We start from the raw sequence: 144,179 nt of genomic DNA on the forward strand, positions 1-144,179 counted from the left end.
GAAAGTACGTGACTTACTTGCCTCGGCGCACCGCAGTTATCCACGCTTGTCGTCTGTCCTTCTCGTACCACCTCCCCGGAATTCTGTAGGACTTCACGAGTGGCTTTCGACCTTTCGAGGCTCTTGTGGCAATCAACAACACAGCAGTATTGCGCCCACCTTTCCTGGTTGATGAGGTTGTTCTCGCCGTCGCGAAGACAACGCACGCGATCGCTCGCGCCGTAGAGAACACGGGCGCGCGCTGGCCCAGCGGCGACCTTCGATAGTTCCATCCTTCCGCCAGGGGAGCATTGGCGCCGGTGCCGCGCGGGCAAACTTTAGGTTGCCTCGTCTATACAGCATTTCGCTAAGATGTACACAGAAACGTATGCTATGCGCGGTTCGTGTTTTTTTTTACCGAGCTGGAGGGTTGGTTCAGGACCCCTTTAATGAGTCCTCGCGTACCGTATGCCTTGCAGCTCCTGAAACAGGTCGATATTCGGATGTGACGAAGGTCTTGGAAAACACAAAGAAAGATAAAATCCAACACTCATTTGAGTAGTTGCTTCCGCTTGGTAGGTAAATATGGCGAATTAATTACAAGCAGCGAAGACAGAACGCGACGTGCGAGGTAACCATGTCAACCAGGTCGTACAATTTAACTTCTTTTGGGCTTCGAAACAGGTTTCCATCGCAGGCCTGGTATAGCCTACGTATAGCTGGTATAGCTGGCATAGCCTGGCTGCTGTGATGAAGTGACAGTTTTAAAGGTTTGTTGACAAGAAGGAACAAGCACTCTGCAAAGCTACTCACAGTATAATAGTATGCTGCGGAACGTTACAGTTCGCCGATGGTCCGGTGTTTCAGCAATTGGCACAGAACATATTCAAAACACGCAAATGTCCGCCAAAGAACTAGTGCACCGCGTCTAACTATGTAACTGTTCATGAAGGAGTATCACATACATCAGATAAATAAATGAATAAATAAATATAAACGTGTATAGTACAGAATAAAGAGATCCCAGTCGTCAGCTATGTGTCGGAACTGATGAAAGTTATTGAGATCTGGTTCTGGGGTGCGTAGTTCGGACTCGGGCGTCACAGATGGGGCCGCTTGCCTGCACACCCGGAGCACCTATACATGGCAGCTGGCCTGCGCTTTACCGGGGCGTCGCACTAAGCTGAATAACGGGACCCACGCCATTCCCGTCTATATCAACGAGAGTTGGTTGTTGGTGAGGATGTGAGGTCGGGAAGTTGAAGGAAACGCATTGGTTTATTTTACAAATTTACAACTGACTACTGGCTATAGAAATGGGAGCACACTTCTTGTCGAAGCATGTTTCATCTCTGATCACAATACCTGTATGAGCAAACACTTGTGTATAAGCCACGGAGTAAGATAAACACGAGCGCCGACTCCGCCGGCGTGCAACGCATTCGCTCGGCACAAACCGTGCAACGCAAATTATACATCGTGTAGCGCCATCTGTCGAGGCGCGTGGAAAACACTCAACAGCTTGCTTCCATGTGCGCATGCGCTGAGTGGCGGAGACCGGCAGCGACGGCGGCGCAGAACGGGCAGCGCGGCACCCGCAGAGCCTGTCGTCGGCTACAAACGTGGACCCTCGGCCGTCTCAATTTGACAGCAATCAAACACAAAAAATATATGCGCACAAATAATAAAAGCGCAAATAAACACATGGTAGCGCTTTTATGCACGCATACGAAACATATTTAGATGTCTTTAGAGGAAACAGACGATAAATGATGCTGCATAAAAAGACACAACAGAAGTACTTGTTTTTCAATCCTCTACGTCTGCGCGCAAGCGAAGGTGCGAAATTTTCGTCTTCCTCGCTTTGTTTACCATGTCTGCAGTATGTGTATTCATGCCGGACGGAACAAGGTATCTTGATACTTGTGCGTGAAGAGACTGAGCAACAGGACAGTGTTTTGTTACCGGCTGTAAATCTGGTTATGCAAAGGACGCGAGAAGTTTTCGCTCTTCGCTTCACCATCTGATCTTCAACTACTGCACCAGTGGCGTCAAAAATTTCCTGAAATTAAGCGAGCGCTTAAAGCAATGGACTAAATATGTGCGCGACACTTCGAGAAGCAGCTTATTTTTGATAGCTACTTCAGCAAAGACAAAGGCGACGTCCTACTAGATGTAAAGAAAATGCCTCGACTTCGAAGCGGAGCAGTTCCTTCAATTTGTTAAGGGAAGCCTGGCGTAGCTCAATGATGCTGAATGCCAGGAGGAACCAGAAGACGCCAATGCGGAAGGACGAGAGGAGCTCAATTTTGAATTTGTCCACAACTACACACAGTGCAGGTAGGTGCCTTTCCTTGCCCAGAGACATGCCGTAATGTAGAGAGAGAGAAAGAAAGGGAAAGAAAGGCAAAGATATTAGCCAGTGTAAATACCGGCTGGCTACCCTGTAAATTCTCAGCCTTGCCTTCGAGATGATTCCCCCAGTTATGCAGACACATAATCAGAGCTTCTCTTGTGAAATAATGAACAGGAAACACTGGCAGGAATTCCTCATTATTATGTTTATTGAGAATGTGGCGATTCTGATCGCAAGAGAACCGGGCGACACGAAAAGCACCGCGAGAAACAAAGAAGCAAGCGCAGCATCTTAGCACTTGATGCGTGCTCAGATAAAAAAGAGTGATAAACGTCAGCTTTTCCATAAAAACTTCTTTTTGTTGTCGTCTGTCATTGCTTGAGACCACCCGAACTGCCGTTATATCGCCTTACCATTTGCTATAGTTTTTCTTTCCGTCTTAGTTTCCGTAATTTGTTTATTTTCTGTTCCAGACAAACACGTACCCCTCACTAACACGTTACCACAGGATCTACCCAGACACCTACTCTAGTAACATTTGCAAGATCTGTAAGACTGAGGCAGCATCACTTCCCCACATGCTATGGGAATGTAAAAACCAATATCCGACAAATAATACCGTGACCCTCTCGTCGAGATGGCACGCCGCCCTGCGCAGCTCTCAACTCGACGACCAACTCTGGGCTACCCAGCAAGCCTGCGAGGCGGCGAAGAGGCAAGACCTCGATGTCCCCACGTGGGAGGCCAAGGCCCAGCCAACTAAACTGCTGGTTTAAATAAAAGTTTGTTCCTTCTCCTCCTGTTCCTGTGCCTTGTAAAGTTCCATGTAGGCCACATGACAAATGCCATGCATTTGGCCTGCATAATATAAATTAAATAAAATGATACATGACTTGTTTCTCCTGCTAACGTCACTCCGTGAACCGCAAGAGCTATGCGCGCTACAGGCGTCAGGGCGTGCGCGGAGCAGCTGGCAAGCAGGTGCCGCGAGAGAGCCCCCGCGCCTTTGCTCCTCTCCGCTGCAGAGTTTTTGTTCATTCGTAGCGCCGTCTGGCGAACACGCTGTGAAGCAGGAGCCAACGTTGCAGAATGTGTCCCTTCCAGACGAGCGGAGTCGGCGCTCCTGTCTTATCTTACTCCGTGGTATAAGCACACACACGCAGTGCCCCAGAGCCACTTTTTAAGCTCTCGTTTTCCCAAGGACCCCAGACTAGGGAAACTTATTGACCTTAATCCGGCCAATCGGAATTGGCGAACTGTTCGTAACACTATGCCCATGGTCGCACCACCTTGCTGGACTCTGCCTCTGACGTTGTACTTTGGATCCCGCATACGACGCAACCACGAGGCAATTGGGAATATGGAGTCGACACTTCTCTCACGGAAATCGCCGACGTTGGTCCCTTGCATCAATTAGGCTCTGCGTGGCGGTCAGCTTGTAGCGATTGGAGGATTCTGGCCTTGACGGTCGTTGTCGCGTCCACAGAATGTGGCATTTGCTGTCACCTCCAGCGAGCTTCATTGATGATCCTTCAATAGTCAGCGCCAGGCCCCGTCGTCGTGTAGACGGGCGCTGGCCAAGTGGTCGCTTCGTTGAAAGAACGCCGTTGCCGTTTTGAGGCGCAACAGTACACGAATACTCGGGCGTTCCTGCTGCTGGAAAAAGGTGGCTCTTCGACATGATTTCTCGATGCTTTTCCTAAGTGCTCGTAGATATTGTAGTTATCCCAAGATGGTGCACAGGCACCAGCACCAGAGAAAACCGTCTTCTTCGTTGTCTGCCCCAAGTTGAATGTCTCTCTCGTAGCATTACTCCCGGTGGTGGAAGCGCCGTCTCGGCGCACTTCACACATTTTCGTTAGGAGGAGGGCGGCAAGCTTTCAGTCTGCTGACGTGAACTATGTCACTGGGAGCGATCGCAGGCGGTAAAGTCGGAGAGACGGGAACAATTTCGTAGGTGACATCCGTGGCATGGTGAACGATTCCGTAAGGACCCGTGTATCGAGATAACAACTTCTGGGACAAGCCAACACGACGGAATGGACACCACAGGAGAACTAAGGACGGGTGAGAAGCGAACGTCGTGATTTCGGCTGTTATAGAGGCGCTTCTGCGTCGCTTGCGAGGCCAACAGCCTAGAGCGGGCGATCTGACGCGCGTGATCGGCACGAGCGATGGCACCACGTGCATATTCGCTAGGCGGCGTGGCAGTGGCTGGAAGTAGGGTGGCCATTGGTAACGTCGGTTCACGTCCAAAGAACATATAAAAGGGTGAATAACCGGCGGTATCGTGACGCGATGAATTGTAGGCGAATATCACGTAAGGTAGCGCCAGGTCCCAGTGACGGTGGTCAGATGAAACAGTACATTGAGAGCATGTCCGTGAGGGTGCGATTTAGTGGCTCGGTGAGGCCATTTGTTTGGGGATGGTAGGCAGTGGTCAACTTCTGCTACGTTGAGGAGGAGCGCAAAAGATCGTCGATTATTCGGGATAAAAATGCGCGGCCTCGATCTGTGCGCAATTGGTTAGGGGCGCCATGGTGTAGAATAACATGGTGGAGCAAAAAATCAGCAACGCCAGTAGCAGTGCTGGTGGGGAGCGCTCGAGTGATCAACGTTACTAGATTAGCTTCGAGTGATGGCGTACCTGGTCGCATAATCGATAGCAACGGCGACCCGCTTGTTGCCGGATCTTGCCTCAGGAAAAGGACCGAGAAGGTGTAAACTAACACGGAAGAATGGTTCGGTCGGGATGGAGAGCGGCTTAAGCAGTCCAGTCGAGGGTGCGGATGGACGTTTCCGACGTTGGCATTTATCGCAGGAGATCACGTAACGTCGCAAAGACCGGGCGAGATCGTGCCAAAAGAAGCGTCGCCGGACACGGTCGGGATACGCCAAGGTGACCAGCCGTTGGTTCGTCGCGAAGCTTTTGCAGGACCATTGAACGCAGATGTTTAGGCACAACAAGCAGCCATCTGAGTGGACGCTATGACGGCAAAGTGCGCCATTCACGAGGACGAACATGCGCAGTGAGGCGTCGTTAGGTGCAGATTCCAGCCGGTCAATGAGCGATCGCAAAGAAGCATCACGACGTTGTTCGTCACCAATCTGGAGAAACTGAGACATAGACATAACGCCGGGGCTAGTTTCGATGTCCGATCCGTCTGGTTGGTCAACAGGGTAGCGGGACACGCAGTCTGCGTCCAGATGGAGGCGGCCAGACTTGTAGGTAACTGAGTAAGAGTACTCCTGAAGGCGCAGCACCCAACGACCAAGTCGTCCAGTAGGGTCCTTCAATGAAGAAAGCCAACAGAGAGCGTGATAATCAGTGACAACACGGAAAGGGCGGCCATACAAGTAAGGACGGAATTTCGAAACCGCACAGACAAGGGCAAGCCATTCCCGATCCGTAATAGAGTAATTGCGTTCTGATTTCGATAGGAGACGACTTGTGCACGCAATAACACGATCAATGCCTCGTTGGTTTTGGGCTGAAACTACACCGATGCCGTGACCACTAGCGTCTGTGCGCACTTCTGTGGGAGCAGCTGGGTCAAAATGGGCAAGAATAGGTGGAGTCGTTAGGGCTGGCGATGAGCTCAGAGAAGGCGTCAGCATGTAGAGGAGCCCAACAAAACGGGACGTCTTGTTTGAGAAGGTCAGTGAGTGGACGTGCGAGGCACCGCAAATTTTTTCACGAAACGGCGAAAGTAGGAACACAGCCCCACGAAACTACGAACGTCATGGACAGCCCGTTGAACGGGGAAGTTCGTGACAGCGCGTACATTCGCTGGGTCTGGTCGCACATCGGAAGCGTAAACGAGGTCGCCCAGCACAGTAATATGACGAAGAGCGAAGTGGCACTTCGAGAAATTTAGCTGGTGGCCAGCTCGTTGGAAAATTGCTAGAATGGTCAAAAGCCGCTCAAGGTGTGTTGCGAAAGTGGGGGAGAAAGTTATCACGTCGTCCAGGTAACATAAACAGGTCGACCATTTAAATAATTGAAGCAGTGTGTCCATCATTCTCTCAAAGGTGGCTGGTGCGTTGCACAGACCGAAAGGCATGACCTTGAACTAGTAAAGGCCGTCAGGGGTCACGAAGGCGGTCTTCTCGCGATCCAGGTCATCTACAGCGATTTGCCAGTAGCCAGATCGAAGGTCCAGGGAGGAAAAGAAGGGGGCACCATGGAGGCAGTCGAGTGTGTCGTCAATACGTGGTGGAGGGTAGACGTCCTTCTTGGTGATTTTATTGAGGTGCCGATAATCAATGCAGAAACGCCAGGAACCGTCTTTCTTCTTTACTAATACAACGGGAGAGGCCCAAGGACTAGATGATCGTTCGATGATGTCCTTCGCAAGCATTTTAGCCACTTCTTTTTGAATCACTTCGCGCTTTGATGCGGACACACGGTAAGGTCGACGGCGAATGGGCAAAGAGTCGCCAGTGTTGATTCGGTGGGCGACAACGTTAGTCTGGCCCAGGGGTCGATGACGAATGTCGAAAATGTAGCTGTATGAGGCCAAGACCCGGCAAAGAGCGTCGGCCTGGTTAGTCGAAAGGTCTGATCCAATCATGTTTCGAAAAATTCTGCCGTCAGAACTTGGTGACAGGGAAACTTGAGCTTCTTCAGGTGCAGTTATGGATACAACCTTGACGTCATGGTCTGTTATAGTGGTGAGGTAGGCAAGCGACATCTTGTGGGGCAACATTTGGGGGGTCAGGCCAAAGTTTAGTAGCGGGAGGAACATACAGTTATCAGCTAATGTGGCGATGGTATGTGACACAGTAACATTGCGCGTCAGCCGTACGTCTGTAATCGGAGAGACGATATAGTCGCCGTCAGGAACGGGAGGGATCGATGACAAACACACGTACGTGACGGCTCGAGGCGGTAGGCGAACAAAAGCGGTGGGGCTTAAGCGGCTGACGGGCGTTTCGCAGGCATCTGATACAAGAGGAAGATCGAGGCAGAGTGTTTCAGAAGAACAATCAATTAAGGCCGAGTGTGCCGAGAGAAAGTCAAGGCCAAGGATAAGGTCATGGGGGCAGTGAGCAAGGACGGCAAAAAGGTCAACATTGTGACGACCGGCAATTTTGACACTGGCGGTGCACATTCCGATCACTTGAACAGCACCACCATCGGCAACACGTATTGTGTGTGTCGTAGAAAGGGTCATAATCTTCTGCAGGTGGTGGCGTAAAAGGGCGCTCATAATAGACAAGTGTGCGCCAGTGTCGATGAGGGCGGTCACAGGAACATTGTCGACTTTGACTTCTAGGAGGCGTATGGTGCATGGGGAGCGTCAGTAGAGGCTTTGCAGGGGATGATGGCATTGCAGCTTCACCTCCATAAGCTGCACTATCTAGTTTTCCTGCGGCGATCGTCCAGAGAAGGACGGCGAGGAAAAGCGGCGAGGCTGCGAAGAGCGGCATTGGCGGCGTTGCGGCGACGGAGAGTGGGAGAAGCGGCGAACAGGAGCAGTGGTGTCAGAGGGAAGAGGCTCGTGGGAGGACGACGAGTAGTAAGTAGGGGAACCAGCGGCTGGACGTCATAAGGAGTAGGGTGCATGGAGGTCTGGCGAGATGCGTAGGTCCAACGGCGACGGCAATAACGAGCAATGTGCCCAGCCTGATGACAGGAGAAGCAGATGGGCTGATCGTCGGGCGTTCTCCATTCCGCAGGATTGCGGAAGGAGACCCGAGAGGTGTAGGATCGTCGAGCAAGTCCAGAGGAATAAAGCCGAGCGTCAGGACGACTCAGTGGGCATGGTGATGGAAGGCCGAGATTGGCAAACTCCTGCCTGACGACAGCTTTAATGAGGGGCACCGATGGCTGCGATGGGTCACTGGCGTGGGTGGAATAGGTGCAGGACGGGCAGCTTCAATCTCGCGACGAACAATGCGCGTAACGTGGTCACCGGTGGGCGGCAAGCGAACGGCATCACACGATGAAGTTGCAGCCGTATTGGGCAGCCGGGTGAATCTCTGTGTTCTGTGAATCTCGGGCGGCTCTTGGAGTGTTCAAATCGCCGGCACTCGTTGATGATGGTGTCGACGGTATCAACGTTGGTATAGACGAGCAGGTTAAAAGCATCGTCGGCGATACCTTTGAACACATGAGAAATCCTCTCAGACTCAGGCATGTGCTCGTCAACCTGGCGGCAAAGAGCGATATCTTCCTGAATGTAAGAGACGTATGACTCGGAGGATGTCTGTGCCCGATTCGCAAGTTCATTCCATGCAGCAAGCTGCCGACCAGGGCTGTTATCGAAAAAGGTCGCGCATCTTCTCTTTGAAAGAGTCCCAGCTTGTAATGTCCACCTCGTGCGTCTCGAACCACACCCGCGGTGGGCCATCGAGGTATAAAAGCACGTTGGCGAGCATGACGGTCGGGTCCCACCTGTAGCCGGCGCTGATCCGTTCGTAAAGGTTGAACGATTTGTCGACGTAAACCCCATCCTGGCCGGAAAATACGCCAGGATCACGAGCAGGAGGCAGACCGATGTAGGTGGGAGCAACGGGAGAGGCAGGGGATGAAGACGATGTGCCTGCACCGACTGACATGGTCGTAAGCGTGATGAGGCGGCCGTTGCGGAGCTCCGTGATCGAAAGAAGGAAATACCCCAGCACCACCACCACAATGATGTTACGTAAAGCGACACAAGGCGGTACTATTTACACTGTATTTGCACTGTGTGAGAGAGACACAGCAGCCAAGATTGGGAACAGCCACCAGCACCAGAGAGAACCGTCTTCTTCGTCGTCTGCCCCAGGCTGAATGTCTCTCTCGTAGCAATATTATACAAATTTTTGAAAGCATCAAGTGCAGCAGATAGGGGCATCTCGGTTCTTTCGATGCAACGCTTATTTTTCTCCAATCACCCAGCGTAAGATTAAAGGCCCGACCACATGGAGCATGGGACACGCGTCTCGCCACGCGTACGCTTCAGCTTACGCGGCGTCGAGCCCTTATGTGTGTGACGAAGGGAAGGGCGACCAGCCACAACGGTGCGCACACAAACTACGCACTTCATTGCACATAGCCCAGTACTGCTAGACAACCCTCAGTGGAAAAGTTCGTGTTTGGCTTTTAGGAGAGCTTATTCCTAACTTAATTTTGTTACTTTTTCTAGTTATTTATGAATACTGCAGTTACTACACTGTTTTGAAATAGAAAATTAAGAAACGCACACACAGCGGTTACTCTTAGCGCATGAGAACTGAATTAAAAGCTACTTGTTTCAGCACCCATGCGGGAAGCTTTCGTGTTGACCACATTCTGTGGGTGCTAAGGTTGCCCTTTCCGTCGCGTATGCTCGCATCTGGTATGGGCAAATATCCGCGTCGCCCTCGCGTCTCCCCTGGCAAAACCCGTGTGATCGGACCTTAACGCAACCTGTTCCTGCCACCCATTTCGGTAACAATGCTCTAGCATTTGCAGTTTACAAAAGGTAATAATACCAGGTAGCGAAGCTTCCATAGAAGCCCATACGTTCAAAACATTGCGGTTCAATGTTTTGATCGGCGGTTCATCGGCGGTTCATTGGGCTTAGCGCAATATGTGTGAGGAGGGAACAGTTCCGGTGAAAGAAAAAATAATTTGACGTCATATTCGTTCAAAATAGAAGTGACGTCATTTTGTTCTCAAAGGCGCGAAATTTGGTTTCGTAGGCCTGCCATTAGAGCTGTATATTCAAATGCCCCGCCATTCGATTTGATGAGCGTTTTGAGCTTTTAGCGCGGAAAGCGATGCAGGAAATGTTCAGCCGTACGGGTGTCGAAATCGCATCGCTGCACAGAACATACTTTCTTTGGAGGCCGACGAACGCTTAGGGCGTAGAGTGCTCGTCCTTTCGTCGAATGCCAAGCCCGTCGACCAGCGCTGCCCCACGCAAACAACTAAAGTAAACAATTATCTGGCGGTCGCAACTCACCACTTTTGACTGAACAGGTTAAGAAACAATGGAACTACCAGCGTAACCAAATGAGACAAACATCGACAAGCAACGCAACACAACATGTGAGGGGGCGTATTGTAACAGGTGAACTTTACGAGCGCGCCCTTCTGCCCACTTCAAGAGCTGCGTTGCATTGCAAGTGATAGCGGCTTCAACGCCCGCTGCTATCAGTGGGCGCTCTTACGGTGGGAGCTGAAAAAAGTATTTATTGATAATGATATCAAGGAAAATGGAGTTCTTTTCTCGACATGCGTGTATAAAATTGATGAGGAATTTTATTTTCGTTAAATGAATCTAACTCAGTCTCGCTTTAATTAAAAAAAAACGCTTTTTTCTTTCCCTAACTAAACCACTGCTTCGAATTTTAGCAGGTCCTGCGGGCCGTGCGACAGTGTCAGCGTGGTTCTCGAGAGTGTCAGCGTTGTCAGCAGGAAAAGCCGCTCGTATCTCTAGAGTCTAACACCTCCGCAACTATTTTGGCGACTCATCTTTGCATGCGGACCACGGGACAGCTGCAGTTTCGTCAAAGCAAGCCATCTGATATCATTGGCTCTGGAGTTGGCAAAGATGTCACCCTGGCGCTGGTCACGGGTTATTTAAAGGCCGTGAACTTCGTGGATTGTTGCAGTCAGCGGCAAACCTTTTTACTGGGCTGAACCTTTGCTCTGAATTTAGGCAGGTGAGTGTGGGCTACGCCTGCTGAATCTATCACTATTCGGGTTTTGCCGCTGACTGCACCACGTCTTCCTTGTGTACAACTTCCTTAAAACCCGTGCCACTACATTGGAGATTTGACTTGTTGTACCTGCGGGGGTGGATTTCAACTGGGGAAAAACTGCTTGTCAGTTACGGATGTGGCCTATACGAAGATGAATGAAGTAAAACGCGAACCGTGGAAGTGTTCATGCAAGGTTGACTAGGTCAGGCAATCTGACGCAGCATCCGTCCCAGTTGATGATTCGTTCTCGCAGCAACTGTCTGCTGTGAATATGAAACTGGATTCTTTGACGCCAACTATTGCATTACTGATTGTAAAAATTGAGGAACTATTGTCGGTTAAGGAAACTAGTGAAAAGGTTCTTTCAGTTGTCGATGACATACAGTCGTCTATCGATTTTCTTTCGTCGCGGTATGACTCGGCTCATTCTACAGTGACCACTAATCAGGCTGAGCTTACAGACCTACGTTCATGGGTTGAATCGCTCTCTTCGACAGTTGTTTCCCAAACACATGTAATTGACAAGATGACCGGGGAGATAAATAGTCTCGAACAATATAGCAGAAAATTTAACTTCGAGATTCACGGTCTTCCAGTCAAATCTGATGAAAAGTTACCCTCCTTCTTAAGTGGTGTAGCCGGCAAGCTAGACATTACCGATTTTAAATCAGTAGATATCTCAGCAGCACATCGACTGCCATTATGAGGTGACTATTTTGCACCTATTCTAGCGCAAACTCAGACAATTGCGGTCAAGCAGAAATGCTTCGATGCTCGGAAGGGCCTTCGTAATTTCGCGCAAGATGGAAAAGGTTACAGGATATTTTTTAACGATAACCTTTCTCGGGTCAATCGTGAGCTGTTCCGACTGGCAAGGTCTCGGGGCAATGAAAAAGAATTCAAATTCGGCCTGGAGCAAAAATGGGAATGTCATGCAAAAAAAAAAAAAAACCGAAGGTGCACCTCTCATTCACATCAATACGTTCCGGACCTTGAAAAACTAACATAGTAATGTATGACACTAGTTTCACGAAATGCTCGGATATTTCTGAAGCCCGAATTTTTCTAACAGCACACAGGCAATTCCTTTCAGTGTACTGATGTTAATATTCGCCGTATACGGAAATACTGGGACCACTTTCTTGCGCTATCTCTCCCTTTACTCTCAAATCTTCACGTATTTGCTCTCACGGAAGTGAACGCTACATCGGATGCGTTATAACATTTCTTGCTACGAGGCTACCAAAGTTTTTCTTACACTCGTCTACAAGGAAGAGGCGGAGGCATCGCAGTCTTGGTTAAAAATACTTGGACCATTTCTGAAATTGGTATTCCCTTTACTCAAGCAGAAGTAGTTGCGCTGCACCTGAGTTCACCTTCGTTATCGTTAGTTCTTACAATTTAGTGCTCTCCATGTTATAACAGATGAATCTTTTTAGCTGAGCTTGATTTCGCGATTTCGTCATTCTCCCGCGAAGAACATGTATGCATAATCGGCGATTTGAATATTGCCATTCTACACCCCACAGTGGCAATGGTCGTAGATTTTCTGGACACTTTATCAAATTGGGGACTAGAGACCAAAATTTATAGCCCAACACGTGAGGAATTCTTATCTGGGCAACTGGTGGCGTCTTGCATCGATCACATTAATGTACGCTCTCAAAACCTGTCTGTGAGGTCTGCTGTGGTTGAACTTGCAGATCACTATTTCGTTTGCTGCCCGATAAAGGACGGGTCCAGCCGATTAGCTTCTGTGCGCAGCCAACAAAATATATCAGTGCTTGATCAAAAGTGTCTAGATGAGCGCATAGCAAAGCATGATTGGAATTTTTTAGTCGAGATTGTGTCTTAGAGCAGTGCACGGGCCCAGCCCGGGCGCGTATTTCCATTTGCTAGTAGGTACAGCGTTTGACCGCTGGCGCCACGCTGCGCCGCTCGCCCGTACCATGTTTCGAGCCGCCGCCGTTGGAACGGAGGAGGCGTTGACGGAGAAAACGCTGGGCTGGTGGTGACTTAGCCTGCTGTTGGGATCGGTGGTATTATAAACGCATCACTGTTTTGATGATCCAAATATAATCTCACTATCAGGGAGGGAGCAGTCTACCTGACTGGAGCAGTACTTTAACACGAAAGTGTTTTATGCCGGGGTCCACCAAGACTTCACTGACGTATTTCCGTCACGGAAATACGTCATAGAACATAATACAAAGAAAGAAACCAGAAGAAAAAGTTCCACAAACATGCAAAATTTGGAAATCGAACCCACGACCTCTCGGTCCGCGACGATAGATCGCCGAGCGTTTAACCCATTGCGCCACAAACGCATTTGCAGACAGCTACACAGACGCGCCTTATATATCTAACACTCCTCCGTGTACCCGCGCTCTTGCTCGGGGCGGTGCCGCCGCCTACGAGCAGAAAAGAGAAGTACTGCATTATGACACTAACGCGCACCGACAGTGAACGCTTCGGTGGTCTCAGCACTACGACGCCTCGATGCCAGCATTCGAAGGGACGCTGGCATCAAGAAGCACTACCAACGCCACCTAGGTGGCGTTCACCGTACTCAGCACAGCGGAGCGTGGCATCCGCAATTAGCTCTGAAAATGTTTCTGAAGTTGATCGCGGAGGCTGCAATTACGACGCGCTGTACGCGCTGATTTGACTCGGTGACGATTCAGTTACGTGCTTTGTCTTGCGCGTTGTATTAGTGTGTCAGTTACGCGCTTCGTCTTTCGCGTTGTGCTAGCGTGTGCAGCGTAGTGCAGCTTCCATATGCACGACGGTTGCTCATGGTCATCGACGTTGGTAGTCGTGATGGAGGAGACGTGCCACCAGGCGTCAGCGTGGGTGCATCAACGCCTAAGGGCGCTTTAGCCACAAAACACCAATAGACATTATATATCAATGTGCAATAAACATTACACTACTTCTGTGAAGACACGTTTCACTTTCGTGTTCTATACCGATTCCTATATAAGAGGGATCAACCACATTTTTTTTATTTGGGGTGTTGCTACGCTGCGCTCCGCAACACCCCAACGACCGCCGCTTCGCGTCGGCGCCTAGCACCACGGCTGCCGCCGTGGCGCCGGGGTTCAAGCGACCGCGCTGGCAAACAGAGAGAGAGAGAAAAAAAGGAAAAAGCGTGATATTAAGAAAAAAAAATGTAGCCAGGGTTTCGAATCCACGTACGCAAGATCCCGAAGCGAGCGCCGTATCCACTCAGCCATACAGCCACTTTTTTTTCTTTATTACATGGGAGCAGACTCTTCAGCAACACAAGAAACAAGGCGCTACAGGTACATATTCAAAAGTCAGGCAGGCATGTGCACGCGTCCAATAAAGGCATCCAGTCCGGCGCTGTTTCTTGAGCAGCGTACACACTACGAACGTAGGCAAGAGATTCCCGAAAAAACGACCGAGTGCTTCGGGGTGGTTCAGCGTGCCTGTCACAGATTCTACTGCGCCAAAGACTATGCAGACCAAGTACTATGAACATGTCATATGGTGGGTCACAGGAATCTTTAAAAGGTAAGAAACGAATTGTGTATGGTGTGATGTCTAAATCTTTTTTAAGTGTTCTTTGGAGAATGTCCCAGATGAACACGGCATCCCTACAATCGACAAAACAATGATCAATCGTTTCAGCATGTGGACACAAACGGCAGTTTGTAGACCACGGCACGAAACAGCCCCTTTTTTCTAACCAGGTTTTGACAGGAAGGGTTGCCGAATGTAATTTAAAGCAAAAGGTTTTGATCCCTGGAGGACTGATCATTCGACGGACGCGCTTGAGTACATCTAAGCAGCAACATTCCAAATAAAGCGCACGATAATGGGGAACAGGAAACATTGTGTCGATCAGTGCAGCAGAAATTTCTTTACGGGATGCAGTGAAAATATAATCCAAGCTAAAGCGAGCTTTAAGAAAGTGAAAGCCTTCAACAACCTCTTTCAAGAAGCCCCAAGGAGCAGGTGGTGCATCACTGACAGAAGACGACACAACTATTTCTGGAAGGTAATTCATTAATCGAAGTTGTAACATCTCTCTTAGAAAAGGACTGTTTACATCACGTAAGAAGAATAACCGGGAGACAAGTTGCGTAACAAAAAGGTGAACTAGGCCAAGACCACCACTCTCAAGAGGAAGAAAAAGGTTATCACGCCGCATGGATTCAACACGTGAGCTCCATACATAGGTAGCAAACACACGATGGAAAGCTTGCAACCTAAGTCGCGAGCAGTGTAATACCTGCAGGACATACATAAGTCGAGCTGCTAGAAACAGATTGCAAGCTTCAGCTCGGCCAAATATGGACAACTGCCGCCCCTGCCAGTTGTTAACCTTACGTTGTACTTCTGCAACTTCTGCTGACCAGTGAGGATTACTGTTGCGATATTGAGAGAGGGGTACACCTAAGTAGCTAAAGTCTTACTTCCACTGAATACCTGCGAAGTGAGTTGGCATTGTACACCATTGACCGAACCAAAATCCGGAACTCTTCTCAAAGTTCACAGTTGCACCAGAAGCTGAGCAAAACTGCTGCGTTATGGCAAGGGCAGTTTCCACGCTTTTCTTGTCAGCGCAGAAGAAGGCTATGTCGTCTGCATAGGCAAGTACCCGGACCTCATTGGATAACAATCTGAACCCGTGAAAGGTATGATCCAAGTACAGAGTGAATAATAAAGGTGACAAGGGACAACCTTGCCTTACTGATGCCCTGAGGTAGATAGATTCAGATAGACAACCATTAACTACTATAGCCTTGTTGTGCCATTAGCATAACACATGGAGATGCCTTTAAAAAGAAGAGATCCAATGTTTATGTGCTCTAAAACACTAAACAAGAAGCAGTGATTAACTTTATCAAATGCTTTTGCCAAATCAACCTGAACTATTGCAACCTGACCCACACTGTCTGTCACACACTCTAGCACACACCGTGAAATGTGGATATTTGTCTGAATTGATCTTTCTCTAATGCCACATGTTTGATGGTCTCCCACCAATGATCGAATTACTTCTTGAAGGCGACTAGCTAATATCTTAGCAAATATTTTGTAATCCATGTTGCAAAATGATATGGGGCGATATCCCTCAACTTTCTGCAATTTTGTTACATCACTGCTTTTTGGGATAAGTACTGTGTGCCCTTGATAGAGCGTGGCAGGTAGGTATCCAATCCTGTAAGCTTGTTCATACAGTTTAAGCAGAAAGGGAGCCAATATAGTGCAGAAACACTGATAAAATTCCGCACTCAAGCCATCAGGCCCAGGAGTTTTACCTTTAGTTAGCGAAGCAATGGTTGCTTCCACTTCCTTAATACTTATGTCTCTATCAACGTCAACACATTCTTCTTGACTGAGCTGTGGCAGCAACGAAATAAAGTTTTCCGTTACAGCTTCACTCTTGATTACTTTATGAGACTGAAAGATATTCTCGTAATGATCCATGAACGCTTTCATTATTGCATCCTGGTCATTAACAATCGCTCCGGTATACTCTGTCTCGAGAACTTGCTTCGACAGAGCATGCCGACGCTCATCACCAAGCGAACGATTACAAGGCTGTTGCTCCAAATACCGACGAGTACGCGCTCGAACTAGTGCACCTTTGTATCTCTCAGTGTCTATTGTCTGCATTTGTGCCTCAACGTTGTAAATGTCCTCAATGTACTTGCCAGGATGTAGGCATTCAAGTTCGTGTAGCTTATCTAGCAACTTGCACAACTCTTTATATTTTCCTTTTTTCTCAAAAGACAATATGGAAGCTTCTTCAATGGCTGTCATTTTAACTTCTTGCTTGAATATCTCCCATTGCGCAAAGACAGATAAAGAACTACGACTTGAAACGTCAATAAGAATTTCCGGGACGCGCTTGAGTAAAGGCTTATGTAAGAGTAACTGATTGTTAATTTTCCATAAATCCCAGTTCATTCGCGAACTTTGACACTGCCGGTTGCCAAAACAAACCGACACCAAACAATGATCACTGAAGAACACAGGGTGCACACTGTAGCCGTATAGTCTAGGGAGGATAGGTAAAGATACATAAATCCGATCAAGCCTTGCATGAGATGTACCTTGAAAATGTGTGTAGCGAAAAGGGACCTTTTCATGATCCCCTACATCAACAAGCTGGTAGCCACATGTCATGGCATTCAAAACGTCAGCGCTGGTATCATGGCGTTGCCTTGTAGTCGACCGATCCTGACCACTACACACACAATTAAAGTCACCTAAGACAACTAATACACGGTCATTGCGTAAGTGCTGGGTCAATGAGAGAAAGTAGTCCTCCCGGTCGCGTGCCTTACTTGGCGCATACACGCAAAGAAACCTCCCAACATGACTATCTATGTTGACATCACACCATACAAGGCGCCCTTCCCTATCAGTGCACAGTCCCAACACGTTGCATTGCCGCATTTTCCTCACAAATATCATACATCCTCCAGAGACACCAATCGCGTGGCTGACACATACTTCATACTCCGAAAAAATGGAGCTACAGCAGCCGCTGTGTCGTCATCGGATTCAATTTTTGTTTCCTGAATTGCAATAACATCTAACGCTCGGCTACGCAACAAGTGTAATAACTGACCCTGCCGTCGCTTACTACGTAAGCCACGGACACTCAGTGTTCCAAACGTTAAGAGAAGGGCGCCCGCCATGATTCCACTACTGAGGCGCAGCGCCTACACGTAGCGCTGCTACCTTTGTTCTGCCTGTCCCACCCCTTTGAGGAGTCGCAGCTGCAGCAACTTCTTGAACTGCAGCGGCATCTTCACTCACAGGGGCTCCATGAAGGGGTTTCTTCGCCTTCACCGCGGCGACCCTTGGCTCTTTTCCAGAGCACTCCAAATCATATGCCGGCGCTGGACGCTTCTTGGATGTCTCAGTCATTTCAGTATCCTCGGCAGGATGAAGCTGGTCCCGAAATGGTGGTGATTCGGCCCACGTTGCACATGGGTCCTTTTCACGGTTAGTCACTGTATGTTCTTCAGTAACCTTCGCTGTAGCTGTGTCCGCAGCTGTCGATATTTGCACTTCCTCAGCCCGGTGGTCTTCAGCAGGCGCTTCGCCAGAGGCATCTACGACCTCACTTACATCCATGAGGTGGTTAACGATGGTGTCATCGTCCACCGGTTTACTGCCACGAAGCTTGTCAGCATACGTGCCAACGCATACCTCTGCGTTATGACCATAACGGTGGCACTTCGCGCAGCGTGGTGTTTTGCACTGTCTTCTTATGTGCCCTACTCTGTTGCATCGAAGGCACAAGGGAGGTCGTCCGGGAATCAAAAGTAAGCATTGATGTCCGATGATCGTCAGAAGATGAGGGAGGAAACTGGTAGAGAGGCCTTCTTTGAGCGTGAATTCTACATCACGATTCGTCATCTGCCAACTCTCCATGCCCTCGCAACGCCACATTTCTCTGGTTATGGATTGCACCATGCCATATGGTTCCAATGCTTCAACAATACGCTTCTGTTCTAGGTGAGGAGGAAGCCACAGAAGCTTCATTTTGATGTTCCGGCTTTCTGGGTCGATGACAAGGCATTTCAGTCCTTTGACAAGTAGCTCACCTTTATCGACGAGCTTCTGCTTGGAAAGGCTGTTGGCACAGGTCACGAGCCACAGATGGCTCATCTGATACTGGCCTGCTCCGAGAATGTCCTTGGTATCGAGCACCGAGAGCAGGGCATCACGAAAATCCGGGGCGCGGTACGGCCGACCAGCGAGGTCCGTGTGTAGGAACACTGAGTTGAGAACGGTGTTTCGCGATGGCAAACGAGGAAGAACGATCTTGTAATTACCGGTAACGGTAGACGTTGCAAGAGATCCTCGGCCTAGGGCCGGTGCGCTGTTTCCAGCAGAGCACATTTTGAACACGGCCGTTCGAAGCGGCTTCTTCTTCTTCCTCCTCAGCCATACAGCCACGCTTCCATATGATTGCGTTCGAGCGCCCTCGGTGAACGGAACCACCTAGAAACGCGGTACGCGCGAGCGGCGCAGCGTGGCGCCAGCGGTCAAACGCTGTACCTACTAGCAAATGGAGTGTTGCAGCCCGGGACCGTTTTTACGTAGGGCTGCCCGCCCGAGCCCGACCAAAAGTTTTATGGCGAGACCCGGGCCCGGCCCAGGCCCGGAAATATTCTTCGTTACCCACCCGGTCCGGCCCGCCCCCACTTTACCTTAGGCCCGAGCCCAGCCCAGCCCGAGCCCGGCTCGAAACTGGCGCGAACCCGCCCCGAGACCGAAAAAGACATGTTTTTCAAAGTCGAGACACGCGAGGATAACTCGCGTCTCGTTACATGCACACCACCAAAGTCCGAGCCCGGCCCGGGCCCGGGTGAAAAAGCACTTGCTGTGCTCGAGCGCGGCCCGAGCCCGTGAAAAAACTGCCCTACCCGGCCCGGCCCGGCCCACGGGCAGGGTCGGGCCCGGGCTTTCGGGTAAGCCCGAGCCAGTGCAGTGCTCTGTGTGCCCTGCTGACTTATATGATAGCTTCGTTGAAATTTTTCGTTCATACAAAAATGATTCCTCACGCATGGTACTAGCTAAGCAACGAAATTTAGAGAATAAGTGGATGTCGCCCGTATTGCTTGAGGCCATTAAAGAGAAAAAATTGCTCTGGGCTCAATCAAGGCGTGCCCCAAACTGCTCTGCACTATGAGCGAAATTTAAGTACGAACAAAATCGTGTAAATTCCATGATTCGTATGGCTAAGCGCACCATTTTCGGACAGAATTTAATGATGCACGTTTTAACAGCAAGAAAACATGGTTGTTGGTGAATAATCTGAAAGGAATGAGCACTGATATTTATAATGATAGCTGTTTTATCTCAAATTTTCGTAAAGATGGAAAGAACATGTCAAACAATTTTAACAATCTGTTTTTTCTTGTGTCTGGTCTAACTCGGACTCCGCCTTCCGACTGTCCTATGCCTCCCAGTGTGATGCAATCTGCTTTCCTCCCTGGTGTAACCGAAAGCGATCTAAGGTTTATTCTCTTTAGCCTTAAGCGCAGCAAATCCGCCAGTCATGATGGCATCACGGTTTCAGACTTGTGCAGAAACTTTGAATTGATAAAAGGTGTCCTGCTAGCTATTTTGAACAGTATAATCTCTAGGGATATAATACCAAGTTCAATGAAAACTGCTAAAGTTATACCTTTGTACAAGGGAAACTCTATAAACGTTGACTAATTATAGGCCAATGTCAATCTTGCCTTGCATTGACCAAATTTTCGAAAAGCATTTACTACTTATTATGAAATTTTTAATATTCACAGCGTACTGTCATCTTGTCAGTATGACTTAATACCAGGAAAAGGAACAAGAGTCCTTCTTGAAGAATCTCCGATATGCTAAATTCAGCCTTTGATAACGACCAAGTTGTGTGCTCACTTTTTCTTGACGTAAGCAAGGCATTTGATAGGATAGGAATAAACTTTATTTGTCCAATGGCTATTGCTGTTGGTGCCCGGGGCTAGGCTGCCAGGGGTCCATCACTGGAGGAAAATCTTTGCTTGATAAACTTGCAGCACTAGGATTTCGTGGTTTATTTTTGCAATTGCTTAGTAATCTTTTACATGATAGGCATCAGTATGTGTCGATTTCAGGATTTCATAGCAATTTTACGGTAATTAAATCTGGGGTCCCACAATGTTCTAAATTGAGTCTTTTTCTATTTAACTTATATGTTAATGATCTTCCTAACACTGTGCCTGCTTCACTATTCCAATATGCTGACGACACTGTTATTGTTTCACGCGCAACAAAATATATAGATGCACTTACAGCATTACAGAAGGCAACTATTAAAGCCATGGACTGGTTTAAATATAACCTTACTAATGTTTATATGTCTAAAATGCAGCTTATATGCTTTCATAACACATTAAAACGAGTTGAATTGAGAGACCCTCTTTACTTACATACTTCTGACTGTTTTCAGTGCAACTGTGAACCAGCGAATTATGCGCAATCGGTTAAATATATCAGCCTGACCTTTGACAGTGATCTTTCTTGGCACTCGCACCTTTCTTTTCTATGCCAAAGACTTCGTGTCGTATCTTTTGTGCTATATAACATTGCATATTACAAGCCTTTTTCTGTTCGAAAATGTGTTTTACATGCTGTAGCGTATATTGTGCTTAGATATGGTATCACTGTTTATGGCCACTGTACGGTCCGTTGGCAACAAAGGGTGAATTGGCTTCTGCGTTCCATTCCAAAGAATATTGCCTACGACTTGTCCATTGGCAATGACATTGATATTTTTAGAAGACTAATGAAGGTAGTACAAGCCTACGCCCCAACCTCTAGTCACTATGATGAAGAAATAGAACAGTTTTATGAAGAAGTTGAATTAGCAATGAGAAACGTTCAAACTCAGTATACTGTAGTCATGGGCGACTTCAATGCTAAAGTGGGGAAAAAGCAGGTTGGTGAGCAAGCAATTGGCAACTACGGCATCGATTCTAAGAATGCAAAAGGAGAGATGTTAGTAGAATTCGCGGAAAGGAATAGGCTCCGAATAATGAATACCTTCTTCAGGAAGCGCAGCAACAGGAAGTGGACATGGAAAAGCCCTAATGGAGAAATGGATTTCATACTCTCTGCCGATCCAAGCATAGTGCAGGATGTAGAAGTGTTAGGTAAGGTAAAGTGCAGTGACCATAGGTTAGTGAGGTCCAGGATTTCTCTCAATTTGAAAAGAGAAAGAGTAAAATTAGTCAAGAGGAAACAGGCCAACCTAGAGGCAGTAAGGGTAAAAGCAGACCAATTCAGGCTGGTGCTCGCAAACAAATATGCAGCTTTAGAACAGGACGATAAAGACAACATAGAGGTAATGAATGAAACCGTAACTAGGTTGATCTCAGAAGCAGCAATTGAAGAGGGAGGTAAGGCACCAAGGCAACCAGTAGGTAAGCTCTCCCAAGAAACAAAGGACCTAATAAAGAAACAACAAAACATGAAAATGTCCAACTCAAGAGATCAGATAGAATTCGCTGAACTGTCACAACTGATCAACAAGAAGAAAGTAAGGGATATTCAAAATTATAACGTGGGGAAGATTGAGGAAGCCGTCAAATATGGACGCAGCATTAAATCAGTAAGAAGGAAGCTTGGCATAGGACAAGGCAAGATGTATGCACTGAAAGATAAGCATGGTAATATCATCATCAATTTCGATGACATAGTAAAAGCAGCGGAAGAATTCTATGCTGACCTGTACAGTACTCAAAACAGCCAAACTACTTTCTTTCGAAATAGGGATGAACCGCATCCAGAGGCTCCTTCTATAACTAGCGATGAAGTTAGAAGGGCCGTGAAAGACATGTCCAGGGGAAAAGCTGCTGGAGAAGATAGAATAACAGTCGATTTAATCAAGGATGGAGGAGATATCATAATTGAAAAGCTTGCGACCCTTTATACGCAATGCCTCACAACTTCAAGTGTACCTGAGAGCTGGAAGAACGCCAACATTATACTTATCCATAAGAAGGAAGACGTTAAAGAACTGAAGAATTATAGACCCATTAGCTTGCTTTCAGTATTGTATAAAATATTCACCAAGATAATTTCCAATAGAATCAGGGCAACACTTGACTTCAGCCAACCAAGAGAACAGGCTGACTTCAGGAAAGGATATTCTACGATGGACCATATCCATGTCATCAATCAGGTAATCGAGCAATCTGCGGAATACAATCAACCTCTGTATATGGCTTTCATAGATTATGAAAAGGCATTTGATTCAGTAGAGATACCAGCAGTCATAGAGACATTGCGTAATCAAAGAGTACAAGAGGCATACGTGAATATCTTAGCAAACATCTACAAGGATTCCACAGCTACCTTGGTTCTCCACAAGAAAAGTAGAAAGTTACCTATCAAGAAAGGGGTCAGGCAAGGATACACAATCTCTCCAATGCTATTCACTGCATGCCTAGAAGAAGTATTCAAGCTCTTAGACTGGGAAAGCTTAGGAGTGAGGATCAACGGTGAATATCTCAGCAACCTCCGATTTGCTGATGACATTGTCCTATTCAGCAACAATGGAGACGATTTACAGCAAATGATTGAGGACCTTGACCGAGAAAGTGTAAGAGTGGGGTTGAAGTATAATATGCAGAAGACAAAGATAATGCTCAATAGCCTGGCAAGGGAACAAGAATTCAGGATCGCCAGTCAGCCTGAGGAGTCTGCAAAGGAGTACGTTTATCTAGGTCAATTACTCACAGGGGACCCTGATCACGAGAAGGAAATTTACAGAAGAATAAAATTGGGTTGGAGTGCATACGGCAGGCATTGCCAAATCCTAACTGGGAGCTTAGCACTGTCGTTGAAAAGAAAAGTGTACAATCATTGCATTCTACCGGTGCTAACATATGGGGCAGAAACTTGGAGGTTAACAAAGAAGCTCGAGAACAAGTTAAGGACCGCACAAAGAGCGATGGAACGAAAAATCTTAGGACTAACGTTAAGAGACAGGAATAGAGCGGTGTGGATCAGAGAACAAACGGGGATAGCCGATATTCTAGTTGACATTAAGCGGAAGAAATGAAGCTGGGCAGGCCATGTAATGCGTAGGATGGATAAGCGGTGCACCATTAGGGTTACAGAATGGATACCAAGAGAAGGGAAGCGCAGTCGAGGTCGGCAGAAAACCAGATGGGATGATGAAGTTAGGAAATTAGCAGGCGCAAATTGGAATACGCGAGCGCAAGACAGGGGTAATTGGAGATCGCAGGGAGAGGCCTTCGCCCTGCAGTGGGCATAAAATAGGCTGATGATGATGATGATGTTGGATGCTTCCAAACTTTAACGCTCTATTATAAGAAACTGTCCTGTTAATACATTTTTGGTACAGTCAGTTCACTGTTCCATATGTTCCTGCACGTGATTTAAGGAGAAACTATCGCTATGGCATTCCTCGCTTCTCCACCCAGTATGTAAAACGCACACATCGATACTATGTACCTCTTTGTTTCAATAGCTTACCATCTAGTGCGTTCCGTCGTAAATCTAAATACCGTCTGAAAAAAAAAACGTTGCGATCCAGCACTACGTCGCTTCCGATCCCATAAAATATTTTTATACGCTGTTACTGGCTTCATTCCAAAATGATGTCAGTCCTGTCGAATATGCCGCGGCTTTGTCTCTACACACCCAACACACACACACACACACACACACACACACACACACACACACACACACACACACACACACACACACACACACACACACACACACACACACACACACACACACACACACACACACACACACACGCACACGCACCCACACACACACACACACACACACACACAGTGCAGTTTTCTATGCTACCAAGTCATTTAGCGAGGTTCTATACAGCGCCTGTATTTTCTTTTTTGTATATTCATGTCATTATTCTTTGTGTGGGCCACACAAACAGCGATGGAACGTAAAATGTTAAGCCTCGGGTTAAGAGACAGGAAGAGAGTGGTGTGGATCAGAGAGCAAACAGGGATAGCCGATATTCTAGTTGACATTAAGAGGAAAAAATCGAGCTGGACAGGCCATGTAATGTGCCGGATGGATAACCGGTGGACCATTAGTGTTACAGAATGGATACTAAGAGAAGGGAAGCGTAGTCGAGGACGGCACAAAACTAGGTGCGGTGATCAAGAGAGAGAGAAACAACTTTTATTGAAAGCGGCATGTGTAAGAGGAGTTTATCTCCCCTGCCTTAGATAGCGGCCAGGAGCCCTTGGGTCCTAGCGGCATCTTCGGCTTTCCTGATGATTTGTAGTTGGTGCTCGCTAACTGAACTGAGACCGCTGATTTCAGTCTTTGCATTTATCTGAGTAGAGCTCTGGATAATAATTATTAGCAATCGGACTTGTGAAGGTGTTTGTTTGTAGTAGGCACCATGTAGTTTGGAAATTTGCAGGCGCAAGTTGGAATCAGCTAGCGCAAGACAGGGGTAATTGGAGAGAACAGGGAGGGGCCTTCGTTCTGCAGTGGACATAATTATAGGCTGATGATGATGATGTCACTATTCGATGTCTGCCACGCGGCCACTCAAGCCCTTTGAGGCTTTGGTAGGCCCTGTCTGTCTGTCTGTTCCCTCCAAAAATAGTCGCACTTGAATCGCTGCTCCCATAACCAGCCTTGCTGATGTCGGTGACAATTCGTTCTGAACCGCTTTTCGCCCGAAGCTTCGCGACCTATTTAGATCGACCTTGGTTTACATCTGTACTGATCGCTAAATCAGAATATATGCCCTGCTCTCCAAACCGAAATAAAAGCAGGAAGTCAGCGCCTTTGCAAAGCGTTGGCAACGTTTCAGCGCAAGTCAGTTCTTGACCCCAATTTAGGCACACCCAGTTTGCCTCATCCCTAGAGTTGTGACTTTTGAAACACTTGGCTTCTTGAGATTGTCATATAAACGTAAGCAGAAAATTGATAGCACCCCCCTCCTGGCCTCTGGAAGCTTGATTGATCGAGTGGGCAGGAATCAATAAAAGAAAAAAAAGCCAACGGCAAACGGGCGAGCGGTGACACTTTGAGGGTCCTCGAGCGAGTCCTCTCTCTTTGCACTGGACAGATAAGATACGGTTTGAAACGCAGCATCCATAAAGTACGATAATACCATGGCTTTCTTCTGACGACGCCTCTTCTGCGCAAAGCTCGTAGACTATAGGCGATCGTATAATTTCGAAGGGCGTCATCATGCTTGATTGGGTTAACACTTCCAGTATACCGTCAGGAGAAGCTCGTAAGGCTGCATTGCCGGGAAGCTCCCTCAAGGCCGCGTTTGCTTGTAATTCACTGCTTCTTTGACGCTTCGACCCAAGCGCACACACGTCCGGAACCTGACCGAAGCGTGCAGCGTATTGGTTACTGGTGGTTTACACGGAGGTAAGCCTTGAAAACGTTATTGAATCAAGGGAACGTACGTCGAATCGACGGAAGGCACGAGCGAAATTAAGCGCTATTATTTTACGAATGTTAAAATTATGGGTGTATTTTTTGTTTGACTAAATTTCAGGTAATGTGAAGTTGCGTAATATAGGCGCTACATGCCGGCAATAAATGTTGGCTCAAGACGCGCCTACATGTATGTTGTTGCCGATCCTATAGTGAAAAAATGTTGCATGAAGCGAATAGTGGTGTGCATTCACGGACCAGAACCAGCGATTACGCTGTAATGTGCAATGAGTCAATATTGCGAAAGTTAGCAGCGGACGGTAAATAAAGCACTCTGAGCGACACGGAGAGAGCTGTTGTAGTAGTTAGGCGTCTATGATTGTCGAGGCCATCGCTTCAAATGGTCGGTCTAAACGGATCTGCAGTCTTCGTCGCCCTTCAGGAAGCGTACGAATTTAGAATGGGCAGATGTTGTGGAACTTCAGCAAACTACTGAAAGTGATGCGTCAATGATCTTTCCTTTCACGATGGCAGGAAGTTCGGGCGCTATCCTGGTGGACGTCTTGCAATGGGTTCTCGATAGTGAGACATGAAAGCCTAGTTTAGCTGAACACAGCAGGGGGCTGGCGATGGCAGTGGATGTGGTCACCGTGGCTTCATGCAGCATACGGTTTTCTTCGCACATGGGAGCTCATGTTTTGCTTCATGTGGCGAGTACATGAAGCCTTGACATGGGACGACCAAAGAAGATCCGGAAACCCGAAGATGCTGCTCATCTTGAAGCGCGTTGCGCGGCCAAGCGAGAATCTGCGCGTCGGCGGATTCAGAATACCGTGCCTAGCAGCACTTAGCATTTCCTAGCGAAACTTAGCCAAGCCTAGTAAAACCTGAAAGAAGCTAGGTCAATCACCAGCTCCGCTGTTTACTTCAGCCTTGCACCACTACTGCAAGCTGCCCACATCGCATAAATTTTGCTCTGTCGTGCAGTGCTTCAGGAAATGTTTCCCGGAAATATGAAGGCTCGTATCCATGATCGTGTCCTCTACTCGCCATACCCCAACGTGGACATTCCCGAGCGCTCTTTCTACGCTCTGGCCAAGGAGAAACTTCTGGTGAACCCTGAAAAACTAGTGCTGGTGAGTCCACAGTAATATTTTTTTTCGGGATCGCATCACACGTACATCCTGAGTCGTGGCTGCTTTCTAAGCCGTGGTTAAGTTGTTGTAATGGTGGCACGCTATATTGCATTTCAGGCACATTGTACCCACTTAAACGGTGATAATCGGCTAGCAAGTAGCTAATGCGCCAGACAAGGGTACTATAGCAGGCTAGATTTCCTGACACCGCGCAATAGGTGCGGGCACATCTAATTAAGGGAAAGAAAAGAAAACTCGGACGAGTGCCCGCTTGCGCCCTCTTCCACTCATCGAAGTAATGTAGTCGTCGAGTACAGGTTTCAATTCGTGTCGGATGGCTTCGCGCGAGGAATGATGCGCTACATTTAAACTATGTGGCGTACCAATCATAGATATAGGTGTTATGGCAATAAATGCTTCACAAAGCCCACAAGTTCTCTAATGTCAGCTTGCGTGGCACTACAGTTTCAAGATTATCTCACGGAGCGATTATTATTTAGAAGTGTCACTGTATTTGGAAAGCTGCGATGCCATGCAAGTGGTATCTATGGGCGAATAGTAAACGTCTACTCTCCTAGGCCCTTTGTGAAAACACGTACGTGTATTCTAAAGGGAGCTCATGCATACGCGTAACTGTTTATACGCCTTTCAAACAACCACCTCGTGCCAGAAAGTGTTTAGTCAAAAAAGAAACTCTTGTGCAATGGGCATGAATTTGCACGGGGATTTCTGAAGGAACCTATTTGCGCATGGCGTAAGTGAGCTGCACACGCAGCGCGATCGCTCAGTAGGTACGAGTCACAAGGTGAGAACTTGTGCAAAGCATGTTGTTCAACTAAGGAATGAGATTAAGGAATGACAATTTTGCAGCATTTTGAAGAACTTTGAATAGCTGTAGGTGCTCCATTGGTCCCGCTTTATTCTCGGCCAGCAGAAAGGTGAGACTGAGAAAAAAAATCACGCGCTTGTGTAGTTCAAACCCTGCTCAATTCCTGCACTTAATGTAGCTCCAATAATGCTGAAATTCTGAGACCCTGACCACGCACAGTCGTACTCCTAGTGTGGTCATGACTCATGCTCTTTTGATCAGATCACATGCTCTGGTTGTGCCCAGCACTTAACGCCTCTCCACCCATCACGAAAGAGCAAAGGGAGGAATCCCTCAAGAGCAGCAATCTTCAAATTCTACTCCAGGCCCATGACATCGCGACGGGACTTGGTCTCCCGGTCCCATCGTGGGCGAAGCCACCGACTTAATCTGGGGGAGCCTTTGGCTCGCCTAGATATCAGTTCTTCAGGACTCAAATAAAGTTCTTGTCATGTGTAGTTCATCTCCAGCGCTAATGCAGCTCCACTAACGTGAAACCTGGGAATGTGCAAAGCAGTGATGCGCTGGTGTTTCCCGTATGTTAGCTCACCGTTGGTTTGAACTACACAAGCGCAGGGTTCGAGCAGGATTGGAGCTACATTAAACGGACACTAAAGAGAAACCGGAAGTTCAGCTTTAATGGTAGATTATCCTATCACGATCACGACATACCATTCTTATTGCGAACAGAGGTTTATAAAGCGAGAAAATAGCGAAAAACTGAAGAATAGGTGCTGACGCCCCTTCGAATTTCCCGAACTACACGTTCGTGAGGTCGGAGATCACAAACGCAGCCCAGCCGCGATTGGTCGAGGGCGATTTATTGCTGTTAATAAAACGCAAAATACACCTTAAACGTACGTAAACAGCATTTGCCAACGTTTTAAGCTGTTTCAAGAGAGGACGTACAAGTTTAGCGCAAAATTAAATAAGTAGTATAAAAAATGTCGCAGTTTCGCCCGAAAGGCGAAGCATCAATTGCGATAGCAAATTGGTAGAGCTATTCGGAGTAGGGATAGTAGAGTAGTTTTATCGGCCGGATAAACTTGGACACATTCGCTTTCTAACTGAATTGACAAGCGTGTTGTCATCGCGCACAAGCAAACATGAATAGATCACACTGAATGACCGCAGACAACGACTGTCAAAACGCTGGCGCGGCCGCTGCAGCGGGCGAAGAATCGTGCGGGCTATCGCTTCAACGGAAACTGAGCGGCGAATGGACAGCGCATAAAGGTCAGAGCCGTGTGGAGACACGCCGGGCTGGCCCTGGTTCGATCTTTTTTTTTCTATCACGTTTTTTCTTTTGTTTTCCTGTCTGTTTGCCAGCGCGGTCATTTGAACCCCGGCGCCACGGCGGGAGCCGTGGTGCCGGGCGCCGACGCGAAGCGGCGGTCGTTGGGGTGTTGCGGAGTGCAGCGTAGCAACACCCCAAATAAAAAAATACTGCTCCAGTCAGGTAGACTGCTCCCTCCCTGATAGTGAGATTATATTTGGATCATCAAAACAGTGATGCGGTGGTATTTAGGAATACCACCGATCCTCTAACAGCAGGCTAGTCAGCCCCAACCCAGCGTGTTCTCCGTCAACGCCTCCTTCGTTCCAACGGCGGCGGCGAGAAACATGGTACGCGCGAGCGGCGCAGCGCGGCGCCAGCGGTCGAGCGCTGTACGGGGGCTGAAGTAGAAATACGCGGCCGGGCCGGCCGTGGTGGAGATAAAGAGACGGTGCGGGCGACGGCTACCACAGCCAGTGCAAGCGTATTTTTTAGCAGAGTAGAAGCTGCTCCCCCCGTCCCTCCCGCGCTGCCTCCCCGCTTTCTTTTTTTTTTTTTTGCTTTTGCGTGGGAGATTGCGTTGCCAGTTCTCCTTGCGCTGGGTTGCAAGATAAGCATTTGGTGCCGTAGCACAGCGTCGCCCCGCCTCCCTACCCCCCATACCCCCACGGCCTTTTGGGCGACAATTGCGTTTGCTTTCCGCCGTGCGTTGGCTCTCCGTGATAGCGCGCGTCCCCCGCGCGCTTTTACTCGTATGGCGCGCGGCGACGATTTTATCGCTCTTGGAATCTATACGGAACCTGACGGCGACGGCGACGACGACGGCGACGCCGACGGCAGAAATCCCGTCGAAGTGTCCATAGAATTGCTAGCGCAATAAAATGGCGTGGCGCTACATGCGGTCGTGATAGTTTCGTAGTTTCGTTTTCGCTCCATGCATGATCGCGCGCGCCTGTTCCGCTCTATGTTGCAGTGTTTGGGTCCGTGTTGCAAGGCTCGAAAAACGTTGACTTCGCGGGAAACAGCCAGAAAATGCCTTGTGTGTGTAGTGTTGAGGGCTGTATCAACGGCGCAAGGCGCTTGCTCAGGGGCAGCGGCAGTGTTGACCCGACTGTGTCCTTTCATGTGGTGCCGCGCGATGAGCCCCGGCGTTCGCAATGGCTCAGTGCTCTGCCGATGATAAAACGGCAAAAGAGCCAGAGAAACCGATGGTGTGCTCCATGCATTTCTCGCCCTCGGATTATGTATATGTATAATCCTGCCCTCGGAAAGTATCTTGGCGTGCCCCAGAGGCCAGTCCTTTCTCGAGCAGCTGTGCCATCAATGTCGCCTTCATCAAATCCCCTACTGATGCCCCTGCAGCAGCAAACTGGCGGCTCGGTGAGTGCTGAATGTCATTAAAAAAAGACACGAAAAAACCATACCGACTACGCGCGCAACTTTCTACGCTTGTTCTGTCGGGAACATCATCGCCTGGCGGACCGGCCGCCTCGCCTTCCGTCGGCGCGGCCTGCTGCTCACCACCATCGTACGCGGAAACACCTACCGCGCGAGCACGGAGGATCATTTCGTGCTACGTTTCACTGAAGTCTCTCAAATGCAGTCCTGCTTCCCTGGCGAGCTCTTCGTTGCAAGGTTCAGCGTCAGCAACGGTATCCATTGCGCCCACAGAACACCTTAGCAAAAGTCGCAGCGAACGCAAACGCAGCGGCCATGCAGCCATGATGGAGCGAGCGCCTCGGCCGTTTACGCAAGCGGTGACGCATTATGGCGCCCTCTGATTCGCTGAGAGCAGTGAAATCCGTGACGACATTGCTTCAGCGCCGATTCTGGGGTGAGAGAAATTGAGGAAGAGATATTTGGTCTTGGTTTACGAATTTCTCCGCTAATAACTCATACTTTTGCACCCAACAAAAACTGCATGCATTCTTTTATTCCAGCTGAACTTCCTGTTTCTCTTTAGTGTCCCTTTACGCGCTGTATTCAAATTCTGCACTTGTGTTGTTCAAATCCAGCGCTAATGCAGCTCCACTAGCGTTAAACCTGGGGAAGTGCGAAGCAGCCGATGCGCCGGTGTTTCCCTTATGTTATTCTTGTGCTATTCTTGCACAAGTGAGGAGGAATCGAGTGCTTGTGGGGTGGTGGCGCCCTCTCAAGCGCTGCGCTGGTACCAGACTGGCGTTTCGGAAGCGATTTTCGCGAGTTTCTGCTAATTGATGCGCTTAATGCTTGATTATTCCTGTGTTTTAAATTATTCAGAATCATTGTACTTTATTTTGAACCGGTTTTGATCAGTTTTGCACTATTTTTGACCCTGTTTTGAGATCTTGTTTTTGGGCTTGACCATGACGACATGACATCACATTAGACGCCGACAGCCCGGGCCCCTACTGCTTCGCACTTAAGAAATTACACCACTAAGCCATACCTTAGATTCCAGACCTTTGTTATATGGTGCTATCGCTAACAATTATTGACGCATTGGGCATAACTTGTCAAAAATGTTTTCCAGCATTGCCATGAGCGCAATAACGATATTCAAGCTCTGCAATGCTGTTCTCTGACCCGCCGCGGTGGCGTAGCGGCTATGGTGTTGCGCTGCTAAGCACGAAGTCGCGGGATCGAGTCCCTACCGCGGCGGCCGCATTTCGATGGGGGGCGAAATGCAAGAGCGCCCGCGTTCCGCACACTAGGGGGCATGTTAAAGATCCCCTGGTGGTCCAAATTATTCCAGAATGGCCCAGTAGGGCCTGTCTCATAATCAAATCGTGGTTTTAGCCTGTGAAACGCCAGAATTCAATGTAATTTCCTGTAGTGAAATTCTGCTTCACAACAGCCTCAATACCATACTCAGCAAATAAGGAATAAGTTGTATCGTTTAGTCGCTTGCAGGCGCGGCATACTATCTATCGACGATAGTGCGGTGTAGCAACCATTGCCAATATACGCCAGATTATAAGCGACGCCATATTGGCTAGTGGCGTAATAACAGTGTCCATCAGCGAAATCCCGGCTTGCAAAGCTTTCAGCTGGCACAATATTTCCGAAAACAACTAATCAGGAGAGCGACGGCATGGCGATAACAACTCAAAAACCTAATCAGCTTGTAAAATACTCTCGCACCCAAAGCCTAGTGCATTTTGATCCACACGACCCATATACATAAGAGTACTCCATGGAATGTGAGGATGATGTGCCTCCGCTAAGAGGAATATCTTTACTACCCCTGCACATCCCAGCATGTATTCTCGTACGTGTGGTAACCCTTTAGGATCGTTGAAACTTTGCCATAAATTGAAACCTATGGGATCGTCTAGTATCTTTGGGTTGCAATTTAATAAGTACTGGATGTGGTGTTCTCCAGTATTTCGAAGGCCAGTGATCACTCTGAAATGGCTCCTCTGGTTTTTTTAGTTGTAGCCTTAGCACTTATCACTTCGAACAACTAAAGTGCTCGAAGGATGACATACTACTTCAGGATAATGGAAGCACATAGTTATGTTCAATAAACAGCTTCAGATGACAGATGGTACAATGGTGCCATCTGCTACAATGGTACAATGCTGCAAACAAGGGAATGTTACGACCATTTACAGGTTAGCGATGTCGTCAGCCTCACCCGAAGCGAAACGTTGGCTCACATGGAGCGTTATGCTGTTGGTTTCCGGAAGAATGGCGTAGTTCCTGGAGACCGGGTCTGCATACACCTGGACAATGGAGTGGAAAATCTTGTAGCCATCTATGGGTGCATCCTCGCTGGTGCAACCGCTGTCTTAGCCAAGACATCGCTTACCGAAAGTAAGTAGAGCGCTATTTCTTTTTGCCTGTTTGCGATGGGGGCAGGAGGCGAGAAGGTGCGTGAGTCGCCGAGAAAAAGCAATTTTGCGTACAAACGGAAAGTAATCGAAAACGGTGTGCAGAAGTTTATGATTCTGCAGAAGTCATTGACCATAAGGCTTGCTTTTCAACAAAGGGCAGCGCAACCGCTTTCTATGTCTGCATAAATGCGTAGTTGTACGTTCGAAGAAATAAAACATATATAAACGTATGCCGGTTACGCAGAGAAAAGCATAATGAACTGATGGACGCGACCACCGCTCATCATGTCTGTAATTATGTCAATATCTTTCAGTGCGCGTCGGACATGCACTTAGCAAGATTCGTTTAAATACCCTACAAGGAAATGCTTTAGAGAAATGGAATGCGATTAAGACACACGCAAAAGCTTCATGCTAGCGTGCGCATTTACCACTTATTGTGTCCTTCATTTGAGCAACTGTAATGCGTGGTGAGTATTCTTGCGTACAAGTAGAGAAGTAAAACTTCTCAATTTCCGTCTAAAAATAAGAGTGGACCTATGCCCTGCGAGAATGTGTCTAGGCGAAAGTTTCTGTGATGTTTGCGATGAACACGGCTTTTATTTAACGACCATTTGCAAGTAGAAAGCACATGACCAATTCTGACGCATTTACCCGGGAAAACGCGTAACTCAACGTTAAATTGTATCACTCCGACATGTGAATGATACGCATGGCGAAGAAGGATTGACAATGAAGGAGTAATGAAGGTATGGTCACTATGGTGTACTAGGATGACTTGAGGATGACGAGAATACGCTGAAAACGGCCAGATGACGATGATTGAACGACCACAACGGCATGACCATGACTGGAGGTGGATGGCGTCCGAGTTAGGTCCCAGATCGACACGGCAGTGCACCTGCCTGTGGCGAGTGCTGTACTTCATCAAAGACTCGGAAGGATGCTCCAGCCTGCCGTACCTTGCAGCGTTCGCGTCGTCGACGCTAGTAAGTCTCCAGTCGTCGACAAGTTCGCCGGGCGAGTGAATATTCCCGGCCACCTGGCTACCGTTCTCTTTATCGTTCTGGGGCGTTGTCATCATCACCTGATTCTTGGTCGTGATTTTATTCCGACCCACTGTGCCCATACTGACTACTCTACAGGCCTAGTTCAGTTAGACGTGCTTTCCGACTCTCACTCTGTTTTCTGCAGCACCTCCTTCTTTATGTTCTTTTTTCTTCATCCGGCTATCACCTAAAGCCGCTGTCTCGGTCATTTTCCTCTTGCATCCATCTGTACGTGACATCGACTATGTCATCTCTACACTCGTCGACATTGCTTTGACGTACAGTGTCACGCTTCCCAGTACTGTCGTTGCCATTAGGGCCCACTCTACCTACCTTCCTGTCCTCACCTTTGGATTGTCTATGCATGTACTTTCGCGTGACATTGCAGTGGGCCATCTGACAGCCGATGCTTTTTAATTTACCGACGTAACGCTGAGGTGCTCTCGTCCATGTTCCTTGTCTTACCAAGCGAATGACAAGGTGATCACTGCCCATAATGCTCCCACTCCGAATGAACAACGTCATTGCCTACTGATCACTGATCACAATATTTTTTTTATTTCGGCTATCATCCTCTTGACCAGGCAACCACCATCACACATTGCATTAACACTGGTAATGTAAGTCCCATCCATTGACGACCCTACCGTGCTTGTGTTGCCCAGCGGGACATCGTGCTGAGCGAAGTAACAAAGATGCTACACAAGAACATAGTCAAACATTAGTCTTATTCGTGGGCCTTCGCAGTCGTCCTCGTAAATAAAAAGGGGCACACCTGCTGGATTTGGGCAGATTACCACCATATAAGCAAGGTTAGCAAAAGAGACGTCTATCATTTACATCACATCGATTCTGCACTCGATTGCTTTTACGGTGCATTGTATTTTTTATTTATTGACTTCCATTCGGAATACTGGCCGACTCCTCTTGACAAAAAGAACCGCGACAAGATTGCCTTTATTACACACGACGGTATACCGATTCCGAGTTGTGCCCTGCGGCCTCTGAAACGCACCAGCGCTTTCTTGTGAATGATGGACTCTCTTCTGCGAGGTTTGCAGAAGTCAATTTACCTTTTGTTCTCGACGATGTAATCGAGTTTGCCCCAACGTTTGAAAGGCACCTTAGCGCCTGCGACTGTGCTTGCTATTTTTCGTTCCACCAACCTTCAGCTCAACTTGTCAAAATGCCACTTCGGTCGCCCTGAAATCACTTTAGTTGAACACCTCGCCAACGCTCAGGGGAGTCAGCCTGAACCTGGCAAATTTCGCGTTGTCCATACCTTTCTCGAACCATGCTGGGTGCGAAGCTTTATTCGCTTGTGCGCGTAATAATGACGCTCTGTTCAAGAATTGACTCGCCATCCCGGCCCTGCGAAAGTGGACGTCCAGCGAAGCTGTTGAAAACAGCAACAAGAACTGCTCAGGGAGGTATGCATTGCTTTATTGCACTGGAGCGATGGTAACAATGGTAATTTATAGTAATGGTAGTAATGGGCATGTTGGTAATTTTGGCAGCACGCCACCGCCGGTCGTATTGCCGTTCTTCTAGCTCAGATCCTGAGTGATTGAGAATGCGAGCTCGCTTACGCTAGCGGCCGTCTCTCATCCCCGAACGCAATTACTTCATTAGTGAACGAGGGTGTTTTGCACGAGCCTCAGTAGTCTCGAAATTTGGTCTGTGCCTCTTTGGTTGCCCATTTCGTGTAATTACTGATCACTACGCACTATGCTGGCTATATTTGTTTAAGAAACTTACAGGTCGACTTGTTTGGGCGTTAACATTGGAAGAGTACACGTAGACTGCTGTGTATATATCCGAACGTGTGCACCAGGGCCTTCACTGCTTGTCTCGCCATCAAGTGGATCCTCCAGAAGCCACAGATGCCGACTCCATGACCTGCGTATTGTCTATCTCTGACTTCTCCCGCGTCGTAAACGAAAAGTGCCCCGATGCTGGTCTACGTTCTATCATGCGTTGTTCACGCTCTGCAAACCCCTGATTGTCCCCCTCACCTGTTCGCTCTGCTGGAATGAATCCTATACAGAGGTAATTTGCATCTCGACGGCCACGCACTTATTTTAGTCGTTCCTGTGCTCATTAGGTCCACCATCCTACTATCCGACTCTACGACAACCTACCAATGGGTAGCTAGGCGTTAGCCACTCCTACGACCAAGTCCAGATGTGCATTTTCTGGTCTGGCCTTCAACGTTTTGGGCGCCAATACGTCAGCGCTTGCGACCAGTTCCTACGCTTAAATCTCCCTTTCATGCCTCCTATTAGACATCTTCATCCCATCGACATTCCTACCCAACCTTTCTTTCATGTGGGACTCGATCTGCGTGGCCCTTTTTCAAAGTGAAGTGGCGGCACCAAACGGGTACTCGTTGCGGGCAATTACACCATCCCCTTTGCCATTTCACGAGCCCTGCCCATCTGTTACGCTACGGACGTCCCGGATTTTCTTCTGCACAATGTTCTATGGCACCAGGGCCACGGTGTAAGAAGATAGGTGTTCCGACGGCGCGCCCGCGCTGGGGCGAGAGAGCGGCCACTTCGTGTGACCGGAAGTGAGCGCCGCCGCTAGGGGCAGCACGTGTTTAGGAAGCCTTGGAGAAGCGGCACAACAGTGGATAATTTACGACTTCCGTCAGCATTTAAACAGCCATACCCAAACATATGCAATTTTTCGTTATTTAGACGCCAAATCCTGAGCTGGTAGAAGGTTTCATGCCACTTACAGTCAAAATACCGTCATTTAGAACACGAGAGAGACGCGCCGTCTGCTCGAGCAGACGGCGCGCTGCGCTCACCGCTGCTCGCCGCGTCGGAGTGAATCGGAATGTCGGCAGAAATATAAAGGGACGTTCCTCCAACCAAGTAGAGTCGTTTTAAGCAGGCGAACGACATATATTCATCGAAATAAAGCACTTATGCCGCGCGTGCCCATAAAAGCGCCAGCAAAGCGAGCGAAAAAGTGGCCCCCAGAATAGGTGCTGCCCTTTGCGGCAGCGGCGTGCGTAGAGTCACACTAAGTGGCCGCGCCTCGCGCCGCCGTCGGATCACCTTCCTTTTTTACACCGTGACCAAGACATTCATCGCGTACTCCCCAGGAATCGCGGATGCTACTTCTTGTCGAAAGTCATTGATGACATCTATCACTCATGATCTACTGCCCGCCAAGTCGCCACTGCTTACGGCCACTAAGAAATGGTATTGCCGAACGCCTGAACAAAATTTGGGTCGACATGCTTGTTGTGTATGGTGCCGTAGGCCACCGCGACTAGGACGTCGTTAGGGCGTATATTACTTTTGCATATCACCCCCCCCCCCCCCATAACAGCTCTTGTTACTCTCAGCCTTACTTGCTGTTCCACCGTGATCCTGTTTTGCCTCTGGACACCGTACTTTTCAATGCTAAACAGTTCACGAGCACTTATGTTTAACACACAATTTCTCTGGCTGCCTAGACTAGGCAGACAGCACGTGTTCGCCTCACAGCTTCCCAGTCTTACTGAAAGTCCCGCTACGACAGGTACCACAGTGACGTAGAGTTTGCGTCTGTTTGCCTCGTGCTCCTGTGGTCACCTTGTGCTGTTAGCCTACTTCAACAATTTCTGTCGCGTTACTCAGGTCCACACAGGACACAACGACGGCGTTGTCCCTCGACGTAACCGAGCGAATGAGCACAGCGAAAGATGAAAGCGAACGCAGAGCGCAGCTTGAGAAGAAAAGCGTGGTGCCACGAAAGACGGGCGGCGACCGCTACGAGATGGCGCCAGAGGAGTGCGCCGTCTAGCGCCGTCTACGCATCCGCGGCAGCGGCGGCGCCGGCCGAGCGGGGGACAGAAAAAAATCAAAGCCCTTTTCTTAAAGAAGGATGGTAGAGTGAGAAGCTTTTTTCCATACAAACTGATTCAAAGTCCAAAGCCCAACGACCACGCAACAAACCCAAGAAATGCATCGCGACCCGATGCGATGCATGTGTAATTTGAGTGCTTGTTGAGGATTATATTTTTGAACGTTGAAGTTGAATGAAGGCGCATTTCTTTAAGTTGCATAGCCTTTATTTTAGATCATTTAGCCGTTGATTACACGCACACACTCACAGTTTCACTGATGACTCTACCCTTGCACAGTATTGCCTTGCAATCGCTGTGGTAGACGGTCAGAGGCTCTGCCTTTGCCGATACACGGGATCGGCCTTAAGAGCACACGCGCTCGCTCTTACGTTCGCGTACGGCAGCCTCTTCTGCCGTGCGCTGCACCCGTGGCCTACCTGTGGTGACGGCCGGGAATGCATTGCGTGACGCTCGTAATGCATTGTAGATATATACCGTTCGTCTGGGTAGCGTGGAGTTGCAGTTCCCATTGTCCGTGTCGGTGTAACTGCGAATGTAAACTGTAGTGTTCTACGATACGCACGTCGTACGCCGTTTTGTTGTGTGCGCAGATGCGCAGATAGTTCCATTGTGTAAGTTGGCTTTCCTGCAGTGCATTTTTGGCACTAATGGACGAATCAGTGAGACATCATCATCATCAAATGAAACCGTAGCTAGGCTGATTTCAGAAATAGCAATTGAAGTGGGAGGTCATTCACCAAAGCAACCAGTAGGTAAGCTGTCCTGAGTAACAAAAGACCTAATAAAGAAACGACAAAGCGCAAACATTTTCCAACTCAAGAGACCAGTCAGAATTCGTTGAACTGTCAAAACTGATAAATAAAAAGAAGGTTAGGGCTATTCGAAATTATAACGCGATAAGGATTGAAGAAGTAAAAATGAACGCAGGATGAAATCAATGAGAAGAAAACTTGGCATAGGATAAGGCAAGGTGTATGCACTGAAAGATAAGGAGGGTAATATCATCAGCAATTTCGATGACATAGTAAAGCAGCGGAAGAATTCTATACTGACCTGTGCAGTGCCCATAACAGCCAAGCTACTTTCATTCGCAGTAGTGATGAAGAGGATACAGAGGCTCCTTCTATAACTAGCGGAAGTTAGAAGGGCCTTGCAAGGCATGCCCCGATGGAAAGCGGCTGGAGAAGCTGGAATAACCGCCGATTTAATCAGATGGAGGAGATGTCATGCTTGAAAAGCTTGCCGCTCTTTATACGCAATGTCTCATGACTTCAAGTGTACCAGAGAACTGGAGGAATGCCAACATTATAGTAAATCATAAGAAGGGAGACGTTAAAGAATTGAAGAATTATAGACCCATTAGCTCGCTTTCAGTATTGTATAAAATATTCACCACGATATTTTCCAATAGAGTCAGGGCAACACTTGACTTCATTCAACCAAGAGAACAGGCTGGCTTCAGGATAGGACACACACACATACATATGCAGGGTGTCCCAGCTATCACGCAGCACGATTTAAAAAAAGAGCACAGGCGTTACGCGAAGCAAACCTAGTGCGTATTGTTTCCAGTACAGTGGAGTAGCCGCCAGTATTTTTTTCATTACTGAGATTTAAATAGGTAATTGTAACAATGATATAACTAGACAATTACTGTCCTAATTATCAAAGCGTCAGTAACAAGATTGTAGAGCAACATGCGAAACTCGCGATACAATTTTCTGTTGCTCAATACCTGCTACATAAATGTGTTTTTCCCAGCGTGAAAGACGCCCGCGAATACACGCAGAATTGCCGCACGACTGGCCGCTCGAGGCATTTCGCGTGTATTCGCAGGCTTCTTTCACGCTCGAAAAAACACATTTATGTAGCACGTATTGAGCAAGAGAAAGTTGTATCGGGAGTTTTTCACGTTGCTCTACAATTTTCTAATTGAGACTTTGATAATTAGGACAGTTTTTCTCGAGTTAGATAATTAATTACAATTACCTAATTAAATATCAGTAACGAAAAAATTAATGGAGGCTTCTCCACAGTCCTGGAAACAATACGTACTCGGTTTGCTTCGCCTAACGCCGTTCCTCTTCTTTAATTCGAATCAATCTACTCAGCGCCACCCAGGCCCACGAGTTACTGCTGCTCACACACCCGGGAGTTCCTACAAGGATAGGCAACAGCGTGACTCGCGACACTACGCCGGATCTTACCTTTATCATCAATGACAACGGTGTTACCTGGAGTAACCTCGAGGAAAAGTTAGGCAGCGACCACTACATCCTATGCACGATGGTGAACACGGCAAAGGTCCGCCTAGCCTTAGGGACGGCCATGCTGACGTACTGGAATACCGAGAACGCCAGCAGACAGCCCCCTCGACACCCACTACGGCAGAAGGATGGAGTAATTTCCTAAAGGAACTCTATAATGCCACCACTAAGGAGCTCCAAACCACAACAGACACGCCGGCTATAGACAACCACCTAGCCCATCTCTGGGAAGCTCGTAGAAGTCTAAGCAAGAGGTGGAAAAGACAGCGCCACAACCGTAACCTAAGGCGACGAATTGACCGACTGGCGGAAGAAGCAAACATCTACGCTTGAACACTCAATTACAACAACTGGCACAGCTTCTGTGACTCCCTCAGAGGCACACTGAGCACCAAGAAGACATGGGCCATACTGCGATGAATGCTAGATCCGACCAGTACGCGCACGGAAACGGCTAATATCATGCGGCGACTCATAGGAAAGTACCAAGGGACGGAGACTGAGCTGTTGCAACAGCTCAAGACCACCTACACCAGTGAGGCTCAAACACCTACAACAGCACCCAAAGAATACCATGGGGAAGCCAACGAAGATCTAGACGCCCCCATCACCTTTGCAGAACTTTACGCTGCCTCCAGACTTTCAGAAGGAACACAGCACCAGGACCAGACCGCATTACCAATGCGATGCTTCGCAAACTCAGTGACACGGCCATCGGAAAGCTTGTGCATTTGTTCAACGATCAGGTCTGGAGGAAGGGAGGTCGGGTACCAGCGCCATGGAAATCGGCCAACATCATTATGGTCTCAAAACCTGGTAAGCCACGAGAGATCGGACAGCTGCGGCCCATCTCATTAACATAGTGCATGGGCAAGCTCTTTGAAAGAGTCGTGCACACCCGGCTGGAGAATCACCTCGAGCGTAACAGCCTTCTTCCTGACTCGATGTTCGGCTTTCGCAAGGGAGTCTCTGCACAGGACGTCTTCCTCATGTTAAAAGACGAGATCCTCCCCAGGTAGCACAAAAGAGATACATAACGTTCTCATAGCGTTTATCCAAGACGATAAAAACAGTTTAATGAAGACATGAGTGCGTCAACTTCGTCGGTAAAGCGTCGTATATATCGGCTAATGTCTGGCTTAATTTCTTTTCTGAGACGATCTATAACATGTCTTAAATACGTATTCGAAAAGCTCGTCTAGAAATAGGATTGGAAAAGAAACAAATAAGCCCTTTGCTAAAGCTATTCATATCCAATTTTCTAAACGCTTTTAAGATGTTATCAAAAAGCTGGTCTAGAAATGGTTTTGAAAGGATTACGATAAACCGAAGCTAATTTTCGGGGGTTCCAGATGAGTCGAAGCGTCGGTGTCGAGTGCAAAAGAGCTCCTGGTGCACTGCCAAGCACGACGCCGACGCATCGACGCCGACGCATCCTCTACCAAGTCAAATGAAAATGAACATGTCAACGAAAATAAATCTAGAATACTGTCTTTGGTATGCAGCAATGATGTTTACAACCAAAATGGGAATGAAATGCCGCTAAGAAAAAATGGGCGCGTCTGTACGAACGTCCAGGGCTTTTGCGCCAAGTGCGCATGGAATGAGGACAGTACGACAATACAAAAGTTTATTCAAAAAGTGCAAGATTTTAGCAAAATGTATAAGAAATACAAAGCAAATTGAATTAAAAGTACCCCAACAATGACTAAAGTTCGCAGATACAATTCTTATTGAACTAGAAACTGATAAACAATGACTACAATATAGAAACAAAATTCGTAAAGTTTCTTATTTAGCAAAGTAAACAGCCCATGCAGTCAGATGAACAGACTAGAGTTATTTAGAGATTGATATCACATCAACTGCAAGAACACTGAGAAATGTGAGATTCAGTCGCATGGTAGCTGCCTACAAGCAATGTTACCAATATTCTAGAAGCTTGAAAAGAACACAAAAAGCAATAATGCCGCATAGTATCAAAAACAAACACTGGGAATATGTTAAAATAAAAAAATACTGCCTTTGGCATACGTCAAATAATGTAATGGTGTAAATTAAAGAACCACAAAATCAAAAAGCAACAATCAAGTAAAAATAGTATAGATACTCAAACGGGGAAATCAGTGTCACAAGTGTGCACCATTGTATTGCAGTGTACGATGAGACTGAGTAATGCTACATAAATAAAATAATATTAGCATTCTAGTAGACGAGACATGGATGTATAAGCCTCATATAAGCCTCTTCCTGTAACATCAGGCGTGCCCCAGGGCAGTGTTCTGGGGCCATTGTTGTTTTTACTTTATGTAAATGACATTGTTAACGTAGTACTACCAGGAACTCAAATCAGACTGTTCGCGGATGATTGTGTGCTTTTTCGTCAAGTTACTTGTACTAATGATCAACACAATTTGAATTTTAGTCTTAATAACATATTAAACTGGTGTAATGAACATGGTATGGCTCTAAACGTACAAAAAACTGTTTATCTTTGTATAACTCGTACAAAAACACCTCTTGACTTTACGTATAACCTTGGCTCATCATCACTGCAACAGGTAACCAGCTACAAATATCTCGGCTTAACAATAACTAATGACCTATCTTGGAACCTACACATAGACAACATATTGTCACGGCTCACTGGAGACAAGAGCGAAGAGCGGTATTTAATTGAGGCAATGAGGACAAAGCGCTCAGTTCAAAACTTCGTCTTCTCTAGCACCTCGCTTGCAAGCTCGAGGTCGTTGTCTTTGTCGTCAGCGTGGTTGGGCACAGATAGCGTCGCGGCATTTGCCCCCTCCATAAGGAGCATCGACCCGATGCTCGGCGGGTAGCACCCGGTGATCAGCAAACCAGAGAGTACCCGTGTCATTCAGAAACATAGGGTTTCATGCGCACCACGTGCACAGTCTCAGGCAGGTTCATACGGCGCCTCGAGCAGGATGGGCTGTCAGGAACAACTTCATAGTTGACGTCGCTAAGGCGTCGTAGAACCTTGTATGGTCCGAAGTATCGGCGTAGAAGTTTCTCCGCGAGGCCCCGGCGGCGTACGGGAGTCCAAACCCAGACTCTTTGGCCGGGATGGTAGACGACGCATCGATGGTGTTGATTGTAACGTCGAGCATCTCGCTCTTGCTGGCCAGTTATGCGAACGCGCGCGAGCTGTCTTGCTTCTTCGGCGCGCGCTGTAAAATCTGCAGCGTCAGTCTCGGAATCGCTGGAATCATGAGGCAGCATAGCATCCAGCATTGTAGTTACTTCTCGACCGTGGAGGAGACTGAATGGTGTCATTTTTGTTGTTTCTTGCCGAGCCGTGTTATAAGCGAACGTGACGTAGGGTAATATTTGGTCCCAGTTCTTGTGGTCCACATCGACATACATGCACAGCATGTCTGCGAGAGTCTTGTTGAGGCGCTCCGTAAGTCCATTGCTTTGCGGGTGATAGGCTGTCGTCCTTCTATGTGCCGTGCCACTGAGCGTTAGTACAGTTCGCAAAAGTTCAGCCGTGAACGTGGTTCCCCTGTCGGTTACGATGACCGCTGGAGCACCGTGCCTCAGGACGACGTTTTCAATGAAGAACTGTGCGGCCTCGGCTGCTGTGCTGCTCGGAAGTGCCTTGGTTTCTGCATATCGCGTAAGGTAGTCTGTCGCAACTATGATCCACTTATTTCCGGCGGCAGATATTGGGAAAGGGCCCAAAAGGTCCATCCCAATTTGTGCAAACGGCGTTTCCGGCACTGGAACAGGATGTAATAGTCCGGCAGGTTTCGCAGGTGGTACTTTTCGTCGCTGGCAGTCAAGGCACGTTCGAACGTAGTCCTTCACCTGTGCTGCAAGCCGTGGCCAGTAGTACTTCTCTTTGATCCGCGCTAATGTTCTTGTGTACCCGAGGTGGCCTGAGGTAGCTTCATCGTGACAGGCCTGCAATATTTCATTGCGGAGAGTTTTAGGGACGACAAGTAGATATCTGTTCCCTGTTGAAGAGAAGTTCTTTCTAAAAAGAACACTGTTGCGTATGCAGAATAATGACAGGTCCCTTGAGAACAATCCAGGCTTGTTTGTGGTGCGGCCTTCTAAGAAATCAATTACAGAAGCGAGCTCCTGGTCCTCTTGTTGTTGTTGAGAGATGGTGGCCGCATCAACAACTCCTAAAAAGCCTATGGATTCTTCATCATCTCCGCCTGACGACTCGATCGGCGATCTGGAAAGGCAGTCAGCATCTAAGTGCTGCCGTCCCGATTTATAGACCACTGTCATGTCGTACTCTTGAAGCCGTAGGGCCCAGCGTGCCAAACGTGCAGATTGATCTTTCATGTTGGTCAACCAACAGAGAGAATGGTGGTCACTTATGACTTAAAATGGGCGGCCGTATATGTACGGGCGGAACTTGGTAACTGCCCATACTACAGCCAAGCATTCCTTCTCTGTGGTGGAGTAGTTCGATTCGGCACGTGACAGTGTTCTACTCGCGTAAGCGATGACTCGCTCAGCGCCGTCTTGCCGCTGAACAAGGACGGCGCCTAGACCCACGTTGCTGGCGTCGGTGTGGATCATGGTGGGCGCATCCACGTCAAAGTGGGCAAGAACAGGTGGAGTTTGTAGACGGTGCTGCAACTCGTTAAATGCCGCCTCCTGCTCCTCGCCCCACACAAACGCGACATCTTCTCTGGTTAGGCAAGTCAGCGGTGAGGCGATGCGTGCAAAACCCGCAATAAATCGCCGGTAATATGCGCATAGGCCCAGGAAGCGTCTGACTGCCTTCTTGTCCGTAGGCCTTGAAAACTTTGCGACAGCTGCGATTTTCCTCGCATCCTCGCCTAATGATTGGGACGACTCCGGCGAGTAGCCCTGCATCCAGCCCTTCAAGACATCATCCACGCGTCGAGACACCTGTGCACCGCGCAAGCCGCCGCCTGCAAGGTCTGTGCCCGGAATTCGGTCCCTTGCAAGGAAGTTTGTCAGCGACCGCACCGACTCAGGAAATGGCGCTTGCAAGTACAACACAGGTGACTGTTCAGAACAATCTAGTCCCCAAAAGCTTCCGCGGTGACACGTATGAAGACGCCGAAGACTGGCTGGACCAGTACGAACGCGTGGCTAGGGTCAATCAGTGGCGTCCAGACCAGAAGCTTTCCAATGTGTACTTCGCTCTTGACGGTAGCGCAAGGACGTGGTTTCAAAACCGCGAGGCACATTTGACTACGTGGGACGAATTTTGCCGTCGGCTAATTGATACCTTCGGAAGCACTGATCACCGAGATAATGCACAACGCCTTCTCGAGTTGCGCATTCAGAAACCCAACGAAAGTGTCTCCATGTTTGCCGAGGACATGTCTCGTTTGTTTCGCCGCGCGGATCCCAACATGCCTGATTCGAAGAAGCTGAGCCATCTCATGCGCGGCGTCAAAGAACAGCTATTCGCTGGTCTCGTGCGAAACCCGCCTACAACAGTGGAAGAATTTATTAAGGAAGCCACAGCAATTGAGCGGGCGCTCCAGCAGCGTAGCCGGCAAAACGAACGCCTAACTAACGATGCACCTGCAGGAGCCGCAGTTCTGGCAGTGACCGACGAGACCTCGCTGCGTCAGCTGATCAGAGACATTGTTCGCGAGGAGATTGCGAAGCAAACTGCGACACCGAAGGAGTTTACTGTTGCTTCGGTCGCTGAAGTTGTCCGCCAAGAAATCCGGCAAGCATTTGCATCTCCTGAGCCACTCCCTGAACCGTGTCCCGAGCCACGCTTCGAGCCACGCTACGAGCCACGTGCATATAGCTACGCAGACGCTGTCCGTCGCCCTCTTTCTACCGTGCCAGTACAGCAGTACCACCAGCGGCCTCCTACTGCTGCCTGGATACAGAGAGAGCATTTCAGGCGACCCCAGCTTCGCAGGACCGACGCATGGCGCACTGCTGATCGCCGACCATTGTGTTTTCACTGTGGCGAACCAGGGCACATTTATCGTTTTTGCCCTCATCGCCAGGGTGGCATCCAGGAAATGTCACCTGCTACTCCGCGACAGTTTCCAGAGAGAAATGCACGCTTCGACGACAGCATCACTCGGGAACAAGGCAGCTCAGCTAATCTCCGGTCGCGCTCGCCGTCTCCGTTACGCTATTCTTCGCCGGACCGTCGCAGTTTCGCCGACGTGGTAAGAGGCCGCTCTCCAAGCCCACGGCGGGGAAACTGAAATCAGCGACCTCCGGGGGGAAGGTTGCAAGTCGTCGAACCGCCGAAAATCCCCCATTACTGAGCAAGGAGCAGAGCAACCCGGAGAAACGGAACACCGACGAATTTGTGAGTGCCGACCTACTCTTAACGATTGATGGACACGACGTGACGGCTTTGGTTGATACTGGCGCAGACTTTTCGATAATGAGTGAGCAGTTGGCAGACCGGCTTAAGAAAGTCAAAACGCAATGGACGGGCTGTCATATTCGAAATGCCGGGGGCCAGATAATGACACCTACAGGAAAATGTACTGCACGACTCCAGATAGGAAATACAGCTTTTGTCGCCTCTTTTATGATTTTAAAAGAGTGCTGCAGATCACTCATCCTTGGAATGGACTTCTTGCGGGAGTACGGCGCCGTGGTTAACATACGGGATGGCGAGATCACCTTATCGAACAGTATAGACACGAGCCACGACGACGAGCGCCAACGTACATCGTTACGTGTCACCGACGACGACGTCTGCATACCACCACTATCATGCAGTCTTGTCTCCGTCAGTTGCGGAGAACAGTTTGACAAGGATGGTGTAGCCGAACAATTAACTGCACTTCTGTTCCATCAAGGTGTTGCTATCGCTCGGGGTATCGTCAGCCTAATCGGTGGTTGCACAGAGGTACTACTGACAAATTTTACTAATGAACGCCGGCACATCAGTAAAGGCACCGCTGTGGCATACTTTGACGAAATTGACGACGTTCAATACTGCTTTGCTGTCAAAGAGGAATCAACCACCGATACGATGCCACATGCACCCGTCGTCGACGTTGACCCAGGTTTAGCGCCGCAACAGAAACAAAGTCTCAGGGAACTGCTTGACCATTTTAAGGACTGCTTTTCTACAACGTCCCGAGTGCGTCAAACACCACTGACAAAACACCGCATTATTACGGAGGAAACAGCAATACCCATCCGGCAGCATCCGTATCGCGTGGCTGAGAAAGAGCGTGAAGCAATACAGCAGCAAGTCAAGAAAATGCTAGAAGATGATGTCATCCAGCCGTCAAAAAGTCCTTGGGCGTCACCCGTGGTACTCGTTAAGAAGAAGGATGGTAGCCTGCGGTTTTGTATCGATTATCGCAAGCTCAATCGGATTACGAAAAAAGACGTGTATCCCTTACCACGCATCGACGATTCCCTCGACAGGCTACGGCATGCTCGGTACTTCTCGTCAATGGACTTAAAGAGTGGGTACTGGCAAATAGAGGTCGATGAACGGGATCGCGAAAAGACTGCTTTTGTGACGCCTGATGGGCTCTATGAATTCAAAGTTCTCCCTTTTGGTTTGTGCTCCGCCCCAGCCACGTTCCAAAGGCTAATGGATACCGTTCTCTCTGACCTTAAGTGGAAGACTTGCTTAGTGTACCTAGACGATGTGATTGTTTATTCTGCCACATTTGATGAACATCTCAGACGGCTACGGTTAGTTCTTCAAGCCATACGGTCCGCTGGGCTTACTTTAAAACCTGAAAAGTGTCACTATATGTTCTGCCGCCTTTCGTAAGTTATGTTTTCTAAAGCATAAGCTTAGAAATTCTCCTTCTAACATTAAACTTCTCAGTTACTTTACCTATATAAGACCTAAACTAGAATACTCTTGTGTTGTATGGGACCCCTTCACTAAATCTAACAGAAAAAAAAACTTGAAGCTGTACAAAGAAAGGCAGTTAGGTTTGTTTATTCTAAATTTAAAAGTACAGACTCACCGTCTGAACTCATGACTGCTAACAACATTGAAAAACTTGAACAACGACGAAAAAAGAACCGCCTCAACTTTCTTTACCTACTTCTTAATCATAAGTTAGCCCTTGACCCACATGCATATTTATCTCCTCTGTCCACTAGACACACACGACATCACCAAGCTCATTTTTTAACCCCGTACTTTGCTAAAACTAACGCGTTTAAGTTTTCCTTTTTCCCGCGTACTGTGTTAGAATGAAACCGTCTAACTTATCTTAGCCAATTTTCTGCTACTTAGAGCCTTGATACGTACTGTTAATTGGCATTTCCATTTGCGTTATTTTTTCCCATGTTACGTACTGTTAATTGGTGATACGTACTATTAATTGATGTGATGTTTCCATATTGCGTAATATTTTCCTATGTTATCTTTTGTGTTTGTACGTTTATCCTACCGCTTGTACCTGTCCTGCTTGGACCAATTCTTGGTCTGCAGTATGAAATAAATAAATAAATAAATATTACAAACTTATATAAATCTGAAATTAAAACTATTGCACTGGAAGCTTCATTCAAGTAACCAAGGAAGTAATTCTTGGTTTATATGAAAAGCATTGTACAGGAGGCACATAGGTACCACTCTGGAAAGAAAACAAGCATAAGGTCACAATGAATCATCGGCAAACCAGTGAATACGTTTGTACACTGCCATGTTACATACACTTTACACACATCGCCTGTTTCCTAAAGTAAAAAAAAAAGCACTCTGAATGACTAGAAACTTTTGCACATGTAACCCTGAGCAAACGCTTAATTTACCAGTTCGCCCTCTAGCAGCCATCGTCATCTTCAGCCGCTTTTTATACAGGGTGTTTCACGTAACTTGGCCCAAACTTTAAATATGCAAATGCCACGTAGCTGGACAGAACCAAGGCAATGTTTGTCGCCGCTTGCAGATACTCAGATTATTTTTTGAATTCCACCTAATTAGATAATTAGTCTTCATTAATTCTTCAACTTCTCGATTATTATAATTAGATAAGTGTCAATGAGAAATTTGTAGAGCAACATGAAAACCTCCCGATACAGCTTTCTGTTGCTCAATACGTGCTACTTAAAAGCGTTTTTCCGAATATGATAGAAGCCCCCGCACACGTTCAGAACTGCCGCGCGACTGGCCGCTCGAGCCAGTTTTCGTGTATTTTGACACTTATCTCACTGATACTTAACTATAACTGAGAAGTTGATTAATTAATGAAGACCAATTATATAAACAGGCGGAATGCAAAATATAATCTGAGTATCTCTAAGCGACAGCAAACATTACCTTGGTTTTGTCCAGCTACGTAGCCTTTGAACATTTTTGAAGTTTGGCCCAAGTTAAGTGAAACTAGAGGCTTGGGCTAGTCGGTACATACTCGACAGAGGAACAGCGCGAAAAGACGAAGGACAAAAACAGGAACACACACCAGAGCTGATGTATGTTCCCCTTCTCGTCCTTGGTCTTTACGCGCTGTTCCCCTGTCGAGTCTGTATACGGGAAACTCCGGCGCGTGTCTCGTGGTGCAAGGTTAAAAAAAGGAAGAACAAGAGAGCATCTTCTGCTTCTGCCATCGGTCCGAACGGTACTCAGGTCTTTTACTGAAGGCGAGACTGCCGATCTTCGAGGTGCTACAGCGGAACGGTCGTTGTTGCTACAGCCCCTCTTGCTGAATTGTCAGCAATGCGGTTGGCCAGCTCGGCATGATTGTCGAGGGACATGTCTTCTTGTGTGGCAGCCAAGGCGACCACCTGATTCTGCGGCAGGCCCTGAAGGAACAGTTTCACGCAGCAGCGGCCTGTTTGCGTCCAGTCTAGTCACTCAGAAGCCGCCGCATACGACATAGAAGTTCCGACGCTCGACGAGCTCCTGTTGGTTTAGAAGCTGCTTAAGCCGCCTGCGTGCAGACACGGACTTGCGATCCTGCATCGTCGATTTGAAGTGGTAATAGGGTGTGGTGTCGTGGGGCGAGTCCACAACTTCTTGAAACTCCTCAACCACCTATGTCTGTAGAGAGTACCGAGACAGCATGGAGAAACCACGCGCGCTGCGAGGTAATGTGCTGAAGGTCGAATATGGCCTCCACCTTAGTAAATCAGGTTGCAGGATTTCGTGGCCAAGAGGACGGCAGGTGAATCTCCAACGTGGTGAGGCCCTCTGCGCTGGTCGTTGATCTCTCGTTGGTGGCATCGTCCATGACGGGGTGCTCGCCGTACGATCACGTCCGGGTCACCACGTTATAGCGACCGATGTTAGGTCCACTACAACAATGTGTGTCAGCGAGCGGAAGATCTGAGAACCGTTCGAACCGATGGCAGGAGCAGAAGAAGCTTTTATTTTCCTCCATTTTTTTATAACCTCGCAGCTCGCAGCACGAGGCACGAGACACACGCGCCGGAGCGCGCCAAATATAAAAGGCGGCCAAGGAAGATGACGACGGCTGATAGAATCCAAACTTTCACACCCAAAAGTATTTGGTACACAGTCCAGGCAGAATTCAATTGATAACTAGCTTGGGAGCACACCACTACACATTATTCAGTGACTCTTGCAATGGAACTGCCGTACATGCTGGTACTTGAAATGTTTTTAATGTAGACACACTTGTTGCTCTGGACAAGTACGCCCAGATATTTGCACTAGTGCTCCATTTTGTCGAAGTGAACACGTATCCTGCACTACGCTGGTAGTTGAAATGTTTTGAATGGAAATGCAGAAAGGCTTGCCCACATACTATCGCTGGCATATACAGGGTGTCCCAGCTAACTTTAGCCAGAGTTAAAAATAAGCCGCTGCGCACTAAGACGACGCGACCAAATGCATGTTGCGGACTATTGTTCGCAGTAAATCACACTATTATTTGTATTCGGATCAATTGTATAATTAGCTGATGTCAAATAACCAACTTCTCAACCAACGAAGCAAACAAAATTCAAATTATTCAGTTGTAGAGCGGTCTACAAACCGTCCAATTAAACAGTTTCTAACTTTCTATTAAGTATTAGTTTTTTCCCTCTTACTACAGATGCATGCAAAATAAAAAAGTACCACGTGACATGCTCGCTTGCGCGCCGTGATTGCAGTGCTACCAAACGTTCCGCGTACAAACGAACATATCACTTGGCAGGGTGTGCTGCTGCTTAAAACACGACAGGGCAAGCGTTATCGCAGCGCAAGCGATAACGGTTGCTGGCGTAAATCGCGCAGCCAACGCCTGCGTCAATGCCCTGTCGCCTTTTAAGCGGCAACACCCCGCTAAATGCTATGTTCGTTTGTACGAGCAGCGTTTGGGGGCACTACAATCATGGCGCACAAGGGGGCATGTCACATGGTATTTTTTGTATGTTGAGGGCATCTGCAGTAAGCGGGAAAATACTAATAGTTAATAGAAAGGTAGAAACTGTTTAATTGGACGTTTTGCAAACCACTCTTCTTTCCTAACTTCGTTGCTTCAGAAGTTGGTTCATTAATCTTAACTGTGCAATAAAGCAGAATACAAAAAATAGTGACTTACGCCATTCAATGGTAAGCAACATGGGTTTGTTCGCGTTAGAATGCATCGACATATTTTAAAATTCTGGCTGATGTTAGCTGGGACACCCTGTATATGCATTTGCTCTACACTTGGTAGCACCAGAGGTAGCACTGAGGTGTAGCACTGAAGACTTCCCTCTAGGTGTGCTTGCTAGATGAGTGGGGAGGCCTACACATTCTTTCAAATTTTTGCAGCTTGTAATGAACATAACAGCACAACTCAGCTACAATGTTAAAGACATACCAAATTTTATTATGACTTATGAAAGTGATGTGTACACAAAATATGCAACTACAACACTGTATCCGGATCATAAAAACAAACATAATGAGGGGAACTATAAAACATATTACAGGAATTGTTTTGAAGAGGCTGCTCAATGAAATCACATATGTAGATTCTACATTAAATTTACCAAGCATTTCAAGTGAAATTAGCGACAGCTTACCATATTAAATTGCGTTCACTCGCCCTTCCTATGATAGCAGTGTGATTGCTTGCATTTCTTAAGCGATTTGGAGAACGCCCTTTAAAGCAGACGAGGGAAAATGTTCCAATGTATGTTCGTGTGTTCTCCCGCACTTTCACCAGTGGCCGCTGTGTTGATGCCAGTGGACTGAATGAAAACAGTCAGTTGGCACATTGCAAGGGAGCAAGAATAATTAAAGTCGCTATGCGCTTAAAGCATTATCACGTCTTAAGTCACCTGTCAACTGCTCACTACCATTCAAGACACCACATTCAGTCACAATGCATTCGTCCGATACTTCTGCGGTTATTGGTACACTGTTGCCCTGTAACCGTATTTTGTACTTAGACCTCCCCGCAGGAACCAATTATGCGACTAATCATGCACGAATCCATTCCGCACTGCCATGGTTAAAATGACTGTGTAAATAACCCATCACATGGACTCTAAGCAGCAAATGCTATGTACTTTTACCCTTCAACTTACTTAGTGCGCTTACATGCCTGAATAGAGGCTCCTCCGCTCTGTCTGATGTACGATAGGAAAGTTTGTTGCACAAGGACCAAGAACCGCGGCATGCCCTATTGCACGAAGTGCACGAAGAGCGCACAAATCGAAAGAACCGCGCGAGCACTTCTCAAGCACCGTGCGTACACTGGAACATGCACGAACTCGGAAGACGGCAGAATAAATGCCACGAAGGCCGCGCAGGATAGAGTCCAACACCAGTCACAAACTGCAAATAATCGTGATTACCTGGAGTAACAGGATATTTTACGACAAGCGGATTCACGATTCACATACGCAGTATCCACTAGCGAGTTATGCAGCGTATATGCGGTATCCATTCGCGAACTAGAAAAAATAAGAAGAAAAAAAGCTCCGATAAGCAGCGCAATATATCGCAACCATGCCGAGGTGCCAAAGAAATTCGAATTTGCCCGTGTCACATTGGAAACGAAGCTCCTCTAAAGACCATGAAATACCAATAACGTAAGATAAAACGGACAAAATCACAATCGAGAGAACCTGAATCGCAAGCGATAACAGCACGGTGTGGTACGCAATATTCTATGGGTGTGCTGTAGCACAAGGCAAGGGAATAGGACGGGCAGTTGACCTCATCTCTTGCGCTACCATACCCGTAATTAATCATTAACAAAGAGCCTGTATGTCAGTTATCTTGTCTGCAACATTCTTGCGAAACGGGAAACTGAAATACCGCGATCACAGCTGTCTAGAGGATATAGGCAAAGTGCACAGAGACAGCAATTGCCACCTTTCTTTGTATCCTGCTAAACATGATAGTTTCACTCCTGACGGCAGATCCCGATGCCAGGCACACAAAAGCAATATTTCTTCTGACCTTCATCCTCATACTGACCTTAACGCCTTAAATACAACATCACTGAAAAGGCTCCTCACATACCGACACGAGAAACAGATTGAAGAGCCAATAAGTGCCCTCCACTCGGCGCTCTTTAATGCAAAACTAAGCTGCTCAACAAATTAAAACAATACAAACAAATGACTGCACACGCAGTGTCGAATAAGACAGCACAACACTGCAATACTTGCATGAGTGTAAAGGAAATCACGAGGACATTCGTCACACTTGTTTGTCGTGCCGCGCGATGAGGAAAAGCATGCGAGAAACGCAGTCGAACTCGTGATGGGAAAATCCAAGGTACCTTTATGAAATCTAAAACCAAACTACATTTACGAAAACTATAAAATCTAACTACAACCACAGAGAATCTTACGCCACATGACACGACATACATACAAGGCTAGAACAGCTAGGGTTGATAGCAGTCCGAGAAAGAAACAGTCAAGAGAGCTCACGGTAGGGTGTACATCAGACTAGGGCTTGTCGAAGTGAGGGGCGATGACGTGACGACGTCGGACATGCCTCGATGTTGGAGACGATGCGGAGCGACCGAACCGGACCGAACCGGAGACGACCGAACAGGAGACCACCGCTCATTGGCGCTCATCGGTCAGCCTGCATCCGAGCCGCAGTGCAAGTTGCAGGAATGGTCAGCCTGCCAAGCGGACAGCTTGCGCGCGAGCCGCAGTGCTCGGTGCATATGCGGCCATTAGCTAGGCCACGAACGGTGCTCCGCCGAACAACTGACGAAGGAGACTCCTTGCCCACGATCCGTAATGCTCGCGGCAAGTGGTAGCACAGCAGGCCAAGCCACGTTCCGAACTCCAGTACTCGAGCTGGCGAACGCCTTGGCGAAGGGCAACGGTCGGGCGGCAGCTCCACGGACGGCCGCGTTCCTTGATTGTCATCGTCCGACAGGTCGGCCGGCTGTCTTCTGTCTCCCGCTGACTAGCCGCGTGTCTTGCCACGAAGCATTTCGCCACGTGTTCGCTATACGTGGCCCAATACCACTGGGCCATGGCTGATTTGGCGAGATCACTCACATGCGTGGTCGAATCGCGAAAGAACCAGCGCGCACTTCGTCGTCATCGTTTTCTTTCACTCATCACAATGACAAAGGACAGCACAACCGAAAACAGGCAGAAACACACGACAGCCCAAACCAAGCGCAATTACGGAACTATGCACAGGCCGGTTTCACGCGGGAGCCGGCAGCCGCGGCCACAAGCTTGGATATGTACATCGTGGTCATGTGACCGATGTGACGACGGTATTTCCACCTTGCGTTAGGTTGGATAAATGACGAATTCTCCCGCCAAAAGCGGCGCCGTCGAAAACCCGGTACGTTAGGTAATTGAACAGATACGGCTAGTCTTATAAAAACGTTTTCAAGACGTATTGAACCCTCGTTTTTAAGCTGTCGTGCCTGCGACGTTTTTAAAGCGTCGATTTTGGTCATACATCTGTTTTGGACGTTGAATCCATTAATACGACGTTTTGAACACTTTGAGTGCTACCTGGGTCAGCCCTCCCCCGAGCAGCCTAGACAGAATCCTGCTCGCCCTTGACGTTCAAAAGGCCTTTGACACCATATCTCACTCCGCAATACTAGAAGGCCTTTGAGGACGTCGGATGCGGAGAAAGAACATTTCATTACATTCAGGACTTTCTGCGTGACCGCACTGCAACAATTGCGCTCGGAGCGTCACGGTCACTCCCATATGAACTGCCGGGCCGCGGCACGCCTCAGGGTGCAATTTTGTCTCCGCTCCTATTGAATATTGGAATGCGCAAGCTCGCCCTACAGTTACAGGAAGACGAAGACCTCGGCGTGGCAATTTACGCCGATGACATTACGCTCTGGGCGACCAAAGGCTCATACGGGGACAGACAAAACACAATTCAGCAAGCCCTAGACACGGTCGAATCATACACAAAACATGCCGGCATGAAATGCGCACCGAGCAAATCAGAATACATACATATTCGACCACCAAGAACAAAAGCCATCAGAGCTCCCCCGTTACAACTACTTCTAGACGTAGAACCCATCCGAAAAGTCCAGTAGATACGAGTGCTCGGAATGCATATACAGGAAACGGGCAGTGCCGGCATCGCCCTGTCCAAACTGAAGCGCACGGTTCGCAGTGTTACTAGCCTCATTAACAGAATAGCACGTATCAGAGAGGGAATGACGGAGACAGACACCATGAAATTAGTACAGGCCTTCGTCATAAGCAGAATCATTTACGCTCTTCCTTTCCAAGCGGCCCGACAAACTGAAATCGACCAAGTAAATCGACTGCTTCGGATTGTATGCAAGGCGGCACTCGGCCTTCCCGAAAACACGAGCACTGACCATCTCAGCGAGCTGGGCATGATGAACACATACGAAGAACTTGCCGCGGCCACACTCACGGCCCAGCGCGAAAGACTAAACGCAACACCCCAGGGGCGCTCCGTGCTAACACGACTACGATACAGTCTAACGCCACAGTTTTGCGGAGACGAGACCATACTTATACCACCTGATCTACGAACAAGAATCCATGTGAACCCCATCCCACGTCACATGAACCCTCACTTCCACGTGAAACGGCGACAAGCCCGAGCAGCCATCCTGCGCAAAAGGCAGGAGGATGCAGACACACACTTTACTGACGCGGGCTTATACACCAGAGGTGAGACAGTGACGCCTACTTATGTGGCTGTCGCGACAAACCGGGGGAGACCGATCGTAGCAGCGTCCGTACGCACGAGCTCAAGCGCCACGGCGGAATCCGCGGCCATAGCCCTAGCCATCCGAGTCGCTGAGGCCAAGAACCAGTCGGTTATATACTCACAGACTCGCAAGACGCCTGCCGGCTCTTCCTTCGGGGAGTTATACCGGCCGGGGTCCTTCGCATACTAGGACCAAGCCTGCAAATGGACCACGGCATAACCTGGTGTCCCGCGCACACCGGAGTGGACGGCAACGATCGGGCGGATCGTCTGGCTCCAGGTATAACAGGCCGAGCCGCGATACATACCGCTCGAACGGACGCCTCTCCGACACCCGGCAGCACACCGAGAGACATACTTGAGGCACAACGACTAGGAAGACGAACCAAAGCTTCACCTCACCCCAAGCTAAACAGGCGACAGGTGAGGGACTGGTGCCGAATACAGACAAGCACCTACCCACATTTACATAGACTGCACAAAATATTTCCTAACAAACACAGCGACAGATGTCCATGGTGCGACTCCACCCCGACACTAGAACACATCACTTACCAATGCACGCAGCGTCCGGCAGACGCCGTCTCGCCGCTACTTAACAATACACTTAGCAATTGGTCGTGGGAGGCGCGACTCTCCGAACTGGACTTGGGAAGTCAATTGGCGACCCTCAACCAGGCCCGGCGCGCCGCAATAGCCAGTGGGGCCCTGGAAGAGGGGCTGCACCCACAGTGACCAAACGCGATCTTAATTTAAACAAAGTTGTTTCTCTCTCTCTTTTTTTAATTCGTGCTGCGTGGTAGCTGGGACACCCGGTATATATATATATATATATATATATATATATATATATATTGTAAGCACATGTAACGTACTTCATCGTTCTCATTTGTACATAGCCATCATCATCCCTGTTTGTCTTCTTGTTCGAGCCTGGGCCGTGCCTGCGGAATAAACGGGTCTGCCAGTGCTGCCTGTCCTGGTCGTTGTCCGTCTTTCAAAGTGGTGGAGGTGCCACCCCTGCGTCGGCCGCTGGCACTATCGCTACCCCTAACGCTCCCACACCCACGGCATCGGCTGCACTGACATCGTGCACCGTTACCAGCCCTCACCGTGATCCACCAGTCTTTGCGGGTGTCCGCGGGGACGACGTCGACGACTGGCTCGAAAATTACAACCGCGTGAGTTCGTCCAATGGGTGGACAGACCGACAGAAGTTGACTAACGTCGCGTTCTATCTGACCCACGTTGTGAAGACGTGGTATTTTAACCACGAAACTGACTTCGCCGACTGGTCAGCGTTTACTACCAGCTTGCGGCAAATCTTCCCGTCTTCATCTGGTCCTTCAGAAGTCGCCAAACAGAAGCTTGCTGCGCGTGTTCAACTTCCACAAGAGTCATATACATCGTACATCGAAGATGTCCTGGCTCTATGCCGCCGCGCCAACATTGAAATGGCGGAAGACGAACGCATTCGCCACATTCTTAAAGGCATTGGTTCCATCGCATTCAACGCCTTAGCTGTTCAAAATCCTACCTCGGTTCAAGATATTACATCGACGTGCCAGCGCTTGGACGAGCCCTCCGTCTTCACCATGACAGTGACCTTTCAATGCCTCCTCATTCTGATTTACGTGCTCTTATCCGCACTATTAATCGTGAAGAACTTCAGGAGCAGCAACAGAGGTGATCCACTGTTGTTTCCGCCCCATCCCCAACGTTCGAACTGCGCAACCTTCTGAAGCAGGAGTTGGCAGCCATGACGACACCGACAGCGTCTGTTGCCCCAGCAGCGTTCCCGATGGCCACATACGCGGAAGTCGTTGCAATGCCACCTGCCACTGTCCCTTCTGGGCCTCCTGACCTCACCTGCGGCCATTTGGCCTCTATGCGCGCCCGAGCACCTGCTGCACCTTCGTATCCTCAGTGGCGTCCACCTCGTCCGGTCTGTTTTTACTGCGGTATACGGGGCCACATATCGCGTTACTGCCGTCGCCGCCAGCTGGATGTAAGCCGAGGCTATGCCGATTTCGAGCGAGACGAGATCCGACGACACGATGATTACTACCCAGGTCCGTCCGCTTTCACGCAGCGTCGTTCTCCATCCCCTCCAGCGTCTACACATCTCCTTCAGGGCTCCCGTTCGGCCCGACGACGTTCTGCTTCGCCCTACCACCGTTCTGCATCACCACTTCGCCCCATCTCCCGCCTTGCTGACCAACACTCGGAAAACTAAGGATTGCAGTTTTTGGAGGGAAAACTGCGTCCTGTCGAACATCGGAAATACCTCCTTGTCGCCCGGCCAATATGCTATCTGTAACTCTCGAAGGTGTTCCAGTGCAAGCTCTCGTCGATACTGGTGCCGCTGTTTCCGTTCTGCTCACGGCTCCGTAAAGTCAGAACGCCTTATCTTGGACCCGTTTTACGCGGCGCTTATAACGTACTCATTCACCCCGACGGACAATGTACGGCTCGTGTTTTGATCGACGGCATTCGTCACCACATTGAGATGATTGTGCTACCCGCATGCATCCATGAACTTATTCTCGGCTGGGACTTCCTGCATTCTGCCTCCGCTGTTATATCATGTAGGGAAAACGTCGTCCACATCACTGATACCACGGATGCACCTATGTTGGAGTCGTCACCCTCCATCTTGAACTTGGCTGTCGCTGCAGACTACGTCCTGCACCCTGGTCACGAACACGTTGTAGCTGTCGCCTCCAACCAGGTAACCGATGGCGACGCACTGGTTACCTCATCTTCACGCTGAACTTAACGAGGAATTCTAGTCGCCCCTTGTCTCGTCCGGTTTTCATGTGGCCAAGCTCTCCTGTTCGCCTGCAACAAAACCACACATCCTGCTGTTGTTACCCAAAGGGATGACCGTGGCAACCTTCACCGACCCACCACTGATATCTGTCGCAGAGCTCTCCCCTTCTTCGTCACCAGTACCAACCTCAGGTTTGGATTCTTCTTCTCTCCGAGCCCTAATTGGTTCCGACCTAACCGCTGCCCAGTAAGATGCGTTACTCGCCCTTTTGGCTAAGCACAAATCCTGCTTTGATAGCTGTGCCACCACACTGGGCCAGACTTCCGTGGCTGCACACCGCATCGAAACAGACGGTTCTGCAATTATACGCCGTCGCCCATATCGTGTTTCGCCGTCGGAACGAAAGGTCATTGAAGAACAAGTTGATGACATGCTAGCACAAAATTTTATACGACCTTCATCCAGTTCCTGGGCGTCTCCTGTCGTTCTCGTGAAGAAAAAGGATGGTTCCGTTCGCTTTTGCGTTGATTATCGAGCGCTCAATAAGATTACAACCAAGGATGTGTAATCCATGCCTCGAATTGACGACGCCTTGAGTACACTACAAGGCGCGGAATATTTTTCCAGCCTCGATCTGCGATCGGGATATTGACAGATTCCTATGAACGAGGCTGACAAAGAGAAAACTGCTTTCGCCACGCCGGACGGACTTTATGAATTTAATGTAATGCCATTTGGCCTGTGCAACGCTCCAGCCACGTTTGAGCGTATGATCAACACTGTTCTTCGTGGCCTAAAATGGAAAACGTGCCTCTGTTATCTGGATGACATCGTTGTTTTTCTCCACCTTCAGCCAACACCTGCAGAGATTAGACGAAGTCCTCCAATGCCTTTCAAATGCTGGCCTCCAGATTAATACTAAAAAGTGCACATTCGCCAGCAGAAGCATCAAAGTGCTGGGTCACGTCGTTTCTAAAGACGGCATCCAACCAGACCCTGAGAAGATTGCTGCTGTGCTTCAATTCCCTTGCCCATCGAATCGAAAAAAACATTGCGCAGCTTTCTCGGCCTGGCCTCTTACTTTCGCCGTTTTATACGAAATTTTGCTACAATAGCAGGTCCTCTACATAAGCTACTGGTCACTGGCGCCTCTTTCACATGGTCCGAAGACTGTGAGTCGGCATTTCAAGCCCTTAAGAAACATCTCACTTCCGGACCGGTGCTTCGCCATTTTGATGAGAGGGCGCCCACTATACTCCACACTGACGCAAGTGCACAAGGCATCAGAGCAGTGCTCCTGCAACGGGGTCCCGCGTCTAAAGAGCAGGTTGTGGCGTATGCCAGCCGGACCCTCTCGCCATCAGAACGGCACTACACGATCACAGAGCAGGAATGCCTGGCTATTGTTTGGTCCATTCAGAAGTTTCACCCGTATCTCTACGGTCGTCACTTCACCATCGTCACCGACCATCATGCTCTGTGTTGGCTGTCATCTATGAAGAACATGTCAGGACGCCTGGGACGCTGGATATTGCGCTTACAAGAATATGATTTCACGATAACGTACCAGTCTGGCAAGTGTCATCATGATGCAGACGCACTGTCTCGATGCCCGCTTTCGCCTTCTATCGATCGTGTGCAATCACCGTCTCTACCACGTCGCTCTGACGCAACGCCTGCCTCCTCCCAGCTCACGCTAATGTCACTGGATCAAGCTCACCTTTCTTCACGCTCCGATTGAACTTACCTTCAGCACGCAGACTCCTACTGCCGAACTCTCATTGATCGCCTTCGCGGCCTAACTAAGCCACCCAACAGCCGCTTGCGACGCCAGCTTCGACAATTTCGCCTTCAAGATGGGGTGCTTCATCGTTATATTTATCATCCCACGGGTAACAAGTGGGTCCCAGTCATACCTCGCTGCCTTCATCTTCGAGTTTTAGAAGCATTTCATGATGACGTTGCCGCCGGCCACTTGGGCTTCCACAAGACCTACGACCACACCAAGACCCGCTGCTTCTGGCCTGGATTGTCCACAACCGTAGCCAAATACGTTGCCTCGTGTGCGTTGTGTCAGCACCGTAAGCGCTCCACATCCCCTCCTGCCGGTTTTCTTCAGCCTCTGCCATGTCCGACCGAACCTTTCGAGTTCGTTGGAATTGACTTATACGGTCCCTTGTCGTTGACGCCCTCCGGTCACTGCTGGATCGTCACTGCGGTAGATCACTTAACAAGATACGCCGAGACTGCTCCTCTTCGATCTGGTGCTGCTTCTGAGGTTGCTGACTTTTATTGCGATAGCAATTATATGGACACTCAAAAGCAGATTTCTGCCGTCGGCGTCGCCGTCGCCGTCGCCGTGAGGTTCCGTATGACGTCAATGGAGATGAAATCGTCGCCGCGCGCCGAACGCTGTATGTGCGATTGAAAGGGCGCGAGGGGCGCGCGCTTTCACGGGGAGTGAACGCACGGCGGAGAACAAACGCGTGTTCTGCGCCGTGCTCCCTTAAGGGCTGCAGAAGTAGGCGTCTCTTTCCTCCTTTACAATCACCACATATGTAGAACAAACGCGCCTTCTTCCTACGCGCGAGAAGCCGTGGGGGAGGGGGAGGGAAGGGAGGCGACGTTTAGCTGCGGCACCAAGTGCCTATTTATATCTGACGCTCCGGCAACAGTCACCAACGCCGCACGCATTTTGAGCGAACGCGGGCAAAACGCCGACGGCGTCGACAACAGTTCTGCGTGTTGCCGGTGCTGCTGCATGTCCAAGTTTATACAGCTGATAAAGCTAATATCATTACTCCGTATAGCTCTCTACAAATTTGCTATCGCAATTTATGCTTCGCCTTTCAGGTGAAACTGCGACAACTTTTCTTCTTATAAATCATTTTATCCCTACTGACGCTAATTGTTTCGCAATGCACAATCTAGAAGATTTTCCTTCTTACTCACTAATGCCAATGATTACGATCTCTTACCCGGTTAAGGTAAGAAATCCTGCACAATCAGATTGCAAAATTTTCATCTGAACCTACTGAACAGCTCGTCTGGGTACGGCTGTGACCTGCAATAACCAAGGAATGAAGATTAAACAGTGTCACATTACTGAATTTTTTTCTTGCATGCCATAGTCTTGCACCATGATGCTCCTCGCGTTCTTTTGTCCGATCGTGGCAAAGCCTTCATGTCCCATGTCCCCATGTCCTCGAGGAAGTCTTGCGGGAGACTAATACGAAGCATAAAACCACTTCTACATATCACCCGCAAACCAACGACCTTACTAAACGCTTCCACCGAACGCTCTCTGACATGATTTCTTTGTACTTACGTCCTGACCACACAAACTGGGACAACATCCTTCGTTTTGTTACATTCGCTTACAATACACAACGAACTACCGGTTACAGCCCTTTCTTCCTCGTGTATGGACGATCTGCCGCCTCCGTCTTTGACAACGAATTCTTTTTCTCTCCTGCTTCGCCTAACACATCCCTCCCAGAAGAGTTTGCAGCTCGAGTCGCGCAATGCCGTGAAATTGCTCGTCGCAACACCGCCGCTGCCCAAGAAGAAAGAAAACGTCGCTGCGACAATAAACGCCGCGACATCGCCTTCCATTCTCGAGACCAAGTCCTATGGAGGCCGGTTCGAACCCCTGGACGTTGCGAGAAATTTCTTCACCGGTACATTGGGCCCTACACAGTCCTAAACTTTTGCAGTGAACTATCTAGTCACTCCACTTCACTCCGTCGCGGACCGCCGTCGTCGTAGTGCAGAAATTGTTCACGTCTCCCGCATGAAGCACTTTATTTCCCGTTCAGCCGATCTTGAGAATGCGGCCATGTTGGCAGCTTCCACGAGGGGGGGGGGGGAATTAGTGCAAGCACGTTTAACGTACTTCATCGTTCTCATTTGTACATAGCCATCATCATCCCTGTTTATGTTCTTCTTCGTGTTCGAGCCTGGGCCGTGCCTGCGGAATAAACGGGGCAGCCAGTGCTACCTGTCCTGGTCGTCGTCCGTCTTTGAATATATATATTAAAATGGGGGTGTTGGTCTTGAAGCAGGCCTCGATGTGGCGTTACAGAAGGCTATCCGAAAGGCAGGTCTGGTTACCGGCGAGCGCGAGCTAGAGCGTCAACAACAACCACAGTCATCGTCGTCTTCTTTTCCCAGACATCGAAGCGCGGTCAATCGCCTTCAGTACAATTACCCCCCGCGGAATAAGGAGCCATCCTGGCGACCTAGGGGCAAGAAAACACAGGGGGATCGTAGCACTGCTTGAGTCTGGACACGTGGACAATTTCTTGGCCACGACGACAATGGTCAGAAGACGGTTCTAACAGCTCGATGAGATAGTTCACCGGAGATGCTTGTTGAAGTACATGATATGGTCCCTGGTACTTGGAGACCAGCTTCATTGAAAGGCCAGGTGTAGTGGACGGGACACGCAGCCAGACTAGCGAGCCAGGAGCATAGCACGTAGGAGTAGCGTAGGCAACGTGGTGTTCCTTCTGGCGCCACTGGTCTTGTGATGCGAATGAACGTGCAAGTTGGCGGGATTCTTCAGCGTATGTAGCTGCTTGAGAAGAGTCGTGGACTCGGAGGCGTCGGGTCGGTATAAAAGAACAGTGTCCATGGTACAAGAAGGTGCGCGTCCGTGAAGGAGAAAGAAAGGGGAGAATCCAGTTGTGCTTTGAATGGCGGTGTTATAAGCGTACGTAACAAAAGGTAGCACTCGGTCCCAATTGGAGTGATCTGACGAGACGTATATAGCAAGCATGTCGCTCAGGGTGCGGTTAAAACGTTCTGTCATCCCGTTGGTCTGTGGGTGATAGGAACTGGTGGTGCGGTGAACGACGCGGCATTCACGAAGCAATGCTGCGATAACGTCGGAGAGGAACACACGACCACGGTCACTCAGCAACTCTCGAGGAGCTCCATGACGAAGGACGAGATTGTGAAGAATGAAAGTGGCAACGTCTTTTGCTGTGGACGACGGAAGAGGTGAAGTTTCGGCATACCGTGTGAGGTGATCGACGGCAACGATTATCCAACGGTTACCGTCTGGTGTACTGGGAAGGGGACCGTAGATGTCAATGCCGACGCGGTCAAATGGTCGGGCGGGGCATGGCAGAGGTAATAAGGGGCCGGCGGCGTGTTGAGGAGGAGTCTTGCGTCGCTGGCACGTGGAACATGACCGAACATACTGGCGAACATAACGGTACATGCCACGCCAGTAGTACCGAAGCCTAATACGTGAATACGTCTTCAGGAAACCTGCGTGGCCACATTGTGGGTCGTCGTGGAAAGTGGAGCAGATTTCGGAGCGCAGGTGGCGGGGAATGACGAGGAGCCACTTACGGCCGCCAGGGTTGTAATTCCGGTGGTACAGCACGTCTTCCCGAGTGGTGAAGTGTTCAGCCTGCCGACGCAATGTCCGAGAAGTGGGGGCAGAAGTCCGGCCAGACTGAAAGTCTAGAATGGAAGCCACCCACGGGTCCTTGCGCTGCTCAGATGGCATGTCAGAGATGGCAAGAGCGGTGGTATCGCAGGTAGTATTTGTGAAGCAGACAGGGTCGGGAGGCAAGGGTGAACGGGAGAGGGCGTCTGCATCCGAATGTTTCCGACCAGAGCGATACACGACGCGGATGTCGTATTCCTGGAGGCGCAATGCCCATCGAGCGAGGCGACCACTTGGATCTTTCAGTGACGACAACCAGCACAGGGCGTGGTGGTCGGTCACTACGTCAAATGGGCGCCCGTACACGTAAGGACGAAATTTCTCTATGGCCCAAATTATGGCAAGACATTCTTTTTCAGTCACCGAATAGTTGCCTTCGGCTTTGTTGAGAGTTCGGCTTGCATAGGCAACGACGTACTCTTCAAACCCATCTTTCCGTTGAGCAAGAATAGCGCCTAACCCGACACCGCTGGCGTCCGTGTGGATCTCAGTGGGTGCAGAGGGGTCGAAGTGTCGCAGTATAGGAGGCGACGTAAGGAGACGGCGCAATTCGTTGAAAGCGTCGTCGCAAGCAGGAGACCAAGCCGAGAGGTTATGACTGCCAGCGAGGAGCTTGGTCAAAGGGTTGATGATCATAGTGAAATTGCGGATAAAGCGTCGGAAATAAGAACATAGGCCGATAAAGCTGCGGAGATCTTTCATGGTACTTGGTTTGGGAAACGCGGAAACGGCTGTAAGTTTGGCAGGGTCGGGGAGAATACCGTCCTTCGAAACAACATGACCTAGAATTGTAAGCTTTCGAGCGGCGAAGTGGCATTTCTTCAAGTTCAGTTGCAGTCCTGCAGCTGAGAGGCAAGCGAGAACTTGTTCGAGGCGAGTTAGATGGGACGCAAAATCGGAGGAAAAGACCACAATGTCGTCTAAATAACAAAGGCAAATATGCCACTTCAGGCCTCAAAGGATCGTGTCCTTCATGCGCTCGAAAGTAGCAGGCGCGTTGCAGAGGCCGAAGTGCATGACTGTGAACTCATACAGGCCATCGGGCGTCACAAAAGCCGTTTTTTCGCGATCGGCCTCCGCCATCGGCACCTGCCAGTATCCCGAGCGCAGATCTAAGGACAAGAAGAATTCGGCTCCCTGTAGGCAGTCCAGGGCATCGTCAATGCGTGGTAGAGGGTACACATCCTTGAGGGTTATTCGATTAAGACGGCGGTAATCCACGCAGAACCTGATGGATCCGTCCTTTTTCTTTACCAGCACAACTGGAGAGGCCCAGGGACTGCTGGAGGGCTGGATTATTCCACGTTTCAGCATATCGTCTACCCGCTCATCGATGACACGGCGTTCTGCAGTCGACACACGATATGGGCGCTGGCGCAATGGTGCTTGTTGACCGCTATCGATCCGATGAACAACTGCTGATGTTCGACCTAAGGAAGACTGGTTGTGGTCGAAGGAGGCTCGAAAACGCTGCAGGAGTTGCACAATCAAGTTGTGCTGTGCAGGTGTGAGGGCGGAATCGACGGCATTTAAGAAACGTTGTCGCAGTTTCACCTGAAAGGCGAAGCATCAATTGCGATAGCAAATTTGTAGAGAGCTATACGGAGTAATGATAGTAGCTTTATCAGGTGTATACCCTTGGACATGCAGCAGCACCGGCAACACGCAGAACTGTTGTCGACGCCGTCGGCATTTTGCCCGCGTTCCCACAAAATGCGTACGGCGTTGGTGACTGTTGCCGGAGCCTCTGATATAAATAGGCACTTGATGCCGCAGCTAAACGTCGCCTTCCTTCCCTCCCCTCCCCCCCCCTTCCCGCCACGGCCTTTCGCGCGTCGGAAGAAGGTGCGTTTGTTCTACATATATGGTGATTGTAAAGGAGGAAAGAGACTCCTACTTCTGCAGCCCTTAAGGGAGCACGGCGCAAAACGCGCGTTTTATTGCGATAGCAATTATATGGACACTCAAAAGCAGATTTCTGCCGTCGCCGTCGCCGTGAGGATCCGTATGACGTCAATGGAGATGAAATCGTCGCCGCGCGCCGAACGCTGTATGTGCGAGTGAAAGGGCGCGAGGGGCGCGCGCTTTCACGGGGAGTGAACGCACGGCGGAGAACAAACGCGCGTTCTGCGCCGTGCTCGCTTAAGGGCTGCAGAAGTAGGCGTCTTTTCCTCCTTTACAATCACCATATATGTAGAGCAAACGCGCCTTCTTCCGACGCGCGAGAGGCCGTGGGGGAGGGGGGATGGGGAGGGAAGGGAGGCGACCTTTAGCTGCGGCACCAAGTGCCTATTTATATAGCTGACGCTGCGCCGTGCTCCCTATTGGGCAGCAGAAATAAGCGTTACTTTCTTCTTCAATAAAATCACTACTACTACTATTTATATCAGAGGCTCCGGCAACAGTCACCAACGCCACACGCATTTTGAGCGAACGCGGGCAAAACGCCGACGGCGTCGACAACAGTTCTGCGTGTTGCCGGTGCTGCTGCATGTCCAAGTTTATACAGCTGATAAAGCTAATATCATTACTCCGTATAGCTCTCTACAAATTTGCTATCGCAATTGATGCTTCGCCTTTCAGGTGAAACTGCGACAACATTTTTTTCTTCGCTGTGAGTTCACTCCCCGCGAAAGCGCGCGTCCCTCGTGCCCTTTCACTCGCACATACAGCGTTCGGCGCGCGGCGACGATTTCATCTCCACTGACGTCATACGGAACCTCACGGTAACGGCGACGGCGACGGCAGAAATCTGCTTTGGAGTGTCCATATACTTGCTATCGCAATAAAATGTTTTTGCATTCAGAACTTATATAACTCGCCCTCTGTTTTCATGGGCCCGAAAATCCATCCTCCAACGTGACACGCGTGCCCACATCCCCCCGCATGTGTACTCCCTTCCCCACAACATTTCTCGGCTGCAGGAAGTCTCTCTCCGGAGACATCTGACCTGGGCGGCTCTTACACCAGCCATCACTTGTGCTAGGGTTCAACCATTGGAAGACGTTGCCCAGTGTCCGAAGACCTCAGCTCCGGCGTCTGTAGCGGATGCCCGCAATCTACTTTGAACGTGTCCTGGGACAAAGACAATTTGCGAAACTGTAATTGAAGGTGTGAAAATTAACAGTCATCAGGCTGAATACTTTGCAATAGACAACATATTTTATAAGGTAATACTGCAGCATCTATATGAAACAGGCCTTCATGATTTATTTCCTTCCATACTAATGTTATGCCGTGAGGCAACGCAAGAGGGAAAAAAACTGATAAGAAGCGCTTAGGAGTCGTCGGTGTTTTTTGTAAAGATCTCGCTTAGTCCACGCCGGGGAGCGCCTAAGCACCGGCATATGTCCCCGGCTACACACCGTCAGCCCATGTTTAAGCGTTTACGAGTGTTTTCGGGTTGGGCGTCTCAAATCGGACGTTCAGCAGCACATGGGCGATTAGGCGCGAATTTACAGCGTGGTTAAAAAAGTCGTCGCAGTTTCACCTGAAAGGCGAAGCATCAATTGCGATAGCAAATTTGTAGAGAGCTATACGGAGTAATGATAGTAGCTTTATCAGCTGTATAAACTTGGACATGCAGCAGCACCGGCAACACGCAGAACTGTTGTCGACGCCGTCGGCGTTTTGCCCGCGTTCGCACAAAATGCGTGCGGCGTTGGTGACTGTTGCCGGAGCCTCTGATATAAATAGGCACTTGGTGCCGCAGCTAAACGTCGCCTCCCTTCCCTCCCCCTCCCCCACGGCCTTTCGTGCGTCAGAAGAAGGCGCGTTTGCTCTACATATATTATTGCGATAGCAATTATATGGACACTCCAAAGCAGATTTCTGCCGTCGGCGTCGCCGTCGCCGTTGCCGTCGCCGTCGCCGTGAGGTTCCGTATGACGTCAATGGAGATGAAATCGTCGCCGCGCGCCGCCGAACGCTGTATGTGCGAGTGAAAGGGCGCGAGGGACGCGCGCTTTCACGGGGAGTGAACGCACGGCGGAGAACAAACGCGCGTTCTGTGCCGTGCTCCCTTAAGGGCTGCAGAAGTAGGCGTCTCTTTCCTCCTTTACAATCACCATATATGTAGAGCAAACGTGCCTTCTTCCGACGCACAAAAGGCCGTGGGGGGGGGGGGGGGGGGGCAGGGAATGGAGGCGACGTTTAGCTGCGGCACCAAGTGCCTATTTATAACAGAGGCTCCGGCAACAGTCACCAACGCCGCACGCATTTTGTGCGAACGCGGGCAAACGCCGACGGCGTCGACAATAGTGCTGTGTGTTGCCGGTGCTGCTGCATGTCCAAGTTTGTACAGCGGATAAAACTACTATCCTTACTCCGTATAGCTCTCTACTAAGTTGCTATCGCAATTGATGCTTCGCCTTTCGGGTGAAACTGCGACAACTTTTGGTGATTGTAAAGGAGGAAAGAGACGCCTACTTCTGCAGCCCTTAAGGGAGCGCAGCACAGAACGCGCGTTTGTTCTGCGCCGTGCGTTCACTTCCCGTGAAAGCGCGCGTCCCTCGCGCCCTTTCACTCGCACATACAGCGTTCGGCGGCTGAGCCGTGCTCCCTCAAGGGCTGCAGAAGATAGCGCCAACCTTTCCCTTTCCCTCAAGAACCACTTACCGGCGCGCGACGACGATTTCATCTCCATTGACGTCATACGGAACCTCACGGCGACGGCGACGCCGACGGCAGAAATCTGCTTTGGAGTGTCCATATAATTGCTATCGCAATAATATGTCGACAGGATCGTCGGTGCCAGCGGCAGGAGCGATGGCACAAATCGGTAGTGATGCCTTATCGCCAAGCATTGCATCCTCGAAAAGGCAGTCAAAAGTCTCGAAGCTTCCAGACACTCCCCGCGTAGTAGAAGTGACGGACATTCAGATACATTGCACACGTAGATAGCCGCAGAACCATTGCAGAAGTTGATGACAGCCCACGGGAGGAGAAAGTTTCAGCGCCGAGCAGGAGCTGCAGATGGCGAAAACAAAACAGGTGAGTTGGCGGCGGCAGGCGAAAACACCGGTACCAGAACGACGGACGAAGGGGCGATGTGGACGTCAGCCGCGGCAAACACTTTAGGGGGAGCGTGGTCGTCGAGGTCAGGGCACGGCGTCGACAATGTGAGTTTGGCACGCGCGCAGTCCACGAGGGCTTGTTGAGTAGACAGAAAATCCCATCCTAGGATTACGTCGAAGGATGATCGGGGCAGGACGACAAACTTAACGGCATACATAACATTTTGAATAATTACACGGGCTGTGCACTGAGCGGTAGGCTTGACGTGATGCGAGGTCGCCGTACGCAGGGAAACATCGGTAAGCGGGGTGGTCACTTTTCTCAGATCGCGGCACAATTTTTCGCTAATTACAGAAACAGTTCCTGTGTCGACAAGTGCACGTACGGCGATACCTTCTACCAATAAATCAATTTCGTTAGGTGGGTAAAAATGAGGTCTTGGAGAGTTCGATGACGGCGCAGTTCTTTCCTCGGGAACTGCAGCTGTTAGTTTTCCTCTCGTGCGGGGCTAGGTCGGCGAAGCATCGGGGAGATGGATCGGCGACGGGAAGATGACCGGCGTGAGTCATACGCGCGGCGTGTAGAAAACGGGTCGGCGACAGGAGAAGGAACTCGTGGTGAGTGCTGAGCACCTTGATAGGTTGGCGAAGCCACACTATGTTGAGAGCGGAAGCTGGGACGGTGACAGTGGCGGGCTATATGGCCCGCAAGACCACATGCGAAGCATATGGGCCGGTTATCAATGGTACGCCACGGATTCACAACAGATGGTCCGGTGGGCGCAGAAGGATGGGGCACCGGGCGTGAGGGTGGCGGCGACGTGTAGAAGGACCCGGTGGCTCGGTAGGCGCCAGAAAGAGATGGGGCCTGTGGTCTGGCAAGAGCGGCAGCGTAAGTTAATGGCGTAGGGACAGGCAACGCCGTAGGAGCAGTTGGTAGTGCCTGGGCGACTTGCGTCTCAATGAAATGACGAAGAGGTGGGTCTAAAGATGACGGCGCTGGCTCAGGTGTGTGGGCGACAAGGGAAAGTTGACGTGCAACTTCCTCGCGGATGAACTGCTTTGTGTGTGGCAGTTCATCCAATACATATATATATATATATATATATATATATATATATATATATATTGTGAGACGTCGACCAATGCGATGCTTATATTTCAGAGCAGCCGCCCGAGACAGAGCGGAAGCCCCTAACGAGCCAAAAGATGATGCTTTATTTATTTATTTATTTACCCTCAGGGCCGAAGCATTACAGAGGGGAGTGGGTAGAGAGCAAACATAGTGCACAATCTTATGACAAGGCATGGTACAATAGCAAAAATAGCGCTCACATAAAATGATTGGTCGCATGCATAGATGACGACGACGATATGCACAAATAGCGGTGACAATTTACCGGGTGTCTCACCGAACACTTTAAAAAAATTTTAAAGGATGCCTATGGAAGATAGCACAATTCTAGTTCATGGCCTGGTCTACTCGAAGAGGCCAACATTACTTGCACAAAACAATTTAAATGCATAATCGACTAAGTAACAAAAATTCACTAATTACGTTTTAACTAATTGCCTTAAAGCCCATACTGCAATTTGCATATTCTAGCCGTGGAGTTCGCAATGCAGATCCACTTAGAACGAATTCTCAGGATGACACCAGTTTCGAGATGTTACTTCCCGAACTTTGCAGAGAAAGGCACTGGCGTTCCAGTTACTTTGGGCTTCAATGCATGGAATGACCTTGTTTAAAGAAGGTATGTGGAACGCCAATGCCTTTCTCTGCAAAGTTCGGTTATTAATATCTCGAAACTGGTGGCATCCTGAGAATTCGTTCCGAGTGTATCAGCCTTGCAAACTCCACGGCTACAATTTGTTCAGCGACGTTACGCGCCATGCGTTCGGCGACGATATGGGCCATCAAACACACCGTAAAAATGCACTGTTTTTCCACTAACTTTTTGAACAAAACACTCTTTATCCATTGAAGCACAATAACTTGAACGCCCAATTATTTCGTTCGACACTTTGGGAAAAATATTTTTAAAGTAATGCTTGGCTAGTTTGTACAGAGAACTTGTGTTATTTTCGAAGAGTATTAACCTGATGGGCGCTCTGTCGTTCTTTCGCAGATGAGCTACGTTATCAAGCCGAAGACAGCGGCATTACACAGATTCTCACCGATCAAAAGTACACGCAGAAAGTCGTCAATGTTGCGGAGGAACTGAAGATCAAGGTAAGCAGTGGCATGAACGCCGCTATAAGTATGAAAATTTATAATTATGAAAATTTCCTAAATACAGGTAGTTACCTGAAGTTACTGTTCAACTAAAGCTGCGCGTTTCGTTAGTTGGTGACAAACAAGCTTTGATCATTTATTTCGGCCGCGGCATAGTACCCTGGCATTCTTTCTTTCTTTTTAACACGAAAGTGTTTTATGCTGAGGTCCACGATGAATTTCCTGTAACGGATGTGACGTTCGGTGCCAACGAGTAAAATGTTCTGTTGACAGGGATGGCGCTGCCATCTAGGAGCGGCGAAGCGAAGTAGTGCATCGTGACACTAACAAGCGCCGACAGGGAGCGCATCGGTAGTCACAGCGCAGCCATGACGCTGAGGAGGCTCCAAGCATAGAGTAATTATAGCCAACTCTAGCGGAAAAGCTGTCCATAGCGCCCGTGTAATGAAATCGCAAACCGCAAGGGCGCTGCTATATTGCTACCGTATGCCGGCGGGCAGTCGCAGCACGACGAGATGCGATTCAGGCGAGGCACGCGATCAACACGACCCCGAGCCTCCATCAGTGTGGTAGTGCCATCTTAGTTAAGGTGCCTGGCAGCCTTTTAGACACCGTAAATTTTACATCTAAATTCTCTAAATAGCCATCCGATCTGTCTCAAAAATGCACGGAATGAACTTCAAACGTTGTCCATGCCTACGTGCTACGTGTAAGTGCTCGATTTTGAATAATCTGTTGAATATTTTTAGTGCTACAAAAATGAGTCGTAGCAACATGGCGGCGCCGGTGCGGTTCCCACTTTTTTCGCTCAGCTTTTCCTCTAGAGTTAGTATACTAATTTTATGGTTCCAAGGACGAGCTTTTTTCACTTTTTTGGGCAGAAAGTCGATTGCGCATGAGCGGCTTTGGCTCGACGGATGATTTGAACTGAGTTGCGGCTGCACCCTCAGGCTATATGATGTAGCGCGATGCAGGACAAGGGCACAGAGAAACACGGACAAGCGCTTACTGCCGACTGAAATTTTATTGTCTGATGCAAAGTATTATATGGGAAAGTGCAGAAGGAAAAACGACATAAAAACAATATACAATCGCCGCCCACTGTACGCACTGGCGTTGCCCCCAAGAATGCCAACTCCTTTCGTGATAAGGCCAGGGATGGCTTACTAATGCATGGAGAATCTTCCCGCGCCATGCTGGCCGATTCAAGAATGATGCGCGTGCTTTCATCCATGTGCTTAAAGATTGCAGCGCGTGCGGATCTACTCACGCGGCCGCTCCGTATTGTGCCGCCACACGCGGCCCCGTTGGCCCTATCTTGAAAGCGATTTGCGATGGGGTCAGAGTCCGCCGAGTGCTGATAGCTTGGTGTGCGAAGTGTTCTCGCCGCTTAGCTCGCGTTGAAGTGATAGGCAGCACGAAGGTCAATTCGCTCGCTGCTACCACCGCGCTTTCTCACTCCAGCGTTTTTACAACGAGTGTGTGCGGTCATGGATTGAGATGTGTTCATGTTTGCTTGTGCGTGCGAGATACCACGGTTGTTATTTAGTTAGTGAGAGAATGGTTAGACGCTTATAAGGTCAATAAAACTACTACCCTTACGACGAATTGCTATCGCAAACGATGCTTGGCCTTTCGGGCGAATCTGCCGGTTTTTGTAAATGTAGTTGGTACATTAATGTTCATATCTCAGTAATTAATGCAGTAACTATGCGCCAGACGACGAAATTCGAGTTTCGCAATTGCAACACGAGAAGGCAAATTAAGAGGCCATCTCACTTGAATTCTGTTCCAGAGTACAGCAAGCTGAGTTAACTCTGCAAAGTAGTTGTGGCTACATGTGTACGCGGCATGTGACATAGAAGGGTAGAGCGAGGAAGTGGGCTAGTTGGAGTTCACCTTGCAATGCGATGAGTGAAACTGAGTACTGCTACTAACAAGTAGATCAAATAAACTAACAACATCAGACGGGCCAGTGGTTTGCACTCGCTCTTAGTAGCCGTGTTCAGTTTACCTCAGCGTATCACAAGGCGACTGACATAGAAGGGTCCGTCCAGATTATGCGTTCCAGACATGCTCGTCGACCATCATAGAAACTGTTAAGCCGCTCATCTCTAAAACACGCAGAATAGGCGGTGTAAGGCTGCATGATTGTTTTGTATACTTTCACAGTGGCGCGAGTTGCCCACGTGTTATGTGTATAAGGATACAGGGAGGGGTCCACTCCCCTAAGCGTCCGAGTGGCAATCGTTCATGCTTTTGAGGGGTTGGAAGGCCGCGTGGTGTCGAGTCACAAGTCATGGCACACGCCCGGGTGGGGGTGGGGGGTGCGAATGCGGAGAATGGATTCGGAGAACGCGGTCTTGTGCACACTGAGTTTGCATTCCACCGATGGTCATAATAGGTCCACGTAGACAGCTTGAATGGGACTGCTGTACGCGGTGTTGTGGCGCTGGGTCCCGAGTCCTTTGCTGGCTAGAGACGCCGCCGAGATTTAGAGTCGCCTAGCAATGTTAACCACGTGTTGCGTGTACGAAGCGGGAGTCCACACCCCTACACGGCTGGGCGGCAACCACTTGGATCTTCTTTTTGAGTGCTGGGAAAAAGCCAGCATGGTCTCGAGTGACGACTTACAGTGCGTGCCGTAGAGGCGCGGTACGCACGCGAAGAACGCGTTCGGAGAACGTCGTCTTGTGAACACTGAGTTCGGATGCCGCCGACGGTCATGCTGTTTCCACGCGCACAAACCTTGAGTGGGACTGCGGTACACGGTGTTTTGACACCAGCTCCCGCATCCTTTGCTGGCTAGAGACATCGCCGAAGTTTAAGACGGCCTAGCAAATAATTCTGTGCGCCCGGCGTGTTTTGCTGAGGTCGTCACTGCCTACGTGGAAATAGGAGAGAGAAAGGGAGTTACAAGAAGAAGGAAAACGGTGTTGTTTTCCATTACATTTACCTTTATGAGTAAGCCCATTCCTTTGGATTGTGGCTTAACAAACGTTTAACTCTGATTCGCAACTGCTTCTGTGAGACGGGCCAACGGCCCTACCACCCATTTTCTTTGTCTCTTTGAGCCATAATAATCTAGACTATGTGCTGTCCCTCAGTCTAAGCTGTAATCACTAAACTGATAGACCAGTAAGACTCCGTACGATGCAACGCTATTCAGGGCCATAAACACTTGGTGGTAGAACAGTGAGACTCGGTTGGTCGTATGCATGGACAGTTGTCCTAGGTTCTAACTTAGCAAAAAGTTGGAAAATAAGGCGCTGTTTACTTGTGTGTTCTTCTGCAAACTTATCCACCGCTTTGGGGTGGATAGCAGAAGCTGGATGAGTTGGGTCGAGAAGACGAGGGCCAAGGACTTCGGCAATATCGTGAAATGTGGCCAACACCTCCACATCGAAAGCAAATTGGCTTGTCGTCAGGCGTCCGCCACGCATTCGGGTCGCGATAATTCGGAGTGGTGTAACGGCGTTGGAGAGGGTTGAAGGTGGCCGAAGGGTAACTGTCAGGGTGGTTCAAAGAGCAGATGGTTTGAAGGCCCACGTTTGCCAGTTCTTGACGAACAACAGATTGTATAAGGGATATCGTAGGTGGGGCATCACAGGTCTCTCCTCGCTTTAAATGTGCGGGCGATGCGGCTTCAATTTCGCGTCGAACGATTCGGGTGATGGTCTCCGATGTTAAAGGCTGAGTCGGCATACGAACATCCTCACACGTTGATGTCGCTGCCGTGTTTGGAAGGCGGGCGAATTGGTGGGTGATACGTCGGCTTTTAGCATCTTCGAAGCGTCGGCATTCAGTAATAATCTCCTTGACTGTCGAAGAGTTTTTAAACACGATCAGGTTAAACGCATCGTCCGCGATCCCTTTCAGCAGGTGCGCAACCTTATCGGCTTCTGTCATCTTGGCGTCAACCTTCCGGCAAAGGGTCAGCACATCCTGAATGTACGTCAAGTACGACTCAGTAGGCGTCTGAACACGCGAGGCAAGCTCTTGCTTGGCAGCACGCTGGCAGCCTGCAGGTTGGCCAAACAAATCGCGAAGTTTAGTCTTACATACGCTCCAGCTTGTGAGCTCCTCTTCGTTGTTATCCAACCAGGCCTTCGTCGTTCCCTTTAGATAAAATGTGACATTCGCCAACATCATGGTCGGGTCCCACCTGTAATGTGCGCTTACGCATTCGTAGAGTCGAATCCATTTGTCGACGTCGTCGCCAGCAGTGCCGGAAAAGGTCTCAGGGTCATGGGGTGGAGCCAGGACGACGGTTGGCATGGCGGCCGCCGCTGACGCAGTTTCACCGCTGGTGGACATGCCTAGAGTGGCGACTTGGCGGCCGCTGCGGAGCTCCGTCTTGCGTTATACCCAGCACCTCCACCAAGATGTTACGGGAGGCAAACACAACAGGAAAACGTATTTACAGTATATTTACAAGGCGATCAAGCGTCACCATATGGCGGAGAGTGCGCGCCCGATCATCAGCGTCTTCTTCATCGATGCTCCTCTAGATGAATCATATCGTGACAATATTTTCGTTGCAACATATCTCCAAATTTTACTACCTCCAACCTGCGTCCAGCTTCATAAATGCCGATTAGCACCTTGAGGAGATCTGATCAACTTCAGGGAGAAAGAACAAACTTTACTGAAACTTTAGGTAGAATTTGGGGCTTTTTATAGCGTACTGACGATGGTATGTTGCCGAAATATTTATCCCGAAGAATGTTGTGAAAGCCTGATGAAGAAGACGTTTTCATATGACTTCGAAGAAAACGACTGCCCTGAACTTCGCGAGCTAGCTTTGATCTTGTCAGCCACTGCAGTTCTTGTAAATACTCTGTAAATATATTTCTTACTTCTTTTTCCCCGCAACATTTTTGGTGGAGTTTGTGGGCTGAAGCGCAAGACAGATTTACGCAGCGGACGCTTCTTAGCTGCATCTACCATGCCAGCTCAATGCGAGGATGCTTGGGGCTTATTGGCCCCCACGCCAACCGTCATTCTGGCACAACCGCGCGATCCTGAACCTTTTTCCGGCACCGACAAAACTGATGTTGAAGATTGGTTTCAATTTTATGAGCTGGTGAGCGCGTGCAATCACTGGGACCGGACCATCATGCTAGCTAATTTGATATTCTATCTCGCCGGAGCACCCGTCTGGTTTTAGACCCACGAGGAGGAACTTACCACCTGGGGCATTTGTTTGGCAAGCCTGTTGAACGTAAGCGCGCCGCCAAAAAAAGACCTCGCTTCGCATGTCCAGACGTGCACCGAGTCGTACCTCCCGTACATCCAGGGGCGCTATAACGTAAAGCTATTCCAAACTGTTTTTATTCCAATCTCCAGACGTCAAATTTACGTAATCACCGACGCAAGCACCGGGCGGTGACCTGCAGCATTGTCTGAACAACCCAATCAAATACTCTCCTCGTTTATAGGAGGTCACCTTTGTTCGCTTTCAAAACGAATAACATTGGCCTGCACTGAGAGGTGTTATCTAATTGGCTGACGAGAGGTGAGGAGCACGCTCTAGTGGTACAGGGGTTCGATGGAGCCTAGTCAGCACAGTGAAAATAGATTAGCGCATGAAGAGGGTGGTGCCGGCTTCTCCGATTGGTCCGCTTCGCCTTACTTAGCTTGCGGTGGCTGGTCGAAAATCGCGGTGTTGTCACTTTTGCAGTTTTGCGGCAAATACGGGCATCTATTGCTGAAAGTGCAGCGCCGGTGTCGACAAGTGCTAGCGTCAGTATTCCTTCTATTGCGACATCAATAACGTTTTTCGGGAACTGTGAGGCCTTATACATTTCGCTGACACCGCAGTTCTTAGCTCCTCAACTGCGATTTTTACTTTTGCTGGCGCAGAGGGCTCCGCCGATGGTGCATGGGGGAAAGGGAGCGGCGGCGAGAGGTGAACGGCGAGCGGAGAATGCCGTCTCGGCGGCACGAGGAGATTCAAAGCTGTCCGAATGATGACTGTATTGGTGGAAACGTGGCGCATATGGACCCGCATTTTTGGAGACGTTCGGTGCAAGTAGGCGGCAGTGACGTGCCACGTGGCCAGCACGGCCACACCAAAAACAAATCGGACGGTTATCTTCCGTGCGCCAGTGGGTCGTAGAGCAGCAGCAGTACACGCAGCACAAGGCAGGTAGGGCGTAGCCAGAGAGCGAATTGGGTACGAGCCACACAATGACAACGCAGATTTTTGGTGTGCCGATCTTCTGCCTCGCAGTGAAGCTGATTTCACAACCAAAAATCATTAAGAATAAGCAGCCCAGCACTACCATTACTGAAAGATTATATAAAAGACGGAATACAGGTAGTGAGTATTTCAGGCGTTCATTCTAACATGTTCACGAATACTGGCCTACCGTACCCATATTGGGCCCACTTCTATTTGTATTATATGTCAATAATCTGCCTAACTGGCTTTCTTCTTCAAAGTGTATACCTTTTGATTACGATACTACTATCAGTAACTCTGACGAGTGTCTCAGAACTATAATATCCATACTTAATGACAATTTACAAAACCTGCTGGACTCGTGCCATGCTAACAAGTTACAAATAAACCCGTATATAACAAAATTTGTTGTATTTCCTTCCTACCAGCGTACAGTTCCTCCAATTTCTCCGATTTTAGTTGGCAGCACTCCTGCGTCTGCAGGCTTTTCTAGTAGTTATCTTGGTGTAGACCTTCACTGTAAACTATCGAAAAAATATCCAAAGTAAAGCAGGATATTGCCTAAAGAATTAGGGTGGTTGTAGAAACACGACCAATATTTACCTATCAAACATAAATTTTCTTAAAACTCTGATTTATTCACTTCGCGCACTAAAAATTCATTATTTGCTGGAGAAAGACTTAGCGTAACTCACTCACGCTCAGTTGCAAATTTTTACAGAGCCAGGCGATTAGGACAATTACTTTGAGTTCATGTAACCACAATGCTGCATACTTATTAGCAAATAAACGATCTTATCAGTCTAACAAGTCAAATTTAATATTGGTATTTTTATAGAATTAGCTTAAGACTCAGCTTTTAAGACTTAGATACCAGACGACGCGGTGACTTGATAGCACAATGCTCTCAAATGAATACTAATTTTACGAGGTTCGCATTTATCAAGAACTTCATTTCACCCAAAATACATACTTCTTATGGGCAGCAGACTACCCATTTTTCATTCGTCGTTTTCTGAAACACACTACAACTGGATATAAAAAAAACAACGAAGATGCAAGAATTTAAGGAACGACTTAAAGAATATATCTGATCTTCTGCTGATACCCAGTTAACTTGTAACTCATGAACATTATTCCATGTGTCCTTGTTTTCCTTGTGCTAGAATACAGTTGCTGTTGATTTGCTTACTGTGCATATATATTCATCTTCGCCAATTAAGATGTGCGTGTCACATGTTAGTCATACTTTGATGTTACATGAGTGTGTAACGAGGTAAGGCAGAGTACGCCACTAAATGGGGCTCATTATTCCTTCGTATAAGCGGTATCTATTATGTGTATGATCCTGCGTCAGACGCTGTTATGAAATCACCAAGATAGCTAAACCGTAGGCCGACTTCACGCACTACGCACAACTCCTGTCAAACTTACACCAGGCAGACTCAGTCACCTTTCTCTTTATCTGTTTCATTTACAAACGTGAGAAGCTTGCTTCCGAAACGCGACCAACTTTGTTCTTTCTTTGATGATAGTAACTCTAATACTGTTGTGAAACTTGGCTTACCCCCGAAATTAATGATACTGAAATATTTCCTGATAACAACTCTTACAATGTTTACCGACATGATCATAGAACTAAAAGCCCCCCCCCCCCTTTCGAGGCGTCCTGCTAGGTATAAAAAAAGTTTTCTTCCTTTCTAATCGACTCGAAATCCGATCTTGAAATTGTTTGGTGTACATGCTCATCCTCATCGACTAAGGTACTTATGGGTGTGTGTTATCGGCAACCTGACTTTCACCAATCCTTGGTAATGAATTTCGCAATAGTATAGCCACAGCTGTGGAGCAATTTGCTTCTGATTACGTGTACATTTTTCGAGATATTAATTATACCCTAATTGATTGGTCTTCCTTGTTTTCTTCCTGTCGTAAATCTATGGATTTCATTAACTTAGGTTTAGATTTTAATATATTTCAGGTCATTAACGAACCCACTAGTGGTCAAAATTTGTTAGACTTAGTGCTTACCTCTGCTCCTGATACAGTCGGACAAATTCTCACCCTCGTCAGCTTTACATCCAAGAAAATAAGAGATTACAATAAAGGCAACTATAAAGATATGAATTCCGGTCTTTAAATGTTCTTCCGCCAAGAATTTATGCCCTCTTTCTCTGTACGTCCCGTTGATGAAAATTGGACTCTTTTCAAAGACAAGATATCTTCGCTAGTTGACAAGTATGTCCCATTAATTGCCATATCTAATAGCAGGACTAATCAATGGTTTAACAAGTCCCTTCGTAGGTTAAGAAATAGGAAATAACGCTTATACCAGAAATCCAAGCAAAACCCGACAGCTTGGGTTGAGTTCAAAAACTTTTTAAAAGCCTACTGCTCTGCTATCTCCACTGCCAAAGATAAATATTACAACCGTGATCTACCCTCACTCCTCAAGTCAGATCCAAAAAGGTTTTGGAAAACAATTTCACCGGACAATGGCTCAACTCGCATTTCCCTGCACTGGAGCCAACAATGTACCTATAGCTGACAACGAGTGCCCTGTCGCTTTTAACGACTTTTTTTCACCATTGTTTACTACTGAGGATCAGTCCACTGTACCCCTTATCCCTGATCCCGACTACCCTTACATGGAACCTATTAACATCACCGTCGAAGGTATTTGTCGTAGAATTACGAACCTTAAGTTATCTGCATCTGCCTGTATTGTTAACATTAGCTCCAAAATACTAAAAAACACCGTCTCCGTTACCAGCCAAATATTATTTCTTATATTGCGACAATCATTATTATCCGGTCGCCTTCTTTCAGAATGGAAAATTACTAAGGTAGTGCCTGTATTTAAGGCGGGAGATATAAATTCGCCTGCTAACTACCGTCCTGTCCCCTTAACTTGCATTTCTTGTAAATTACTTGAGCACATCATCGCCTCTCAAGTCTATAGCCACCTCGGGTCCAACAATTTCTTTTTTACTAACCAACATGGCTTCAGGAAAGGGTTTTCATGCGATTCACGGCTATTTGAACCGACCAACATTTTAGCATGAATAACAACAAACAATACGATTGTATTTTCCTTGATTACTCAAAAGCCTTCGACCGTGTCGCTCATTGTCGTCTAATCTCGAAATTATCTTCACTCCGGCTAGATTCGCTAACTCTTTCTTGGCTACGGAATTTTTGGTCACTTCGTCAGCAGTTCACAGTTGTTAACAATTCGTATTCACCCCCTTACTATGTCACTTTCGGTGTTCCACAAGGCAGTGTTTTAGGACCTTTACTATTTTAATGTACATCAACGACCTGCCTACTAACATATCTTCTTCCATCCGTCTTTTTTTGACGAATGCATAATTTAGCGCACCATTAACTCTATCGACGACCACAGTGCACTTCAAAATGACCTCAAAACTGTTTCTGATTGGTGTAGTACGTGGCAAATGCATCTTAGCGAATCTAAATGTAACGTTATCTCTTTTAGCCATAAGCATGTCAATTCTAAGTTCACCTACTATCTAAAGCACACTCAGGTCTCGGAAGCATCTTCATATTAACATCTTGGAGTTCACCTTGCTCCTAACCTGTCCTGGGCATCCCACGTCACCGCCATTTGCGCCAAAGCCTCACGAACGTTGGGGTATTTACGAAGAAACTTAAAAAACGCCCCAACCAGAATCCGAAAGCTTGCATATGCAACATTTGTCCGGCCTCAACTACAATTTGCAAGCCCTGTGTGTCGCCTCATTAAAAATATCTAATCAATGTGGTAGAAGACGTACAGAACAGAGCAGCACGTTTTTTTCTTGTGATAATAACCGTTCTCATGGCGTAACTGAGATTAAACAGAATCATGACATCATTTCACTTGAGACTCGCCGTTGCATCGCACTTCTTTGTTTGTTTCACAGGTATGTTTATGGTAATAGACTGTCTCCACTACCTCTCGAAAGGCCTTTGCGCATTTCAAAACGCCTCCATAACAACTGCCGTTACTCGCGCATTTTCGGTCACACATTCACCTTCAACAGCTCTGCGCATCCACGTGCCATTTCTCTGTGGAACGATTTGCCCGATCATATTGCTTCCTTAACAAACCATGATTCTTCCCGCAACCGTGTCAGCAGTCATCTTTCTATTTCTCCCTTTTAATCTGTTCACCGACTTTATGCTTTTCATTGTTGCATTCTGGTTTGTACTGCGCAACAGTTACATCTTGCAAAGTATGCTGTATTCCTTGTGTTTGAATTCGTTGTATTAGAAATGTATGAGTGCCACTTGCTGCACAATATGTCTACTAGCTCTTATAGCTCTGTTTCCGTTTATGCCCTCCTTACGCCATGCTCCTACGGGGGCCTGTAAGGTCTTTGTAATTAAAAAAATAAACATCTATTTAATCAACTACCGAAATAGGTTAAACCTTTAATTGTTTCTTGTTCAGGAGTTGTTGCAACTACTGTCATGTATTGTTTGTTATGGTTATTGTTGTTATTGTAAACGAGGTTCTATTGCAGTATTTTTCTTCGAGATTTCTTGTTTAAAAATATTGTGTAAACCTATTTTTTAGTCTAAGTAAAGCTGATTCTGATTGTGAAAAAAAATTGAATCTCATTAGTTAGGCGCCTGAGTACCCATGCCGTATGACATAAGAAACCGGAAGCAGGATATGCAAACTAGAGCAATATTACATTTTCTTCATTAGGGTCTTTTCTGCATGGGACCTGCATCAGGCTTTGTCTCAGTCAGCGAGTTCCTGGATCTGGACGAGCGAGACTTTGTTGAGCTGCCTGTCAAGAACCCGCGCGACACAGTCCTCGCAGTGTGCTACACTTCTGGAAGCACCGGATTGCCGAAGGGATGCGAGATCACGCATTACAACTACGTGGCCGCCTTCTACACAATAACGTAAGGAAACGCCAAGGTCTCTCACGCACATCATCACCATTATCATCGTAGTCGTCATCATCAACTTCGTTTGATTTTATGAGCCTATGTTATATCCACTGAAAGATTTAACAACGTGTAATATACAACGTTCCTTCGGAGGCTTGTTACAAGCGAGAGTGAAAAATGAAAGTTGTTTAGCTTTTTTGCACTCATAGCGCAATTCTCATGGAAAAAGACATTAGTTAGTGTTTCTCTGATGGAATAACAGAATCTGGCGCACAAATTTTCTTTGAATAACTGTGTACTCTAACGTTGACTGGAGTCTGAAACAGTGAAGAGTCGTCTTAGCCAGGTAGTGACTGCTGATTTTTCGTTGAACACTTTTGCCACTCTTACAAAATGTATGGCTGACACCAACTCCATGTATTTATTCATATTCGCCCCGTCTGTCCTCTTTCACTCAACATAATTTCTCGGTCAACATCTGGGTCACGATCAAGAGCAGTTCTGACAACATTTTAGACAACAGTTGGCCACATCTGCGCACTATCTTTTTCCTGAACACTACTTAGTAATTTAGCTGTGCTACGTGAGACGGCGCCACTTGCCGAGGTTATGTCACGCGCTATAAAAACCCGGCACAGACCGCCTAGCATGTCTAGCTGCATAGAAGTCCTGTGGATGCGCGTTCATTGCGGGCTGTATAACATTTTACGCACAACGGATTAAGATACATCACGCTTTCTGATTTATTGAATACATGTCCTGGTGAAAATAAAAACAAAACTAATGTTAAGGGAAAGTGGGCACCATTTCAAGGAACATGGCAGCCTTTAATTGTTAAAATGTAAAATGTGGTATGAGAACTCAAACAATGATTTTACAAAAAGATAATAGGCGGAAAGATAGGCAAGCAACAACCAGCATCCAATGTCTTCGCAGGGCAACTGAATTCATTCGTGACCCATAGCAATTTCAAGGCAAACCACGCACTGCCGACTGTCTGTGCCCAGTCAGGTTTTGCAAAACACAGCATGTGGAATCAAGAGACGAGAAGACCTGAATAGGACCGGACAAACTCGGGAGGCGGAACGCTGGCCATTGACACTATTCCGTTTAGTGCAGTGGTCTCCAATTAACAGACAACAGAATGGAGAAGAAGAACACGGTACTAGTTTGGAAAGAATTTCAAAGCCGATCAGGCTGTGGTATTTAGGGACGAGAACGGCAAGGTTCTTGAGAGGCAGCCTCAGGAATATGAAGAACGATGACAATAGATGGTGCCATAGAAAAGGCAATAATGTACGGCCCTGTATTTGGCGCTGCAGTTTGCAAAGTGAGATCACATCAAGCCGCCAGCGGAATACGTGTAAGTATACACTAAAATGGCCATAGCCCGTGGGAAGGACGAGGGAATCTGATAATACTTCCAAGTGCACTAGTAAAGCTTGGTGGTATTTATTTTTGTTATGCTAATGAGGGGCGGTGCGCTATAACACTTCGGTTTTCGAAGGATTCGCTTTGCGAGCAGCAATTGGTCGCTGCCTGGGTGACGCCATCGCCTGCAGGCGCGCATTATGATGACGTCACGCACATGTCAATCATGCGGAAACCGAATCCATCGTCTGCTACGAAGCGAAGTGGAGCGAGGGGATTCGATGTGATTCGAAGGCGCCGTGTGTCGTGTGCAGAAACTGTGCGTGCCGTGGGCATGGGCGAGGTCGGCGTTCAAATGCAAGAAGCATTCTTAATTTGCTATATTTTTCCTTGGTTTCTGACGTTCACGTCCAGAAAAAAAGTCGCATTTAGCCCGAAAGGCGAAGCATCGATTGCGTTAGCAAATTAGGAGGGAGCCATACAAAGTAAGGATACTACTTTTATGGGCAGTATCGACTTGTAAACGTTTGCTTCCTAAATTAACAAGCACACTGTCAGCGCACACTGCGAAACATGAACACGTCACGATCGATGACCGCTGACACTCACTGTCAAACTGTTCGCGTGAAGAAACGCGGCAACAGCAGTGAGTGAAGTGACCTTCGTGCTGTTATCTATCGCTTCAATGCGAACTGAGCGCCGAGAACACACAGCACGCACAAAGCTACGAGCCGCCGACGCACCTATAGACTCTGTCACCAACGCAGATCGCTCGCCGCCACATACGCAGTTGCAGCCGGAGTAAAAAGCCGCTAAATATTGTAGTAGGAAAAGCACTAAATATTGCTTTTGCTACTAGTGACATCGAGGGACTAGCTTAGACACGTTATCCTGAGCACGTAATATTTCCATAACTTCATCTAATTATCCATTGGGGTCAGTAATCATCCAGAGATTTCAAGTGAAACCCTCGACCAGGCCACTTCTCCAAATGGTCGGTAAAATTGTTTCTCCCTCGAGGCAGGCAGGCAGGCAGGCAGGCAATGAACTTTATTTTAGGTCCTGAGGAGCGACTCCGAGAACCCTTTACGGGGGAGGAGCCACCGCGGGCCGCTCCCACGTCGGGACGGGCAGGCCGTTCCTGACCGCCGCGTCGCGGGCCCTCTGGACAGCCCGTAGCTGAGCGGCGAGGTCGGAGTTCTTGAGTGCCTCCACCCACTCTTCTTCCGTGGTGAGATTATCATGGTCCCGTAACGAGGGACACTGCCAGATCATGTGTTCGAGATAATGACAAAATGGTATTGTCTTACAAGCAGCTGTGATTTTTTTATTCAACAAGTACTAGGGCAGCTGCATGAAAATCACTCGGAGGCACCAAGAAACTTTGCTGCCTCTAAAACCACTCGGGAGCAGCTTCATAAGCAACAGCAGTTCTGCGAAAATCCTGCACTAGATAACATCTGCATTTAGCATAACATCAGTGCGCTGAAAAATATTTGAGGAATGTACAAATGTGTAACGTAAATATTCTGCAATTAAAACTGTGCACTATTATTACGATCGGTAATAAAATACCAAAGCATATGTGGGCTATAATCGTTCGTAGTTATTGTTCATGCCACAAGCGTTCACACTTACCGCTTTCATTGCGCGAGAAGATGATTAACAGAGCTCATGGTAGGGTCACGCATGTCCCACCACTTTCCCGCGTTTTTGTTTTATAGTAGAAGGTACTCCAGTCTACTACATTTTCAGGCATGGAATGGCGCCTGACACCCGGGAAAAAATGTCGCTGAGAGCTAGTGGGGCTATACTAGTCCAGGTGCAACCAAATTACGAAGGCCCACTAAGCTTCAAAAAAGTAACTACCTCACCAGAAGAGGAATTGGCTTCCCTAGTGCAGTGTTCGGCCACTACCTTCCTCATGAGTCATACAATTAACCCATGGCCCTCAGTCCCTCTGGGTCCGGACAGGCTGCCACTGGAAACTGTGAAACTGGAAACTGTGAAACAGTGAGACTAGCTTAGCAGGGCTATTTGAGGAATTATCAGGCATTGCCTGGGATATTATCGGCCTCAGTGAGGGTTAGAAGAACTGGTGAGGCTTATACAGTGCTGACTAACGGCTACGTCCTCTGCTACAGAGGTCTTCCAGATAAGAGAGAATTCGGGGTAGGATTTCTAGTCCATAAGGACATAGCGGGCAACATTGATGAATTCTACAGCATTATTGAGAGGGTAGCAGTCGTAGTAATAAAGCTTAGTAGTGTCACGTAGTAGTGACAGTGAAGAAAACAGTCGTAAAACGGTGTATGACGAAACTGATTCTTTATTGGGTGAACCTGTGCCCACAAAAGCAAGCTACACTCGAAGCATAACGATAGCGGCGAACACAGTCAGCGATCGTCGAAATCTGATCAGCGGCGAAAAGCGTCGGCTTTTATACATGAGTCATCGGTTCCAGATTAATCCCTGGTACCCGCGTGTCTTCCAGAAAGTTCTAGACAATTCGCGTCGCTCATACAATCAGATTACGTGAGCGTTGGTGACAACAGACAACGGATAGAAGCATCGATAACGTTCGAGAATCTTCATATACATGCAAGCGCCTCCTGTGCCTAGCGATAACGTTTAACATTTGTTAGTCGGTGAAAGGCGGTCTCCAGTGAAAGATAAACAGTATACGTGTCAATACCCTCCCCTTAAAAAGCACCGTCCCGATGCTACAAACACGAAAGCAAAAACAAAACCACGCGTAAAGAAAGAAGAAAAACAAAAACAAAGCAACAACGGAATTAAGTTCGTCAGCCGGCGTAGAAAGGCTTAAGACGAACCACGTGGATGACTTCAGGTCGTGCGAGGCGCCGCTGTGATTGCGAAATGCCGTCTGGCACGACCTCATACTCCAGTGCGCCAATACGTCGGATGATCTTATATGGTCCGAAATAGCGACGTAAGAGTTTCTCGCTAAGTACTCGTTGGCGTATCGGAGGCCAGACCCGAACAGGGTCGCCGGGCTGGTACATGACGTAGCGTCGTCGAAGATTGTCGTGTCGGTTGTCGGTCCTCTGCTCGTTCTTGATGCGCATGCGGGCGAGCTGTCGACCTTCTCGGCACGCTGCAAATAGGTGGCAACGTCGAGATTTTATTCGGCGGTGACGTCCGGTAGCATGGCGTCAAGCGTCGTTGCCGGGTTCCTACCGTAGACCAGGTTGAACGGCGCCATGTGCGTCGTTTCTTGCACGGCCGTGTTGTATGCGAACGTCACGTACGGAAGGATGGCATCCCACGTCTTGTTTTCGACGTCGACGTACATTGCCAGCATGTCGGCGATGGGCTTATTTAGGCGCTCGGTAAGGCTATTTGTCTGCGGGTGGTAGGCGGTGGTCCGTCGATGGCTTGTCTGGCGGTATCGCAGGATGGCTTGATTTAGTTCTTTCGTAAAGGCCGTACCTCTGTCGGTGATGAGGACTTCTGGGGCACCGTGACGCAGGAGGATGTTCTGTACGAAAAATCGGGCTACCTCGGCGGCACTGCCTTTGGGTAAGGCTTCTGTTTGGATGTAGTGGGTGAGGTAGTCTGTAGCTACGACGATCCATTTGTTACCGGACGTCGATGTCGGAAAAGGCCCCAGTAAGTCCATCCCGATCTGCTGAAATAGTCGGCGAGGTGGTTCGGTCGGCTGTAGAAGTCCTGCTGGCCTTGTCGGTGGGGTTTTGCGTCGCTGACACTCTCGGCATGTCCTTACGTAATGGGCGACGTCGGCAGAGAGGCGAGGCCAGTAGTATTTTTCTTGTATACTCGCAAGCGTGCGGGAAAAACCGAGGTGTCGAGCCGTTGGGTCGTCATGGAGAGCTTGCAGAACCTCTGGACGCAATGATGAGGGTACCACGAGGAGGTAGTTGCCTCGGAGAGGCGAAAAGTTCTTCTTTAGGAGAATGTCGTTTTGCAAGAAAAACGACGCCAATCCTCGCCTGAACACCTTCGGCACAGTGACGGTCTTGCATTCCAGGTAGTCTACAAGGCTCCTGGTCCTGGTCGGTTCGCTGTTGTTCGGCGAATTTGTCGGCACTGATGGGTCCCAAGAAAGTTTCGTCATCCTGGTCGTCCTGTGGCGGCGGTTCGATGGGGGCGCGAGACAAGCAGTCGGCGTCAGAGTGCTTTCGCCCGGACTTGTTAAAGACGGTGATGTAGAATGCTTGAAGTCTCAGACTCCATCGTGCGAGGTGACCTGAAGGATCCTTCAAGTTAGCTAGCCAACACAAGGCGTGGTGGTCGCTCACAACTTTGAAGGGCCTGCAATCGAGGTACGGGCGAATCTTTGACGTAACCCAAATGATGGCGTGACACTCCTTTTTAGTTGTGGAATAATTTGCTTCCGCCTTCGATAGCGACCGGCTAGCGTAACTTACAACCCTTTCTAGTACGTCAGTCCTCTGCACAAGCACGGCGCCGCGTCCGACGCTGCTTGCGTCAGTGTGGACTTCGGTATCGGCGTTTTCGTCGTAATGCCCAAGTATTGGCGGCTATTGCAGGTGTCGCTTTAGTTCTTCAAATGCTTCGACTTGCGGCGTCTCCCACTTTAGCTTGACGTCAGCCTTGGTGAGGTACGTCAGTGGCTCGGCGATCCATGAAAAGTCCTTGACGAAGCGCCTGTAATAGGCTCAGAGTCCAAGACATCTACGCACTGCCTTCTTGTCGGGGGGTGGAGGAAAGTCACTGATGGCCGCTGTTTCCTGTGGGTCAGGGCACACTCCAGACTTGCTGATGATGTGGCCCAAAAACAAGAGCCCCTCGTATGCGACGCGACACTTTTCTGGCTTCAACGTGAGTTCGTAGGTCTTCATCGCCTGAAGAACTGTTTTAAGGCGCCGGAGGTGTTCCTCGATGCTTGAGGCAAACACAACGACGTCGTCCAAATAGACGAGGCAATTCTGCCACTTCAAGCCTGCCAGTACTGTATCCATGACGCGTTGGAAAGTGGTAGGTGCCGAGCAAAGACCAAACGGCACGACCTTAACTCGAACAGTCCGTCTGGTGTTATCAAGGCAGTCTTCTCCCGGTCCTTCTCGTCGACTTCGATTTGCCAGTAGCCGGTTTTGAGGTCCATCGACGAAAAATACTTTGCGTTGTAGAGTTGATTCAAGGCATCGTCAATCCGTGGGAGAGGGTATACGTTATTATTCGTGATTTTGATGAGGCGACGGTAGTCAACGCAGAAACGTAGGGCTCCATCCTTCTTCACTAACACCACGGGGCACGCCCACGGACTCTTGGACGGCTGGATGATGTCGCGTAGCATTTCTTCGACTTGTTGCCTTATGGCCTCGCGTTCACGCGCCGAAACTCGGTATGGGCTGTGACGGAGTGGGCGGGCATATTCGTAGGTTATGATGTGGTGCTTGGCGACAGGGGTTTGTCGAACTTTTGACGACGACGAGAAGCAGTCCTTGTATAGCAGGAGCAGAGCTTTTAGCTGTTCTTTCTTATACGCTTGGGAATGTTCTGATTGACGTCGAAAGTTGGTTCAGGTTCTACAGTCGTCATTGCAGGTGCACTAGAATCCGTGAAGGCGAAAGCACTCCTGTCTTGTGCTATTTCGTCGAAGTAGGCGACCGCGGTGCCTTTGTTAAAGTGTTTGTATTCGTGGCTGAAGTTCGTGAGCATCACTCTTGCTTTCCCTTCACGTAGCTCTGCTATGCCTCTAGCGATGCAAATTTCATGGTCAAGCAGTAAGTGATGAACGCCCTCGATGACGCCCTCCATGTCTGCAGGTACTTAGGTACCGACGGAAATCATTACGCTGGAGCGAGGCGGAACGGTGACTTGTTCTTCTAGCACAAACAAGGCATGGTAACTGATGTTTGTATCCGGTGGTATCACGTTGTGCGTTGAAAGGGTTATCGACTTGGACCGTAAGTCGGTGACTGCACCGTGTTGGTTTAAAAAGTCCATACCTAGGATGACATCCCTGGAGCAGTGCTGAAGGATTACGAAGCTCGCCGGGTAAGTGCGGTTGTTTACCGTGACTCGCGCTGTGCAGATTCCAGCCGGCGTTATTGGGTGGCCTCCCGCTGTCCGGATATAGGGTTCTTGCCAGGCCGTTTTCACCTTCTTCAACTTGGCGGCGAACGGGCCACTGAAGACGGAATAGTCGGCTCCAGTGTCGACGAGAGCGGTGACGTTTAAACCATCGAGTAGCACGTCTAGGTCGGTAGACCGTCGTCTGGTGTTACGGTTGTGTCGTGGCGTCGGATCACGGCTGCGGTGGCTTGCTCCGCTGCTGCTACGTCGCGTCGGCAGGTCTCTCGGCGGCGAAGTGTTTTCGTGAAGGCTCTTTCCAGGCGGCGTGCTGATACCTCGTCGTGATGATTCGCGAATCTTCGTCGTGAGCGGCGGAGGATCTTCAGCATTGCGTCGTACAGCAACCGCACCTCCATCGGTTGCTGCCTTTAGTTTCCCAGGTAAGGGCTGGGAGACCGGCCCCGGGTTGGGCCGGCACACAGCCGGCGATGCGGCGAGATATAGTGGCCAGGTGACGGCGAGCGTGACGGTCGTCGTGGTTGCCACTTGGCTCCGGCGTGGTAGTCGGCAATGTCACGTGGTCGCTCACCAAGCGGTGGACGTGGCGCGTTGACGGAGAATCCCCGTGGGCCCATCTCACGGTATGGGCATCGGCGGTAGACATGGCTGGCTTCCCCGCAATGATAGCAGAGCGGGCGGTGGTCGGGGGCGCGCCAAATGTCCGTCTTCCTCTGGTAGCTGCGCTGGGCGACGGGCGGGCGTGCTGGCGTCGGCGGCGGTGGACGACGGAACTGCGGCGTTACGGGGCCCTGGCGCGAGCGCGGAGGGGGGCCTTGACGACGGGCGACCGCGGCGTAGGTCAGCGCTTCCGGCTGGGGTTGCGGCGACTGCGGCTGCACATCGGGAACTCCAAGTGAGCGCTGAACTTCTTCTTTAACGATGTCGGCGATAGACGCCACTTGAGGGTGCGACCTGGGAAAGAGCTTCTGCAGTTCCTCACGAACGACCGCTCTGATGGTCTAGCGCAGTTAGTCGCTGCCAAGTGCTTGAACGTCGATATTGTTGGCGGCCAGTGTTCAGCGGTTATATTGACTTGTCCGCATGTCGAACGTCTTCTCAATAGGTTGTGGCCTGGGAAATAAATTCAGCAACAGTCTTGGGCGGATTGCGTATCAATCCGGCGAAGAGCTCTTGCTTGACACCCCTCATCAAGAAGCGATTTTTTTTTTCTTCCGGCGTGTTGGGGTCGGCGTCCTTGAACAGGCAACTCATCTCCTCCGTGAAAATCGTGATGTTCTCGTTGGGCCGGTGTACACGGGATTGTCGGAGAACTTCGGCCCTTTCCTTGCGCACATTGCTCGTAAATGTCTGCAGGAAGCCGTTGCGGAACAGGTCCCATGTTGTCAAGGTCAACTCCCGATTCTCGAAACATGTCCTGGCAGAATCTTCCAATGAGAAGACGACGTGGCGCAGCTTGTCGTCGCTGTTCCAGTTGTTAAATACAGCGACCCTTTCATGCGTCTCCAGCCAGCTTTCCGGATCCTCAAATGTTGATCCGCGGAACGTCGGTGGCTTCCGGGGGTGCTGTAACACGATCGGTGTGGGCGGCTCTGGTGCTGTCATGGTTGAGGCGGTTGTCGTGGCCGTGCACTTCCTGGTATTCTCGGGAAGAAGTCCGTACTCGGGGGGTTGGTTTCGTAGCCTGAGGCTAGCTCGATGGTCCGGGACAACGTTTGTACTCTCTTCGGGGTTCGCGATTGTATCACGGCTTTTCGGGGGCGTCTGCTGCATGCACACAAAATCACCGCCACCAGATGTCACGTAGTAGTGACAGTGAAGAAAACAGTCGTAAAACTGAGTATGACGAAACTGATTCTTTATTGGGCAAACCTGTGCCCACAAGAGCAAGCTACACTCGAAGCGCAAAGATAGCGGCGAACACAGTCGGTGATCGTCGAAATGTGATCAGCGGCGAAACGCGTCGGCTTTTACACATGAGTCATCAAAGGTTCCAGATTAATCCCTGGTACCCGCGTGTCTTCCAGAAAGTTCTAGACAATTCGCGTCGCTCATACAATCAGATTACGTGAGCGTTGGTGACAATAGACAACGGATAGAAGCATCGATAACGTTCGAGAATCTTCCGATACATGCAGGCGTGTCCTGTGCATAGCGATAACCTTTAACATTTGTTAGTAGGTGAAAAGCGGTCACCTGTGAAAGATAAACAGTATACATGCCAATAGGAGGTATAGATTGAAGGTAGCACAAGCCTACGCCCCAACCTCCAGTCATGAGGATGAAGAAAAAGAACAGTTTTATGAAGATGTTGAATTAGCAATGAGAAAGGTGCAAACTCAATATACTGTTGTCATAGGCGACTTCAATGCAAAAGTGGGGAAAAAGCAGGCTGGCGAGCAAGAAATTGGCAACTATGGCATCGATTCTAAGAACGCTATAGGAGAGATGTTGGTAGAATTCGCGGAAAGGAATAGGCTCCAAGTAATGAATGCCTGCTTCAGGAAGCGCACAAACCGGAAGTGGACCTGGAAAAGTCCTAATGGAGAAAGAAGGAATGAAATAGAGTACGTACTCGCTGCCGATCCCAGCATTCTACAGGATGTAGAAGTGTTAGGTAGGGTAAAGTGCAGTGACCGTAAGTTAGTGAGGTCTAAGATTTCTTTCAATTTGAAGAAAGAAAGAATAACATTAGTGAAGAAGAAACAGGCCAACCTAGACGCAGTAATTGTAAAAGCAGATCAATTTAGGCTGGTGCTCGCAAACATATATATGCGGCTTTAGAACAGGAAGATTAAGATAACATGGAGGCAATGAATTAAACCATAACTAGGCTGATAACTAGGCTGATCATAACTAGGCTGAAGTAACAAAGGACCTAATAAAGCAACGACAAAACATGAAAATGTCAAACTGGAGAGAGCAAATAGAATTCGCTGAACTGTCAAATCTTATCAACAAGAAAGTAAGGCATATTCGAAATTATAACGTGGAAAAGATTAAGAAAGCAGTAAAATATGCACGCAGCATGAAATCAGTGAGGAGAAAACTTGCAATAGGACAAGGCAAGATGTATGCACTGAAACATAAGCAGGGTAATATCATGAGCAATTTAGATGAGATAGTAAAAGCAGCGGAGTGATTCAAAGGGAATGGAAACTGCAGTTTCCATTCCTTATGAAATAACCTCAGGGCTTGACTAACACAAAGGCTAACACAAAATGACTAACACAAAGGGGCTTTAGGTGAGAGCAGACGACCGTTGCCAAGACATGGCGACACGTCCGCCGCCAAGGTGCTCGATGCTCCGCCTTCTCGGTGGCGCGGGCAGCCAGACAAGTCCGTCCGGTCTAGAGTAGTCCGGTCTGAAAAGGTCCGCGCGATCGCCGCCACGCCTTGCTTAAAATCTGCTCGGCAGCTTAGACGCTCCGCTTTCGGTGTAAACGTGCCTTCCTGCACGCTTCTTCCTCTTCGCGGTGACGTGACTGAGCAGAGCTTGTTGGCTCCCTACGCACGCTTTCACTCGCACATACAGCGTAGGGCGCGCGGCGACGGTGTTATTGCCCTTGGACTTTATACGGAACCTCAAGGTGACGATGACGGTGATGGTAGAAATTGGCCTAGAGTGTCCGTATAATTGCTATCGTAATCAAGATCACCAGCCCTTCCCCTGTCGAGAAAATAGGGTAAGCGAAGCTTGTCGTGTGTGTATCTGACCTTCGTGGCAATTTTCTTTCTTTCCCTCTCTCTTTCTCTCTCTTCCTTTCTCTCTCTTTATTTCTTTCCCTCTTTCTATATGTCTTCATTCCTTTCGGTCTCGTTCTCTCTGACCTTCGTGTTGATTTTCTTTCTCTCTCTTTTCTTTTTCTATTTTCTCTCTCTTCTCTCTCTCTCTTATTTTATCTCTTTCTCTCTCTTACTTTCGCTCTCTCTTTGTTTCTTTGTCTTACCTTCGTGGTGATTTTCTATAGTTCTCTCTCTTTCTCACTTTCTCTTTCTCTCGGTCTCTTTTCTCTCTTGATTTCTCTCTCTTCCTTTTCCTCTCTCTCTATTTCTTTCTCTCTCTCTCTCTTTCTGTCTGACGTTCGTGGTGCTTTTCTATATTTCTCTGCATCTTTCTCACTCTCTCTCTCTTCTCTTTTCTTTCCCTGGTGTGTGCCATTGAACTTGGACACTTTCTGCTCTATCGCCAGGACCGGCCCACTTTTCAGCATGATGATGATGATGATGATTTATTGGCATCCCCTTTGAAACGGGGTGGCGACAAGTAGTCACCTAGCCTGCTTGATTTCATCAGGTGTACTACACATGTTCTTAATCTAGCATTTTTGTATACCTTTTTCAAAAATTTAGCTTGTACCGCTGCCTACGATTTTAAGAGATCAGGTTGTATCCATCTTTTCCCTGCTTTTTTTCCACCAGTACTCTAATCGTCTCTTGCTGATATCTACGGCTGATCTGTTTAGGTTTCCTTCCACTTTAAACCCAAGCGCTTCTGGGAGTTGCACGTTACCTACGGTTCTCGCTGGGTAGATCCCGTCGCATTCCATCAGGATGTGCTGAGTGGTTTCTGGATCTTTACTGCAGCATACACATGTCTCATCTAGTTCCGAATATTTGTTCCGATATGTTTTCGTCCTTAGGCAACCGGCTCGAGCCTCAAATAGCAAGGCACTGCCCTTTGTGTTATCGTACAGATTTTCCCTTCTAATTTCTTTCTTCTCATTCTTGTAAATCTCCATTGTCCTTTTCGTTTCCATTCTTTGCATCCATTTCACGGTCTCTATTTCTCTCACTTTCTTTCTGATGACCCCTGGTTGTCTATTTACAGTTTCGATTATCCTGTACTTGGTTGCCAACTTCCTTGACCTCTTCCTCCATTCTGTGTCCACGCTTTTCATGTAGAGATACTTGTGCACTTTAGCCGCCCATTTATTTTCATCCATGTTCCTGAGCCTTTCTTCAAAACTAATTTTGCTTTGTGCTTCTCTGACTTCAAAAGAGGCCCAACCCATGTCTCCATGCACTGCCTCATTTGTCGTATTACCGTGTGCTCCCAAAGCCAACCGGCCTACTGATCTTTGGTTAACTTCCAAACCCGCCAATATATCCGATTTTAAGCATATAATGGCATTTGCGAATGTTAGCGCTGGCACCATTACTCCTTTCCAGATTCCACGCACCACCTCATACTTATTGTGGCCCCACAGTGCTCTGTGTTTTATTAATGCTGCATTCCGCTTCCCCTTTATTTTCAGATTATCTTGGTGGTTGCTTGAGTAATTCTTTCCTTCGTTTATGTGTACGCCGAGGTACTTATATTGCTTCACTATGGGTATTACTTGCTGTTGAATTGACACCACGAAGTTACTCGTGTGTTCATTAAAGATCATAATCCCTGATTTCTCTGTGCTAAACTTAAGGCCTAGATTTGTCGCTGCGTTCCCACAGATATTCGCAAGTATCTGTAAATCTTTTTTATTGTCCGCTAGTAGCACAATGTCGTCTGCGTACATCAATCCAGGGACCTTCTGTTGCACCATTTGTCCATTACGCATGTAGGATAAATCAAAACCTAATTCGCTGTTTTCCAGTCGTCTTTCTATGCCCTTGACGTAAAGCGTGAACATGACACCGCCGCCACTAACACCACCGCCGCCACTCCTGAGCCTATAAACCTTCGCTTAAAAACCTGCGCGGCGACTGGCCTCTGTCGTTCCACTCGTCCTCATTACGGCAGCGGACAGCCCAAAGTGACGCCACCGTCAAAGTGACTTATTCGGAAACCGAATCGTTACGCAATAAGGCTCCAGCAGACCAAAAGAACCTTGAAATTTTCGAAAAGCTGACTTAACTCGAAATCAATCAGGAAAACGTCGCAAGACGTCAATCGTGAGCGCCGGCTGATCAGCGAAATGAGTGGATTTGTTTACGAGAACTCACTTTTCTGTATTACCTTGTGAAAATAATTATTTGCTAATGTATTGTCGCTGGGGATTGGACGAGTATATATTTTTTACTGTTCAAAGTAACAGTCGGCCGTCTGTGTCTTCATGCACGTGAAGTGTGGATCTGTTTGTGCAATGAATGACTGCGCCTTTAAGAAAACGCGAGCGTTTCAGAGCAGGGTTAACGTTGCGTTTGCGAGTCACATATAAAAGGACAGAAGATGCCCCACACAAGGCAAATAAACAGCACCGCCTCCAGCAAACTTCTCTCTTTCGAGAGAAAAGGAAACATACGGTTTCCTTTTTTAACTTGCTGCAGGTAATGAGCGGCTGCCTTGTTTTGTTTTTTGCGTCGGATAAGTTTCCTGCCGCCCATGTGGTTCATTCGGTTATTAGCAGTGAAACCACTGCACTTCTACATGCAGTGTAGAAAAGAAAAAAAAAGAAATCGTAATTCCGCCCGAAAGGCGAAGCATTGATTGCGACTGCAAATTAGTAGACATCTATGCGAAGTAAGGATAGTAGTTTTATCGGCCGTATAAGCTTGTCAAGATTTGCTTACTAACTAAATTAACATGCATGATGCCTGCAAAAGCGAACATGAACACATCTCGCTCGATGACCGCGGAAGCTCGTCAAAACGCTGGAGTGAGAAAGCGTGCGAGCGGGAGCGAGCAAATTGACTTTCGCGCTGGCTCTAGCTAGCTTCAACGCGAACTAAACGTCGAAAGCACAGCGCGTACGATGCTACCGGCACTCGGCGAATGCACTTTGTCTCCTATCGCAGATCGCTTTAAAGATGAGGCGCCCGCGGGCGCACACTTCGGCCACATCGCAGACCGCTTTCAAGATAAGGCGCTCGCGCGGCAGCTCCGTGAGCAGCAGCCGCGGGAGCAGAACGCCATCGCGCGCGCTGTCGTTTTGGCCAGCTTTGCCGAGCGATGACGTCATCACGCCGAGCTCCCGCATAGCCGTGTCGCCACAGCTGTGGTAGGCGGAGCTAAGACGTGACGTCACTGCGATGATCCTCATAATATTAGCGCCGCGTTGCCACTGCGGCGACAGAATGCCCCACGTCCCCGCGCCGAGCACATCGCCCTGAGAATGGCGCGACCGTAAGTGCGTTACTCCCGAAGAAGAGCAAGCGTGGCGCGAAAACCGTCGGGCCGCTACTCCAGAGCGGATGAGACGACTTCGGACCAACCCCGAGTATTGCGCCGATGAAGCGGCGGCAAGACGTCGTCGATTTGCAGAAGATTCGGAGTTATGAGCTCGTGTTACGGAGCAAAAGCATGTGTGCAGCCAGAAGCGTCGACAAAACGATCTGGGCCTGCGACTTAGCCGATCCGAGATAAAGCTAGGTGAGATCAACAGCATTGCTGTTTGCACAGTCTTCGAACCACTAGTGAAGTTTGAAGTTTATTTCAGGCAACTAATAAAAAAATAAAAAAGTGTGAAGCTGCCCCCATTTTTTATAATTTCTTCTTTAGTTAAACAAATTTATTATAGTTTTTTGCATAGAAGTAAAATGGAGTAGCCATAGGCACACTAGTTTCATCCTCTGCATTTGAACTCCATTTGCCGCTACCTACCCACCACGAAATTTGCAAAAAAAAACTAACAAAATATGCCGCTAATGCATCAAGAAGTTGGTGGTCCGCGGCATTGCCAGACATTACTGCCAGGCGCACAGCCACAATTTGCAGCATTCTTGCGTTCTGAACATTGAAGTCTGCGCTCCCCAAAAGTGGGATTCCTGCTCTGGAATTCATAGAAAAGCACCTTTCTCACCTTTGCACAATATTTGTGCCGTACATTATGCAGGTCGTATATGATGTGGAAAACGTCAGATGTCCTTCTTGCCTCTCCTCCCATTACGTACCAGGCGGGTATGATGTTCACCATGGTGGGTGCTCTCGCGGGCATCACCTGTGTCATGGTGCCGGCCATGATGACGCCTGCACAAACTATGGATAGCATCGACAAATACAAGGTGGTATATTTTTCCGTTCCGTTTATAATACAATAGCATGTTAGGTGGACCTCGCGCAATTTGAAAATAACTATCTGATAAAAAAGAAGAAAGAAAAAGCGGTTGAATACAGTGCCATAAAAAAATCTGGGCCGATCACAAGGCAGTGCAGTCTAACGCAGCGTCTCAAAGCGCTTTCTTTCACGTGGGAATGACGTAGTGTGACACACGTGCCAGACGTTTGAAAGAGTGACTTTGCAACGAAGAAAGCATACCTGTGATTGTGGCCTAATGTAAGGCTAATGTTCGGGAGCAACAGGTTTTGATAAAACCATCGGTCCCACCTTTCTTTGTAGCATTATACACAGGCATCAACCACTTTGGAGACATCTAACAGAAACCTAAGAAGTTTGTTGAGCGTACGCCGATCGCGTCGCAGTGTGCACGAAACCTCACAAGTGCTGGGCCGGCTATGCTGCAGGCGCCTGTAACTGTCGAAACGTTAAAATATAGTTCTCTTTAAAACAAGATATCACGTAATATGCTTTTCACATCTGTAAAATGCATAAGCAGGGTCATCAGCACTTGCCAATAATTAATTACTTATTTAATTCATTCAATCATTCATTCATTTGCCGTATTCCATTATGCCGTATTGGGAAACAAATTGTAAAGAAAGCTTGTAAGTGAAATTCGTTTAAGTAATTGGCGTCATGTGATATGCTGCAGGACAATCTGCGCTCGCGTTCACGTAGAAATTGTTGAATCGTCCTTTTCCTGGGAGTTGCAAAAGCGGGTGCTTTGGATATACGTATACTCAAGGTCAAAATCTCAACCAAGCGAAGGATGGGAGGAGGAAGAACAAAACCAACAAGGCGCTGACTTTCAACTCACGTTTAAGACGTGCTGCGTGAGTAATATAAAGACAGGAAGGGGAGAGCACAAGCGGAAGGGAGCCTCGAGAGAGAGAGGATAATAAACTTTATGCAAGAGAGCACACGAGGGTAGGTAGCTCCTCCGTTCTGCAGTGGGTGGTCCCATCAGTCCTTCTCGCTCGGTTGACCAGGTTGAGCTGGTCCGTCGTGTCGGAGCTGGACAGCGCTGCCTCCCATTGCCGTGAGATGAGGTGTGTTATGTGTGTGACAACGTCATTACATGCGGTTTCCTATAAAGTGCTACAGCCGAGTCGCGCACGCGAACACCAAACTAAAATGCGCACCTCTTTGTTCAAAAGACTGCGCTTGCGCAAGCTATACCTTCTCATTTTCTTTCGTATCTTGTATGCTTGATAGATCTAGAATGTGTTTTGCGTATTTTACTAGAATGGCTGTATCGCTCGGGTATGGAGAGCATCCGCACTCTTTGCAATGTAGAGCGAGGTTTGCTGTATTTTCCAGTCCTTCAAATATTCGTGTGTTTCTGCAGCCGGCGAGTGATGCAAGCGGCCAGTTTGTCTAATGTATGACAGGCTGCATGACAGAAGGCTGTCATGGAGAAGGTTGCTGGTACAGGCGCCATACTTTCCCTGGTGTTTGTCAATACACGAGGAGGCATCTGGCTTGTATGAGTTCACGAGTCAGCACATTTTGCGCAACTTATACAGCGTGGAGAAAACCATGCGCACGCCGGCGTGGCCTACTGCTCTCTTGAGCTTGGCGGACACGTTGTTCACTTATGGAAGCACAGCCGTGGGCATCCTTCCCATTTATCCATTTATTGATGCATTTCTGCTATTCTGCTTTCTCAGTAGCACTTCCGACGGCTTCCAAGGAGCCGCTCGGGAAATGTGACGTCTAACAATCTCTTGACATGAGTATCGCAACTGTGTTGCACCTGACGCGAGCACGAATCGACAAAAGCAGTGTTGTCCACGTTCCTCTAAAACAGGCACGAAAGCTTGTTTCTCGCTCCTTCCCAACCTTGAAAAGAGTTCCCGTTACAAGTTCCCTTAATGCGAAAGAAATGCGGTCCAGTTACACTTCAAACATTAGACTAGTACGTGGTGTTATATTAACGTTGAATTATATTTTTCTTTAAATTATGAAATAGTGTCGGAAAATCCTGAGGCGATATAAAGTGAGCACTTTAAAACTCACGTCGAACTACGTATATTATACAAACTTGAACATCGCCGACAGCAGATTATCTGTAGAGAAAAAAATCCAAACTCTCCTAGATGAATTTTTTCAGGGAGCGCCGGACATACTCCAGACATGTCTAACTGCAACTTAGGTGCTCGTCTATTACAAGTGCAACACATATGGCACTTTCCACTTCGGTCTTTAAGTACGCCGTCAGGATACTGTGCTTTTACTCACGTGCACCAATATAGCTAATTTTTTGCACAAGAAACCCCATTGAAAGCAACATTACATAGACGTTTATTGAATGCCGATTCAATATTGCAGTATGAGTGGAAAAAAAATGTCCAGAATACATATTCGCAACTTGTGTGAACTCAGCGAGAGTGGCATCTAGATGTTGGTGTCCGACAGACGGACCCGCTTTTTCGTCAGCAATTCCTTGGCAGTGTTGAAGAGCCGTTCCACCGAACGCTTGAGGGTACTGCCGTGTTGTACTTGAGGAAAAATTGGTTCAGTACCTCGAAGTTATTCATCTGCAACAACTTGCAGTCAAATGGTACCAGCAGGTACAGCGACAGTTCATCCTGCTCCTCGGCTGGAAGGGTTTGCTGCCCGAACGAGAAGAAATCTTCGGGCGCAAACGAGGTGGCAACATCTGCGCTGGCTGGTTTGGTCACCGCAGCCAGCTCTGTCTTTACGCTGTGATCCTAACATCATTATTCCTTTGCGGCAGGCTGCCATGCTGGCATGGATGAATGAAATTACACAAGTGAGCGTCACGTGACAATCTTGAAGCCTAGTCATAAAACGATATAACGGGGAAATCACAAAAAATGCACCATAGTCACGTGACAGGCAAGTGGTAGTTCTTTGCGCCTCACGCGGTCGCCCATCCGCCCTGCATCATGTGCTGCATACGTGCGTGCGTCTGTTCAATTCCGTGGAACGTTTACAGAGGGAACGCCGTTCCTTCTGTCATTCCTTCGTAAACTTAACGAGTTACGTTACAGTTCCACTAACCCTTCAGGGAACGGTGCCGTTACTCCGTTCCTCCCAAATGGAAGTAGTTCCAGGAACACCGTTCCTTGGAATGCACCACGCTTCGCGAATGCGCCACGCATTACGCTGAGGGCTTTCGTACGCAAGTGATCAAAGTTTCCGCAGTAATCGCTGGTGCCCGCGTGTTGTCCAGATAGTACTACACATTCGCGTCGCGTATACAATCCCATTACACAAGCTTCGCTGACAACAGACAACGGATAGAACCATCGATAACATTCCAGTAAGTAGAATCGCATAAGTTTCTCGCTAAGCCGTCGTCGTTGTATTGGAGTGAAAACCCAAGCACGGTCGCCGGGCTGGTACCTGACGTAGCGTCGTCAAAGATTGTAGTGTAGGCTGCCGTTCCTCGGCTGGTTCCGGATGCGCAAGCGGGCTGAGCTGTCGGGCTTCTTCGACACGCTGGAGATAGGCCGCGATGTCGAGATTCTGTTCGTCGGTGACGTGCAGCAGCATGGCGTCTAGAGTCGTCGTCGGGCTCCTGCTTGTAAACCAGCTTGAACGGCGTGATCTGCGTTGTCTCTTGCACCACCGTGTTAGCAAATGTTATATACGGCAGGACGGCATCCCACGTCTTGTGCTCGACGTCGACGTACGCGTACATTGCAACCATGTCAGCGAAGGCCTTCTTCAGCCACTCCATAAGACCATTCGTCTGCGGGTGGTAGGCAGTTGTCCTCCTGTGCTTGTCTGGCTGTATTGCAAAATGGCGTGCGAGAGCTCGGCAGGGAAGGCCGTTCCTCTGTCGGTGATCAGGACTTCTGGGGTATCATATCGCAGCAGGATGTTCTCGACGAAGAATTTAGCAACTTCCCTACGCCATCGACTCCCCTACGCCATCGCGTCGGCGATGGCGTAGGGGATTCGTACGGATTGATCCGTACACGGTGGGCGGTGCGGGCGATTGCATAGTCCATGGTAGCAAGAGTGCAGATGATTTGTAGCAGGGCTCCGTTAGTGGAAGTGCGGAGGTCAATGCCCCCCTCCCGGTCTGAAGACGATATTGAAGTCCTCTGCTGGGAGGCGAGGGAGGGGAGCGTGACGACGCAGAGTGGTAGTGCTGGGGCTGGCGGCTGGCGGTGGAGTAAGAGTCTTGGATGGGGGCGAGGCAGGCGGCATCGAGGCGATGGCCTGGTGGGCCGCGGCTGCACGGTGTGCTTTCACGCCACGGATCCATCGTGAGTCGGCTTCAGCGCCGCCGCCGAGAGCACCCTGCCGTTCAGATTTATATTTTTGCCTCATTATATCACGAATTCAAAATACCTAGAGAGTGCCGCTCAAATTTTGCATTAGGGAGTACCGTAATCGCCTGTGATACAGGGAGAGCGAATAGTATAGTATAGATGCTTTGTGTTGACGAAGAAAGTTTTCCAGCCATGCGAGTTTGCGTCTTGCAGAAATATCCGACGCAACTTGCCATGCAACGTCACGGCAACTCTGCGATGTCTGACAAACGTCCATGACATCCCTCTGCCATGAGGCCGGTGCTACATTGGACAAACCGGCTGCTGTATAAACCACCGGCTGATGAAACACTCAAATTCTTTAGGAACTGAAACACATTGCAAGGAATGTGGATTCTCTAAAAATATGAATGATAGAGCAATTTTAAGAAAGTATGCAAACCAGAAAACATGCAAAATGCATGAACCATACGAAATATCGAGATGAAAGTTGGACAGCGTTAGCGACCACACATTGAATTAACGTTTTAAATAAAGAGTTAGAATGTTTAGATGGGTGTCCGCCTGTGTGGATGTGTGGCAGTAGGTAACGCGAAATCGCATGTAATCCAATTGTCGCGATACCTTTGCTCTTGCCCTCTTTCCTTTCTGTGCTTTGAGAGTGTGAGCACCGCATTCCACAATCGTTAGCTGACGGTCAGCTCTTCGTCATTTTCTTTCTTGCTTGTTCCGTCCTTCACAATGTTTAGACTCAGACGTGTACCAGCTAGCCCACTTCAACACTATAGTTTCGTATATTCTAGGTAATGTGCGTAATTGGATTTGAATGATGGCACGTAACTTATGTGATGTACTCGCAACGTATACACGTATACTTTGTCGACATTTATCAGTGTACCAACATACCGGCAGGTGACGACAGCAGTGTTGTTCCCGTCCCATCTGCAAGCTGTGGTCCGCGAGCTGTGCCGCACAGGACGCAAGTTACCCAGCTTGCGGACTATCAGCACCGGTGGCAGCGTGCTCTTACCATCCGTAGTAGAAGCAGTCCGCAAGGCCTTTGGTAGTCTCGAGCAACTGTCAAAGGGCTATGGCACGACGGAGTCCTGTGGCAGCGTCACCACTCAACCGAACGTTGGGGAGCACGGGGATGGTAGAGGTGATGGAATGCCCGCAACAGGAGTCACAGTTAAGGTACAGTATGCTGCAGATGAAATTGACCTATGCAGAAACAACAGGGACGAATTACAACAAATGATTGAAGGCCTTAACGAAGAAAAGGCGAGAGTGGGGTTTAAGAATGATATGCAGAAGACAAAGATAATGTTCAGTAACCTGGCAAGGGTACAAAAATTCAGGATCGCCAGTCAGCCTCTATAGTCTGTAAAGGAGCATGTTTATCTTGGTTAATTACTCACAGCGGACTTGATCATGAGAAGGAAACTTACGGAAGAATAAAATTGGGTTGGAGTGCATATTGCAGATATTACCAAATCCTCACTGGGAGCTTACCTACTGTCGTTGCAAAGAAAAAGTGTACAATCATTGCATTCTTCCGGTGCTAACATATGGGGCGGAAACTTGGAGGTTAACAAAGAAGCTCGAGAACAAGTTAAGAACCACACAAAGAGCGATGGAACGAAAAATGTTAGGCCTAACGTAAAGAGACAGGAAGAGAGCGGTGTGGATCAGAGAGCAAACGGGGTAGCCGGTATTTTGATTGACATTAGGACAAACAAATGGAGCTGGGTATAGGCCATGTAGGATGGATAACCGGTGGACGATTAGAGTTACAAAATGGATACCAAGAGAAGGTAAGTGCAGTCAAGGATGACAGAAAACTAGGTACATATGTTAGCACCGGTATAATCCAATCATTGTGCTAGGTGGGGTGATGAAGTTACAAAATTTGCCGGCGCAAGTTAGAATCAGCTAGCGCAAGACAGGGCTAATTGAGATCGCAGGGAGAGGCCTTCGCCCTGCAGAGGGCATAAATATAAGCTGAGGATGATGATGATGATGCAGATTGCTGATACCACAGAAAGCCCTCATGGCACCGCAAAAAAAGAAATAAAACAGATGGCGCACTGAGTTATTATTCACAGACGCTTCAAATGTTTGCGTTGACCACTCGTGCGAAGGATGTGTCCCGGATAGCAATTCTAACAGATTTGTCTAGAATATGTTTGTGGCTAACTGGGTAAATTTTATTGACAATGTTGGGACGCGAGTAAGCGCTGAGGAGAGAGAGAGACGACTTGACGGCGTGAATCCCAACTGTCGACTAGTTTCATTTTTATTTTGCTTCAGCCGCCCTTGGGGCGGCGCGCCCTTTACGCTCGTCACCATTGGTGGAGAGTGGAGGATGGGGGCGCGGGGTGCAACCGGTATGGTGGCTAGAAAGGTTTCGGAGCTGCGCTCGCTGCTCGCCCTTGCCTGCACGTTGTGGCGCTCTCGCGGCTTCGGTTGCTGTGAGCGCTGCCTTAAGCTGACGGTGAAAGCGCTCCAGCATGCCATTACTCATGCGATAGTACGCCGTTGTACGTATGCGAGTGGCACCGATGAGCTGAGTGATGCTAGTGAAGAGGGCGGATTCGAACTGCCGGCCACGGTCCGTTGTGATCGTGGAAGGCACCCCGAAGCGGGCAGCCCAATGGTACAGGAAGGCACTGGCAACCGTTTCAGTGGTGATGTCCACGATAGGGATGGCCTCCGCCCAACGGGTGAATCTATCCACGCATGTCAGCAGATAATTCTGTCCGTGGCAGGGTGGTAGTGGGCCAACAATGTCCAGGTGAACATTATCAAATCGGGAGTCCGGAGTTGGGCGTGTTCCCAGTGCTGTCAAGGTGTGTCGTTGTATCTTGGAACGCTGGCAGGCTACACATTCACGTGCCCAGCGCCGGACGTCACGATTAATGCATGTCCAGACAAACTTTGCCGTCACCAGTCTCTGTGTGCACACGTGGCGACGGAGGTTGGAAGGCACAAACGGGCGAGCATTGCCGATACTTATGTCACAGCAAATTCTGTCTTGGGATCCGGGAATTGGCAGCCACTGCAGCTTCAGGGCAATTGTTGCGGTCAACAGGCTCTTTAGCTCGTCGTCTTCACTTTGAGCTGCTGCCAAGGTGCAGAGATCAACCTGCTTTGTGGACACAATAACATTTATAGGGTTCCGGGAAAGGGCGTCTGCCACCTCGTTGTCGCTCCCCTTGACGTGGCGGATGGCTGTCGTGAATTCAGATATATATGACATGTGGCGCAATTCCCGCGCTGTGTGCGTGCCACCATCGGAGCTTAGCGAACGCAGGGCGTAGGTAAGCAGCGTGTGGTCAGTAAGGACGAAGAATTCTACGCCTTCCAGGAAGTGGCGAAAATGTCGGATGACCGCGTACATGGCCAGCAGTTCTCTCCCGAAAGTACTGTAGCGGCGCTCAGGGGGGGTTAGCTTCCTCGAGAAAAACGATGTCGGGCGCCAGATTCCATCGACGAGCTGCTGTAAGACAGAACCGACGGCTGTGTCCGAGGCATCGACCATCACACACTGCGGAATGCCGGGCCTAGGGTATGCAAGGAGTGCGGCGTTTGCCAGGGCGTCCTTGATCTTGCGGAAGGCTTCGCTTGACTCGTCATGCCAGGAAAGGGTGCCGGAGCAGTTTCGTGAAGTGGCCAGCAGGTTGTGAAGAGGTTGGAGGATTTGGGCGCAGTGGGGGATGAAATGGCGGTAGCAATTCACTAAACCCAGAAATTCTCGCAGCTGGCGCTTTGTATTTGGCTGCAGGAATCCTTGCACTGCTTCAACCTTGCTGGGATGAGGCCGAACTCCTGAGCTAGAAATTACGTATCCTAGGACAGCTCAGGTACACCAAGCTCGCATTTGGCCATGTTCTCGACTACCCCGTGCTCGACTAAGCGCTGGAAGACGATGCGCAGATGCTTTATATGCTCTTCTGGTGTGCCGCTTGCCACTAACAGGTCATCAAGGTAAGCGTGACAGAAGTTGAGGCCACGTATGGCGCCGTCCATGAATCTCCGGAAAGTGTGACCCGCGTTTCGGACGCCGAACGGCATCCGAAGGAACTCGAATAGTCCGAAGGGCGTCGCGATGACTGTCTTGGGGACATCCTCCGGAGCAACAGGAATTTGATGGTATGCCCGCACTATATCTATCTTTGAGAAGCCGGTAGCACTGTATAGACTCGTCGTGATGTCATGGATATGCGGTACCGGGTACCTGTCTGGTGGTGCGGTTTAGCGCACGGTAGTCTCTACATGGGCGCCAGTCTCCCGGTGTCGGCTTAAGGACCATGTGAAGTGGAGATGCCCAGGGGCTCGACGAAGGCCTGATGATCTCCAGTTCCAGCAAGTGGTCGAATTCCTGCCGGGCGACTTTCAACTTCTCCGGGCACAGCCGGCGAGGCCGCGCGTACACGGGCTGGTGGAGATGTAGTGGCATACCGCGTGCTTCGCCACAGAGCCGGCTGGCGGCTGCCTCGTCAGTTCAAGAAATTCGTGCAGGTTGCGAGCAAAATGTTCGGCGCCGGCCGGCCCTAACAGCGTAGCACTCAACGGAGGGTGTTTTGAGGGGTTGCCCTACACAGTCGCTTGCGACACGGGATCGTGGAGTCTGTTGCGCACATCGACGAGGAGACCAAAGTGCCGAAGGAAGTCTGCACCCAGGATAGCGAATTTCACCTCTGCCACAATGAAAATCCATCGGAATGTCTTCTTCAAACCTAAATCCAGTGGCAGCGAGCGATATCTGTAAGTGGCAATGGTGGTATTGTTGACCGCCTGAAAGGGAGACGCACTGGGGACACGGCACTCTGTTGACAAAGCTGGCACTACGCTCACCTCAGCACCGGTGTCCACGAAGAATCGCAGGCCACTGTCACGGTCGGTGAGAAAGAACACTGAAGGACGACGCTCTGAGGTATCCGGAACACTGGTCGCCCTCAGTGCCGGCTGCGGTTGTTTCCCGCGTAGTCGCAAGGTGGAATACATTTGCGGGCCGCGTTGCCGTGCTTCCTGTGGTACCAACAGATTCTCTGTCGCAGTTGCTGTTGCTGGTGCTGCGCTGCGGCACGCTGGTGCTCCGCACGCGCGCTGCCGTCCCGTATGGCTGCTACGGTGTCGGCGAGGTGAGAGATCTGCTCCCTTATGTCCTGCAGCTCGTTGGTAGATGTGCTGAGTCCCATGTCTGTTTGCACCGCCGCGATGGATGGCGAAGCCACTGCCGTTACTAAGTCGGCGAGTTCGGCCAGCTGAGAAAGCTGTTTGTCGGCAGCTGAGGCGAAGACCATCCGCACGTTTGTGGGGAGCCATTGCAGGAAGAGCTCCCGAAGCAGCCTGCTGTCCAGGTCGGTGGTCGTCGGGCCGAGCAGCTGATGCATGTGGCGCAACAATTGGCTAGGGGTCCGGTCGCCGAGCTCAGCGCCGTGTAGCAGCTGTTGCAGTAGCTGAGGCTCTGATGGCGTGAGGCGGCTGATGAGCAGTTGCTTGAGCGTTGTGTACGCGTTCACTACAGGTGGAGCGACCAGTATATCTCGTACTTCGCTCGCTGTTGTAGGTGGAAGGCTGCAGACCACGTGGTGGTACATTGTCTGATCGGTAGTAATGCGTCGGGCGGCGAATTGCGATTCCACTTGCAGGAACCAGAGTTCTGGGTCGGCTATCCAAAATGGCGGTAGCTTAACGTCGACGGCGGAGATCGCTGGTGCGTCGGCTCTAGTCTCCATGGCATCGATGTGTGGTTGTCGTTAAGCCTCGTCCGGGTCACTACTGTTGGGACGCGAGTACGCGCGGAGGAGAGAGAGACGACTCGACGGCGTGAATCCCAACAGTCAACTGGCTTTATTTTTCTTTTGCTTCAGCCGCCCTCGGGATTGCTCGCCCTTTCCACTCGTCACCATTGGTGGATAGTGGAGGACGGGGGCGCGGGGTGCAACCGGTATGGTGCCTAGAAAGGTTTCGGAGCTGCGCGCGCTGCTCGCCCTTGCCTGCACGTTGTGGCCCTCTCGCGGCCGCTACATCTTTAGTCGCAATCACTGCGCAAGCATCGCGTTACGCCTCCACACAACACCTGCAAAGAAGTGCCAAATATTGCTGCTTTGTCATTTTTTGAATGCGGTAATGACTAGTATGTACGGTAGCGTGACGCGTTAGCATTATTGAGTAGTGCAACGCGTCAGTGCACTTGCACCGAAGTGCTCATTTCGTTAAAAAAGCGCGGCGGCCTCTGTGATGTAGTTATGGCAGTGTAGTAGAAAAAAAAGACGAGAAAATGTCGTATTTCCGATTCGCTGCAAGAGCGTATTGAAAGCCTGCATGCGGCTTCCAAGTTGTACATCTTTCCAAAGAGATTTCATTGCACCATGAAAGAATCGCACTGACTATAAACTGTGCCCCCCCCCCCCCCTCAACACTACGTGCATCGCAGCAAACTCTACGACTTGTTAGGCATGGTAAACGTTAACGATCAGTTATGCGAATTGCCGCTTCATGCAACTGAAATTAAGTATACACTTGAAAGCCGTTTCTGTTTGCGTCTCAGAAGACGTAACTTTTTAAGATTTGAAAGTATTTTGCAAGCGAACACACTAGCACGCCTATAACTAATTTCTGTCACCTGTTGAAGCCAACCTTGCTCTCCTTTGATTGCTAGGTGGTGGACGTGTGCACACGCGAAAAGCTTGGTCCACATCAGGTGGGGGAGATCTGCTTCCAGACGTTGTCGATGGTGAGGGGATACTACAAGCGACCCAAAGAATCCGCCGAGCTCTTTGACGAAGAAGGATGGTGCAAATCAGGTGACGAGTGATATCAACACCACTCTTTTTTTTTTATCATGGTAACTCGCATCTTTTTTCTCCGTGCCCCACAGTACCATGCAGTGAAATGCAATCTCCTCCGGTGGTGATTAGAAAGATGAAACAATGATGCTGCCTTTACGAGGGACAGATATTGCGCGAGAGCATTACTCGCTTTCATCTAGCTCCGCTGCATAACATACCTTCAAGACAGCAATGATGAAAACATGTGATGCTGCTTCTGTTATGGTAGTTGGAAAGAAACTCCATGCAATGACAGCGGCTTGAATGTTTTTCGAAAAATGCTTTGTGTCGCGGTTTGGTCGAAGTTATCATTTTATTTATTGATGACATTTCTGTGGAGTCGCAGAAAGATTTTGGTTAATCATATAGTAAAAATCACACAATCCCGGCATTCCGGAGTCGATAGCTGACATAAGCCAGTCCAATGGCATACTCCCCTTCGCATTACCTATCAATGACAGAAAAAGGATGAAAAATAAGAGAGAAAAAATGGGAAAACCTACAGAAGCAAGGCTGAGTACATACCTTCACAATTACAACTCTAACTGGTTAGTAAGTGCTTTAAATTTTACTGTTCTTGCACAAACATGTAATTTCACCCACAAAGCGGTGGTTCGGGTTGTTGGTCACATGGTTAAATTTAGGGCTGTGCGAATATTTGAAAAATAGCGAATCGAATAATGCCATATTCGATTCGGTCTTCGAATCGAATAATTCCTATCTATAAAAATGAATAGTTCTAGAATTATTTTCGGATACTTTCAAATCGCCAAACGCGCGCAATAAAGCATAATATTGCAGCAAAGTGCTCAATAAATTTACCCCTATGGCCACAGTTGACATAAAACACCGGTAGTTTCGTAGTAGAGTACGCAAGGCCGCTGATGAAGCCAGACTTTTCCGGCTAAGCTACTACCATTCGCGTTCACCAAAGAGTTGAAACTATGCGAATAGACTCCTCAGTTTATCATAATCCTTCATTTATGCATTTAATAAAGAACGCTTATAATGTGCATTGAGATTCATTGTTTTGCGATTAATAAAAATAACAAAAGAAAAATATGCAGATTAAAGGCAGATGTAGGAACACATAGGAAGCGAAGCTTTATTGATGCGATAATTTAAGTAACTTACAAGTAACACCCGCCGCGGTGGCTCAGTTAGCTAAGGCGTTGCGCTGCTGAGCACGATGTCACAGGACGGGATCCCGGCCGCGGCGGCCGAATTTCGATGTAGGCGAAATGCAAAAACATCCGTGTGTTGCGTTCCATATAGTGCACGTTAAAGAACCACAGGTGGTCAAAATTAATCCGGAGCCCTCCACTACGGCGTGCCTCATAATCAGAACTGGGTTTGACACGTAAAACTCCAGAAAGAAGAAAACAACTTTCAAGTAACGGCAAAATGTAGTACAATCGTGTTTGCTTTCATTTTATGCAGCGTACGACCTGATGAAATGTTTACGTTGGTCTCCTATAAAGGTGAGAACTCTAATCTCATGTAAGTTTTTATCATTATCGCATGTTTATGCGCCGCAACATGCACAATCTATTGCGTAATGGAAGCACAGCGTACGACCTGATGAAATGTTTACGTTGGTCTCCTATAAAGGTGAGAACTCTAATCTCATGTAAGTTTTTATCATTATCGCATGTTTATGCGCCGCAACATGCACAATCTATTGCGTAATGGAAGCACTAAATCGAGAGGGTACAGTGTGAGGTGTCTATGTGGCGATGTTAGGAGGATGAAGGCGATGTATGACGTTTGTCGAATGAAGAATAGTGACGACAGACTTATGTAGGAAGAAGCACAACACAGACCTTGCAGCAATAATAAATTTTGTACCACTTGTGCCACGGTATAGCACATACCCATTCTGTATGATTGAGCAAGAATACGCCATGGGTACATGCCAAATAGTTACATCAAATTTCATTTACATCGAAGAATTGGTTGAATATAATGCACTAATCCATTACGAAATCTGGGTCCTCTAGGGATACCTATGAGCCGACGTTATACGTTCCGGTTTTACACGCATGGAACCTATTTTATTCATTATTAGAACAGAGGTACACCTATACGTCCTACTTTGTCGATCAGTATGCACGGGTGATATACGCCCGTTTGCTGTCATTATCATTCAGCGCACATATAAACTTCGTACACATATCCACATATACATCCTCAGCATGGCGACCGCCTCGACAGCAGCCAGCAGCTACATAAAACCCGGGAGTGTAGGCAAAAATAACTTTGCTTAAAAATACGAGAGTGCGTATGATTGAAATGTTGTTTCTTGTGCAAAGAGCTCGCTCCTGTAAGTTCAGTGGTCGTGTGTGATGAGTGCACATGAGGAACAAACAGGGACTGATCCATTCTGAATTGCTACCTGCAGCAGACATCAGTAGTCCCTACGCTACTTACCGCATGTAGAGCAGCTAACGTAAACACAGGCAAATAAGTCCCCGAATACGGCGGCCAGACGACCCATGCAGGCATAACAGTGTGAGATGGTGATTTAGGTTCATGCCGCCGTACGAATGAGGTGTGTTCGCGCATACTTTAACATGAAACGTTTTGCTGTTGTTATTGTTGCTATTCGGACATTGTGCTGCAGCATTACAATCAATCCATGAGCCATGATGAACGCCACTGCATGAAGTATTGACACCTTCCCTCGCGCTTGGAGGCGGAGCAAGCGGCAGCCAGGTCTGCCAGGATAACCCATCCTGTAGCCACCACCACTACCTTGGACCACACGCAGAACCCTGGATACTATATTTTCATGTGACCCGATTCAAGATATATCACAAGGCCAAAAAACACAAGAATTAAAAAAAAGTATGCAAGTGTCAGTATTGTCCATGTTTAAAGAGCTCTCGCAGCAATAGTTGAAAAAAATTTCATTTCTTGGGTTTAACATCCCGAACTAGAATTCGCACATTCAAAGACATCACTCAAGACTCCCAACTGGGGCTCTTAACGGGCAGACACAAACAGCAAACATAGATGTTTACATTTCGCTTTTTTACCGAATTGCGGCAGCCTTACGACGGGAAAAAATGAAAGAATTGAGCGCTGAGCAGTCCAACACCGTGACCATTGCACAACCAGATTGTGGCACTAAATGTGATGTGTGCATGCCAACATCAATCTATGTATATTTGCAGAACACGCAACTGTTGCCGGTTGCACACACACGTAAACAAAAAAAGCCACTTCCAGCGAAAAAACAAATTCTGCTCCATATGTGTCTGCTTAATATCCACGGTCATTGCAAATATAAATGACAATCCGTAGACACATAAATAAACTAAAATAATCTCACAAGCACTCGTCTCACATGCACGCGTTTATGGTATACATACAATATTAACTCGCTGCAATAAATGGCATTTAAAAGAAAGAATACGCGTTTGTGGTGTAGTGCTTAGAGGTGGTCGTCTGCCACGCGGCGGTCCTGGGTTCAAATCCTGCTGTATGTTCTGTGCAGAATCGGTGAAATACCAGCGTGCGCAGATGCAGGAAGCCTGGTGTACTCGCTATGGCGCAATTGTACTGTGTCAAAAATCATAATAGAGGAAGCGTTGTCAAACTTTTTTTACTGAGGCGTTGGAACTACGGGCCGCATATGTTTGGGCCGCTTAGAGAACGTTGTTATTTTGAACTTTCTTACCACATAAAAATTACCGATTTACCAAGCCGGCTGCGTGGTCAGCTTCGTTAGTTTAAATTTTTGTACAACATAAGTATATCCCATTTATACGGTGAGCGACTTCGTAAGCACCGTTTTCTTACTGTTTCCTTCTAGAGCTAATAAAACGGGCCTCATATTTGCGGGCCGCGTAACTAGGGTCCCCTTATACTGTTAGTCCCATATACTTGCACCGCATAGTAATAGTCGTTGTTATTTTGAACTTTTCTCCTGGATAGACGGCACTGATATAAGCGGGATTTGACAGAGTATGCTGACGTCGCTTGACACGTGCTATTTTTATGGATGTCTTGAATATTTCCGACTTTCGGTTTCAGCCATCATCGACCGTTTCAAAATAATAGGTGTCAAGGGTCAACGTTCCACATTTCAATCACATATTTCTCAATTATAGCTGTATTATATTGTATCATGCAAAGTCTTCGAGTGATGAAGGAGCCATCATTCACGGCGTAACTAATGGTGCGGTATTTCTAGGTTGATCCTTTGAAATTCTAATGACTAGTCTCACATGCGCATGAGACTGTCCAACATAAGCGAAAATGTTCATCTTAGGTGGGTATCTGGGTACCAAAACGTTTGTGACTGTCCGATGTAATCATCGGACAGCCACAACAAGAACTTAGATGCAATACACTCAAAAGATTTTCGGCTGTGCTTGAGAGACCTTGCAGGCGCCGAAGTAAGATGCTATGTGTGTCTATGAGCCATGCCTTTTCTTGCTTCGAGTATCTCAGGCTCTCTTGACTCAGTTGCTACAACTGAATTAGTCTTCGCCACCCGAGGACGATCACCAGCGTATACATATGGCAGGCCCCATCCACATATTTATGCAGCGCTGAAAACGCTTTGGACCTTAATCTTGCGCTGCTCGAGATAGGTAAAAGAAACACGTCTTCTGAAGCTTCGAGTTTGTTTCCTACACCATAAACGCACTGTGACTGCATTAAAAATTTGTTATTACCGTTAGCACGATTTAGTCGTAGGCTTCGTTAGAGCGGTGAATTAAATTTTATGCGCCAGTGTCAAATGACCCATTGATCGAAATGCAGCTCCACTAACGTGAAACCTGGGGAGGTGCGAAGCATGCAGTGATGCCCCGCCAATGGGCTCATACTGCCTGAAGCAATGGCTCATAACCCCGTAAACGCGACCTCCCCATTACGACGACAGAATTCAGAAGTGAAATTCTACGCTGGAATTATGAGCGGCAACGCCGCCATATGTTAAAGACGACGACGAACGCGGGAGCAGTGGCACGAGCGCCTGCAGAGCGCGAGCCGCTTGCTTACAGTGACGAAAACGGCAGGAGACGCCGACAGCCCTAGCATATAACGTGCTTCGCGAGCTCGTGTTTTACCGTGACGACGACGACGACAGAAGACGCCGACAGCCTGAGCGCATAAGGTGCTTCGCACCTAAAATCTCTATTCCATCTTAGTGAGCAGTCTCCTATTCTAGAGTATTTGACCTCGACTTAACGGAATCGTCTTTAAGAGCACACTTATAGGTCTGTCAAAGGAGAAGCAGACTGACTGCTCCGTCAGCTATGTTCTTTGTGCTCTCTGTGTGAGGGCTACTTGGCCTGACTGGCAGGAACGCCTGGTCTCTCTGACGGCTGTCGAGGGTGTGGCAATAGCTGCGGCTCTACACAAAGTCCTTGCCCACTAAAGATCTAGTAATCCTTGCGTACTCGAAGGTTGTATTTCAGGTGCTTTGAACGCAGGATGATTACAACGGTGGTGTATATGACCGCTACGCAAATGTGACAAGCACAAAACGGCAATAATTGAAGTATTTGCCATCGGTTTCCAACAACTATTCAGAGTGCTCATAGTCAAGTACCGCAGTGTGCCTTAATAAAAAAGACGTAGGAAATTGCATCAGACATGTATATATATATATATATATATATATATATATAATGTTAGTCGCAGTCACGTAGGTTACAGTTTACACTGTGTTAGGCACGCACCAGTCATATAACCCATATTTCGACAATGCTGTGGTGTTGCTCGTGCATGTGCAGCCGGTTAAACAACCGATTTGGAAATAATTCTATCGGCAGCATCATCGGCACTACCCTCATTTGTAATCAGTGATATTTTTTCTGTCGACTTTGCATCCAAGAGCACCATTCACCATTTGGGTGTACTGTTTGGTCCTATATATTGCACTGAAAAAAATATAGAACCAATTTTCCATCGAAGTACCTGAGAATGACACTTCTGGAAGTCAGGCTCCTTTCTTCCGCTGTCAGTATTGGTAAGCAATAAATGAAAGTCTTTATAACGTAGCGGCAAACATTGCAAGATGCAAGCGGGAATCGACTTTACATTTTGCGTAAGAGGACGAACGAGGTGGATAGCGAGCAATTCCTGAGCTGTCAAGAACAGCACGGGCGGTCGGTCATGTTTGCTTGGACGCTTTCATATCTACTCCATTAAAGACACAAATTTTAAATGTCAACGTCCTGGTCAAACTTTATTCAGAGCGAACCAGGATTACCAGAGCCCTATCAGTAGCAGCTATTTTATTACTACCTTGTATGCCATATCTCTTGTGCTTACTGATCTGCTGATATATGTAGTTATTTACCTGTTAACTATTGGCAAGTTTACTTCCTAAGCTTAAGAAAGGACTGATGCGCTACCGAGGACACAAAGAAAAAAACCTCCCGCAGCTTCCTGCATATCCTACATTCTGCCATCGTTGTTCAAGTACTGCTAATACTGTGCGTACGCGCTCTGCAGGTGACGCTGGATACTACGACGAGGATGGCTGTTTGTACTTCTGCGAACGCCTCAAGCAAATGATCAAGTGCATGGACGACCAAGTTGTTCCTGCTGAACTGGAAGATCTGCTGCTCCGTGAGTACGTTGCAGAGATCGCCGAGGTGTCTGTTGTAGGCCTTCCACACTCCGAGTACGGAGAAGCTCCTGCTGCTGCTATCGTCCTCACTGAAGAAGGCAAAAAGCAAGACTTCTCCACTCTCGCTAGCCGGATAAGGACAACTGTTGCAAGTAAGATATTTACGTAGACATAAATTGGAGGACGCTTAAGCTTCGCCTTTAAGAGTACAACGCGATAGCGTTATCGGGCCCCGTTGTAAGCTGGCTTTCCACTGCAACGCAGAACGTGGGAAAGCCAGCTTACAAGGATCAAGCTTACACCGTTCCCCTTAAAGTCGGCTTCACTTTTAAACAGAAATGCATTGCAGGGAAGACGTTTATTCAGGGGAAATATAGGTCGTGTTATATTAAAATGTGAAGGCCCTAGCACCTTTATTATTACTTTATTATTTCTTTGCTATTGCCCCGACGCGCACGCATGTCCAAAACGCATTAGGCAGGCGAAGTCCTAATTGACCTGCCGAGAATGCGAGTGCCCATCTGGATATCATTTTCGTAAGTAAACTACCCGAGCGCGCAGCTGTAGGTCTGGTAGAAATGCTGGAAAGTGGTTTGTGTTCGAGTTTCCTCGTAACAAATTTATGTTTTCTCGTACATTCAAATTACAATCCGACGCCACCATGTCTGTAGGTTGTGGTTAAGTCGTACTTTACAGTTTTTCTGACGGATTTTAATGTTCTTCTTCTTCTTTCTGGGGTTTTAGGTGCCAAAACCAGTTCTGATTATGAGGCACGCCGTAGTGGAGGGCTCCGGATTAATTTTGACCACCTGGGGTTCTTTAACGTGCACTACAACGCAAGCACACGGGCGTTTTTGCATTTCGCCTCCATCGAAATGCGGCCGCCGAGGCCGGGATTCGATCCCGCGACCTCGTGTTCAGCAGCGCAACGCCTTAGCTGACTGAGCCACCCCGGCGGGTAGGATTTTAATGTGAGAAATGAAATTTTTGTTCACCAAAACCTTGCACCTTGTGGAGGGCCTGCGTGATTCGGGATGTATTTCTCCGCCACGGACGCCTACGCCGGATTTTCTGCGAAACGGGGCCCATACCGCTATCGCGTTAAAAACGACCCTTTTCTGGTTTGAGCCTCGCGTGTGATGATACGAGTATGTTGTGTGAAAATCTACAATGCAGCATGAAAGTAACACCGGCCATGTGTTTCCATATTACGCAGCGGGCACGCACACAGTATGCGAATTGTTAGCAAAAACGTGCCTTCGAGACATATAAGTGAAACGGGGTGACTGAGTGGATCGTAAGAAATACGGGTCTTTAAGAAGTAGTTAGAAATTCTGTCGAAAGTACTGGCTGTCATTGTCGGCATGTGGAGTTCAGAATGGTGCCTAAGTGTGGAGGATGACATTAACAGTTGGCGATTTACCATCAATTGAGTTCATATATATATATATATATATATATATATATATCGTGTGCGTGTGTGTGGACGAGAGCAAAAGGGCTACCGAGGGGCATATATATATATATATATATATCGTGTGCGTGTGTGTGGACGAGAGCAAAAGGGCTACCGAGGGGCTCGATTTTTATTATTCATGATCATCATGACCATGGCAAGCCAACAGTCAATGAAGCCAAGGTGAGCATCATGAAAATTAGCTGTTTAAATAGTAACGAAGAACATAATGAAGAAAAGGGACATGAAAGTGGACGAAAAGATTATATAAATGACTGGTGGTTTTTCGAGGCCATCTAGAACATTTAAACATAAACTGAGGAAAATACCGTAATTATAGTAAATGAGCTGAATTACTCAATGCGGCTCCTATTACATGTAGGAGAAATCGAAGTGCATAACCAACTAATTAAGAAAGTGTCACTAATTAACTTTTAAATTATTTATTTATGGTCCATATTGCAATTTACGAATTCTAACAGGTGACTTGACAAGGCATATCCACTGGTACCGGCTTGTCGGTTCGGCATATCCACAAGGACTTCTGGATATGAGCCGGGAAACTTGCTGTAAAAATGCCCTATTATTCAACTTTCTAAACCAACCACCGTTTTTTTTTCATTGCAGTTCAAAATTAGCTAGGACGCCGGCAAACTTTGGGAAACGATACCTCGAAACTTAGTTCGCTCGATGGTTCGCTATCTTACTGCTTCACAGACTTCCTGTACTTTGTATTTTCTAAAGAGCATGCCTCGTTTTGTAAAGAAAAGATCTTGGTGCAACGTTATGGAATGAACGAACCCACATACTGTTATCGGTGCAGGTGTCGTGGGATGCCTTACAATGCATTTCAAATTTGTTTCCTGTTTCTCGTGCATGGAGGTCAGTGTCTACCAAGTGGTAAATACCAAGGCATAAAATATATGACCATAATGAACCAATTAGGTGCACTACGCATTACATGGTCTACCCAAATGTATTTCGCCTACGTAATGTGAACTAGAAATATCGGCTATAATCCCGGTAGCTCTGCAATCCACACCGCTGTGTTTCTATGACGTTTATAATATCTCTTTCCATCCTGTTTTGTGGTCTCAAGGTTCCGCTTGAACCCGTGCACTTGTCCTGGCAGCATGCAATGACTACACTTTCCTTTTCAAGGATAGAGGTAAACTTCCGGTCATGACGTGGTAATGTCCGCCGTATGCGCTCCAACTGATTTATATTTCTCGGTAAACTTCCTCCTCATGATCGCAAAAGCGCAGTCGAGGATGGCTGAGAACTAAGTAGTGTGATGAAATTATGAAATTTGAAGGCGTAAGACGGAGTCAGCTGGCGCAAGACAAAGGGTAGTTGGAGACTATTAGTAGAGGCTTTGTCCTGTGATATACGTAAGTACGTTGATAATGATGATAACGGTGATGGTTATGTTATACCACGGCCGCTGCATGTGGTTATACACAGGGCGTGCTCACGGGAGCACGAGCTTTACAATTCCCAGAAGAGCCTACAGGATCAGCATTAGCAATGACAGTTTATTTACTATTGTTTCCTTTAGCACCAGTATTGATACCAAACTGGTGTCACATAGCTGAAGGGTTTGGCGCTGTCGAGGCAGAGCATAGGCGACCCATCAGACCAGCAACCCGAAGCCACTGATTTATTCTCTAGAGGGCACGGCTAGAGCCTGAGCTTGGCGCTCAAACGCATCCTTATAGAACTAATAGATGAGGAAGGCGACGGCGCCTCTTGACCAGACAGCGGCACTATCACACTTTTTGTGGCGCGCGAGCCACTAATTAGGGTGCAGCAAACTGCATCATAAAAGAGTTGTGGCAAAATCTCATCACCCCGTCACTTTCATAAGTAAATGCATGTGCACAAGCTGCTTCTCTTGCTTTGAGAAATTATTGAAAACTTGGTGGCGCAGGTGGTATATTGCAATTGCGTGCGCGTTCGCCGACTCGGTGCCAGGTCACTGACACCGTCAGAAAACAGCAAAATTTTTCTATGAATGGTTGTAGCTGGTACGGCCCGCTAGCAAACACTTTCTGACGAGAAATTAGAGATTACTACGGCGGTCGTCAATGGGCTTCTGTAATGAGCGTGAGAGGTGGCCCCCTCCGGGCCACCTCAAACTTCCTCAGTGTACTTTAAATAAAGTGTTTCTGACAGGACAGACTCCGGCTCAGCCGTTAGTGCTGCCGTGCTTGAATACGAATATTTGCCCTGATACGAACCGCATTAGATGGTTTGTTGAGGACTGAACAATTGAGATAACTGCCACACTTGCAGGCTTCGCCCAAAGCGCGCATTTTGAAGGCCCTTATGTTTTATTATGCTTTATTTGATATTCAGGGCAGCTTTGTCAATAAACATTGTTTTTCGATCTCGCAGCCAACCTTGCCGTTTCCAAACACCTATATGGTGGCGTTTACTTCGTGGACTCTCTACCGAAGACGGAGACAGCGAAAGTGAACAGACCGGCACTGGCTCGCTCTCTCATGCGAGTCTGAATCTTGCCTGATTTATTGGCAATAAAATATTCGGCATGGCAAACTTTAACTTGCTTAGACGAGTTGCGTACAACCTCAACGCTGCCAACCGCTCATCCGATGTGCGGGAAGTAGGGCGTCTCTGGAAGGGTCACCTTAGCCATGGCGTCGTCCGTTTTAGGGGCGTAGCTCCTCTTCGTCTAACCTTGTCACGTCTCCGCTGTCCGGCGTATCTCCCGGCAGTAAACGGCAATATCTCCCGTGTAATGCAATAGATGGCGCTGTCTCATAGAAGTACATACAAACTGCAGTTCAGGGACGATATTCTAGATGGCGCTGTACACAATCTGTGTCGTCATCACGATTTCTCGTCTCATTACCTAGATGGCGTTGGTGCAATAGAATTGTGTGCAATGTGGCGCTTGTGTGAATCGACGCTAGATGACGCTGGAAGTGCCGCTGCTCTCCGATTGGCCGCTGCGCGGGGATGCGCGGGGAGCGAGCGCCTCTCTCATTTCTTGGATCGTCGCCGTACGTGTCGGATCTTTGGTGGAGCATGGACGATGCGTAGCGGCGGGCGCGGATGGCCGCTGCGGCTCGTACTCGTCGGCAGGATCCCGCGGTGCGGGGAGATGGCATTCCCCTTAAACCGGTACTCGAACCCCTAGCTGTGTACTTCTCCGACCACAAGTGCGTAATATATAAAGGTAACTTGAAATATCAATAAAAGTTTTCTTCACCGTACCTCACGTGTTTGCATGATGATTTTATCGGGCGAACTTCTCGGAGGATTAACGGTATCACCCATAACCTCCGGAGCTTCGCCCACCTCACCATCATTCACCTCGTGGATATGCTGTGATATTTTTTTTAATGCGAAGCATTTCTTGGCGAACATTTGCCACTTTGACAGTATCTATCAATCTACCCGCCTACGTCTTGGTGCTGTCATGGTCGTGTCGTTAACTTTGTGTTTACCAAAATCGGCATAGTATGACAAAAGTGTATGACGAACATAAATGTTAGGTTGTAACATGAATATCATGACATGTGTGTCATGTAAGTCATGAAACAGCTAGGGCCTACGTCTTGGTGCTCTCATGGTCGTTTCGCTAACTTTCTAGTTACCAAAATTAGCATGGTATGACAACAGTATATGACAAACATATATATAAGGCGTGGTATGAATTTCATGACATGCGTGTCATGTAGGTCACGAAACAGCCACCTAAAATGACAATTACCAAGCGAAAAATGATTAACACTCAAAAACCACTGAAATAGGTTCGGAGGTGGGTGCTAAGGGAAGGAAACACGAAATGATGCTGGTAGAAGTCATAGTCATCAGCATGACTCTGCAAAAATGACAATGGCTCAGCGAAAAAAGATTCACACTCAAAAACCACCGAAATGGGTTTTGACGTGGGTAGTAAGTGTAGGAAACACTAAAGGATAATGGTAGAAGTGATAGCCAGGAGCATGACTCAGCAAAAATGACAATGACTCAGCAAGAAAAGAAAAACTCAAAAACTACTGAAATGGGTTCTGACATGGGTACTCATTGAAGGAAATACTAAAGGATGATGGCAGAAGTCATAGTCATGAGCATGACTCTGCAAAAATGACAATGACTCAGCGAAAAAAAGATTTTAAACTCAAAAGCCACTGAAATGGGTTCCGACGTGGGTACTAAGTGAAGGAAACACTAAAGGAATGATGGTAGAAGTCATAGTCATGAGCATGACTCAGCAAAAATGACAGACTCAGCGAGAAAAGATTAACACTCAAAAACTATTGATATGGGTTCTGACGTGGGTACTAAGTGAAGGAAACACTAAGGGATGGTGGTAGAAGCCATAGTCATGAGCATGACTCAACAAAAATGACGATGACTCAGCGAAAAAAGACTAGCATTCAAAAGCCACTGAAATGGGTTCTGAAGTGGGTACTAAGTTAGGGAAACACTAAAGGATGATGGTAGAAGGCATAGTCATGAGCATGACTCAACAAAAAATGACAGTGACTAAGTGGAAAATCATTAACGCTCAAAAATTCGCTGAAATAGTTTCGGACGTGGGCACTCAGTGAAGGAAAAGGCTAAAGGTTTATAGTAGAAGGCATAGGAGAAGGCATGACTCAACAGAAATGACAATGACTCAGTGAAAAAAAAAGATTAACACTCAAAAATCACTGGTATGGGTTCAGACGTGGGCACTAAGTGAAGGAAACACTACACGATGATGGTAGAAGTCGTGGTCATGAGCATGACTCAGTAAAAATGACAATGACTCGGCGAACAAACATTATACTCAAAAATTGCTGAAATAGTTTTGGACGTGGGCACTCAGTGAAGGAAAAGGCTAAAGGTTTATAGTAGAAGGCATAGTAGAAGGCATGACTCAACAGAAATGAGAATGACTCGGTGAAAAAAAGATTAACACTCAAAAATCACTGGTATGGGTTCAGACGTGGGCACTAAGTGAAGGAAACACTACACGATGATGGTAGAAGTCATAGTCATGAGCATGACTCAGTAAAAATGACAATGACTCGGCAAACAAAAATTTATACTCAAAAAACAATGGAATGGGTTGGGATGTGGTACTAAGTGAAGGAAAAGGCTGCAGGTTGTTGGTCGAAGTCATAGTCATGAGCGTGACTAAGGCTTTCGCCTTAAGGCTTCTTTGGCATAGCTAAACGGACTCCTGAGGACTCATGACATGAATGTCATGACATGCGTTTCATGTAGGTCATGAAACAGCCACCTACGTCATGGTGCCCTCATGGTCATTTCGTTAACTTGGTATAGCTGACCGCCCATTGCTTTGCATAACATCGATTCCCACAAGGCGTGGGATCTGCGGGGTTTTTATTGCGATAGCAATTATATGGACACTCAAAAGCAGATTTCTGTCGTCGCCGTCGCCGTGAGGTTCCGTATGACGTCATTCGGAGAAGAAATCGTCGCCGCGCGCCGAACGCTGTATGTGCGAGTGAAAGGGCGCGAGGGGCGCGTCTTTCACGGGGAGTGAACGCACGGCGGAGAACAAACGCGCGTTCTGCGCCGTGCTCGCTTAAGGGCTGCAGAAGTAGGCGTCTCTAGTTCTCCTTCACAATCACCATGTATGTAGAGCAAACGCGCCTTCTTCCGACGAGCGAGAGGCTGTGGGGGAGGGGGAGGGAAGGGAGGCGACGTTTAGCTGCGGCAGGCAGTGCCTATTTATATCAGAGGCTCCGGCAACAGTCACCAACGCCGCACGCATTTTGAGCGAACGCGGGCAAAACGCCGATGGCGTCGACAACAGTTCTGCGTGTTGCCGATGCTGCTGCATGTCCAAGTTTATACAGCTGATAAAGCTAATATCATTACTCCGTATAGCTCTGTACAAGTTTGCTATCGCAATTGATGCTTCGCCTTTCAGGTGAAACTGCGACGTTTTTATTTATAGACGGGCTTGGCAGTGGTCACAGGAGAAAAGGGATGCAAAACGACCATTCAATATGTGGCAAGAGGTGAAGAGTAAACGCGAAGGACAACGAAGGTTGTATATATATATATATTGTGACATCGCGTTCACACGACCTTTAATACGCTCCAAAGACGCGGCAGACCGATCACACTCAAGGCGCAGATCAATCTCAAGATGAGTCCCACAATCGATGAAGACGAAGAAGCCCATGAGACGATGAACACGTGCGGCCAACAAAGAAGTAACTAAGAAATGGCCACTCTAATTTCTCCCGCGTGCGAGCGGGTAGCATGGGCGCAACTTAAAGGGACGGCGAACACCTTCTGAAAGGCTTTATGCGAGAGACGTCGACAATCTCGACAGCGTGACAGCGGCGGTCAGTTGGAACCACAATAAGTTGGACGCAACAATTAACAGGAGAAGTCTGCTCCAAGGCTCTGTGTGGGCTTATGAACCGAAACTAAAACTTGTCGCACAAGCCAGGAGTGCGAACTGGTATCCGGAGTAGCACTTCGTCGCCCGGGCGGAAGAACCCTGCGCGATGGGATGCGTCAAAGATGTTCTTGCGGCCTGTTGCCTTGCTTCAGTGTTGATGCGGGCGAGCTGGCGACAGTGGAGGAGGCGTGATATATATTGTTCTCAACAGGATGCAGCTGAAGTGACAGGGGCGGAGAAGAAAGAGATGTCAAGAAAAGAAGAGGGCGAACGGCGATACACGAGTTAGAATGGCGAGTAACCAGTTGTGCGTTGTACGGCGGTATTGTATGCAAAAGTCACGAATGGCAAAATTGCGTCCCAGTTTGAGTGGTATGGTTGAATGTACATGGCTATCATGTCGGAGAGCGTGCGATGAAAGCGCTCAATCAGGCCGCTGGTTTGAGGGTGGTAACTGGAGGTTGTTTTGTGGGTGGTGCCGGAGGCTCAGAGCAATTCGTCTACGATTTGTGAAAGGAATGCCTTTCCACAGTCGCTAAGCATGACACGAGCAGCTCCGTGACGCAGGATTAATGCTTGAAGTATAAATGCAGCCACTTAAGAAGCCGACGCTGAAGTTTCGGCGTAACGTGTCAAGTGGTCGACGGCTGTCACTATCCATCTATGGCCGGTGAGAGTCGTGGGAAGGGGACCATACAGGTCAATGCCAACGGCTTTGTATGGTGCCGACGGACACTGGGACTGGTTCGAGTTCTGCCCTTTGACCTGATGTTGGTAGCATTCGGAGCTGGCAAATGGCGCAGGAAGCGACGTACCGCGTTACACTAGTAGATAAGCCATGCCAGTAGAAGCGACCTTTGATGCGGTCGTACGTTTCCTGGAAATCAAGGTGACCAGCAGTCATGTCGTCGTGATAGGCCTTAAGAACATGAGCGCGAAGTGAGCAGGTAGAACAGGCACCCAGTGATGACCGACAGGGTGATAGATATGACGGTAGAGGGCGCAGTTGTCGATCTTGAATTGCGTCAGCTGTCGACGAAGGCGGGCGTTTGCGGGCGCGAAGTTCACTTAATGCGGTCTATGATGCGTCGACAGTAGGCGTCAGCGAGTTGGTGAGATATTAGCGATCCATGATCCTCAGAAGGAATCTGGTCAATAGCGGTTAAGGACAACACATGCGGGCAAGGACGGTCCGAAAGCTTGTCGCGGAAGGTGGGAGCAGAACAATGGCATGGCGTCTTAGGAAGCGGGCTGCGAGAAAGCGTGTCTGCGTCCTGATGCTTTGTACCACACTTGTAGACAGTAGTGTAGTCGTATTCTTCAAGACGGATAATCCAGCGACCAAGGCGTCCAGACAAGTTCTTGAGCGTGGAAAGCCAACATAGGGCATGGTGGTCCGTAGCGATGGTAAAATGGCAGCCGTGAAGATAAGGTCGAAGCTTCTCTACCGACCAAACGAGAGCTAGGCACTACTTCTCAGTGATGGTATAATTCTTCTCGGTGTGCGTCAATACGCGGCTTGCGTAGTCGACGACCCTCTCACGTAAAGACTCATCTCGCTGTAGGAGATTACCACCGATGCCATGACCACTAGCATTCATATGCAGGAGTGCGGGTGCGGTTTCATCGAAATGGCGAAGTACTGGTTCAGATGTGAGGCATTTTTTTCAGATGGGTAAACGCTGATTCGCATTCGGGAGACCGGTCAAAGGGAACACCGGACCCGAGTAATTTGTGCAACGGTGCAGCTATTGAGGCGAAGTAACGTATGATGCGGCGAAAATAAGAAGCGAGGCTAAGGAAACTGCACAAATCTTTGGTCCGGTCGGGGCGAGGGAAGTGAAGAAGTGCTGAAACCTTATCAAGATCAGGACGAATGCCGTCTTTGCTCACAATGTGATCCAAGACCTTAATTGTCTTGCTGGCAAAAGGGAACTTTCTCGTGTTCAGCTGTAGGCCAGCGTTGGCAAGGCACGTGAGAACTTCGTCCAGTCGTTGCAGGTGTTGAGAGAAGGTGGAAGAGAAAACAACAATATCGTCCAAATAGCACAAGCAAGTCTTCCACTTTAGGCCACGCAGAACGGTATCAATCATGCGTTGGAATTTTGGGGGTGCATTGCAGATGCCCAATAGCATTACATTGAACTCGTAGAGCACATCTGGTGTTGAAAACGCTGTTTTTTCTTTATCGCTCTCATGCATAGGTATCTGCCGGTAGCCCGAACGCAGTTCGAGACTCGTGAAGTACGCGGCATTCTGCAGTGAATCCAAGGCATCGTCTATGCGCGGCATAGGGTACACATCCTTGCGCGTGATCTTGTTGAGTGCCCGGTAATCGACACAAAACTGGACCGAGCCGTCTTTTTTCCGAACTAGAACGGCGGGGGATGACGAAGGACTAGCGAAGGGGCGTATTATCTTACGTTGCAACCTGTTCTGGACGTTTTCTTCAATGACTTCCCGCTCGCCGAGAGAGACGCGATATGGTCGAGTGCGATCAATGGACCCGCCATCTGTCTCGACCCGATGCTTGATGACGGCAGTGTGTTCCAATGAAGTGGCATGCGCGTCAAGCGAAACTTCATACTTTTTCAGCAAAGCAAGCAACTGTTGTGACTGTGAAGAGGTCAGGTCGGAACTGATGGCAGCTTCAAGGGCAGAAAGAGATGCAGAACGTCCAAGATAAGGAGCTTCAGAGGAAGCCGCTTCAACAGAAACAACAAAGAGAGGCTCGGTTTTAGTGACGCAAGCCAACGTAGAGTGCCCTTAGGGATCAGATGTTTTTTGGATGTGGAGTTGGTAGCGCAGACGAATGCGGAGCCATTCTCAAACCGAACCAGCCCTGATGCAAAGACTATCCCTCTTATGAGACAGTGCGCAGATGGTTGTACGAACACGTCACCACGGTCAATGACATCCGACGCGATTGCAACAATTCGCTGATGACAAGGAAGTAGCTGGGTGTCTTCTGCAGCAAGCAAGTGAAGTGGTGCGTCATCTGTATGAAGCGAATAGGTGGTGTCGGTCATGTGGAGAACACGTTGCCGACAGCAGATGGAAGCGGACGCCGTAGAAAGAAAATCCCATCCTAATTTGAGCTGCTGGGCACATGAACTTAGCACTGCGAATTGTACATAATGCAGAATTCCATCAATGTGGACACGAACAGCGCACATGGCGGCAGGTCGAATGGCGTTCCCTTCAGCAACGAGTAGGGTAGGTCCGTCATAAGGACCGGTAAATTTCCTCAGGCGCGAACACAAATCACGCTCAATAATTGACAAACTAGCACCAGTGTCTATTAAGGCTTCCACGTGTACTCCTTCTACGAAAACAGATAGCATATTATGCGGACGCTCTAGAGGAATTTCTGTCCTGTCGAGCAATGCAGCTTTTCCTCCAAAAGCTGCATCATTTAGTTTTCCCGGCGATGGTCGGCGAATGGAGAGGCTGGTCGAAGTGGCGACGTAAAGCGACGAAGGAGTGACGGCGAGCGGCGTCTGGCAGGACTGTAGCTAGGAGCCGTCTCGGACGTTGCAGGTGGCGATGGAGAGCGGCCGGAACGCGGAGCATAAGGGCGGCGTTGGAAAGACGCCCCAGCAGAAAAGTCGTACCGTTCGTAGGTGCCAAATCCGCGACGCTCGTCTTGCTGCCGCTTGTGACAGAAACGTGCGATGTGGCCACGATAGCCACAGTAGTAACATGTAGGTTGGGTGGGACGCCATGCCGGAAAGTAAGGTTGGTTAGATGTGTTGTTAGACATCGAAGACAAGTACATCTGCATTGGTTTCGAAGGAATCGATGGCACGAGGGCGGCGGTAAGTGCGGCTACCTGCGCGTAGATTGGTGGGGGCCTAGGGGCTAGAGGGTCCGTATATGCAGTACCCGCCATAGACGCCAACTCCTCCTCGACAACGTAACGGAAAATGGTACTGCGTGCGTGGGAAGCAATGGGACCTGCCGAGAAGCCAATAAACTCCAGCTCTTCTTGTATGACTGCGCGGACCATTGCGCGCATCGAGGGATCGGCAGTAGGATTGTTGTCAGGGTTGTCCGGGGGCGGCAATCGGACAGATTCGAGTTCGTCGAGGCGCTGGCACGTAGCTAGAATGTCAGCGACGGGAGCCGGGTCCTTGATGGCCAACTCATTGAAGGCGAGTGGCCCGATGCCTCTGAATATGTGGCGTACTCTGACTGATTTGCCCATGGAAGCGTTCACGCGTCGACAGAGAGCGAGGACATCCTTCATATACGAAGTATAGGAATGGCCGAGTTGTTGTTTGCGAGTGTCGAGTGTCTTCTTCGCGATTGCGGAACGAACCACCTGAGTACCAAAAACTTGTCGGAGCTGCTGTTTGAAACTACTCCAGTCGGTGAGGTCGATCTCATGGTTGAAAAGCCAAGTCTTCGCTACGCCCGTGAGACAGAAGGATACGTGTCGTAGCTTCATCACCTTGACGGTTAGCAGAACTCACCCGGTCGTAATTGTCAAGCCATTCCTCCACATTTTCACCACGAAAGCCAGCGAAGAGATGGGGGTCACAGTGGGGCTCAATGACGATCCAAGATGGAGAGGCTGCGGCATAAGGAGCCGAGATTCTACACATAGAAGTTCCAGATGGCTCGTCTTGTGGCATGCTGGCGGACAGCTGGCACAAACGGCGACCTGAGCGAAGCTCCAGGAGGTACAGCAGGCGCGCAGAGGACGGGGGACCGAGGAGCCACCTCCACCACTCGTGACGTAGCAACACGACCTTTAATACGCCCCGAAGACGCGGGGGACCGATCACACATAAGGCATAGATCAATCTCAAGATGAGTCCCCACAAGCGATGACGACGACGACGCCGATGAGATGAACATCTCCAGCCAACGAATAAGTGACTACGAAATGCCCACAATATATATATATATATATATATATATATATTACAAAGGAGGTTTATTTGACGAAAGGCCGATGACAGGTCGAGCGTTCCACCGAGCACAATCTCTAAGCTCGAGCTTCTGCGTCACGCGATGCTGTTGGCAATCGTGCTGCCTAAGTCCAGGCATTCTTCTTCATTACATTATATATATATATATATATATATATATACGAATATTATGTTCGTGCCTAATGCACGCTCCAGCAAACTGGCTCATGTAATCCCTGTATGGCTGACTGACAAAGACGTCAAGCGCACCTCTTTCTATCTAACATTCGCAAGCACACCTACCTGTTAATAAAATAGCGCAATATATTCAACACCTTTCAAGCGAAGCTTGTATTACCGGACTAGTGGCGTCGGTGTGGCTGTCGTCGTACGTGTTGTCTTACGCGAAACCCTCCTCAACCGCAGCTGGCTGCCCGAAACTCTCCTCGGCCACAGCTGGCGCGCCAGTAACCCTCCGCTCCCGCAAGTGGCGCGCCGGATCACGCCACTCCCCCAGGCAATCACAAGTGCTCCCTCCCTCCGGAGAAGGAAGAGGAGGGTTCGCTCACTCCACGCGCGCTGTTTCTCGCCAGTTCAAGGCCAGCTGCGTAATGGGTAGGCCGCGCTTGTTCCGCTCCTCGGAAGAGGAGGCAGCCTTCAAAGAACGACCGCGGGGGCGGGCCCGAGAACGTGGGCGAGCTCGCCGGCGAATCAACCGTTTCTCATCCACCAAAAAAACATATCTCTTTGATGCAACGCAAACGCTCAAAAAAGTAACTAAGCTCTCGCCTATGGTTGGACAAGCTTCGCGTGCACCCGTGTTCCCGGTAGGGGATGGGTTTTAAGTTTTTTATATACATTGGAGGAGGGGGGGGGGGGCTTTCTTTCATGTCACCATTCGTTATGTGCAAATGGGTCTGTGTCCATCCATGACCAATCCTCCAGAAATATTACGTGCAACAGTGACGCAAGTGGAATCGACTATCGCTCAGTGGAAGTCGACCGACATCTGAGCAAATGTGCAGTGCGAATGAAGCCCCAGCTGTAACGCCTTCGGGCTAAGCGGGGAAATGTATGAATAAATAAAGAATATTTGAGACTAAGCTATTCACCATATGAAGAAAACATCTGCAAAGTTTCGCTGAGGAAAGCAAGTGCAAGCTTCGAAGACTCACCGTTGCAAAAAGCGCGTAAGTACACGAAGGTAGACACTGCGCGGAAGCAGGAAGGGAATCCCGAAAGTGCCAACAATGTGGTTATTTCGCCGTCTGTTGTCAGTGGCCCTCAGGGAATAAAATTAGTCTGGACCAAATTATGGACAATAAGCATGACATCGATAACCTCGAAGTTGGTACGTGCAGCGCAACGAGTCGACAGGAATGGCTAGTGCCTGCGCACACATGCCGCAGACAATAAAGCTATGCTGGAGATAACCACCCGCTGGCAAGCTAACCTGCTTGTACTTTCACGGCGGAATTGAGTCGATAATAAAACGCCGTTGCAGTGGTATAGGGTGGAGGTTCAGAATGATGCTCGAAAAGGGAACATTGGGGGTGCAGAGGTTGGGCTCTTTAAAAAAGTGTAGTTAAACACTGTAAACAGAAAACAATTTACTCCCAGAGGTAGGACCTGGTCATACAGTGAACCTAGTTTTCTAAAAAAAGTAGGACCGATTCATATAACATGTCAGGAATTTAGAAAAATGAAAGAAATGAGATGGTGGAAGGAGTCATGAGAAGGGAAGCGGGTGTAAATTTAGGACTAGCAATCTGTGTTCAGTTAAGAGTACAAATGGAAACTGGAATCGAAATACATGCGTACACATACCGTCTGGGAAAAAAAAGAAAGTGGGCAGCTTGCAGTAGTGGTGCAAGGCTGGAGTAAACAGCGAAGCTGGTGATCGACTTAGCTGCTTCCAAGTTTACCAGGTTTGGCTAAGTTTTGCTAGGAAACGCTAAGCGCTACTAGGCACGCTATTTCGAATCGGCTCACCGCCGACGCGCAGATTCTCGCTTGGCCGCGTTACAAGATGAGCGGCTTCTTCTTCGGGTGTCCGGATCTCCTTTGGTCGTCCCATGTCAAGGCTACATATACTCGCCACGGAGTCAACGAGAGTTGTGCCGCCGTCGCGGCGGCTCCGAGCTTTATCTCCCCGGTGACGTCACGGCCAAGCTCCGCCTCCACATTGCCGGGGCGTGGCTGGCCGAAACCTGCCGTACTGCTGCCGACGCCGCCCCCGCTTTCCCGGCGCGAACGCGGGAGCATGCGCGCGGCTCTCCTTCCCTCTCCTTAACGTTCCATGTCAAGGCAACATGTGCACGGCACGGAGAGGAGGCGAAAAACTCATCCTTAGTGCAATGAGATACGGGCCTGGGTTATTAGACAGTTTTAGTTTAGCGTTAGCGTAATAGCGGGGTTACGGGAAATAGCGTTACCGTTCCGCAAACGAACTTTGCAGAAAGAGAGTTTTAGTATAGCGTGATAGCGTAGTTTACGTGCGGGACGCTATTCCATTACGCTTTGAATTTCGCATACACAGGGCACCTAAATCTATGTGTGTGTGCGTTCGGAAAGTGCGATAGGCAGCGCAATAGAAGCCAGGAGCGCGTTGTATTTTTACTTCACATGTCCGTCGATCTGCAACGAAACAGACAAGCGGTACAAGCTACCATAGCCTCCGAAATCCTTCCATCTCAGAGGCCATATGCCGCCGTCGCGCCTATCTCCCGACATTAGCGACAGATGACGCTCGCATCTCAGAAAAAAATTTCTCTCGTTAGGCTTAGGCGCGTTCGAAACGAGAAGCGATCTCGAAAATTCCTCAAGATTAGCCATAACACTCTCCGGGCGAAGCGGCATGAGACTAAGCAAAAGCCGTTTACGCAGTCATTTGCTACGAACGAAGTGAATTCTACAAAAACAACGCCATATTCGGTTCGAAGCGGGCGACCGGGACCGCCGCCATGTTGTACGTACACTACGTACACCACGCTAACACGGTAACGCTAACTCTGAGAAATAGCGTGCGCACGGTAAACGGTATGGGTCGGTTAGCGTTCTGCGCATGCGCACTTCAATCCCGCTATTCCGGTACGCCCGCTATTCCGGTAACCACGCTAAACTAAAACTGTCTATTGCTTGTTTGCAAGCTGCTAAATAAAGTTGAAGCTTTTAGGACGATAAGGTGAGCGGTATGGTTAGTGCAAGGTGATCTCCGAGGACGAATAGGCGGAGTCCGTACCAAATAGTAGCGGTATTTCTGCGTTTGAGAGGATGTACGCGGGCACTTAATTTTTCAGTCTGAACTATAATATGAATAGACCTAACGGCGCACTATTCTCAGCGCCGACACGAGCAGCAGCGGACACCGCTTGTAAGCAAAGGACGCTTTGAGAACAGTTCCTCAAGCGCGATTTCGCCTATGTTGTCGACTGAGAGCGGCTCACCAAAGATGCAACAATATGGTGCTTCCGCTTATCTCTACAATATGATGCGCGAGAAAGTAAGAACGGACATCATTTCGGACAGTGATCACACATCGTGATTATGACAGCAAACACTCGGAGAGATCAGAGCAACAAGCTGAGAATGAAGACTGCGCAAATTACGACGCCCCGATTTCGTGCCGGCGCTAGCAGAGCTTGTCATCGCGTACGTACGTGTTGCCTCCTGCTCGTGCACTGGATCTGGCAGTGAAAGGTTCCACGGCGGCCGTGTTTTCTCTTTGTGAAATTAGTTTGTAACATCAGCTTCAATAAATTCTAATCGAAGGTGTGTGTTTCTATGCAAGGAACTGACGGCTGCAACCGACAACTCTGTTTGAAAGGTAAGTTCGCTTGTTGCTGAAGTAGGCAGAATATTGCCAGATATGGCGTAAACGGTTATAATGATTTTTCGCTAAGGTTTAGGAAAGGCGAAAGATAACAAAACTTAATTACATGAGTGCTGTAAGTTCAGTGCCAAACACAATAATCTTGCTCCAAATGGAATTCATACGCGTCAGGATGGCTCGGTTGTTATCGTTGAGGTGCTGATGATAAGGTCGTGGGCTCGGAGCGTTCTGCTTGGGTTAGAATGCAAAATGCTCGTGTACTTAGCGTTAGGCAGACCATCGGTAAGGGCGCCTATGTGTGGTTCTAGCATCCCCAGTATTGATGCGATTGGTTACGAGTGATGTCTGGCCAAGGTAGGGCGAAGACCTTCGGATTGAGAAGGCTAGAGATCAGGGGCAATCATACCGTCAAGAGGGCCGTCAAGCCTAGTTCTTGTGGCCAGGTCCCAGGTGATGGCTGTGGAGCATCTACAGTCAGGGCCAGATGGTTGTGTGCGCCTAAAGGTGATACGCTGCCCAAACGTGATGCCTTCGGGAAGAATTTGTGGGGTGCTTTTAAAGTTAGGAATAGGTATACACTCCGGGTTCTCCGCAACAGTCACAACCGAGTGAGGGTGCACACCGCGTCAAAAGAGCGTCTAGAAAAGGCGTAATCACATAGTCACCGCCACGAACAGAAGGCTCTGTGGTGAACGCGACATACGGCACAGCATCTGGTCGCAGACGAACGAACTCGACGACACATAAACGTGGTGGCGCCTCGATGCTGAGGTCGGGTACTTATAGGGAGCTCCAACTATAGAAGGCCAGATGAGCAGTCAATGAGGGCAGAATGGGTGCTCTGCAAGTCATGGCTGTGGATGACGTCATGGGAACACTGGTGTAGAACGGTGAATAGAACTAAGGCCTGGTGGCCAGCGAAGCTCGCACACTCAGTGCACATGCCAACGACGCAAGGTGTACCGCCGTCGGCAACGCGAGCGATAGGCGATGCCTTAACGACTCTCATGTGGTGCAAAATGTGTTCCTGAATGCCCCACTGCAGCGTCTTTCATAGCCCATACGATAATTCTTTCTCGACGTCGATGCTTTTTAGTTGATTCAAACGATAGTCGGCTGCACCAAATCTATGAAAAATCTACTATTAGTTCACAGCCTAAAACTCCAATTTAACTCCGCACTTGTTCAAAACCGCTAAAACTGCAGTGCGAGGTTCTTGCATAGAAGCTAGAAAAATAGTCTCAGTACTTGGTGTTTTCTGAAACCAGCAAAATTACCCATACAGCTTTAATTGCACTTTTCAGAACAGTATTTGAAGCATTCATCATAGCTCAAATCAGTGGCAGCGATATCTTCAAACACGCCTCTTTTCTACACCACACTTTTCCCTGCGTACGGACGATGACGGGAGCACGAGCATCGTTCTGCTGCCTGCAGCGCCATTTTCGCGTCGGAATGCTTAAAAGTGATGAACTACACACGGTCGGCACACCTACTCCTCTAGCCACCATAGTGCTAATATTTAAATTCAATTAAACTAGATTCACACGACAGAGCGAATTTCGCGGACAACCATGACGCGGCGCACGCGCAACGAAGCACCGCCAGCAGCTCATATGCCTCGTCCTTGTGTGCCACGTGATTGGGCAGCATCGAGCCACATCGTGTGAACCCAGCTTTAAAGCCCGCAATTTCGACCGCAACTCGAACAGTTTTTTCGGAGCTTGCAGGTTGCCTCAGCTTATGCGCCAGAGTGTCTCTATAAGAGTGGTCTGTGTCTCAAGGTGAGCATAATTAGGCTAGTTATGACGGCCATTGCTTTTGCACGTTCCTTAAGGTGCATTCACACGGCCGGACGGAGGAGGACATTTCGCAGCGGATGGCGTATCACGAGACGCGCGCGTCATCAAAACGTGCCGCTCTCGCCTAGTCCGGCCTCCTCAGCTCGCGGTCCGGATTGAAAATGCTCGCCGGTATTTCCGTCCGTCCGTTTGGCGGTCGTCTGACCTCAATTTAGCGTAGTCAGCGTCAAATGTGTCAACATTGGACCGATTGGCGTGGCTACGGTGGCGTGTTGTCGACTTCAAGCCACGTGTGTTTTTGTTGTGCAGCATGCCCGCATGTGCTTTTGTTGTGGTGCAGCGGGAAAGGCAACTCATTGTTGCGCGCGCATTTGTTTGCGCCTTCGTGAACTCAACATGAGTGAGGTGCTCAAGAAAACGCTAAATGAAGAGGCAAGCGTCACTTTTCTTGCTCTTGTTGAGAGATTCACAGCGCTATAGAATATAGAGCACGCCGATTACACAAACGCGCAGCTGCTAATCGTTGGAGTCGAGAGTAAGCCCGCGGATTCCGCAAACGACGCTCCGGCTGTAGGAATACGACCTAACTCGGCTGCGACGAATTCAAGTGATCACGTGATTGTTTGGCCCGCGGAGCAGGCGGGATTTTGCCCTCGCGTGTGTATACACCTTTAAGAGCGTGAAGGACTAGCATAGAAAATAAAGAAAGTGCGAAAGGGGTTTCAAAAGCCACTTCCACTTTTATTAGCGTAGACTTATAAAGCCAATATACATGACCAAATAACAAAATATGTTTCAATGGGTGAAAAGTAGTACGATCAACACACAGTCACAATAATACGATACATGCAAAACCTATACACATAATGTTCGAAGCCCTCCAAATTATTTGCAATGCTGTCTGTTCATATGAAAGAGTTACCAGAAAGGGCAGCTTTGCACCATGTTATCACTGAAGAATTCTGGCCTAGCAATAATGATGCTTGTAGTGCGCTTAGAGTTTGCGTTACGAAGAGTGAACAAAAAATGCAGTCCATTTGTTCGCGTACCGCTCCGCTTTCAATGTCACAGCGAGACACAACACGTCGCATGCGGTAGCCCCAAGTTGTACAACAACACACCGCCGGAAGTAACAACTCTTTATGTCAAGAAATGCCATGTGCTAGCTCCGCAAAACTTGCGTGCTCAACAAGCGTGCTCAACAAGTGAAGAGCATGCTACGCTTTGCACAAACACACAAAGAAATTAAAAAAAAAATATCAACGAAACCGACGTGCTCGATCGACCAGCGTCATTCCACACGTCATAAATGCTGTAAAGAGGTTTGTACAGATCGGCAAAATTTTTTGCAGGAGCACTAGTCTCTAGGGGTCCTGTAAAAGAAACAACAGTTGGATTCTAAAATGAAGAAAAGTACGGTTGTTATTTAGGTCATCAAAACTGTCTCAAAGTCACTTGTTACGTTTTTTGACAGTATATCCTAACCGAACATATTGAATATTTTTTTCACAGACGTTTATTTTATTTGAGTGTCTGTGCCAACCTCTCAGTTGCGCTTCAATCACGCTGCACTACATGTCTAGAGCAATAAGTTTCTGGCAGGCTTTTATTTTAAAGTTTAGCGACCAGTATGGATCGACCAGTATGCATCGATGCAAGATGAACATCGTCTTGCATCGATGCATCAGGGTACACGTGGCGCGTGCCCTGTTTACAATCGCTCATATTTCGCATGTGAACTGCTGCCAATTGCTGTCGCTCATCAGGATAGATGTGCACCCTTGTATACGGCGTCACCTGTCCAGACACGCTGGTTAGAGTGATCAGCTGCCTCACAGAAGGCCCCCAAGTGGAGGTGCAATACAAACCTCATACTAAAGAGCTGACAGAAGTTGACGGTGCGTTGTTTAAACATTGTAAAGTTGTTTTCCCATGCAGCATGCAAATAAAAAAAATCTTCAGTGTGTAAACGACGGACACTTTGGAATCAACAAGGGTAATGCCAAGGTTACACAGTTGGTATTTTTGCCAGGCATCAACTCCGGCGTAATGATGATGGTCGAATGCTGCGATATTTGTCAGTGGTTCGCATACAAACAACGGAATTAAGCGCTAATATTGAGGAGTACCCCAATGTGGCCCTGGAAAAGAATTGGCGGCGACCTGCCAAATTATGCTGGTAACTCATGCATAGCGGCACACGATGCCTATTGCAATGTTCGTGATGTGGAAAGACTTGGACAAAAACACCAAAAGGTGTCGTTTCACCGTTGAGCAACATGTTTCCAAAGCAGTAAAAAACTCTCTAGGGGCGCAGTGACAATGATCACCAGTTCTTTTCTCAGCAATTTGAAAAGTTAACTTACAAGTACGGTACCAAGCACACATCTTCCAACCCACACTTACACCGTCCAGGCGGGTTGGCTGAAAAAGGTCTTCAAGTAGCCAAGCGCCTCCCAGCGAAGACTTCTGAAGCTAATGAGGATTTTTGGTTTGTTCTATTAAACTACAGATCTGCGCCATTGGACAATTGTAAGTCTCCATGCAAACGGCTCATAGGACGCACAATCCACTCCCGCTTCCCAGACACTCACCACATAATCTAGTGCCAACCAGAAAGCACAAGGAAAAAGGAAACTTTGGAAGAGGGCTACCACATATACGACAGCAACGAAATACAGGTAGATAGTGACGACAAACGACAGCTACGATATATTTATATATCGGTCTCCTCAAACCGCACCCCTTTGGTGGATGCTCACAGAATTTAGACGCTCACATGTGCATTGCTTCCATGGCTGTTTCTGGATGGCGACACGTTTCAAATCGTACTAAGGGTGATGGCATTTTTAAAATCACAGTGAGCCCGCGTCCATATAAAAGAGATGTTGCACGGTTGAGCCACATGTGCACGCAATTGATGGTTGAAAAGTTTCAGAGATCTCCAGCCTGTGCTGAAAAGCGTTATTTTAAAGCGAAACGCTCCCAGTGTTTCAAAAAAGAACCTTCGCTCGCTTACTCGCTGTCTCGTTCACTCGTTCGAGCTATTGACTTGCATGGACAATCATCGTCGATGGTTCCGGCGCAATTTGTTTCTTTCTTATTAAGTCCGGGGCTGCCTCATACGTAGTTATCGATAGCGTAAGATAACTCTTTTTCTGTTTCGGTTAATTTTCTGTTCGATGCCGGGCTTCCTCCTTTTGTGACCCACCGCGCCAACGAAAATGGGCGTTACGTTAAATAAACGCCATAGGGCGTTTATGCAATTACGTACCTGCCACACGAGTGACGTAAGCCTCCGTACGCGGCATCCGCACACGCCTCTATTAAGGCAATCGGGGCTTTTTTTTAACTAGACGAAGTTACGTTAGACGTTACGAATCAACTCACCCTTAAAGCAACAAGACTTGTAGATTAAGAAGCTTTCTTCGTAATTGCACTGCGCTAGTTCTCCCATAACAGCTGAAATCAGCGAAAGTATTCCTTCATTGGCAGGTGTTCCACCGTGTAAACCAATGAATCTAAATTGTATCCTTCGGCAAATAAAGGTCAACCAGACTTCAAAACTCTCTTAGCATGTGTTAGTATTGTCATCCTTTCTACTACCCTTCTCCCAACACACACACACTCACCCTTCTGCAGTGCCCTCTCAACACAAGCTTCTGCGACCCATCACTAAGCCAGTTATGAAGCGATAGGTGATATACTCTACTGCATGAGGCCTCCTTAGTTTGCATGCTACATTGTAGGCCGGGTGCGCTTGGAGCCTTACATCTTTTAATGTGTGTGATACAATTTGCTTACCCTTTTCCGCCACTTCCATCTCTTTCCGTTAATTTTCCATTTCGGTGGCGATCGGGAACATCTCTATTGTGAATAGATAACTGACAAGATAACTTGTCTTCCCCTCTCACTGAAGTGACGACCGGTGTTCCCCAAGGGAGTGTATTTGGCCCTTTGTTATTTTTAATTTTTATAAACGACCTTCCGTCGGATATCACGTCATCCATTCGCCTTTTTGCAGACGACTGCATAATATATCGCAACATCCAGTCCCCATCAGATCATATCGATCTGCGGCAAGACCTCGATCGAGTAACAACCTGGTGCTCATCTTGGCTGATGATCTTGTATGTTGATAAGTGTAACGAAATGACTTTCACTTGAAAGCGACCAGCCCATATGCTTGAATATTTCCTTGATGGTAGTCCTGTCCGTCCAACTTCATCATATAAGTGCTTAGGTATCCTCCTCACATCCCACTTTCTTGGACTACTCACATTAGCAAGATAACAGCAGACGCGTCTCGTATGCTAGGTTACCTAAAGCGCAATCTTCGCGACGTCCCCCCCCCCCCCCCCCCCTATTCTTTTCCACGCGGAAGCTCGCCTACCAACCACTTGTACGTCCTACACTCGAATATGCATCTCCCATATGGTGACCTGAACACGCCTATCTAATCCGATGTTTAGAATCAGTTCAAAACCGCGCAGCACATTTCATCGTCAGTGACTACAGCAGACATTCTAGTGTGACTCCAATCAATCGCTATCACCTCCTTAGTTGTACTCACGCAGAAACATTTCGCTTGTCTGCCTGCTGCACAAAATGAACAAGAAACGACACTCTTCATTGCCGCTTCTTGAACTTATCGCTGTTCCCGCAGTTTGTACAAAAGGCTCAGTTTTCAGTTTTCAGAGTATCTGCGGTCACACTAACGCTTTTAAACATCTGCATTGCCGCGTGTCATTGTATTATGGAACAATATTCCAGATAATATAGCCAACCTTCAAGATGCCGAAAACTTTAGGAAACTGCTGGATCCGCTGTTTCTTCCGCACTTGAAATGTATTCTTGGCTAGGTACAACTGTTGATGAAGATTCATTACCTTGCGCGTTGTCCTTAACATTGCATAATTTTAATTTCAGTGTAAATTCTGTATTTATTATGCCTAAGAGTTTGTCATTCTCAGATCCATAACCTTACGCGTCGTCCTTAACATTGTATAAATGTGTGATTTCCGTTTACATTTTTTTACAACCAAGAGTTTGGCATTCTTTTCTTCTATTTTACATTGTCTTGATCGCTCTTGTAGAAACAAAAATATATACTTCCCTCTTCATACAATTTTCCCACGTGAAGACCGTTAGGTACTTGCAAGGTAAATATACCTGGTAGCGAAGCTTCCATAGAAGCCCATACGTTCAAAACATGGCGGTTCATCTGCGGTTCATGGGGCTTTTAGCGCCATCTGTGTGAGGCGGGAACACTTCCGGTGGAAGAAAAAATAATCTGACATCACATCCGTTAAAACAGAAGTGACGTCATTTTCCTCTCAAAGGCGCGAAATTTGTTTTCGAAGGCCTGCCATTAGAGCTGTATATCGTATTCAAATGCCCCGCCATTCGACTTGATGGGCGTTTCGAGCTTTCAGCGCGGAAAGCGATGCAGGACAATGTTCAGCCGTACGGGTGTCGAAATCGCATCGCTGCACGGAACATACTTTCTTTCGAAGGCCGACGAACGCTTTGGGCATAGAGTGCTCTTCCTTTCGTCGGACGCCAAGCCCGTCGGCCAGCGCTGTCCCACGAAAACAACTAAAGTAAACAACTATCTGGCGGTCGCAACTCACTACTTTTGACTGAACAGGTTAAGAAACAATGAAACTACCCGCGTCACCAAATTCAGACAAACGTCGACAAGCAAAGCAACACAACATGCGAGGGGGGCGTGAACTTTACGCGCGCGCCTCTCTGTTCACTTAAATTGCATTGCAAGTGATAGCGGCGTCAACGCCCGCCGCTATCTGTGGGCGCTCTTACGTAGGGCGCTGAAAAAAGGTATTTATTGATAATGATCAAGTAAAATAGAGTTGTTCTTATTTAGTCATGCGCATGTAAAATTTATTAGGAATTTTATTTTCGTTGAATGAATCAAACTGTGCCTGGCTTTAATTAAAAAAAAACGCTTTTTTCTTTCCCAATGTTTGTTCCCTTCAAACATAGTCGCGCTGTAATCGCTGCTCCCATAACCAGCCTTGCTGATGTCGGTGACAATTCGTTCTGAACCGCTTTTCGCCCGAAGCTTCGCGACCATTTGGATCGACCTTGGTACCTGTATAAAAAAAAAATAGGGGCAGCTTCAAACTAGTGGTGCGGAGACTGGGCAAACAGCGAAGCTGGCGACCCAACCTAGCTTTATCTCGGTTCGGCAAAGTTTTTGCGAGGTTATGCTTCGAGACTCGGCCACGTTTTGTGCAAGATCGCCTCGGAATCATCGACAGACCAAGGAGCAACGAACACTCGGTCATTAAAGTATCTGGACGCTCAAATGCTTTTGCTCGGTTTCGCGGGCTCGTAACTCCGATTCTTCTGCGAATCGCCAACGTTTCGCCACCGCTTAGGCGGCGCGATACTCGGAATCGGACCGAAGTCCTCTCACTCGCTCTCGAGTAGCGGCACGGCGGCATTCACGCCGCGCTTCCTTTTATTGCGATAGCAATTATATGGACACTTCAACTGGATTTCTGCCGTCGCCGTCGTCGTCGCCGTCGCCGTGAGGTTCCCTATAGATAAAATCTTCGCCGCGCGCCGTATGCCCGAGCGCAAGCGTGCGGGGACGCGCGCTATCACGGATAGCGAACGCACTCGATCACCCACGCGCAAGCAAGGAAGCGGGAAGCCAGCGCCGGAGGGAGCGCGGGGGGGGGGGGGGGGCGCACTTCTACGCTGCCAACAACCGCGCTCGTCGCTCGTCCGCACCGTCTCTTATCTCCACACGGCTCTGACCTTTATGCGCCGTGCATTCGCCGCTCAGTTTCCGTTGCAGCGATAGACCGCACGTAGTTCGCCCGCTGCTGCGGCGTATATATGCGCTTGTTGCCAGCGTTTTGACAGTCGTTGTCTGCAGTCATTCAGTGTGATCTATTCATGTTTGTGCGCGTTCACACAACGCTTGTTCAATCAGTCAGTAATAGTCGGGCCACATTTTCCAACCCACGCTACACATGCAATGCTGCCCGGGTCGGCAGTGCAGCGCTACAGGTGTGTCCATTCGCACGCGCTGCCCACGGGAAGCGCTTCTCATCAACACCACCGTTTCACACGCGCCTCCTCGTGGTCATCGAGTCTCTCTTCATGTCAGTCTACTTACGCCGCAGCACACCTGCTTACTTAATCAGCTCATGTCTACTACAATTCATATTGCTACCAAAGCCGCTCACCTTACTTCGTATGACATTGCTGTGTTGCTATCGCATTCATTGCTTCGCCCTTAGGGCGAAACTGTGACATTTTTTTCGGGAGTGACGCTCTTCTTCGGCCGCCCCATATTCGCGGCGATATACACGGCGCGGAGACGGCGTGGCTTTTCTGTGGCCGCGGCGGCGACGCGGAGCTATATATCCCGTGAGTCGGCGCAGTGACGCCACGGCTTAGCTCCGCCTCTGCGCAGCCGCGGCAAGCACTCGGCACGGCGCGCTGACTTCGTGGCTCGGCAAAGTAAGGCGAAGCAATGCGGCTCTCGCGGTGACGTCATGGCTCACGCAGCTGTGGCGAGGCACAGCGCGGTAGGCGCAGCTGGGGCAAAGCGTGCTAGCCGATGCATAGTGGTATGTGCCATTGCGCTTTCGACCCTTTCTGCACTACCTCTTGGATCGGCCCACATTTCGGGCGTATACCAGCCGACTACCTCCAGCTTAAACAGCTTCGCCGTTAAAATTAAAGTAATATGAACAAAGGGAAGACAACGCCTCCAGCTGCTCCTTGCGTAAGCAAGGACGATACCTTCACACCGATAGGAGGGGCCTTGGGGGCACAGCTTCAAGCTCCTCCCCCTGCGACATGAGAACGCTTCGGCGGTGACAAAATTGAGCGTGCAGGGAACCACCCGGAACATACAGTATTAAAATTAAGGGGTTTTACGTGCCAAAACCACGATCTGATTATGAGGCGCTCCGTAGTGGGGGACTCCGGAAATTTGGACCACCTGGGGTTCTTTAACGTACACCTAAATCTAAGTACATGGGTGTTTTCGCATTTCATTCCCATCGAAATGCGGCCTCCGTGGCCGGGATTCGATCCCGCGACAGCACATACAGTATTAGAACGTCTAGGCATTCCCCTAGAGGCTACCCTGAATCCAAACCTGACGGCGTAAACTAAACGGTAACATCAGCCACTCATTGGTACACGCACAAAGATCACAATTTTCACCGCTTCTGCCGATAAGGAGGAAGCGTGTACACATTTCGTCATGCGTATCAATGGCTTCTGTAATAGTAGAGTTGCATAGTTAGGGTATCACACTCGTATCTATGTGCATCGAACAAAATGTGCATCTTTATATCGTGATCGTGAAAGTTTATAGCTTTTTTTCGCCCTCTAGTGCGCTCCCACGTGCGCCTCGTTGCCGAGATGATGCGCCATCTATTTCAGCGTGTCTTGTCAAAACTTGCAGCTTGAAAAGGAGCACTCTGGTTGCGCTCGTCTTCGACGGTGGTAAGCCGCTTGGCGGTCATCCTATCACTTCACGCATCCTGAGGAGCCGGTTCGCTACGCCACCGCATCCAGGCGTGGCCAGGTTAAACGTAAGGTTATGGGCGAGCCATCCAACCATATGGGTGGTAGTGATGTTCAGCTGCTGGAGTTTCATCATCGTTTTGTTCATCTGCAGAAGTAGAGCAATACGTTAGTCAATAAAGAGGTCTAAAACATGAGTCGCTTATCAGAGATACGAATTTTGTATCGTATCTCAACATCTGTCAAAACACACGAACAAATTTACAGCAAGGACTTTTTCCCTCACGCGAAGGGCAAAACGTTTTGGTCACGTAAATTGCTCAGCCTCTCATCAACTCATGCCACATGGCTTTCACCATATGAACTTTTGGAAAGGATAACTATGGAGGTACGTATCGCGAGAAAAATGCCAGCCCACATATCCAAGTACAAACAAACATCCTATTTCGTTATTCATGTTACCCGGATAATTGTAACGGGGCAGAAAAAGGAGACGCAGACACCAAGAACGTTTGTCGAGGTCTAATACGGAATAGCTGGGGTCAAGGTATTTTTTGACAGCACGTCACAAGAAACCTTCCAATATAAATGCTTCGCTTTGCGCTTAGATAGGGCGCACGTTGGAGCAGGCACACATGACACAACACGATACAGACACAGCGCACCTATGACATCTTCACGGAGCGCGTTGTTCTTGATGCCGAAGCAATGGCAATAAGGGTAACCATGCGACTAGGATACTGAGGGGCATGCAGAGAGGCCTTGGCGGCTCGAAATTTCATGGCATCAGGTTGTACACTGACAGTGCCTACATTATGCTCACGGACGACGCTACGGCAGTCGCCATATGGCACTTAGACGAATTTAGCTGCAGTTCAACCGGGCGAAACATGTCAGGAACCGTGAAGAGGCGTTCAAGGTGCGTTTTGAACGTGGACGAAAACACAATTACAACCTCAAAGTACCACATCGATGTAAACCACTTGAACCCCTGAAGAAGAGAATCTATCATTCAGTCATATGTGGCTGGCGCAATACAACGACCCGAAGGCATGATTCGAAATTATATATATATATATTGCCGCGTCGGTATTCATCCACAAATGCGCCCGGGCGCCGACAAAGATGACGACCGGGCTGCTCGTGATTCCGGAAGGCATCAAGAGCAGAAGACATTCTTGTTGTTGGCGCCTCTCTGGTATCTTCTCCCGAGTACCGCGCGGTGCTTCTATAATAAAGCCCCTGAGCTTTGTGTATCGCGACATTGGTGGAGGTGCTGG

The 144,179-nt window shown here is 48.5% G+C and overlaps 2 protein-coding genes across 2 annotated transcripts; one reads left to right on the forward strand and one right to left on the reverse strand.

Annotated features, from left to right (window-relative positions):
• Positions 1–17,698: 17,698 nt before the first annotated feature.
• LOC119449063 (uncharacterized) lies at positions 17,699–18,936 on the reverse strand. The gene has a single exon (XM_037712254.2). The coding sequence runs from the start codon at positions 18,902–18,904 to the stop codon at positions 17,699–17,701; it is 1,206 nt and encodes a 401-aa protein (XP_037568182.1). The 5' UTR covers positions 18,905–18,936.
• Positions 18,937–25,769: 6,833 nt separating this feature from the next.
• LOC119449064 (luciferin 4-monooxygenase-like) lies at positions 25,770–119,987 on the forward strand. The gene is made up of 10 exons (XM_049666234.1): positions 25,770–25,942; positions 26,939–27,087; positions 32,828–33,029; positions 71,684–71,787; positions 82,695–82,897; positions 98,071–98,239; positions 103,458–103,739; positions 109,213–109,357; positions 115,856–116,125; positions 119,827–119,987. Exons 2-10 carry the CDS (start codon positions 26,950–26,952, stop codon positions 119,943–119,945), a joined length of 1,632 nt encoding a protein of 543 aa, XP_049522191.1. The 5' UTR covers positions 25,770–25,942; positions 26,939–26,949; the 3' UTR covers positions 119,946–119,987.
• The last annotated feature ends 24,192 nt before the right edge of the window (positions 119,988–144,179 follow it).

The sequence above is a fragment of the Dermacentor silvarum genome, chromosome 4 (assembly GCF_013339745.2).
Source record: "Dermacentor silvarum isolate Dsil-2018 chromosome 4, BIME_Dsil_1.4, whole genome shotgun sequence".
NCBI classification, from domain to species: Eukaryota; Metazoa; Arthropoda; class Arachnida; order Ixodida; family Ixodidae; genus Dermacentor; species Dermacentor silvarum.

Excerpts from the sequence above, each read along its gene's own strand:
- LOC119449063 (XM_037712254.2), bottom strand. The coding sequence starts at position 18,904 with ATGTGCTCTGCTGGAAACAGCGCACCGGCCCTAGGCCGAGGATCTCTT.
- LOC119449064 (XM_049666234.1), top strand. The coding sequence starts at position 26,950 with ATGTTTCCCGGAAATATGAAGGCTCGTATCCATGATCGTGTCCTCTAC. Across the intron at positions 103,740-109,212 it reads CAACAGGAGTCACAGTTAAG|GTGGTGGACGTGTGCACACG; the intron begins GTACAGTATGCT and ends TTTGATTGCTAG. Across the intron at positions 116,126-119,826 it reads GATAAGGACAACTGTTGCAA|CCAACCTTGCCGTTTCCAAA; the intron begins GTAAGATATTTA and ends TCGATCTCGCAG.